The sequence below is a fragment of the Dreissena polymorpha genome, chromosome 3, assembly GCF_020536995.1.
Source record: "Dreissena polymorpha isolate Duluth1 chromosome 3, UMN_Dpol_1.0, whole genome shotgun sequence".
NCBI lineage: Eukaryota > Metazoa > Mollusca > Bivalvia > Myida > Dreissenidae > Dreissena > Dreissena polymorpha.
The window spans coordinates 126,708,943-126,853,121 of NC_068357.1; the positions used below are offsets into that span (position 1 = coordinate 126,708,943).

The following is a 144,179-nucleotide window of genomic DNA, read 5'->3' on the forward strand; positions in this document are numbered from 1 at the left end:
TTGTGTGTTTTACGGAGGCATTAAGGGGACATAGGGAATATTTTATTAAGCGGACTCCATTACGAGCTCACGCAATAGCTAGGACATACGCTCGCGATAACTATTACGTACGCATTAGCTATCTTTTACGGGCGCACGTATAAGGTGCGCAAAACGATAACTGACCAAAAAAGAATACGTATCAGGTCAGCCTTTATCGAAATACATGGACCATTTTTCTAAGTACACTAGTAACAACAAGGTTGGCATTTCGACATATTTCATTCTCAAATTACTACCTGCGCACGTGATAGCTATCGCGTGAGCACGTCATAGCTAATGCGTATTAGCTATGATAAAATATTGCACATGTCAACTTAGCGCCTCCGTATTTTATTCATGTGAGGGTAATCTTTTAAATATAACTAATCTTTTACGATGTTTTCTTAAACGGGTTTGACAGAAACTCCGCCGATTCTTTCAGCTGATAGTCGGACCTGCTGACGGCACATGTCACAAGCACCGATGATTGCCCAAAGACAGGCACGATTTGAATACATATAGATAGACGATAATTTCAACGCCGTAATCATCACACTATCGCATTACCAATATACAATTTGACTGTTCTGTTCTGTTTAATATCTATGCAAGAGCTATCTAGTTCATATTTCGCGACTCACGATAATTGCACGTTTTATTCGGGTAAGGAAATGACAAGAGCGTTCCAAAATAATTCGCGCACACGCCTTAGTAGGTGCAACGAAAGCACATGGCGTTGTTCTCGTATCTGCCCGCGATTATGTTTGTTTACGTTCTATAAAATTAAATATGCAAACTAATTTATATCATTCTTGTTCTTTGTCGTTGTGTGTTTTAATTGAACGAAGGCAACTTCGAAATCATAACCATCATCTATTCTAGGAAAAGAAATCACGCTACTAAATAGGGCTCAAACGGGTTATACAATTTGTGTCTTGTTCTGTGAAAGCTGGTCATAATGCATGTTCGGAAAGTGTCGTCCCAGATTAGCCTGTGCAGTCCGCACAGGCTAATCAGGGACGATACTTTCCGCTTTTATGGTATTTTTAGTTTCAAGGAAGTCCCTCCTTGCCGAAAATCAAGTTTAGGCGGAAAGTGTCGTCCCTGATTAGCCTGTGCGGACTACACAGGCTAATCTGGGACGACACTTTACGCAAATGTATTATGCCCCGTTTTATCAGAGCAAGACACATTTCATCGGATCATGCCGGCGGATCGAAATGTAAAATCCCGTTGAATTTGGGTCAGTTCGGGTCAAGATTGAAATAAGTTATTTCAAAAAACAAAACTGCATATAATAATTCTTTTTCTTTAGCGAATGAACACGTCGGAAATACAGACAGTTAACCTTATATAAGAAATAGTATTATTAATCAAATATTGACTAAAATACTTAAACATGCTGCTATTTATTAAGCATACATCACTTTGGTGAAAATAAAGTATAGTATTGTATGGCATTCAAATCATTCCATTTTAATTATGTATTGGCTACAACGATAACTAGAGCTTTGTCACAGGCGTAACGAATACCGCCACATGTCGCATGGGCACGAAATATTTTGCATGTTGTCTTCACACACAGCAGACACCATGCTCAATGTTTAAAACGCACTAAGTGACCTCGTGATCTAGTTTTTGACCCAGCATGACCCATATTCAAACTTGGCCTAGACATCATCTAGATACAACTGCTGACCAAGTTTGGTGAAGCTCGGATGAAAACTACTTGAGTAAGAGAGCCGACACCATGCTCAATGTTTAAAACGCACTAAGTGACCCCGTGACCTAGTTTTTGACCCGTCATGACCCATATTCGTACTTGACCTAGACATCATCTAGATACAACATCTGACAAAGTTTGGTGAAGATCGGATGAAAACAACTTGAATTATAGAGCGGACACTTAATACGGACCGACAGACAGACCGACAGACCAACAGACCGACCGACAGACCGACAGACAAGCTCACTCCTATATACCCCCTAAACTTCGTTTGTGGGGGTATAAAAAGCATACAAAATCTACACATTTTCAGTCGAACACAAAGCTTCTCTTACTTTATTGCTCAGGTGAGCCTATTAATTATCACTTAAATTCCGATTCAATATGGACTTGCAAGGCAGAGTCCGTTTCAGAAATTCGCCATGTTTTTGGTCAATTTGTTTATCATTAACACAATACCATTAATCGACTTACTTGCATTTGAGGCAAGTATTTCCATAATCTGGAATAAACACGTTGCTTAAACTGATTTGAAAGACAGTTCAATCTATCTACAAATAAATCCTGCATCATCCCATTCATGAATTAGCGACCCGACCCGGTATAGTTGGCAAAAGCTTTGTACCTGATACGCGGCTAATTTTTGCGAATCCAATTCGTTTTGGGGCACTCGTTTCATCCCTACTACTGAAAGCGAGTATATTCGATCTTTTTTCGTGTTTTCAAAGCAGATAAAACGTTAAATAAATTAAAACTAGATTAAATTCCCGAAGAAATAGTAAAAAATAAACAAAATGGAATCCTATTATTATCGGTTAGATTCGTTTATAACTTACATAGACACATTTTTCGATTTACAACAGATACGAAAAAAAGTCGGTATCGGCGTCCACTTGTTCATTATAAAGTTGATTTAAGTATTTAATGTTTCAGTGATGATACTATTCCTAATTCCTATTTATATGTTGGTTTAATAGCCCGAGGTTGACGTGTTGACATGTAAATCATATGAGACGCGTTCTGTAAAAACGGGTCTTAATGCATTTGCGTAAACTGTCGTGCAGTACACACAGGCTTATCATGGATGACACTTCCCGCTTCAAATGAATGTTTCGTTGAACAAATTCTCTTCCAAATAAAAATGGATAAGTCGGGCAGTGCCGTCCCTGATAAGCCTGTGCGGATTGCACTTGCTAATATTGAACGACACGCACAGGCATTAAGCCCAGTTTTACCAGAAAAAGGCTGATATAAACTCGCTTTAAATGGCTAATTGTTTCCCAAACTCTTCTTATATCATGATGCTAGTATTGATGTGTGTTTTCGTTGGTGACGCTGTCTCAAAGGGTTTGACCATGTCCATGACTGTTTAACAGTCCCATAATGATCGACAATCTCCATGCAGAGTTGTCGTTCCTTGCTCTCACATACAATCTCTGCCATCACAAGAAAATCCTACCAGATTTTGTAGGATTTTATTTGTGTTGTTTAAGTACTATATTATGAAAAGTAATATCATTTTCTTTTGTATTTTGAAAATAAATTAAAAATCATAATTAACTATAAATTACCTAAATTATAAAAAGTAAAAATAAAAACGGAAAAATTATTGTACCACGTGGCTAGGTTATCATTACGTGGTTGGTTATGAAGGCAGGGATTTGATCCAGCTATGCTGGTTCCAGTCAAATCTCTGCGCGCAGATTTAATGATCGCATTAAATGCCCAACGGTACAAAAGTAAGGCTGAGAAAGCCATAAAGGGCAATTTGTAACAACAATCCATAAGCCATAGTCAATTATTAGTCATACATGGCAAAAACATTTACCGGTATAACAGAAACAACGTCTCAGCCGTAGCACAGTGGCTTGCCTTATAATCGTACGAGGATTACAATTGTACGTATTGGTTAAAATTCAATTTATTTCTATTAAACGCCATAATACTAAAAGTAATTTCTCAAGTATGTTGTTTATCGATGAAAAACAAATCACATGCGACGACAATGTCTTGACATTAAACATGAAGAAATGGCCGAAGCAGAATTTAAGTGCAACTATATAAATGTCAACTCTTCTATCTGGTTATTTTCTGCATTAGTCTGAAACGCAATCTTAATTACGAAGCGAATTGCACTTGCCCCTTAGAATGCATGCGGAGAGATTAATTGATTTTGCTTTCGTATACGTAAATAGATAAATAAATGTTCAATTCAAGATGACGGTTTGATGGGTTAATGTTTTGCAACTGTTGCAGTACATGTTAACACACCTGGAATGTATGGGTCATAGCTTAATGGTCATGTTCCGTTGACACGGGTCGCTAAGTGCACGGTCAATGTTATGCTGTCTATTGTTTTGACACGCGACTAAATATAGAGGTAATTAACAGGTGTCCAACGCCTGTAGATCATCGAAATTCGGCGGCTGGTTTGACATGCTGACGTCTAAATGAAGCAGGCGACAGCAATATAGTGCTGCAAATTTGTGAAATCACTTGCTTACTGAATAGGAAAATGCAGGTGTCTTTATAAGTCCCTTGTCTGTACCAATTTGACGACCATAATTGTAGCAACACACACTCGATTGAATGTTTTCAAATGCATTTTTTTCTCATAGTTAAACCCCAAATGCCACAACAGTTAATAGTATTTTAGCTAAAAATGTGTGACAATAATGCACATATAATAAGAGCTGTACACTTTGTCAAACGCTATTTTTGGGAAACCCGCGAATATGAATACCAATGCTTCGAGTCTCGGTACAGCCAAGTGAGGCAAATAATGTTTTTAAAATATTCAATACGCATTTAGTATATTATTCATTTCATTTTATAAGATTTAGCATCGCATAAATACTTTTAAACTAAATGAAATAAATAACATGCCTACGGACATAGTATTCACTTGTAAAATAATATTATTTTCTGACACCACTATTTATCCTCTTGTCAACCTTCAATAAACATTGTACTATATAATAGATGTCATGTATTAAGATTTATATTCGGGCTTAAATTCAATCTATGAAAAACGTACTTCGTTTTGATCTATATTTAATGGTTTATAAAGAAAGATATAAAACATTTGAGTAGAACACAGCCTCCTTTCTTTCCGTCACTTTCGAGTGGAAAATAGACCGCTTAAGAGTTTACGGTACATTTGTTAATTTCATATCCTTAAACCGTTTTGGATTACATGATGCATTCGGATTATAGGCGTTTATATCAAGCTGTTTTTGTATTATGATTTTCTGCTTTCAAGGACATTGCGGGGTGAACGGGTGTGTGTACGAAATTATTTGATTGATCATGATCCATACATTACATTTAATGTTTGGTTGGGTTGATTTTTGTTATTTATAGGTACTATATGAAACAATATACTTGTTATTTATAGGTACTATATGATGCAATATACTTGTTATTTATAGGTACTATATGATACAATATAATTGTTATTTATAGGTACTATATGATGCAATATACTTGTTATTTATAGGTACTATATGATGCAATGTATGTTATTTATTGGTACTATATGATGCAATGTATGTTATTTATAGGTACTATATGATGCAATGTAAGTTTTTATATCTTAGCATGATAAGCATTTATATATAAGAATGAACACGCCAAATCAGTTGTATAACAATCAAGTCAAAATATTATCAGGATTGGTCAATACAGTTTCTTTGATTTAAATATTATCAACGCGGGTTAATTTTAAATGAATACAATTTCACAATCATCTATGTTAAATTGTATACGATTAGCTTATGATTTACTTAATCATACATATAAAACTGTATAATAAACAGTCTATATGCAATTCCAATTAGCTAAGTTTTACACTCAATGATAAGCGAACAAGCATATAATACTCAGTTAAAGCCACACTTTTAAACAAGTCGTTGGGACCGTTGGTTCTCCTTGACTGGGGAAAATAACACACTTGTACTGGAAACTACTTAGGGAATCTACCGACGTCCAGACGAATCAATATAATTAAAAAAATATGGTTCATCATATGCTTTGTTTTTGTTGTTTTTGTTTTTTTGGGGGTATAAAATCAATAACAAAACGGCAAATATGGTGCCGTTTATAAATAATTATGTTCATATAATAAACGTAAGCTTTGTGAGTTCTGGTTTCTGTGACGATTATCACCCTAATATAATGCCGAACCAATAAGTATAATCGTTAGGACGCATGGTGTTAAGCTGGAATAAATATGTTCTTTGGACTTTTTATTATAACATCAGCATTTTCGCTTAATATTTGTAAAATGTGTTTCGCTGTTTTATTTGCTTTTGTGTTAAACATGTATTGCACCTTGGATTCAAAGTGATTGTTTCATTTAATGCGATTTTATTTCACCAAAAATGATAATTGTATAGTGGAGTTCGAGTAATTTGACCAAACTTAAAACATTGACTGATATAAACTCTTTTGACGTGGTATATAGAGAATAACAGGTTACTGACCGATCGTTATGTAATACATGTATAGCAGGTGATGTTTACGATAAAAGAGAGGCAGTATAAATTATTTCAGGGACCATTATATTAGGCAGATATCAATGTAGTAGTATTAAAAATAGCGCTAAACATTTCTTTAAACTCCGACTGCCCCTCTTGCTGTCTTATAAATCACATTACATCAACCTATGCTTTGCGCTGTCTGGTTTCTGTGACAACCCCAACCTCCTAGCTGTCATCCTTATATAATGCAGAACCAGCTACATGTATGCTTTTCTAATAAATTTATCACGCCAGAAAGCCAAAATACCTCTTAACATTTCTTTAACCTTTGACCGCCCCCTTGCTGTCATGTATATCACTACACATCAAACATTATATCGGCTAATCAATTACCAAGACCACCAAACAACTTGTCATTCGCAACCATATTTACTAGTTTTTCGTCTTGCATCAACAGGTTTTACGACTTTTCCAAGCAATTGTTGAATTTATATTAGCATGAAGGGCTGCTGACTTGTATACATATGTGCTATGAATGTTAATCATATTTTCACTTATTGTTAACTTCTCTTTCGTACAATGCAATTTCGTTTTGAAAGAAATATGTGAAGTTGAAATCGACATACATATGTATTTTAAGTTCATACTTTTACTATGCAACCGACAAAGTTAAGAATCACTGAGGTATATGGTTATATTTATTGTCGCTCATTTAACCCATTAATGCCAAGTGGACTCTCCCATCCTTCTAAAGTGGGTCAATGTATTTCCAAAATTAGGGATGTCTAGTATATTTTTTTGTATATTTAAAATATTTCTTACAGAAAAAATTAAGCAAACAGCGCAGACCCTGATGAGACGCCGCATTACGCGGCGTCTCATCTGGGTCTACGCTGTTTGCCAAGGCCTTTTTTCTAGACGCTATGCATAAATGGGTGAAACGTGTGAAGCGATGCTGCACTGAACTCATTTGCATTTTTTACAGATTTGTTTTTTATTATTTGTTTTGTAAGTCTTGATTGCTCTTAATGATTGATAAAACATGCATAAAAATAAGAAAAAGAACATCTATTGAAACTGATGATGATAATGATGTTTTCTAATGTGACAGAATCTATAATATTGCTATATCAAGTGTCAGAGCTTTTAATGCTTCACAAAAATCCAAATTTAGATCATTTGCTTGCGATAGTTCGTTCACTGTGGTTATTGCACATTAAATACCCCGAAGTTTGAATATTTGCTTGTGCGAAGCGTCCAGATTGCATACAGTCGCGGAGATCCATTTACTTACAATATACGCTAAAATTTAATCGTAAAATCTGATATGTAAATATTGTATACGATAGATAGGACTCTATTGGGCAAATATTTCTTTAATCCGCTCTTCAATCGTGAGCTCTGGACTTTCGTTACGGCTTTGCCAACGGATCTATTTCGGTTTCCTTTAAGTGCTGAATGGCCACAATTGAAATCAAACAAATATTCGAACATTGTCATCGTTTGCATAACTCGAAATTCAATTGGTGTTACCCATTTGTTTATTAATCTAACAAGATGAATGCAACAAGGTGCGACAATTGACTCAACACATTCAATACGAACATAAGATCCCAATCACAGCTATCAATACCAAAGTATTTCATAAATATTTGTGATAAAGCAATCAATGAAACTCCAAAAACTACACCATGACAGAAATTGTTCTTCTTATCGACTTCTTGCATTACAGAACACCAACTCTAAAATATAGAGAGGAAAACTAGGATGATAACAATGGAACGGTCAATGCACAAAACTGTGATTGAACCCTTTGGAACGATAAATGCACAAACTGGGTTCACGAAAAAACACACGAGATCATGGCCTTGAAACGATCAATGAAAATAAATGGGATCACTGAAGTGTAATCGTCAATTCTCAAAACTGGGAAAGGCGTCATGTTTATGAATTAAGAGCGGATTTTAACAATAATGCGTGTACAGCTATTTTTTCAGGAGGTTACTTTTTCTATACAAATAATAAATATGTGGCCGAGATTTCCTACATTGAATCAGAACACGAATATACAAACACTAGATCCTTAGTCAGAAATAAGGCACCGATTTGAACGCACTAACAAGAGAGGCGAATTTATGTGTCGCGTTCTGAGAAAACTGGGCATACTGCCTGTGCGTAAATTGTCGTACCAGATTAGCCTGTGCAGTCCGCACAGGCTAATCAGGGACGACACTTTCCGCCTTAACAAGATTTTTGGTAAGAGGCGACTTCCTTTAAATGAAAAATACCATAAAAGCGGAAAGTGTCGTCCCTGGTTAGCCTGTGCGGACTGCACATGCTAATCTGGGACGACACTTTACGCACATGCATTATGCCCAGTTTTATCAGAACACGACACATTTTATGGATACTAATTTAACGCACAAGAAAGGTCGGTGAGGTCAAAATACAGGTTGTGACGTATTGCTGCCCTACTCCCCTCGGGCGTTAGACACAGTCGACTACAATTTGTTGGCAAACGATCATCGTCAAATTTTCCTGTAACAATTTATGGCTCCTTCAGTGATCTTCAACTCTTTGTGTTATAATAACATACTCGCGAATAGATTTCGTGTACCTGATATCCTTAGATTTTATCACTTAATGTACGACTCAGTGTATTGTCCGCTGTGGCCCAGCCTAAAAAGGCGGGAAACTGGTCGTTAGCGTTGATTAATGCGTCCTCCACGCCTGTCTCTATTTTTCATTATATTTCAGCTGAACCATCACCTAATAACTAGTTTCGTTTAACCCATGTATGCCCAGTGGACTCTCCCATCCTTCTAAATTGGATCAATTTATTTCCAAAATTAGGGATGTCTAGTATAGTTATTTCTATATTTAGAATATTTCTTACAGAAATTCCTTTAAGCAAACAGCGCAGATCCAGATGAGACGCCGCATCATGCGGCGTCTCATCTGGGTCTACGCTGTTTGCAATGTCCTTTTTCAGGACGCTAGGCTTAAATGGGTTAAAATCTCCGTGTCTGGTCAGTTTTTTTGTGCACATGTTAGACAAACCTGTTTGCGGTCGTCCAAATGACTTAAGAACTTTTATATCGCATTTAATAATCTCTCTTGGTGTGCTATTTACACCTGTCTTATATAAAAGAAAGCATCCCATTCATATGATTGTGAGTATGCCTTAGCTTTTAATTTTAGATATACATGAAGGGATTTGATACATCTGAAATCCAGTATTGTAGTTTTTAATTTCACAAAAAAGGACTAAACATTTCCACATCGAAACATGGCTGTCGTGCGTTACATCCCATTATACCCTCATTTGCATACTTTATTAGCCGCTTAAAACACTGACTACAGGTAAATAAATGAACAACACGGACGTTAATAATTTTACAGTGCGGAAAACTATCTAACATCATGGTATGCTTATGTGTTTTTTTTAACCTGGGGCTGAAAGCGAATGATATAGTGATGTAAAATGAATTTGAATATATTTAGCCGCAAAAGAGGTGTAGCACGGTGGTAAGTAGGAATAATTGTTACTGTTTTGCCACGAGCTGAAATATATTCATATACGAGACTCGTTTTAAATTTAAATACTTGTACTAAGATATTAGATGACGTTATGTATCGAGTGCCTTGTCCGATTGACTCGCTGCTGGCACATCACCTGTTGTCTCTCTATTGTATGGTTGGTATGTTCGTTCTGGTACAGAAATGAAATAGTGTACCGTAACGGTGTTATTTTCCTTCATAGTTAACATTCTTGAGAGAATGAAACTTGTGTGCGCTAAAAATAAATTTATAAAATGGTTCGATGTGACTTTTACAGAATTAACAGCATGCAAACTTGAAAGACAGCATAAATAGTTACACTCTTAAATTTTCATCCCATGCGGGCAATTATGCTCTTGGTTATGACGACACGGACTCGAGCTTTACTGGCCATCGGAATGAAATGGATTATGGGAACTGATAAACATTTGAGCTTATAAAGCAAATGTTTACATATTATATCTCCTATACCAATTAAAGTCATGTTGACATTCCATCTCGTTTTGTAACACGGAATTCGAACTATTTGCCCGGTGAGACGCGTGAAGTCATTTGCTTTGATGTATCGCGATTGCAATATATCTTCATTAGCAATTAAATGTGATATGATAAATATGATAAACGACTCTGCGATGAAAATTACATGCTGATGTTATGTCTGTAAATCATTACTGAGGTGTCATGTTGACAAACGGTTTATAGAATGATATACATTTGACCGATACAATGTTAGTGTTTAAATTAATATCTCTTTTCATTTATAACTCACCTCTTTTACATTTTCAATTGATTATATTACATACCATTTTTTTGGACATACACTTGGTGCGGCTTTAAAGGCAAAGGACAGCACGTGCATTCACTTTACCCAGATTAACCCTTTCCCCCCTTAGATACGTATTTATTCCTTTACCACTTAGATACGTGTTTAAGCCTTTACCTCTAGATACGTATTTTAACCCTTTACCACTTAGATAGGTATTTAACCCTTTACCACTTAGATACGTATTTAACCCTTTACCACTTAGATAAGTATTTAACCTTTACCACTTAGATACGTATTTAACCATTTACCACTTAGATACGTATTTAACCCTTTACCACTTAGATACGTATTTAACCCTTTACCACTTAGATACGTATTTTAACCCTTTACCACTTAGATAAGTATTTAACCCTTTACCACTTAGATACGTTTTTAACCCTTTACCACTTAGATAAGTATTTAATCCTTTACCACTTAGATACGTATTTAACCCTTTACCACTTAGATACGTATTTAACCCTTTACCACTTAGATACGTATTTAATCCTTTTCCACTTGCATACATATTAAACCTTTTCCACTTATTATACGTATTAAATTCTTTACCACTTAGATACGTATCTTAACGCTTTTGTAATCCCTTAGAAAGTAAAAATTAATTAAAGACCTTTCTTACTAGATTCAAGTTTTGAAGGCTTTATCTCCAACCCTAAGATACCTATGAGCAGCAAACAGCATAACACCAGAACAGACTGCGAGTTACTCGCCGGCTGTTCTGGTTTTACGCTGTTTGTACATAGCCATTTTCACTTTTCTTCTGGGTTGGAAAGGGTTAAAGCGTTTGGGGTGAAAAGAATGACCATCTAAAAGGCTACCATCGCATTTACGTGATACGTTCAAAAGAGTGTTTAAAGGGATACACCATGAATAAAACATCTCTTTGTTTGGCGCAATAACCGCGTAATCGTTCGACAATAAGTAATATAATATTTTTAGAAAATAGTAAAGTACTATGCTGCCATATATATTTAACTTTTGTTTTTGAAGCGGCGACGAGGGATATATAAAAGATGCAGATGTTATGGAACCTATTTGTGTTGCTTTTAGAACGTCCGCCCAATTAAGTGATAACCCGTGTCATATTTAGATATGCAAGTCCGATTATTATTTACAATCAATTCATCAAATTTGATTGTTTTTTTACAACTCACAACGATGGCCCGGCGTTGGTATACAAGTTGGAGTAAGACACACAGAAAACATGAAGAAACTGAAAACGTTGTATTATTTGTTAGTAAATGAAAATGGCTTCCAAAAATGTTTCAATGTTTTACCACAATATTCAACAAATTTAAAAGAGGCGACAAGACCAAAGACAAATATCTTATGATAATCCATAAGAAAAATCATTATAAAAATGACTGAGTATTTTGCAAAAAAAAGTATATGTATTGATTTTATATTGTATTGTGGAACAAAATACATCTATCGGAAGACAAAATTTGAAAAAACATATGCCGTTTCTTTCGCCTCAAAAATCAGCGTTATAACATGCTTTACAATATGCAAAATACCAAAATATTTTTTACAACTGGTCCAGGCATGCAGTTGGTTTAAAGGCCAAACTAAAGCTTTAAATGAGTCGTGTTCTGAGAAAACTGGGCATAATGCATGTGCGTAAAGTGTCGTCCCAAATTAGCCTGTGCAGTCTGCATCGGGGACGACACTTTCCGCTATAAATTGGATTTTTGCTAAGAAGAGACTTCATTTAAACGAAAAATGTCATAAAAGCGGAAAGTGTCGTCCCTGATTAGCCTGTGGAGACTGCAAGGCTTATCTGGAACGACACTTTACGCACATGCATTATGCCCAGTTTGCTCAAATAATTTGAGCCCCGCTTTGAGGAAAAGGGGCTTGACGGATTCGCATAAAGTATCGCCCATATGCGGACTATTTTATCCATTCTGTGATATCAAAAGTGAGGCACATTTTGACATAAAATGCACGTGAATTGAAGTATTTTTGTCCGATTTGTAAGATTAATACTGGTATGCCATCTGTTATATATTATATTTTTTCATAATCTTGCTATGCAAGTGAATTTAACATTCAAGAAATGGTCATATACTTATGAGGTCAACCAACGGTTTGACCTCGGTGTAAATTCGCAAAACTATACTTATGTAACATGGCAATACTTTTTAGATTTTAAAAAAAAGAACGAAACAATAAATAACAGTATCGCTAAGTTTAAGCCGATTTTCTTAAGTAGCCAAATAAAACAAGGAATGCTCCAATGGATAATGCGTTATTTATGACGAAGATAATCTACAACCTTACGTACATTTACATAATTTCAAGTGTACTGCGTGTATCGTGTACTTATACGTCTAATCCTTTGCAAGAGGGATTAAACTGTGCTGAATGACCCTAACAAAATGTCAAATAGGGCTGTATGTGCATGTATAGTTATGACTAATATAAAACCTCAGTTCAGGTGGTGAATTTTGATGATGATGTTTTACATCGCTCGCAATGTTATAACTATTTAATGTAAAATTTAAATGTACAATATATATGAAGGCGTAAATATGCATAGTGGTCATGATGATGAAGTCCTGAACGTTCTAAACTAGCCGATGGGGCTTATAAGTCTAGTCAGGGACCTATACAAACAAACAAACTTTGTTTGTATAGGTCCCTGGTCTAGTGAAATTGAATGTGAGTGGTTCGTATTCTACATATGAGCCAGGCTCTGTGGAAAGGGGGTTTAATGCATGTGCGTTAAGTGTCGTCCCAGATTAGCCTGTGTAGCCTGCACAGGCTAATCAGGGACGACACGTGCCGCTTTTATGATATTTTCTGTCTCTTCTACACAAAACTCCAGTGTCGGCGGATAGTGTCGTTCCTGATTAGCCTTTGCGTACTGCACAGTCTAATATGGGACGACACTTTACGCACATACATTAAACCCACTTTTCACAGAGCACGGCTCATATTAATTGGTGGTCACAGGACCTCGGTTTTCGAGACGCACATCTGAAGACCGTTGATATGCGCTAATGGCTTTAATATATACGTATATATAGGATCTGGCACGAGTTGTCATATACTATATTTTAATTAAACGAGTTCACGAATTTCCTGGGCGAGTTTAATAAAATATGGTATGATATGACAACGAGTGTAAGGCATTTTTATCACATGCTTTTAAGTGGGCAAATTTAATAAATATTTACGCAAACATGATGATAAATCCCTAATGTTGTTTACATTTCGTGACGTCTTTGACGTCGCAACGTCATTTCAGCAAAATAACAAAATGCGATTGGTCAATAAACGAAAACTAAGCCAATTAAAACGCTTTAATTAAATTGTTGCATTACACATGTGTAATAGTAAAAATATGTAACGGTTGTAGTACATCGGAAGCAGGGCATGGCATGTGATAAATACGATATAGTTTGGCTATGTTCGGGACCGAATTACTAAAACTTTAATGGCAGAATAAGCTTTCGACCGTAATCTTTTTAGTAAAGTTACTGTAGTTATGAAAATAAAAAGTTAAACATGTCGTCTATGTGTTTTTGTACACACGTCAGTACGCTAACATAATACTCAAATGTTTTATAAATATGTTGCTGGTAAAATGAATTTTATTAATGTCTCACGCAAACAAGCTGTTAAATGTGTTCCTGTAAATGTATGTTTACAAACATAAAGTTCTGTATTCAGTAGTCATACATATTATTTGTTTATAGGATTGTCATTTTTGTTCATCTTTAAATCGTAATATTGTATGATTCCCTGTCTTGGCCATTTTTCTTGTGTATATATGTACTTTGCCAATGGCAGAAGGCCGGATCGCAAGTTCACTCTGAAATGTTGATAATTTTAATTGCCAAATAATGAATAAAACAATCCACTAGTAGCATTTTTTTTAAATAAAATGTAAGCGACCTTGGCGGTAGAACATTCGTTGGTACATGTGTTAAACGGCCGAGTGTCAACTGGTCATCTAAGTCCCCGTAATCCACACGGAATTTGAAGTTTGAAACCTGGATTAGCTGCGTATAAACTTGGGTATTACCTATAATTTCACGCCCGGGCAGGATAAGTCCATTGCCTGTATGGGTTATGCAAATTAACGCACGGACGTCTAAATTTGATGAAAACGTGTATTGCTGTGTGTGATATACAAGCTTATGCCTGTATACTTACATAAGAGGGTATTATGTACTGTATACATGCCTTGGTGATTAGAAACATTACAATTTTTGTGTATATTAAAACGATATTGAAATAAATATGTAACCTTAATATTTACTTATAAAACCGATTACGTTTGTTCAACAATTGGCCTTTATAAAATGACACTTTTGCTTGACTAAAACTGTAGCACAACCATCACCAATCCAGTGTTGATGGCGTTTGTACCTCAAGTCACATATATATTATTATTGCATTTGAACCAACCCTTTGCGGATGCGATAAACAATCTCTATTAAAACACACTTAAATATCTGGGAACGGTGTAGTATATATTTATTTGTTTTTTTGCAAAATGTATTAACATAAAAATAGAATGATGAAACATTTATCATAAAATCATGACCATCGTTAATCGTATCTTTTGCCAATGACCAGAGGCAAATTGTTCATTTGCTTAGATCACATGCATTAAAAGTGTCATTCAAATCATTAACCAATTTATGCCTAGCGTCTAGAAAAAAGGCCTTGGCAAAGAGCGTAGACCCAGATGAGACGCCGCATGATGCGGCGTCTCATCTGGGTCTGCGCTGTTTGCTTAAAGGAATTTCTGTAAGAAATATTTTAATATAGAAATAAATATACTAGACATCCCTAATTTTGGAAATAAATTGATCCAATTTAGAAGGATGGGAGGGTCCACTAGGCATAAATGGGTTAAAAAAAACTTACTGAGCTTTTTAAGCCTTTTCCCGTATTGTCCCTCGAACCGTATAAAGACAAATACGTCAACACCAACAACAACACATTTATCGGCATTTAATGATAGGATTATTGCTTTTTGCAGGGAACCAACAGGTTACAAAAATGTAAACGGTAAACCTATTCTTGTAACCGTATTTTTTACAAATTAATTTTGCCATTTATATTTCAAAACTTCAGGATTTTGTAGTTGCCTTTTAAAATGTGTTTACCTTAAATATGTCATACATTATTGTCAACCATATTTATGTCAAGTGTATCCTCAAACGTGACGGGTTATGTGCATTTCCTCATGCGGTCGACCGTTGTCCCGACCAGACATGTATTTTGTACATAGGCAACAAGGACAGAAGAAAAAAACACGTGTTGCAACAGGGAGCGAGCAGTTCTATATCTCTTACATGTTTATATAATTTTGGACAACCATGCGTTTTCATTATTTTAATAATACACAAATATCGCTATCGCTTATAATGCCATCGGTGAGGTTACGAACAACTTCAAATTTGTTTTTATCGATCGTTAAAATATCAAAAACATCTTCAGTAGCAGCATTAATTTGGAAGACGGTTTTTATATAACAAGGATTAAACTTGTAAACAAGATATACATACATCCACATACTTGACATATTTGTCACCTTTTTATCACCATAGTAACTTTTCAGCAGAAATACAAAAAATCGATAATGCGTTAAGCGACAACTGAAAAATGCCTTAAGATATTTGATACATGTCGTTTGAAGGGTTGATTAAATAAATACGACAATTAAAGCCTTGATCAAGATAGACGTAAGATAGGTAGAAAAATATGTGTAAAAACGATGCCTCGGGCGATGAAGCTTACGCCTACACGTGTATGTACCTTTGGCTACTTTCCTCAACAACAGAACAGAACTTCCTATAAAATATCATTGAATCATGGATTTATATGTTATTGACTTTCGTTTTCAGAATATAGCAACTTCAAATTATTCAAGTGCATTTCATTTTATTTGATTGATATACTATCGCCGCCTGGGATAGACTAGGATAGGTCGTATACCACTATACACATTCCATTAAAGTGGAGAGCATTTTGTCCTCGTTTGTCTAACAAATTGTAATACCACTAAATAAACAAGCTTACTAAACATCATAAAAAATCGACCATCACATGATTTTTTTTCAGTTTTATTTTAAAATATGCACATTGAAGTTAATTTTAAGTGTGTGTGCATATTTCAGGCCCTCGCCCCACCCTCACCCACACCCCCGCGTGTTCACGCCTGCATGTCAGTCTCAGTTTGCAATTTTGAGACTTTTCTATAGAAGTTCATACTACAGCTGAACATGTTCGATAAGTTCTTCAATTCTAAAAACCACATACTACTATCTCGATGTCGTCTGTGACATGTTTTATCTACATCTTTATGAAAAGCCTTTTGTAGGCGGAAATGTTTGGCTGTTCAAAAACATTAGATGCAAAGCTATTTACATTCTATCACAGAAAACTTATTTTACAGCAAAACCGACCTACTTACTAGATGGTTAGCTAAATTCTGTCGATGGGGGTCGTAACCAGTATTTGAAGAACGTTGCTTGTAAAATTGTGTTTATGTGATAAAATTTATTTTGCCAATGACTCGGGGTTTATTCACACAAGATGTAATATGCTTAATTTGATATTGTCCTATGCGGGATGTATTTTGTATAAACAACTGTCACTATTTATCAATTACTAGATCGGAAAAAGAATCAAGTCGGAAAAAGAATCAAGAGTGATCAATCAACATTGATCAGACATGGGATGGACAAAGGTTATACAGTGTATATACGGCATACGTTTACCATAACTAATAGTAGTATTTGATAAAAATCACAGGTGCGTTACCGACGGTAAAAATCGCATATGATCACGCCACCTACCGAATTTTTTTTTTTTAACAATTAAGCGAAATTTTCACATATTTATAACAATTATAAAATAAATAAAAAAACATATGATTTCTGAAAGAATAGTCTTCGTCGAATACTCATTTATTAGCGTCACTCTCAAATTCATTGAACACTTATTACTAAGTGACAGCCATAACCAAGCCTCCTTACCTCGTCGACGCCGCCAGAGTACGAAGCCGACGACTCCTGCAACGATGAAGACCACCGCCAGTGTGGCGAACACAGACGCAACCACCACCACCCCTGCATCCGGGCAATTCGCCGCCGCCGCCGCCGCCCGCCCAAAGAGGCTTATCAGTAAAATTCCAGTACATACCCAACGAACGCTCATGTTGGCGACGCAAAAAATATCCGAACTAATTCCTTAGCGGCTATCAAAACAGCAGGTGCAACGTTTCATCATTATCAGAACACGTTATAGCATTCACTATTACTATTTATCACACTTGGCACTCAAACACTTTTAAATAAAATTGTATAATAAAAAAATTCTCTTCGCGCAAAATCGAAATAGTCTATTCCGATAGTTGTATTAATTTTCCGATTTTATATTAAAAAAATACAACTCCATGGTATTAACACACACGTAAAGTCGGCCACATAACTATCTGCATAAACAAATTAAATGACCGACGCTGTATTGCTGTCGCGTTAAGGCGAATGCAGTATACAAGTCGTAGGTAAACTACCTTAACGAAAAATAGCGAAGCGTGCCGAAAGAATATAATGCATGGAATGTCACGCTTCGTTGCACCTCAGCAAAAAGTTTTGATAAATTTACACACAAATTGCGCGCTACAGAAGCTGTTAAGTTGTTAAACCAAGCGCAGTTTCTGAAACACTTTGCATTTTATTGCAACTTTGATGTACTGTTTTGTTGTATTTCAATGCTCGTTGAACACATTCTTCTATTCGTTGTATACAAATATAGTGTTATCTTCCCGGGAAAATGAGCACATAATTTTATTTATTTTTTTAACTTTTTTACTGGTCTAGAAAATCATGAAAAATATTCTCCAAATAAAAAATATATAAATATGCTAAACGTCTTTTAAATTATTAGTGAATTATTATAAGTTCATATGAGGAACACATGTATATACAATGCTTCACATAAATACAATATCCATGAAACGCTCGCTTTAAAATCGTACGAACTGAACGTAAGTAAATCGGCGAAATAAAACGGCCCGTATATTTTACATTTAATACTCCACTGCAATAACGCTATCGAATAAGAAGTTATTATGGCGGATCAAAATACCTGAAATTCCCCGGTCCAGTATGGCGAAATCTCGCAAAATATTGATTTCGGAATTAATGAAGTTTGATAACTGCGACCACAATAACTTGCGACATTATAGCTACGGTTGTCACCCTTTGGGAAACAAACGTCTATACGGCGCAGCCATCTACATCTACATCTACATGGTATCATCAAACTGTCATGGATTGACATTTCTTTGAAGGTGCGCAAGGCAAGAATATATTAAAGTAAAGAGTAAAGCTACAATAGTAAAGGTAGAAAAAAGCTAGATAAAAGTAAGAAAGTATAGTAGTGACCCCAGTTACTTTTCACATTCATCAGGGCAAGACCTGTTTAGCTTCCGTGACAGTACCAGGGCACAAGGCCCCGCCAACATAGCTCTAGTCCGTCATTTGAATGCTTAATTCGTAACTGGGAGGGTGTCCCCTTAGAAGGTTAGGCTGGAAAGCCCACTCTTGAAGGATGCCAGAGAGGGGGCCTCAGCAACGGATGCTGGTAGATCGTTCCAAAGTGGTATACTACGTGGGAAAAGGCTGTATTTGAAGGTTTCAGATGTAGGAGTGACTGGTAAGAAGCCGGAACCGTGCGGGTGTCTAGGCATCTTCCTTCGTGGTGTCAGGTACTTGTTGGCATCAATGTCAACCAGCTTGTTGACTATGCGGTAGAGCATTGTAAGTTGATGTTTTGTGCGGCGTGTTTCGAGGGTTTCACAGTTTAGCTCTTCCAGCATACTATCAACACTGCTTGTATTGTGGAATCTGTTTGTAATAAAGCGTGCTGCACGACGTTGTACCATCTCGAGCTGATACTTGTGAGTTCCATAGTGTGGACTCCATACTGTGCAGCAGTACTCTACGCTGGAGCGACCTAGTGCGATGTAGGTCTTGGTTTGTTGAGAGGTGTTTCTCAGATTCCGCCGCAGGAAACCGAGCATGTTATTTGCTTTCTTGGTAACTCGGTCATAGTGATGCCTCCAAGACAATTCTGAGTCAAGATCCACACCTAGATATTTAGTTGTTTTGTCGATCGATAGTTTGATGCCTTTCAGTATGTATTCAGATGGTATAAGGTTGGATGTAGCCCTTGTTACTCGAAGCACACTGCACTTCTGTGGGAGGAAGTCCATACCCCAGGTGGCTTCCCATCTGGCTAGTGCATCCAGGTCCGCTTGGAGAAGCTGACGATCAAGGTCAGTTTTGATAGCCAATAGCACACAACGGGTTAACTCAATAGGGGTGGGGGGGGGGGGGTTAACTGTTACTCTTTAAAACTAAAAAAAAAGTATGGGGCCAAAAGCACTGTCCTATTACAATGTGCATTTGCGTTTAAAACTTTAAATGTTTAATTAAATCTTTAAATATTCAGAGAAATTACGAACACTTATCACGCGGGCTTTAGCAAACAACAACAAAAAGAACAACAACAACAACATAATAATAATAATAATAATAATAATAATAATAATAATAATAATAATAATAATAATACTCCATGTTTTGGCTTGGACATGATGGAATATCTTTAAGATATTTTTACATTATTTTTTAACGATTTTTACTCCTAAGTCGCGTAAAGCCAAGATTAGCCGAGCTAATAAGGGACGACACTTTCCATCTTAACTGGATATTCGTGAAGAAGAGAGTTCCTTTAAACGGAAACCGACCGCATCGGCTAATCTGGATCGCAACTTTACGCATCGGCTAATCTGGGTCGATACTTTCGCACATGCTAATCTGGATCGCTACTGTACGCACCTGCTAATCTGGATCGCTACTGTACGCACCGGCTAATCTGGGTCGATACTGTACGCACCGGCTAATCTGGATCGCTACTGTACGCACCGGCTAATCTGGATCGATACTGTACGCACCGGCTAATCTGGGTCGATACTGTACGCACCGGCTAATCTGGATCGCTACTGTACGCACCGGCTAATCTGGATCGCTACTGTACGCACCGGCTAATCTGGATCGTTACTGTACGCACCGGCTAATATGGATCGCTACTGTTCGCACCGGCTAATCTGGATCGCTACTGTACGCACCGGCTAATCTGGATCGCTACTGTACGCACCGGCTAATCTGGATCGCTACTGTACGCACCGGCTAATCTGGATCGCTACTGTACGCAACGGCTAATATGGGTCGATACTTTCGCACTTGCTTTAATCTCGGATTCTTCCAAAACGCCGCTCATCTAGATCATGTTGAGAATGCAGAGTCACCTCAAATCAAGTGTTTAATCTATAAAAAGTCGTCCGGTTTTCCGCGCCAAAAGAGGTGCCCACAAAGGCTAAAATCTCTTATCGACAGTTTTTTCATCAAACATGTTCATTTATGTTCATTCATATAAAACTAATTGCATTCTTGCTTGCAGATATTGTTTGTTTTTCAAAATGGACGACGATCGTAAAAATTTACTTTCCAGTAGTGTTGTCCTATTTGAAAACTAGTGTTAGATTTTCATATATATTTAACGATAGTTTATGGCAATCAAATAGATAAGAAATATAAATGAACTTCTAATTAATAAAGGAAAAAAAGAAGCAAGTTTATATAACTCTGTATATTACTTTCTTACGGAATGTATTAAAAACGAGTAAAAACCATATCACTGATGAAGCTAGAGAATGGTTGTTCACTATTCGATGTTTACAGATTATGAGACATGTTAAGACCTTCCTAAAACTTGTTGATTCCAATATATAACCTGTTTATGATATCGGATTAAAGTATATAAACGTAGTTAATCGGCATATTTTGTATAAACGTTTAATTAAGCCCCAAAACAAGTTTTCAATAAGAAAAAGATCATACATGCAATAAACGTGTGTTTGTATGCTCCTACAAGTTTTTAGGCATCGCTCTGTGAAAAGGGGATTTAATGCATGTGCCTTAAGATTAGCATGTGCAGTCCGAAAACCGAATCCTTTCTCATGCAAACACCGAATTTGACTTAACGATAATGGCAAATACAACGTTTGTTAGGGAAAAATTTAAGTTAGTTGATTAGTCAGCAGTTATCGATAGTAATAACACCGAGTATATTGCTGACATGATGTCTGAGACAATATTTAAAGCTGCCGCTAAAACAAAACCGAACAAAAATGCAACTATCTGACCAACTGAATTACTCTGGTTTAATAATTCTATCCGTTAACTTATTTGAAAACGAAACAGATTCCACAATAAACCTAATGCATCAAATACGGCCCCTGCTTGGGCTTACTTCAGACAATTCAGAAATCAGGTAACAAAGGCAATACAAAAGTCTAAATTTGAACACACACAAAAACTGTTTCCACACATTAAATTGCATACAAACAACTCTACATTAAAACCATGGTTCAAATTATCAAAACAATTAACACAGCAACATAGCACATCAAATATACATAATGTCATTCATTATAACGTTGAAGCTACATAGCTAAATGTTAACTTCTAAATGAATCATTCTGCTTATCATCCTTTGTCGATGGGACAAACCAGCCCCTTCCATCTTTGCAAGAAACAACCAATCAAAGCCTTTCAAACACTGCAGTATCGCTTCATTACGTTTTTGATGCAATGCAGTTCATGGATCTCTTCAAAGCTCGAGGACCTGACCTACTAAGCGCAAAACTCCGTGAAGTTGCAACGAACTAGCCTTACCCTTTTCAAACTACTTCAATAATTTCTTAAATGCATCCATTTTTAAAATATCTTGCAAGCTGGCGAACGTAACACCGATATATATAGAGAATACATGGTTGGTGCCGAGATGGAGACAGTTTATACAATGAAGCTTAGAAAAAGAAAATAGGGCGAGCTTTAGCGAGCCCTGTTTTTCTTTTTCGGGCCGAACCGGATAAACTTTCTCCATCTCGGCACCAACCATGTACTAGTATTCGATTTATCCTGCTTCATGCCGTAGACACATTTTATCAAATACAAATGATTAATTGGCATAACAATGTAGCCGGGGTTTGAGTTTATAACGCAACCTGGGTTTTACGTTCCAAACTTTTAATACTATAAAGTATAAATGATGTAAATGATGGCCTGAAACATGAATAAAAATCATGTTATAATTAACAAATGACAATTATAATAACCATTTAAATAATTCATTGTAATACATAATAATATGCAATACAATACAATTACAATTCAAGAAAATAAATAGAATAATGCACTCACCAGTGACCTCAAGACTTATTGTAGAAAGTGGCAATTGGAAAACGCCTACTTCCTCTTACAAGGTTTTACAAACAAGTGACCAAATGTTGAGTTATGATTTAAAATTATATAGATGACTATGAAATCATCTCACAATAAAAGCATGCACTGTTAGTAATTAAACTCACTCATACATCACAAAGTATCTCTCACACTGAACTTCTCTCAGTCTTGATTGGGTTAGTATTGTTAAAAGGATTAGTGTCAGAGTGAATACCCTGTTACAACAATATAATTATTCTTGTCGGGCCTCCTACATTTCTGACGACCGAATAATACCGATTGTGTCACGTAAAAAATAGTTCCACATTAAACTGTTCCTTTCCTATTGAAAATATGAGAGGAAATAAAAAACGAATCGAGAATGTGATATTTTTCTTGGTGAAAAAATGAAAACAAAATGCAGCAGCAAAACAAAAACTAAATTTTATTTACCTTTATGACAACTTAAATCCATTGCTTATAACAATACATTTACAACGATATACACATCAATTTTCTGTTCTTCCATCCCTTTGTCGAAATCTGTTTCTGTTTTTTCCATCATCGAAAGTATGATAGTATATGTTTTGTCTGAGAAATGACGTCACACTAGGTAGCTACGTCATAAATTGCGTAATCAAGTAAAGGAAAATGGTAAATGATAAATACGGAAAGCTGGTTCGGTAATATATTTAAAGAAGAATAAAGGATGATATATAATATAACGATAACATTCATGATGCGTCCCAATAAATTTTAAAGGTCAAATTTTACAACATGTTAATCGGCGCGTAGGAATGCATAGTTCCTATGTACAGTCGTATTTTCAACCAATAAAATAGCGGTACTGTTTTCGCTGCCAGACAGCCTGTTGCTACCGCTTCACACGCCATTCGTTAAATCGAAAGGGAAAAGCGTTGCTAACGAAAGTATTAATCAAATAACTTCAAAATGGTACAAAGATTTGCATGGGGGACATGCAAGGCCGAGGCCCGATTCCCTGATATAATGAACAGTGCCAAATTCATAACCTTCCCTAAGCCAAAAACTCAGTTACAAAATGTTTAAGATGGATTAAAGCGTGCGGCCGTCCACATGAGCAGCTCAATGTTACGAAAATAGATGTAAACAAGATCGTTTGTTCCACGGTTAGAACTTATTTTACTTTATAATAATTTCTCTTTTATGATTTCTATGTTAAGTACGAGAGATACTCTTTTTCGTCCATTGTGATGATAATCATTAATGTAAACTTCACCCTTAACTGTGCTTTTATATGCATACATGTACTGTACGTACATGTACACATCTAAATTCAATGTATATGCACTGGTTTATAAACTGTTAAATTGTAAGCCATGTCACCCACCCAAGAGATTAAATATCTGCCCGTGCAGTCATGCAAATGGAAAACACAGTTGGTAAAGGTTTTAATATTATTATTCAACTTCTTGCAGCATTTTTTTGAAAAAAAATACATGTACAGTTACTTGATCTTCTCTCCACATGGGACATGCCATTGTTGTGGAACACATGTACAGCTAAGTTGGCTCGGAACTGCGGAAATGTTCTGCAGTTTAAATCCCTGTAGTGTTTTAGCAACCCTATGATGTGTGAACAGTGCCCAGTCAGTCTGAAATAATGTAAATATTCTACATTATGCAATTTACATAAAAAACTAACGATTAATAAAGATGTTACCAACAACAATGAAAAGTTTTTAAATAATTGAATTATCATGTATAACAACTCACCCGACTTTACAACTGCAGTTTGATTCTGTAATCTTTTCCTCGGACAAATCGAGGTTTAAACAAAGTGGTTTTTCATTTTATCCCATTATCAGACGTGCATTGTCGAAATAAACCACTGTGGAATAAATTTTCCTCTATTTCAGCAGTGCTGAAATATAGCTGTCACGCGCGTCGAAGAATGTTCATATTACTCGGAATCAACTATAAAGTTATCATTTTTAGTAAAATCCAATCAGATTCAACAAAACAAACAATTTGATACCAAGATGTAATATATTTTTAACACATACTGCAACACAAAAAGCAAATAAACATTATTTACAAATATTAAGTGCGCGTACTCGTGACGTCATTATTAACACGTCATACGACACAATGCATGATGTTTCACGCTAAAGATACAGTTGTTTAGTGTCTTTTTTTCATTATTTCTTAAAAATCGAGGACGTAGAGGTATGATATACAGAAAAACAGGTTAGTTACTGATCTTTTTGCAATGTATTAGGCTTGACACGATAAAAATAATGAAACGATGTTTGCTTAAAATATCTTTTGGATTTTCCGTCTAGTTCGATTTTCCTATTCTATTTTTAAAGAAATAATTTAGAATCTACGATTAAGAAAATTGATGGGATAAATCGAATACTAGGTCGTTGCCGAATAAAGCAAAGTTTATCTTGCTCAGCACGAAAATCTGAACCACTCGCCAAGGCTCGTGGTTCAGATTTTCTAAGCCTCGCAAAATAAACTTTGCTTTATTCGGCACCGACCTAGTATTCTCTATTTTCCTCATTGATCTCCAGCTGTCAGCGACGACACGCACGCGGCTTTCTTCATTAACAATCTTTATATTATGAATGTATCCTTGAGTGTAATAATGAAGAACTCTATTTAAAATTCTATCTGCTAGTTTATCATAATTTGGTAGGAATTTAACTGAAATATTGTCAGAAATATTTACAAGTGTATCGGATGGTTAAGCATCAGTGGACGCCATTTTGGATGTAGCGTGTGAAGCGTAGCAACAATCACTAAGGACGGATCAGTGAGCGGAACTATACATACATACTTACGGTTAGATCACGGTCATGTGATGTACTGCCGGATATCAACTAGTTTATCCGACCCTGCTTTATTTGGTCAATGTTTGCAACAGAGGCAGGATAAAAGAAACTCGATCCCTCCGATCTAACAAACCATTAACCAATATTTCCTCTCAGCTGCTTTGGCAAACTTATGAAACGTTGTGTACAAATCATATTTACAATTACAACTTATCAATCCAATTTTATCAAAAAAGATGATTCCACTACGAACCAACTAACGTATATTAAGAATGATATCTGCAAAGTAATGGACACTGACAAAGACGTACGAGCAGTCTTCTGTGATATTTCCAATTCATTTGGAAGAGTATAGCACCGTTGACTACTATTTAAGCTTTAATCTTGGGCATCAAATAACAACCTCTTAATTGGTTCAAATCCTATCTCTCACAACGCAAACAACGCATCCTCTAGGCGAACTCTGTCTCCTCAAGGTCGAATATCTGCGCAGGTGTTCTCCAAGTCTCCAAGTTTTAATACTCGGGCCGCTGCTTTTTCTTGTGTATATAAACGATATAAGAACTTTTTTTGTCTAAATTAAAGTTTTTAAGGCTCCTTTTCGAACCCTTGGATACTAATGAGCAGGTTTACTCGGGGTTGTTCTCGTTTTATGCTGGTTGCAAAAGCCATTTTCGCTTTGCTTCTGATGGGAAAAGGGTTAAATAGTTTATTATTACTATAATATTTAGATATTGTTACAAAATATCTTTTCTCTGTAATGATCATTTTTCTTTTTTTGATCAGTCCAGGCCGGCAAAGGCTGCATGATTATAGTACATCCTGGCCGGAAATAAATTTTAATTTTAGGAAGGACACTCCTGCTTTGCAGCTATTATGGTAAGCACGAACCAAAAATATAGAGGAATAAGTGTGAAGCTCTGTCTAACCTGAACTTCTACTACTAGACAGTCGATGGGGCTGGGGGACTTCTTTCAAAAGTATGTGTTTTAATATTGCCACACTCGCTACAACTCCTCGACGCTTTATCACAAAATAGTAAGGCGTGAAATGTTCAATTACAGAACGCATTAATATTAATTAATACATCATACAGTTATTTAAATACCAAACCAGGCTTGATTATTGTTTATTTGAGACTAAATGGTTAACAAAAATGACAATAAAAACAAACATTATTCGTTTAAAATTATAATCACCAACACTTATATACAGCATACAGTATTCGTGCTTTTATGGCATTAATATGTATCAGAGTATGATAAGAGCTAAACAACAAACATACGTCATCTCAAATTGTGCCTTATTTTTAATACCCGTAAAAATAAATTGCTCGGTAAAATAAGTGTTTATTGCAGAAACTATGCACAGTTTACTATTTCACATACTTTCAACAATAGCAGTAGTATTTCTCACACTTCGCAATGCCTCATACTGACAATTCGGTTGAATAACGGAACAAATGAAAAATTATCAAGAGTTCAAATCTTGCCATTACATCTGCCAGTACTCCATAGTCTAGTTATCAATTGCCTTTACAATACAGAATAAACCACACAAAACAACAATAAACATGCAAATTAACGGGTCACCGCAAAGAAGACACACTCTTGGAAAAAATATTGTTACAAAACTATGTTTCTTGAAAGTATGATGCAAAGTAAGATAGTGTAAATTTACATGACACATCGCTTAGTGTTGTGAAGGCTTCGAATTGTTTTGTACAGCATTTTAAGGATTTCTCGGGCAGACGATTGTAGTGTAAATGGTAGGATGATACTTTTCAGTTTTCTTGATGTCGAGTTCATCATAGATCAGCTCGAAATGTGTATTCTGTAATACAAAGAGCGGATTCAAGAAGCAAACAAGTTTTAGGTACCAGCAATGAATGTTGTCAGTTAGCTAGTAAAGTTAAGTGTATCATACCCATTAAAATAAATCTGAAATCACATATACGTTCACAATCTATTGTGTGTGTATTTTACTTTTTAAATTTGCAGTATCAGGAATTTAGTGACGCCAACCTTTTTATAAAAGCCAAACCATTTTTTTATTTTTAAATTTTATTGTTCACTTGAAATGATAAACGCAAAATAGTTTCACACACCTCGTTAGACGTAGATGGTTCGGCATGTTCAACGTTTCCAACGTTAGCGTAAATAGCGCCATGCACTGCTTCATTGGCTGCAATATTTGCTGAAAATTTTGCAAAGAAAATGTCGATGCCATGGAAATTTTAGGAGTTATCTAAGTCGTAAAGTCGTAAAACAACAGATATTCACGTATTTATCGCGTGTTTTGTGTCGCTGGAGATTTTAAGATTTGCAGATCGGATTAAAAATTATTTCTTATAAGCACGTGTCTGTTTGTATTTTCTATATTTCTGTAATGTTACAGGTGCTACAATATTTAAAAAAATGTTTTAATATACACAATAACTTGCATAGCCCACACCAATATCATTATTGTCGGCATGTAAATCTGGACCTCCCTGTGGCAACCTGAAATGAAAACTGTAAGTATAACATTGTAATAATATAAGATTATTTTATTATAATTTTGTTCGAATTCTATTATTGAATTAGTCAATCATTAATCTTTCAAATGTGTTATTTAAAAATAGATATACCATCGGATAAGAGCTGCAATTATTATCAATGGAGACAAAGCACCATATACTTCCCACATGGTTCTCTAAGTGTTCAGTTAAAAAAAGCTTATTATGATAACACTTTTTATTTTGGACCATGCATAATACTTTAAACATGTCTTCGTTGTATTAAGATTGCTTGGTATTTACAATTTAATTTAACTGTTTGAATGAACTTACGAACGTCGATTCTTTTTGCGCATACGAGCTGTAAATATAAATGATATACTCATTTAAATCAATTTGTCTGAAAAGAAGGATTTTTGTTGTCAACCATGGTTGTTTTATGCAGATGCATCTAAGGAAAAATTGTCATTATATTATGCACGTATAAGGTTATGTTTAAGGTATTTATGTGTTATAATACATTTTTAAAGTGAATTTAGTAAATTATGTGTCTCAGATACATCTGACGTTGTAACGCTCAATGATTCCTCTGCACTGTTCAGTGTATGTATCTCAGCTGAAAGGTTACGATACTGTGAAAAAAAAGTTGCCAATAGAGAGGAGATTATGTTTTATGTGTACATGTCTTACCATAAGCTGATGTTGAAGAGTGATTGTTAAAGTAACCTTACCATGGATTATTATACCAAAACAGATAAGAATCACGACAGTTCCTGCTCTGACCGCCAGTGTTACGGGCATCAGCGGGAAAGCAACGGGTAATGCGTCTGTTTGAAACTCAGGGTCAGGTAGCACAGTGCGGGATTCGACACCTAGATCTTTGGTGGAAACTAAACGAAATCTTTATTGATCTAAGAATATTAACATATTTTATTCTTTAACGCTTTATTAAATTAAGCATGCGTCTATTGAATCTCCATTGAACAATTATCATATCCACTTGTAATTAAAGTTGTATTACATCACAGGAGTTTGAAATTCTATCCATAAAGCTAATCTAATAGGCTAAATAATAAAAAATATACCCCTGTCTATATACTATATAGGGGCTATTTTTTTTATAATTTAGCCATTAGATTTGCTTTATGGATAAAATTTCAAACCCCTGCGATTACATAAAACAGATTTAGTTTGGAAGTTTTTATTCATTTTATGAAGTACCATGAATTTCGTTTTGCGTTGGTGTTGACGTTTGTACGGGTACATATGTTAGGTTTTCCTGTACATTCAGATGTACTTTTTGTGCAGTATCTGAATAAATAAATAAAATACATGTATATTAATTCGTCGTTTATCGTGCATATTTTGTAGTCTTAGATCTTACACATGTTATCAAAATTAGCGTCTATTTATTGACCCATTGAAATTTGAACCTTTACAAATTGTTTTAACTTACACAAAAAAATTCTTACCCCAAACTGGGACATCAATTTCGTTTGATGTGTGTGAATGGCCGATTGGTGAACATATTACAATCACACTGTCAATTTCAGTCCAATTCGCTATTGACAGTATATGTTCGGAGTTAGTTGACCCTGTGCGCTCCTCATATATTCCAGCTCGTAATGTTATTTCTTGAAACGTGTCATTCACTTTGCCAAACCATCTACGTATCTGATAATACGTGTCCCCTAACACTTTATCATTCGGATAATACCCTATCTCAAGACTCTCGTTGGGTCCAGTAGGATCAGATATCAAATGCAAATATCCACACTCACTTGGGAAATCTGAATAAAATATGCAATAATTATTGAGAAGACCGAAAATAGTTGTAATAAGTTTCCGGTGCTTCTAAATATATTTCATTAGTATAGCCGAACTAAAGTTATCTAATTTAAACAACAGTACAACGCATTGAGAGCCAACCTCGCAGTGTTAACCCCACCAGTGAGAAAAAAACAACTGAGGTCCGTTAAACGTTCGCAGGATAGCTGGGAGGTCATTATTATTACGATAGATTTGTTGTTGATAAGTATAGTATAAATAAATGCGCACGACAATGAGATTGTGTCAAAACCGTAGACTGCATTCAAAATAATGTAAACACTTATTGTAAATAAGCCAGTGTATATTTATTTATTTAGCATGACATATTGCATGGAAATTATGGATGTAATTAAAAAACAAACAAAAAATCCGGTCATATTGATACGCAAAAAAAACACGATCATAGATACAAGTATTCACGAACGTATTCATGAAAAGCCCCATACACATTCGTTTTAATGCCACTAAAGCGGGCTACCAACAAAAAAATCAACCAGAGTTCTGACTGTTTCCGATTATTGCTCTTATCAAATCCTTAGCGCCATCACGAACCACTTGATATAGGCGATTTAAATATTTGTGTTATTATATACACTTTTAGCAAGTTGTTTTCTTTTTTTAATTTGTTTTGATCCCCGCTGAAGAACATTTTTTAAATGAACGTTAAAATCTTATCATTGACGTTTATATTGTGAATTAAAAACAATAGTTGTAAACGTAATATTACCGTGTATATCCAATCGTATTTCATTCGACACCAGATTGCCGTCTGTGATATGAATACGAGCTCCCTGCCAGCTTCCATTTACTCTCACCAGATCCATGTACACATTCGACCCGGAATCGTATTGCTTGTGTAATGTTTTTGCTGTTAAATCCTGGTATGAGGTCTCATTTGTAAAATGTACTTTCCATTTCAGGGCACTAACATCTATATGACCAAATGCCTCACAGGCCGTGAAACGAAGCGTTATGTTCCGGTTTAAAAGAGTTGGCGTTAAAACGGTTAAATGCCCCAATCTGTTCGAATGAGCCATTGATACCTGAAAAACTAAAAAAAAAAAGCAGTAAATAAAGACCATATTTGTACTTTTTGCGATAAATACCGAAAATTCAGCGTTAAGCAGTTTTGGTAATCGTGTGACGGTCAAGCAAAAATTACATAGAGAAGTACATGTATGTGTAAGAGTCTTTCATGAAATATAACACTGATAATTTTTTGCATCGCCTATTATTATTATTACTTTTAAAGATATATTTACCTATTAGTGCGCCTAACATCCATGTGTTCAAAGAAGGCTTATCCATGATTTTAAATGGCGAGTTGTGCATGTTAACAGAAGAGGTTCAACCATTCGTTTAGAAATAACAAAGTCATAAATGCACTGTCACTATCGGGAACTTTTCGTTTTCGTTTTTTTATTATTATGAAGTGTTTTTTTTTAACGTAATTGTTTATGCGGAAATACAATATGTTCCGGTCAAAGACTTGCTTAACAATCACCGGAAAATGGGCGAGTATTTATTTGATGACACATTCGTATTCGGTTTGAGTCAAGGATAAAGTATCACAATTTCTATTATTTCTCACTTAAATGGTTAGTGCTTTTGTATGCTTCTATAATATTCATGACTTTAAGACGCCTTGAGACCTTTTAAATAAACCGGTAATTATATTTCTTCTGCTATAGTTTCTACAAGAACGCTACACATCACCATTTTATATGACACTAAATTTGCAATTGTAATAAACAATTCGCAATTAATTAGCAAAAATATAAAATTATTTTCTTTAAACCAATTGACGTTTCTTGTATGCGGTCCATGTTAACACAGGCGCATATATATGTTGCTATTATTTGCTTTTCGTTATTCGAATTTTTAAAACTTTATACATCGACTTAAGAAATCCATCAACAAAAGTATGCTAGTAATGTATTGGTCAATTATAAGTTAACGTCGAAACGTAACCATATTCAACCAATTAGAATACAGATGAGTTTTCGTGCATATTATGTATTATAACTTCATAAATGCGTATGAATCGCACGAATTTGCAAAACAATTGATTTCAATGATTTAAGTTACAATGCGCATTTTCTATTATCTCGAATGCATGTGGTTTATTGACTTAATAATTGCCTTTCATAAGTTAGACAATGTGGTAATATATTTTTGTCGTGTGATGTTTGTAAAGACTTGATCATGATGCGTGTAAGTCCTCGAATCTATTACAAAAGAAAATGTGAGTAATATTGACCTATGAATAAATTTAATCTCCTCGTTTGCTATTACCTTCCCTGTTTTGCATGTAAATCACTTAACATTTACTACAACAGTACCATGAATATACAATAAACACGCACAAAAGCGAAACTAATGACTAATATTGTCTGCGTCTGATTGTTTTAGTCTGTTACAAACGTGTATAAACAATTTCATGCACGTTTTCTTTTTGATTTCGTGTTTTTCATCCTTTTGTATTTGATTAAAGAACTTATAGATCACAGTAATTACAAAGCGGTTAAATATTCGATTCAAAGTAGTTTTTACAATCAATACGAGATGTAAAGTTTGACTAACGTAATGGCCCACCATTGTGTAGTTTTGTTGATTGCCGCAAGCGTGTACGTGTTCCCATTTGGGCGAAATATGGGCAATTTGAACAATTAAACAAACCGTCGTATATTCAAGGGTAACTTCTGTAAATGGAGTCATGACAAATAATGAACACTTAACGACTTACATGACCTGAATAAACGAAATAACTTTCACATTTACAGATTATGTCGATAAAACAATATGTTTATCTGTCGATTAACCTATTGAAAATTAATTCATTCATTTTGAAATTTTTATATGAAAACCTTCATTCCAGCTTAAAACTATCTCCGAAGTACAAAAAAAATTCACCATTGTGTCATTCAATCAGTGTCAGTCAGTTCGCAGAAACTGTTTTAGTATTGTCAGACAAATATCTAATACTAGTATGTGTTATAGTTAATAACTTAATACCGCACATAAAATAAACAAAAGTAACTAATAACAAGAAGCAACTACACTTTCATACAAAAGGTCATCATTACTTTGAACAGTGCATATACAGAAGCCATACTGTAATTTAAGTTGCACATGTACAGGAAATATTCTCAAGAAACAATATCAGTATTTGAAATACGTGAGTTGAATTTAAAATAAACAAACGAAGTTTGATTAAACGGAATAATCTAAGATTGCATATGAAAGTGCAATGATAATTGCCAATGTGGCCTTTGGACCCAAAGGAGGAAACACTATATCGTGTCAAAACCCTTAAGAAAACTACTAGTATTCTGTTATTTAAAGCGTTTTGTCCTCTAACGATTTCGTAAACAAATGATTGGACGTTATAATTTCAGGACATAGCATTAATGAGGAAATAGGTTTAGAGAGCAATATATAGAGGATATTTGTTCATGTCAGTGTAAGATCGTTTGATATTTCACGAGTTAAATTACAAACGATCTTAAACTGACATGAACAAATTTTCTGTTTCTTTTATGCCCCTTTTTCAAGAAAATAATAAACAGATGTTTCCCTTTCGCTGACAAGTAACTCTTTCTCCCGTGGCGTGCCTCAATACATCTCAATACACAAAATGACGTCATTATACCAGCGAAATTCAACTCGTTTACATTGTAAATAAACGGTGAAAAAAGCAAAAACAAATGTTGGATTCGATGGAATATAGTTTTTAATTTAATCGTGATCATAATATATATATATATATATATATATATATATATATATATATATATATATATATGATCTGGCACGAGTTGTCATATCATACCGTATTTTATTAAACGAGTTCAGGAATTTTGTTAGTAAGAGAGCCTTTGGCGAGCTTACTAACGAATTTCCTGGACGAGTTTAATAAAATATGGTATGATATGACAACGAGTGTCAGATCTTTTTTTATCGCATGCTTTTAAATGAGCAAATTAAATAAATGTTACGCAAACATACAGTAATTATAAATCCCGAACGTTCTTTACATTTCGTGACGTCATTTGACGTTGCGAAGTCATTTCAGCAAAATAACAAAATGCGATTGGTCAATAAACGTAAACTAAGCCAATGAAAACGCTTAAAATGTTGTATTACACATGTGTAATATAAAAAATATGTAATGGTTATATTACATGGGAAGCAGGGTATGGCATGTGATAAATAAATAAATAAATAAATAAATAAATAAATAAATAAATAAATAAATAAATATATATATATTACACTGCTGTTATTTCACTGCATAATGTCATATTTTATCATTAGGTATAAAAGAAATAGCATTCACTCTCATTTTGATTGTCTTTTACCGGGCCAAGTTGCAAATAGGTTGGCTCGAAGCAATTTTTTTTATAAGTCTACCGGTTTTCCATAAACAAACGGATAATAAACACTGAGCTGCATCATTTAAAGGGATCTTTTTACGGTTTGGTGAATTGACAAAATTGAAAAAAGTTGTTTTAGATTCGCAAATTTTCGTTTTAGTTATGATATTTGTGAGGAAACCGTATTACTGAACATTTACCATAGTCCAATATAGCCATTATATGTATCTTTTGAAGATTTGAAAACCTAAAAATTATAAAGCGTTGCAACGCGAAACGATTGAATAATTTGGAGAGTTCTGTTGTTGTCGTATAAATTTACGAAACTACGAAGATTGCTTACAGTATATAAGGTATAAATACTTAATCTGTGTATACCTCTGTATAAAATACTTAATCTGTGTATACCACAGGTCGGACCTCAAAGACCTCGTGAAGAGGACGGTAGGACCTGTAAATAAACTCTGATATACACGCAACTGTGTATACCTGGCGGAAAAGCCGATAGGGCTAATGCGTTTTTACTTCAGACTAACTCCAGGACTCCGGGGGTCACTGGTTCGAGCCCTGGTACCGGCTACATTTTTTTCCTTTTTTTAATTTTATTCTTGTTTTTTTTTACTGGAGCTTTTAAAGGGATCTTTTCACGCTTTGGTAAATTGACAAAATTGAAAAAAGTTGTTTCAGATTCGCACATTTTCGTTTTAGTTATGATATTTGTGAGGAAACAGTAATGCTGAACATTTACCATGGTCTAATATAGCCATTATATGCATCTTTTGACGATTTTAAAACCTAAAAATTATAAAGCGTTGAAACGCGAAACGATTGAATAATTTGGAGAGTTCTGTTTTTGTCGTTAAATTTTGTGAAACTACGAAGATTGCTTATATAAGGTATAAAATACGTCAAGCATGTGTACTCGGCGGAATAGCTCAGTAGGCTAAAGCGTTTTTACTTCAGGACTCTGGCAGGACTCCAGGGGTCACTGGTTCGAAACTTGCTCCGGGCAATGTTCTTTTCCTTTTTTTAATTTTATTCTTGATTTTTTACTGGAGCTTTTACGATCCAATGTTTACATTTATCAATATAAAGCATTTAATGAATAAGTTAAAAAATGCCAAAATCTGTGAAAAGGCCCCTTTAAGATCCAATGTTTACATTTATCAATATAAAGCATTTAATGACAAACTTCAAAATATGCCAAAATCTGTGAAAAGGCCCCTTTAATGCCATTTTCGTTTCATGATCTTACATTATTTTTGCCATAATATTTTTCAAAAAACCTGGTACTAAAAATTAAGATAAAAAATGGTCTTGTGTTTGTGTGGAATGTCAGCCATATAAACACCCTCAATGTGACTTGGAAACAAATTGTTGACTTTTGCGTTATCATCGCATTATTTCGAGTCAACTTGGCAATGTGTGTCCGTGTGTCGGACGTGGTAAGATGAGACCAATACAACAGTATAAAAGCTGTGCAAATGTACGCTTTACTCGCTTTGAAATACGGACTGTCATATCTTCAATCAATTATAAAGGAAGGTAAACTTTGAACTGAATACTTTTTAGTCGTCACAGGGTTTTTACTGTGACTTTATGTAAAGCTGTGGAGTTTCTCATTACTGTTTTGAAATGTTTGAAACACCTATATAAATCAAATTAACTAATTCAAACGTAAGCAGCACCAATTTGAACTGAATATTGATAATATTATAATTATAACATACATTTCTTCGCTTATTTAGGATTATATACTTGGTAACGGAGATGCTTTATCATTTGCAATACAATTAAAAGCAATATTTTTATTTTGGAACATTAGAATGAATAACTATAAGTTTTTCATACTTAATAAAGCATTACCATGTTGAAATATAAAGGCATTCTTTTACATCTGTAATTTTAACATGCGATCCTAGCGGTCACCGAGTCCACCGTGCTGTTGGTGCAACTCTTAATGTCCCTTCGAATCCCCACCACAAAGACCCAACATAAGCTTCTACTGCACTCAGTGATTCGTCCCGTCCCCGAGGCGTCACGAGTGGGCCTGAACAAATGCAAGATGTGTATTGACTTCGCCGATCAGGCTTTGAACCAACTGCTGAAAAAATCTTCGTAAGTAACCCTTTACTATTCTACTATTTGATTTAATGTTTTAATTTATATTGGTCCGCATTCGCCAACGCAGTCTTATATTATCAAATAACACATAATCAAAGGATGTATATGAAAAACGTCAATATTTGAATATTTTAATTGTACATAGTGACTATTCATAGATCAATCATGATAAGTCATAAATAGTTAGCATCAATTGAAATAACACATGAAAGCAGAACACCGTTAGGAATGTGATCTAAAAGATAAACGCAATACAAAGTGCGTGCTTGGGTGCAGTCAGTCTTTCCGAAATACCGTCGGTCCTCGGATTTTTACGATAATAATTTGGAAAATCCGGAAATGATTCTTATATCGCAGGACCTCGTTTCGTTAATAAAATTATGGAATTCCATAAGCTATTTTCAAAAACGTTTCAATGCTAAAGTAGACTTAACCGAATTATTAATGATTACTCCGATAATGTAAAATGCCCTTTAATTGGTTGCATTTTCTGATATAAAAAGTATCCGAAGATTTTTTGCAGCGTCGCCAAAGCGAAATACTCTATGCCATCACTCGCTTTACCCGTATCGCATAACTTTATTCTTTAACGCAATATGCTTTTACTGTATCACATTCTGCTTTTATTGTATCGGAATACGCTTCTACTGGTTCATAATACGCTTCTACTGTATCGCAATATGCTTCTACTTTATTGCCATACACTTTAAATGTATCACATTACGCTTCTATTGTATCGCAATAAAAATTATATTTTAATGCATTACTCATCGTCTGTTCTGCATTAGGCTTTTACTGTATTGCATTACGCTTCTACTGTATGGCATATGGCTTCATCTGTATCGCATTACTCTTTTACTGTATCTCAATACGCTAATACTTCATCACATTACGCTTTTACTGTATCACAATGCGCTTTTGCTGTATCGCAATACGCGTGTACTGTATGGCAATACATGTAGACTCTGCCAATACCGGACTCTCTGAATACCGGAACTCTCCCGATTCCGGACGGTCGGGCCAGTCCCGTATTTTCTCCTTCTATTTCTTTGTTAAAAAATGTTGAATAAACCGAACTCTCTGAAAACCGGAAACCGGACGGGTATCTCCGTAAATTTGGTCATTTTCAACGTAAAATACATTGAGTATACCGGACGGTCTAAATTCTCAAGATGCCCGAGGCGTGAAAATAACAATACTTAGTCAGCACAGCGAGTGTGGTGTCACAAATTTTGCTCGCGCAATTATCGATAATCGGATTAAACATACCATAAAGGTGTCAAGTCGTTACCGCGCTATGGGAGTCCGATTAAGTAATGTAAAACAAACTGTGAATGTCTATAATAGACGTGCGGTACACCAAAAAGTGATTGACTAAGTGTTTTATTAATTATTTATTATCGCATATGATAAACAATTTAATTAAACAATTAATGCATGCCGTTGCGACGATCACTTTCTGAACAGAACAGAACAGAACAGAACTTTTATTTTCACCCAAGTATATAACATATACAATAAGGGCAATATAACAAAGTACAATTTTTATAACAATATTTTGACTTCCGATAATTTAGCAACAACAGCACATATTATCCAGCGAGGGTGGGGGTATTCAGAATGAGCATATATAAATATATTGACTACGAGAATGTGGGAAAAGTTAATCAATTACAAAAAACACCAGATTATCATACATAGTGAGCAATGCATGAGAATGAAATAACGGTTCGTAATTGTGTAGCCTAATTTGTCGAGGATTCTAATATTATTAGTGATCTTTAACCTTAATTATGCGGGGTTGTCTTGTTCACACGTCACTTAACTTTGCACGCGCTGTTACCGATAGCAGTTTTCAGGAAAGAAAAATGTTTATTTAAAAAGTGCAGGTTAAAACAGTGCGTTTAAGGCGATAATGCAACTTGCAGTTGGTAGCTTTAATTTCTGTATTCGGAATAGTTGCAGACATGCTTTTTCGTGATTTATTCGCTCGACTGCACCCGCACAATGAAATTTGCCAATGGGCGAATGGATAATGTCGGAGCAACCCGAGGCCATGAATGATAGCTGTACTTCTCAAGGACAGAATAGATAAGGTACTACCGTTAGGATTAAGCAAATTGTGTGTACTGCATTCAAAAGGAATGAGCAAGGCCTAAGCGGTATCAAGAGGTGATTTTTTGTCAACTTACTATTATAATGGCTTATTTAAAACAAAACGATAATTCGTGAATCGAGACGGTACAAAAATATGAAAATCACTAGCAAAAGGAATTGTTATAAGTTATAAACTGATATTATTATTATTGCAATATATTCTTTTTTTCTTTTTTTTTTTTTTTTTAGCTGGTTTTCCGAGAAAGTATTTGTTTAAGAAGCCAGGGTCATGAAAAGCAAATAAATATATGTACAGATTTTTAACATATCAGAATGATGCAAAAGTAGACGTAGTCATGATATATAAATTATCAGTTAGCGAGTGAAATAAAGGATATAACAAATTTATGTACATTTCTCACATTGATACACATTTTAAGTATTATCAAGTAATTAAATAAGCATAAACGTTCCTCATGCTTAACAATTAATGTTTTTAACGGTAAAGTGTAGATGTACATAGGACTGAAAATGTGTCATGTAAATTGAATTTATGGAATTTATTTAATTTCAAGTAGGTAACTACAGTCAACTTTCTATTATACTGGTGGTATAAGTCGGCTATTAAAAACAAAACACAAATTTGTAGATAGAAATGGTACAGAATTATAAAAATCACTAGCAAAAGGAAATTGTAATAAGTTATAAACTGGTTATTATTATTGCAATTTATTCTATAAATTTTTGGCCGGTTTTTCGAGGAAGTATTTGTTTAAAAAGCCATGGTCATGAAAGCAAATAAATATTTGTACAGATTTTTAACATATCAAAATGATGCAAAAGTACACATAGTCATGATATATAACATTATTAGAGAAACACAACCAAATTAATATAATACAATCATCAATTAGCGATTGAAATTAAGAATATAGCAAATTTATGTACATTTCTCACACTGGTACACATATTAAGTATTAACAAGTAATTAAATATAACTTATAAGCATAAATGTTCCTCATGATATATAACATTATTAGAGAAACCCAACCGAATTAATATAATACAATCATCAACTAGCGAATGAAATTAAGAATATAGCAAATTTATGTACATTTCTCACACTGATTCACATATTAAGTATTAACAAGTAATTAAATATAACTTATAAGCATAAATGTTCCTCATGCTTAACAATTAATGTTTATAACGGTAAAGCATACATGTACATAAGACTGAGAATGTGGCATGTAAATTGAATTTATTCAATTTCAAGTAGGTAACCACAGATTATACAGTAGTAAACGGATGTAAGAAAAAAAGTAGACTCTTTGAAGAAGCAGTAATGTAGTTATTATCATTAAAGGGAGACTATTTAGACAAAAATGTGCCCTAATTAATAATAAAAAGGATGGCTATACAGGTTTTGAAATGAAATTCATTTCCAAGTACATAATAACGCATTAGATCGAGACTTAACAAAAAACTAACAGTCAATTAGTGCACTGTAGTAGAACATATACTATAATTTGGTGGTCTGGTGGCATTTCTATTTATAAACAAATGTGTACTTGTATTGAATCTTTGTTAGCGTTTAAATTTACTGAATATAAAGCGTATAAATTTGCTTGTATTTTTAAGTAAAGGTAAGGATTCTGATGATAAGAATGAGCTAAGAGAAGCATTATGTGTGTCATTACCTAGGAATTGTTCTCTTTCAGTATCAAAGAAATCGCAGTTAAGGAGGTAGTGGTGTTCGGTGCCAACCTGACCCGAATTACATAGCCTGCAGACTCTATCTTCAAATGGGGTTCCGTCGTATCGGCCTGTCTCGACTGGAAACCAGTGGTTAGCAGTCCTGAATTGGAATAGGTAAATGTATTCTTTTTTGGTGAGTTTAATAAGGTAGTTTTCAAGGGATGGTGATTGTTTGAAGCTGGTATATATTTGTCCTTTGTGTGTTTGCTGTAATTGGTGGTGCCATTGGGTTTTGAACTGAGTTAGTAACTGTGATTTAACTAAGCGGTGGATATTAATTTGGTTTATTTGAAACTGATTATCCCATATGCTACTTTGGTTAACTGATCTTGTGATCTTCTCGGGTATTTTAAAAGATCTTATAGCCATGTTTTAACGCTGAAATGGTTGTTTGTTTGTTTGTCAGATAAACTGTTAGAAATATGACTGTTAAATATCCATCAATCTGTATGCAAATTAATTCATTGCCGTTTACTAATTTCAAACGCATCTAAATTGTCGCAGACTCCAGCTAAACGCAGACGCGTAGAGCTTACGTTAGAGGATAAGATAAAGCTCATCACGGAATCAACTGCTCAACCAAAACCATCTCTGAAGGCACTCGGCGAGCGCTTCAAGATCGGGAAGTCAACGGGTCGGCGACATCTTGAAGAAAAAGAGCGTCTACCAGGAGCAGTGGGAGAAAAATGCATCTGGCTCCAAGTTCCGTTTCGACAACGAATGCAAGTTTGACCGACTCAACGAGCTGACGTGGGAGTGGTTTAGATGGAAACGGGCCCAGAACTTCCCTTTTCTGGACCTGCGATCCAGTGTGCTTTCAAGAAGAGAGTGATCTTGGACTTTTTCGTGAAATCGTAAACTTCTAGAATTATTAGGTTTTGAGATTATGAATATCTTAAAATAATTATGACGCTGTTTTTTGCTTGTGTGTATGTTTTATGAAATGTGTTACATGTATGTATTGAATAATAAATCGTGTATCTACAACAATCTTATTTGTGTCGTCACTCGCTTATATGACAAATGCCACGTACGTACATGTATAAAGCACCACGCTCATTTTGGTATTGATCAAAACAAGTCGGTATGGATTTTTTTTGCGTTTAATCGATTAAAAACACATTTTTAAAGAATGCAATTAACATCATCAGTACCTGCGTACAGTTATCACATGGTACATGTAAATGTATATGGTTTGTTTTATTTTTATGTGATTATGTACACAATGCATACCATGTATATTTCGGCAATATGCATACTCTTGGTAAACCGGAACTCTCTGAAAACCGGACGATCAGGCCGGTCCCGAGACCGTCCGGTTTACAGAGAGTCTACTGTATCGCATTACGCTTCTTCTGTATCGCATTACGCTTCTTCTGTATCGTATTACTCTTTAACTGTATTGCATTACTCCTCTACTGAATCGCATTACGTGTCTATTGTATCTCAAAATTCTTTTACTGTATTGCATTATGCTTTTACTTCATCACATTACGCTTCTTCTGTATCGCAATAGGCTTCTACTTTATCGCAATACGCCTCTACTGTATTGCATTTCCCTTCGAATGTATCGCAATGCGCCTCAACTGTATCACCATATTAACAATCACACTATGTTATGATGAACAAATTAATTGTTTAATTTTTGATTGTTCGTGTAGCGAACAGCTAATGTTGTGACTGAAAAGTGTTGTTGTTCTTCTTCAGAGTTTATTTACAGGTCCCAGGCCACTTTACGATGTCATTTTAGCTGGACCTACCCCTGTGACCTTTCAGGGGAAAAAGATTAATTTTGAGCCAAAGTATGTCAAATTTACCCCGACTGCCCGGGTATTCGCTAAAGATATAATTTAGATCCAAATAGACCAGTGCACGATGGCCAATGAGACCTTAATATGCACTGGTGGTAGACAATTTCAAGACAAATTCATGTCTGAACGCAGCTCCGCCAAGGGACTGCAGCGCACAGCTCTGCCTTTATGGCCACTATCGTTGTCACCAGCCGTCGTCTTCATCCCCGAGATCCCTCTATAAGGCCACCCCCTCGATGGCCTGATCCTGAGCTCAGGTCCGCCCCGTATTTCCTCTACCCTGGTGATCCTGCTTTCCCGCTGTTCCCGTCCCTCTTCAGACGGGACATCTGGCAGGTCCGGGCCAGCGAACTCTCGACGATAAACAGCGGTTGACAAGACCGCTGCATCTTGGAGAAGGCAGCAATATCCGCAGAATAGAGGACGTCAGGCTCGAGGGTGGCGGTTTGTTGGATTAGCAGAGCCGCCCGCAGACGTTCCCCTCAGTTGAGAAAAACTTCTGCGGGTGACTCTAGCCTCGCACGCTCTAGCTGCAGCTGTTGTAGCTGCTGACCGAGTGACTGAAAATTCCAAGTCAGTTCGGCTTATCTACGGAAAGCCTACTACCCGCCCAACATGCCGTACGCGCGCGAGAAAGAGTTGTATAATTTATGCAAGAGGTTTGAGTTCTCCAACTATATTTATTCACAAATGGAAACATTATATGAATATCGTGTTAAATGTAATAGTTTCGAACGGAGCTTATATAGAAAAGAATCAATGAACATTGATTGTATTATACGCAGAAGAGATTGTTTATGAATTATTAAAATAGTCCACTTTCTGCTGCGTCTTCATGACGTTGTATTTTTGCTCAGCTCATTCATAATCTGGGGCTATTAAAAGATGCGGCTGCCGATAAACAAGGGAGAGTCCAATTGCACGGGTGATAACAACGCAATAGGTTACGCTTGTTTATATTCACAGTTCTCAATTTAGAAAACGTTGAACATGAGTTCGCTAAAACCGAATATAAAAAACAATTAAATATAACAAATATCTATTAATAGATGCCGGAAAAGATAAACACGTGTAGTGGGGAAAGTGATAACAACGCAATAGTATAAGGTTACGCTTGTTTATTTCATAACTTCGTTGATAGCGCTTGACTGTTGACTGATTTCTTGAAGTACTGCGGGCGGGGGGGGGGGCAATCTGATATGGCTGGGAAATCTGCAACAAGACTTATAAATGATCTGCGAAATTCACACATTCACGTGTTCAGATGAGGTTATTAGCTATCAACCTTAATTAACATCGGCAGATTCTTTTTATCAGATAAACGGACGAAAACGGAAAAGTAAAAAAAATATCGTCCGGGGTAGACACAGTGGAGTATCGATAAACGTTGATAACACAGTATTTTTTCAAAGATGAAACACACAAACAGCAACAAATATAGTTTCATGATAAGACAGAAATCGTTTCATTATATAACCACACATGTTTGTCGCAATCGTCAGTCTGTACGGAAGTCATTCTTGAAAGACTGAAACGCTACCGAAATTTGCCACTTCGCTATAAATAACACAGTTAACACAGTTTGACTTCAATTTCCTATCGAAAAGTATTTTTCAAAGATGTTCCATTTATATGAAACAAAGATATTTTTATAGATCCGCGTAATGCGAAATGGGTCTTATGCCATATGCGACTAGCGTAGCTATGGTCCAGCCTGCGCATCCCGCAGTAGGTCAGGAGATACATTATGAGACCACGAAACCTTGCGCAACTGCGCAAACAGGGCTTTAGCTTCGCTAGTCAACGTGCCGTTAGACATATTTTCGCATGACGCGGCTAGAAAAGTATGATCTGAATTTGTCGGAAAAAAAACAACTGCATGTCGAAAGAAAACTGCATGCTTATCAAATATTTCAATACCATATATTTCGGTGGTAAAAAAATTAACTCATTATAAGCAAAATGAGGACACAGATGATGTGATCTCCCGTATTATAACTTTTATTTACATACATTTACTTGTGGTTTGAAACACGTGCAATTATTAACACAAATTTCAGCTGTGAATATGCGACAAACAAGTGACAAAAATGAATTACAATAATTTAAATATTTTTGTTTCATTGAATTATTTAAAGCGTATTTTTCTAACTCTATTTCAAAGTCACGATAATATATTTAAGCGTCCGATCGACAAAATCACCAATGGCATTGAATCTGTCAGCTCGCGATTAAAGTTGAACATGTAAAAGAAACTGGCGATTGTACAAAAATCAAGGTAACTCTATAAATGATATAGCATTCATTAGTTTAACAGAGCTCGCTCAGCAACTAGAGAATGCAAGTCGCGATCGGGGGGAAGAGTCGCGATCGGGGGGAGAGTCGCTCGTAGAAGATTTTATTGAAGACTCCGATGGGCGACTCTGTAAATCAGCGAGTACCGTCATCCCTCGACCCGTCCCTTCGCTGAATCCCAGAATTTGGAAGGATCGCTTAGCGGAATGGTAATTGTCAGTAGGAAAAAAACGCTTTTACTACATCGCCGGAAGAGGGACAGGTACTGAGGAACTGGCAGCGTAGAGGACGAGCGTGGCAGATATACAGGCCAGGATTTCGAGGTGATGGCCTATGAAGATAATTGAAGTTTCGAAGGTCGGCGGTACCCAGTTCGCTCAATGCGCTGAGGAAACCGTTCTGGGGGTTCGAATTGACAGCCTGTGGCGTCTAGAGGCCATACAAGCAGCGGAGCGCGCGATGAGCGGGAAGAAGATCTTCTTTAGTTTTCAGCACTCCCTTTGCATAGTAACCTTGTCCTTTTAACGGCAACCAGACATGATCTGTAGTTAAATTGTCTACCAGTGCACAAAAAGGTGTCATTTGCCACCATGCACTAGTCTATTTGGAACAAAATTATTTCGTTCGCGAATACCCGGGCAGCCGAGGTGAATTTCACAAGCCACATTACAGTCATGTATTCTGACAAATATGCGTCGTGAGAGTTACTTTCTAGTCGCCAAACAGTTGCCATTTACGTAATATAAAACGGTAATTAATACAGTACATTATAGACAATGTCAGGCATCATCCTCACAAATTTTAATTGTAAACAATAGTTACAAATGAAAAGTTAAAAGGAAATAGTGAGCAACTGAATCCTTATGGCGAGTAAGTTGTCAAAACAACAACCTTTAAAGAATCTACGCGGTAGCAATTTAACTTCAGTACATGTATGTATATTTCGCTTTTGTATAGCCACGTGTTAATATTGACTGATTAAAGTCCCTTTGTACGCATCTAAAAACGTGTTTTAAAATATTTCGAAATAGTTGATGTCGTCTGTCAAGTTCCATGCATGAAAAGCGTTCATGTTGCAAACAGACCAGGTGTTGTAACTCAATATAGACGTGGAATTCAGAACATTAAGTATTTTAGGGTGAAAAATATATATCGAAATAAATGCACATGATGAAAAATTATCGATCCATTGAAACAATAGAAAAAATACACAAATTTACGAATTAACATTACAGTAGATGGTTCGTTCATAAAAATATTGATGACGGTGGAGTAGAGGAGTTACGCGTTAATGTCAGTACATGAAAATGAATAAAAATGAAATGTAAAAACATTAAATGAAGCATTTAATTTCAGGCTAAACATATTTAATATTTTTTAATTTGGTTTGATCGAGAATTTAATACAAAGCTCGATAATACCAATACATTTATTATTAGAATTATGGTGTGGTTCATTCTTTGTTAGACTTACAAACTTTTTCGTTCGCGCCAACTCACGGGGTGGAATAATTGCGACCATAACGCTCGTGTTGTGTGCGTAAAATGTCGCAATGCAGCTTCCGTTGTGGTGGCAATTTCAAAAGATGGATGCAAACGGTGAGTACGGTTTTGTTTTTTACGTTTCCCGAAGACATACAGACCTTTATTTAAAAATCGGGGAATGCTATTCGATACCAATATAAATATTGTTTACTATTCTGGCAAAATTCTTGAGAAAAATCCGATATCCTAACCTCAAGGACTTTACAAAGGTGTGTTCTATGATGTTGACAATTAACAAGTCGCATATTTTTACGAAATCATTACATTTTTGTACAGAAAATCCAATTGTAAATTCGTTTTTCTAATAACTATGCTCGGCTACAAAAAATATCGTAACCTCTTCTGAAAAGAAGGCGTTGTACCCGTTGTTTTGAAAATGTTGTGGTCGCAAGCACATGTTGTGGTCGCAATTTATTGTTGTGGTGCTGATGTGAAATAAAACAGACGGATAATTGAATCTTTATGTCTGTCTCTTTGTCTGTCTGTTTCTGTGTCTGTCTGTCTGTCAATCTGTCTTTTTCTGTGTATGTGTGTCTGTCCCTTTGTACGTCCGTCCGTCCTTGTCCGTCCGTCCGTCTGATTGTTACTCAATCTACATTTTATCCAGACTGGCTCATGTTCGAAATCTGGTGCTGGTGACTTGAGGAATCACTCTGCATTTCATTAAATAAATATATTGTTAAATATAGAAAGCATATAACCGAATCCCTTAAATTGTTGTGTATATGTTCATCATTTAGTATGGTTATGAATTTCATTTCTGTGCTCATCTCTATGTGAAGTCGAATAACAGTATAAACATTGAAATATTTGAAACGCACTTGATTACAGAGTTATTTAACTTATTAACAAATGCGCTATTGTGTGCACTGCTGTTTTTTATGTTGGCACAATGAGATTTCCAGAAGACAAACGAGACTTTTAAAGTTAAAATATCCATTTTGTTATAGCAGGTGAAGATGAATTACCTCATTGCCAGGTCTTTTTAAACGCGGCACAGTTTTAATTTGCTACTAACGTTATTATTGGAATTAAAAATACAAGTTTAATACAAAGTAAGTTCTTCACTTGATAAATGCTCATGAAGATAATATAGATTACTTAATATGTTGATTAACTTGTTTACGTGATTATGATGTTTATAACATTACATTTCCATGTGTAGAAATGTATTAAAATTCCTTTGCTTATATATACGCAGAACAGTTCTATGGCCCGAGTATCAAGTTCTCAAATGCAAATAGGTTTGTCCTCCGTCCGTCCGTCTTTCTGTCCGTCCTTCCGCAAAACTTTATCATGCGGTATATCATTAAGTACAAACCGGTTACTCTTATGAAATTTGGTATGCATAAATAGAAATTAAAAATTTCACCAAAACGGGACCCTGCTATAACTGTAATGCACTGACGGTACTTAAAAAACCCTGTTATGTCACATTGGTTGTAAATCAAGGGCGATATATGCTGTCTCGTCCTGATTTAATATTTTCTTGCTAAATTGTCACGTTATATACTCATAACGATTTGGTATGTTTCAGGTCGCAACGTGGATATGCCGACATCAAACAAACGCCAAAAGTGTTTCTGCTACTTCTGTGGAAAGATTTTTAGTGCAGAAGCCATAGTCTCGTTCCATATCAAAAACATCCATGAACAAACAACTCGCAACTCGCTTTGTCTGCGGTAAAAACATGTAGCACAGTTTTAAACATGAAAAGACATCAACGCGTCGTCCACTTGAAAAAAGGGCCTCATACGTGTTTTGTATGCAACAAACATTTGCTTGCAGGCAAGACATTAACTAACATATGAGCAAGTCTCATGGCAACGGATACAAATACAAGTGTGAAAATTGGTGCAAGGAGTATGCGTACAAACGAAGTACTGAACGACACGTGGCTGTGTGTGGCAGACACAAACCAGAAGTCATATGTGAAAAGTTCAAAGAGCATGTTGGGAATGAAATGAGGCCAACGGGCTGTTTGATTTTATTTATGTAACGACTACATTGTATGCATGTTTTAATTACGTTAATTGCTTAATATGTTTTGCTTCAGTATATATTTTATATGTAATTAAAGACAAATTGTTTGTTTTTGTTTTACTTTAAACTGCATAAACTTTATGCTATTGAGATAAAAAAAATATGCTTTAGATTAAACTGTATAACATATATGAAAGTTTGCTCAATAATTTTATTTCTTTCCCCTCTGATATTTGATTAAATTATCAGTTAATAAATTTTAACGTACATATCAAAATGCAATTCAAGGTTGAAATTTGACCACACTCGTAGTAAGTTTTTTTGTTTCCACTAACATTGCCAAAACGTAGGGAAGGTAGGTCAGCGAAACTTTTTTCATTTGACGTTGTTTACATTTGCAAGATATTTTCAACTAAGCAAGTTCTTCTAAATGTGTTTTCTGCTCCAATTAGAAGTTATATTGGCACCAGATTTGCAAAATTATCTTTATAATACCCATAGCAATTAGATGTAAGATTTATCTTACTCTTATATATTTTGTTTTACTTAAAACCGATATTTGAAGTTGAAAACTTGATCAACATTCTCATTTGTTGAAGTGAAATATATTCATAAAGTTTTGGCTATTGATGCTGAACTGTATTTTTATAATATGTATAGTCTCTTATAACTCAATTGTGAGTGGCATTTATGTACTATGTTTTAAAGCTATTTTATATATGTTTTACTAGGTACATGATGATGAGACTTTAATAAACTATCTTATCTATCTGTGTTTGCAACATTAATTATATAACATTCAAAGATGGCACAGTCATACTTTTGATAACAATAATCAAGTTAAACAAATAATGAATTATTCGCCGTAAACTTGATTTCCAATGACCAAACAAATTACGTGTCGGAACGAAAAATTAGGATCTGTCGGGTAAATGGAAAACAAACAAATTTTTGGACCTTAATTACATATTTTAAATGGTTTCAAAAGGAATGTTTCATGTTCCTGTATTTTGAAAAAAATTTCGAAAAGAGCAAAAAACACATGATTTGTAGAGAACACTTCTTACAAGAGTCATGAATTTAAAACAAAGAACAAAACACATAATAAGAATAGAAGTTTATTTAATAAAATCTAATTCTATGTATAACTATGTTATATTTTGCATAAAATAAAGGTATAATTTTAACTTTTTCTCCACCAATGTTTCGGATTCAAATCCGATTAAGAAAATGTCCGTTCCACGTTTATTTTTTTCCAATAAACACTATAACGTATAATAAAGACGCTTTAATATTGTTGGCTACAAGAGTTATCATTCTGTCTATAACACCAAAATCTAAACCATCTGATAGGTCACAGTGCACAGGATTGTTATCCAATAAAACCTCAGACGGACAGTCAAAATTAATTTTTGAATCTGCAGGAGACAGCTGCTTGTTTCGACATAGAAATTGCGACTCGTTTTTTTGGTCCGCCCATGAAACTCATAAACTTTCCTCAAATACTCGGTTGCCCAACCAAAACAAATTAAAACTTGTATCACTGTAACGCATTGCGCGCGTATCGTTATCGAAACCAATTCACAACATCTTTGAACAAAATAAATGCAATATTGCCCATCGGGAAACTTTTGGGCTACCAACGTCAGAAATATTACAAAGTCCGCTTTCACATTGTGTTCTTTTCAGATGTCTAACACCTTGTCGAAAAGATGGTGTATGGGCACCATCACTGTATATATATGTTTCTTCACTGGCATCATTTATTAATCAAATATTTGATCGTTAAAGTGAATTAAAAGCTAATTCTTTTTTAGCTTTGACAATATATGAAATGATTTTATGCCTTATGAGTTTTGAAATAATATCACTTATTTTGGGGATTGGTGACACTATTCTACTCAATTTCAATGCAGGAGAAAATAGTTTTTCCGACAGCTATTTTGACAAAGTCGTTTTCCACCACCGTTTTTAACAGGCGTACTGGTATTTAACGTCCAATTTGAAGATGTTTTTCCAAGGACGTTTCTACTGTATGAAATCCGTTTGATAATGGATGGGAACAATCCTTTCTTTCGTCTTCCCTTGAATATTCACATCTGCAATACAACAAAAATAATAAAAATAATCTTTACTATGAGTGGCCGTAATGCGAGGTTTTCATGCAACATAATTGTATTGTTTTAGTTGTTTCAATAAAACAACTACCAACCTTTGATCTTATGTTACATTACTTCCCTTACGTTTGTTCTTATATATGTTACTTCACATCAGCACCACAACAATAAATTTCGACCACAACATATGCTCGCGACCACAACATTTTCAAAACAGCAGGTACAACGCCTTCTTTTCATAAGAGGTTTCGATATTTTTTGTAGCCGAGCATAGTTATTAAAAAAACGAATATAAAATGGGATTTTCTGTACAAAAATATAGTAATATCGTACAAATATGCGACTTGTTCATTGTCAACATCACAGGAACCAACCTTTGTAAAGTCCTTGATGTTAGGATATCGGATTTTTCTCAAGAATTTTGCCAGAATAGTAAACAATATTAATATTCGTATCGAATAGCATTCCCCGATTTTAAAATTAAGGTCTGTATGTCTTCGGGAAACGTAAAAAACAAAAGCGTACTCACCGTTTGAATCCATTGTTTGAAATTGCCACCACAACGGAAGCTGCATTGCGACATTTTACGCACATAACACGAGCGTTATGGTCGCAATGATTCCACCCCGTGCAACTTAGATATGCGTTGAATTTCTTTTTTCATCTTTGTAATCATAAGCGGAGTTTGTGAGAATCCTGCATGAAATTATGAGAGATTGTTAATCAATGGCATTTTCCTCATTTTTCAAAATCTCAACACTGTAGACAATTAAAAGTAAATTACATCGGTGTTCAAAAGTCGAACTTGATGTCCGGTGACTGTAAGGAATATTAAATACGTTCAAAGAGCGAACAACTGCAGTGCCTTCAGCGCTTTGATTATTTCTTATCTGCGTTCATATTGAAATGACATTTCGTTTTCGAACAGTTATTTTCCTTCATGGTTTAAAGACACCACAGCTTGTACTTTGTCTTGTATTCTACGTTTAATCTTTAATTTTAAATGAATTGAAAGGTGTTCTCTTTTATTATACCCATGATACGTAGTAAAGATGTGCGGTATATTGAAATCACCATTGAAGTCCGTCCTCCGCCCGCCCATCCGTCTGTTGGCCCATCCGTCTGTCCGCAAATCCGTCTGTGTGTCTTTTCAACGTATAACATTCAGACGTGAATGAATTGGTTTTCGAGGTCAAGTTCAAATTGGTTTTCTAAGTTCAAACATACACAAGTAATGCTCCTTTTTTAACTTTGACATTATGTAACAACATGTTATTTGCGCATCTATATGGTTTAATTTAAAAATCTGGAAAACTTAAAAAGGTTTCAGCTTGAAACCTTGTAGGCAGATAGATCTCATGTAGGGGAAGTGCAGTGACAAGAACCGTTACTATTGATGTCATACTTGTATTGTTATTATCCTTTGTTAATGTGTAAGCTTACCTTTTGACCGTAGTAAATATCAACAATAAACGAGGTATCAACTTGAATCAAATTAAGTATGTACATCTCATTGGAGAGACTGAAATCATAACTCGTGCTTCCATAATTTTAGAATTACTGCCGTTCATTAGTTTCATGCGGGGGTATTTCACGACAGTGACAGTTCTAGTTGCTACTAAATTTGAATTGTGATTTTCCAATTAGGTTACTTTTTATTTACTACATGTAAATTTTTCGTGAATGAATTATAGCCAAGTGTGAGGTTTGTAGCTCCATGGAGCCATTTTAAACCCTCAAATTCTTTGAATGGACCTTTCCATGGCATTGACTCATGTGTAACCATTCGTTGAGTGTTTTTATTGTTTACGTCATGGGTATTTACATGTGTTGTGTTTCATACTATTTGGTATTTGGTTCCTCTCTGTGCATATATTTCTGACAAATTGCAATACGGATAACTATAACAATACATGCTACACTCCTATTTATTTTCTTTATTTTGTGCAAGGGAAATAATCAAGAAAATGTTACACTGAAAATCGCCACAGTGGTCTCACATACTTCATATAGCAGGGGAGGTCACTGAAAGCAAGTTTTACCTCCCTTATTAGTAGATACGTCAAATATCTAATTGGTACGCAAATCATTAGACCTACCTATGCGAAAGTGCTGTCATTCAGAGAAAATGCTCATACCAAAATTGATTTTATTTGAAATAATTGTCAATAGTTTATTAGGTAATGTATTGTGAAAATTCACATTACGTCTGAAAGTTGTCAGCTTGTTTAAATTAAAGGAACTTAATCACTTTTTTAATGTGAGGTCTCCGGCTCAGTGCACAGATACATGTGCATTACTGCAGTAAATGTTTTTATGAGCATTTTACCATCCACAATAAAAGAAAACAGCATTGAAGTTGCTCAAATGAAATCTATTTGGTAATTATTAAATTTCTGTATCAAGTTTGTATACATTCTATTCATAATGTTAATGTTATAAAATGTTTTTTTGCCAGTAATATTTTTCAGTGAAAGAAACATCACTGTCTAGTTGTAGAACTTATGTTATGTCAGCATATATTGAACACTAGACATAAGCTTTAAAGGAACTTGTTAAAAAATATCAAAACGAACAATTTAAAACTTTTTGTCTCAGATTCAAAATAGTAAAGAGTATTTTATACTAGGGACCTAATAAATGCTTATGACATATACACAGACCCAAAATATATGTTTATTAATGAATAATTATCATTTGCAATTGACAAAATTATAAACAATGCAAATATGAAACAATTTAATGAGTTGGAGTGTTTCAGTTGGTTTCCTTATATTGTATTACAACACATGGAAAGCTTTTATGGTAATTTATGAAGTGTGAACTGCTGTCTGTTAAATAATAGTCTAGGTGGCTGAGTGGTTAGAGCGATAGCAGTTTAATTCAAAAGATCCTGATGATTAAAGTCCAGGTAATGGTAACTTATATTTGATTCCTGTTAACTTATATTTGTGTACTTATGCTCTAGTAATTTAGCTCTAATTTTTAAATGAACCATTTCATTGATTATTTTTAACTTGAGAAACATTCTGAAAAAATGTTGTATTTACATAGAAAACTGTTATATTTATTATTATGGAAAATAGTAATTATTCCAAGAATACAAGTGCAATAAAAAACTGCCTTCACCATAATCAAAACTGGGAACTTGGGAACACAACTTGTGTCTGTACAGGCTAAACAGGGATGAGACTTTCAGCTTAACCCTTTCAGTGCTGGAACCGAATTTTGAAGGCCTTTGCAAACAGTTTGGATCCAGATGAGATGCCACAGAACGTGGCGTCTCATCAGGATCCAAACTGTTTGCTATTCTGATAGTATTCTTTGAAAAAAATCGAAGAAAATGCTAATTTTAGAAATTCAGCAGACGAAATTTTAGCAGACAGCAAATTTCCCAGCATGCAAAGGGTTAAGTTGAATTTTTTAAAGAAAAAAATCTGTTCAATAAAAAATTAAAAAAGCAAAACGTGTTGTCCCTGGTTAGCCTGTGAAGACAGCACAGGTTAACCTTTTCCCCCATAAGAAGCAAAGTGAAAATGGCTATGAGCAAACAGCATAAAACCAGAACAGCCTGCGAGTAACTTGCAGTCTGTTCAGGTTTAATGCTGTTTGTTGCATGCTCATCAGTATCTTAGGGCTGGAAATGAAACCTTTAAAACTTGAATCTAGTAAGAAAGGTCCCTTAATTAAATTTAACGTTCTAAGGGACAACACATCGTCAAAATATGTATTTAAGTGGTAAATGATTAATCAGGGGCTACACTTATGCACATGCATTTTGATTGGTTAGCCCAAATCTCAGTGAGGCTCATAGTCAGACTTAGTTACATCAAGGTGCAGGAACACGTGACTTAGTTACATCAGGGTGCAGGAACATGTGACTTAGTTACATCAAGGTGCAGGAACATGTGACTTAGTTACATCAAGGTGCAGGAACACGTGACTTAGTTACATCAGGGTGCAGGAACATGTGACTTAGTTACATCAAGGTGCAGGAACACGTGACTTAGTTACAGCAAGGTGCAGGAACATGTGACTTAGTTACATCAGGGTGCAGGAACATGTGACTTAGTGACATCAGGGTGTAGGAACATGTGACTTAGTTACATCAGGGTGCAGGAACCTGTGACTTAGTTACATCAGGGTGCAGGAACATGTGACTTAGTTACATCAAGGTGCAGGAACATGTGACTTAGTTACATCAAGGTGCAGGAACATGTGACTTAGTTACATCAGGGTGCAGGAACATGTGACTTAGTTACATCAGGGTGCAGGAACATGTGATTTAGTTACATCAGGGTGCAGGAACACGTGACTTAGTTACATCAAGGTGCAGGAACATGTGACTTAGTTACATCAAGGTGCAGGAACATGTGACTTAGTTACATCAGGGTGCAGGAACACGTGACTTAGTTACATCAAGGTGCAGGAACATGTGACTTAGTTACATCAGTGTGCAGGAAGACGTGACTTAGTTACATCAAGGTGCAGGAACACGTGACTTAGTTACATCAAGGTGCAGGAACACATGACTTAGTTACATGAAGGTGCAGGAACATGTGACTTAGTTACATCAGGGTGCAGGAACACGTGACTTAGTTACATCAGGGAGCAGGAACACGTGACTTTGTTACATCAGGGTGCAGGAAGACGGGACTTAGTTACATCAGGGAACAGGAACACGGGACTTAGTTACATCAGGAAGCAGGAACACGTGACTGTGGAAACCGGTAACAGGTTCTTTTTTCAAATAAATTTGAAAACAACTTTTCTTAAGACTTTTATGCTGCTTATGGCAGTGCGAAATACATCAGAATTCCTTTATTTAATATTCATGTGTTCTTGTTCAAAAATTCTGTGTGTACTGCATTCATTTATACGGTTATGCTTTATGCAACGTGAAATTTTGACACCTATTTCAGACGTGTTCAAAGATTAATCATTAACTTTTTTACCTTATGAGAGCGGCACGAACTGCAATAAAAACTGTCTTTTATCCATTAAGATTTTTATAAATGGGTTTCAATAACTTAAGATATTTGCAAAAGAAAAGTTCTTAACGGTTTGTTCATAGTCTGTCCAGCCCGTGTGTAAACCCCTGAAAACCCTGTTGATTATGCACGCCGTACATGCCTTACGTCTGTAACACGTGATACACACTTTTGAGACACATATTTTTTTTAGATGGGAGAATGACATAGCATCTGTACCCGAATAACACTACAATGCATATAAAGATAACTTGGACCAGAATCCATTTCAAATGAATGTGGTGCTGCATTCCGGTTAATAATGCGCTTGCAACCAGATAAACACATCTACAATTATTTGCAGGTAAACTATTTATTCCTATGTTTTATGTAATGTTTTGAAAAACGGACTAATCCTTTTGAAGACATGCTGATGCTGTACAATCATTAAATTTATTGGCATGTAATTTCTAATTAAAATAGATTTGACAAGTAAATTCTTATTTAAAAAAAAAGAGGAATTTTGCTTCTATCCATTTCTAATATGTTTGTGTTAAATTTGTAGATGGGTCAAACAAAAAAAGTCCACACAATTTAATGTCTCACACATTTTAATGATTTTACAGTTGTTTTTTTATCTGGACCCCACAAGTTGTGTTGTTGATCATCTAATACTCTTAAAAGTATTTTCTTCAATAAGTTATTTTACTGCTCTTTAACTTTTTTTCTGGGCGTCTTTCTTAACTTATTTCACACTTATTTGATGGTTAAGCCTGTTTGTTGATTAATTTTCATGAGGAATTTTAGGTACTTCACTGTCTCTCAGTGGAGAGTGAGGATGGCTGCTGTATCACACGTTGCATGATATTTATGTGATGTTACACTGCACAAATAACAGTGAATGTAGTACTTTTGTGATTAGAAAGTTTAGTTGAAAGGAATATGGAATTAGTTCTAAGTGTTACAAATTGAATTTTCAAATCAGCGAATTATGTCCCTCTAAAGTTGATTGTTAATTAATTGTGTCTCCCAATGAGGTATTCACCTTCAATTAAGTTTTTAATGTTCATTATGTCCTGTATGTAAAACAAACTTTTGAATAGATGTCCATAATCCACACTTAAGAGAGATTTTTTACTTTCTTTCATTATACAAATTCATTTAAATGAGTCCATGCCTACAACCACACACAGCTGTACATCAATAACTCATTCAATAAATTACAACATCAAAAATCACTTAAAACCTCTTAGCCCTAAGATTATTGATCGTTATTTTTGTTCATCTACCATTATTATTATTTATATTAATAAACCATGTCTGAAAGGTTTATCCTATATATTTTAGCTTACTTTTAGTGCAGTAAAGCTTCTACATGAAGGAGCAAATTTACGCTACTGTGTCGGTACTACCCTCCGATCAATAGACTGTCTTAGTTGTCAACCATGTGACCGACCGAAACTAATGACGCTACAACAGGGTAAACTTGTGGGTATTTCAGCTATTGTGTATACCAGTTTGTTTGTTGACATTGACGTAAAGCTGTGCTTTGCCGTGGAAATTATCAATACAGTTGCATTGCCATATAAAGTGCCACACATAAAACTGTCCTTCTCTAACTATATTAACCCTTTCCATGCTGGGAAGTTTGTCGTCTGCTAAAATGTTGTCTTCTGAATTTCTAAAAGTAGCATTTTCTTAGATTTTTTTCAAAGAATACTATCAAAATAGCAAACAGTTTGGATCCTGATGAGACGCCATGTTCTGTGGTGTCTCATCTGGATCCAAACTGTTTGCAAAGGCCTTCAAAATTCGGTTCCAGCACTGAAAGAGTTAACTATTCAATCGTGAATGTACAAGAGGTCACTATTTTCATGGACCAACTGCACTTTAAATGGACCGTACAAGCTGAATATTTACAGAATGATGATGCAGTACTTTTCTAGTTGTATGATTTTTCGAATTATAACACAGGATAATCCATTGCACATGATGAAAATCTTTGGTAGATTATTAGAATCAGAAAATTTCACTTCAGGCCAGATGCCCTTATGCTTACTTCTGATTGATGGTCTATTCCCCGTCATGATATTATGTGCGTGTTTCGTTGGCTGGGCACCCGCACTACACTAACCAGGTCGGCAGCCCCAAACTGTATGAACGAATCTCTTCCATCAGCTTTGGTCCAATAAAGGGCTACTTATAGCTGGTTTCAAATGTTTCAAAGGACCATCAGTAGGGTTTTCTATTTTCAACAGGTCTTAATCAGTAATAAATCGACTATTATGGAATGTTAATGATATAATGAACTATAGAAATGTGCTATGCCAAGTCATGTACATTTCATAAAGAATAAATATTATCAAACACACCAGTCATGAGATATTGCTTAACCCTTTGCATGCTGGGAAATTTGTCGTCTGCTAAAATGTTGTCTGCAGAATTTCTAAAATTAGCATTTTCTTCATTTTTTTCAAAGAATATCAGAATAGCAAACAGTTTAGATCCTGATGAGACGCCACGTTCTGTGGTGTCTTATCTGAATCCAAACTGTTTGCAAAGGCCTTCAAAATTCGGTTCCCGCACTGAAAGGGTTAAACAAGTTGGCCAATAAAAATCACAATAGGTTTAAATTAGTCAAAGCCATTTAAAATGACTACATACAAAAATGAATCCAACAAAACTTTCTGTACTTTGTATTATAAAATAAAGCTTTTTAATTTGAATGTACAAAATACTTACAATTCTGATAAAAACATAGATTTGGAAATAGGCCAATTGATATGTATTACAAAAACTAATGATTTCTTTTATTATGTATGCCTTAATATAACTGTTATCTTATTACTATGTTAGTGTTGATCTTTTTAAGTCAGTTTAAAAAATCAAAGTAAACCAGTTTTGATCACATATTTCTTTTAAGTTTCTAAAAAGAAAATTAACTTAAGTAGTTTTTGTTTTTCTTCTTTTAACCCTTTGCATGCTGGGTAATTTGTCTTCTGCTAAAATGTCGTCTGCTGAATTTCTAAAATAAGCATTTTCTTCATTTTTTTTCAAAGAATACTATCAGAATAGCAAACAGTTTGGATCCAGATGAGACGCCACGTTCTGTGGCGTCTCATCTGGATCCAAACTGTTTGCAAAGGCCTTTAAAATTCGGCTCCAGCGCTTTAAGGGTTAAGCCTTTGATTATTTTAAAGCACACATAACCAATAATATTTATGATATTAAGAAGTAGCTTACTTAAGTATTTTAATTTAACATGTTTTGTACACTTGAATAATTGTCCACACTCAATTGCAACTCATAGAAAATAATGTATGATTGATAATTAGCATGTAAACAAATTGAAGAGTCTAATCTTTAATTGTATTACAATTTATATGAAAAGAATTCAGTTCTTTCACACAAATATTACTATAACTGATAGAAATTGTTTTTGTTGCTTTCAGTAAAGTGCCTCTCCATTGTTGGTAGTCTTTCTAGACTGGCCTTATAGGGTAAACATTTCATCTCAGGACAACTCATGCCTGGGTATAAACGGCTTAATGTGCACAGGTAAATCTAGTATTGAACACTTCAAAATATTGATCAGTTCCAATCCATATACCTAAACGGCAGCCATGATAGTGTGAGCAATATTGCTGGCTGGACAGTGAATATTTATTTTTTCGTACATTTTTATATAGACATTATCGACAATGGACTGTATGGTACCTACTCACAGTGCGCTCTGGACAGGGGCCCAATCTTTGGGCCTGCCAACCTTTCAGCAGAGAAATTACATCTCAAATTTCTACTTCTCTCAAAAGAGACCATTTGGGTCATCATTTTACCCAGGTAAGTAAATATGTTGGGACATTTCTTTTGTATTGAAGATTTTGCCATTATTTTCATATTAATCAAAGGGATTTTTTAAAGGAAATATTTATCAGAAGATAAACAAGTTTATTAACAAAATGTATTAAAATTATTAAGAGTGGTTTTAGTTTCTATAAAATGAAAAGTAATTTTGTGTAAATTATTTAAAAATTATAAGAGAACGATAAAGATACATGTCAATGTATATATGATATAGAATATTATATGATTTAAAAGAAAATAAATACACTGTGTACACTTCTTTTTTTTATCCTTTATTGAATTTTAAATTAAGAGCATTGTTTCTAAGTCATCCCTACATTTTACAAGTTGGTATAATTTAATTTCATATTTTAATGTCAATATAATTATTATGTTATATTGTATAATTTATTACAACTTTTTAAATTAATTAAATCAAATAAATCAAAGATAATGACACTTGTTTAGAGTGAAACATACATTTTAGACAGAAATGTCAACAAATGTTGATTTGAAAAATGTTGGTGAACAAAGTTAAATTAAAAAATACATGTATTAAGCATGCTTAATTTTAACCATTTACAAATTATTTCAACATATATTTATTTTGCTGCAACCTTTATTTAAGCTCAAATAAAATCAGTACGTAATGTATTAATAATTGTTAACAGGGAAATAAAAGTATTACCCTAAATATAAAGTATAACATTATATTTTGAACAGCCAATAGACATTTGCGTGGCAAAAGATTAATATTATTTATATAGGTGTCCAGCTTTTTGGTCAAATGTCCCGACATTTTTTATGGAATGTCCCCGAAAAATTCTGGCATGTGTGATAATTTATCAATAATGAAATAAAATATACATATTATATCATATTGATATACAACTGTAAATAACAATTTTTTTATACAAATCATAATTGTGATGGTATATTAATGTACGTATAATGACATGGTCTTATGCAATATGCGGCCAGAGTAGCCCCAGACCAGCCTGTGCAATTGCGCAGTCTGGTCACACTAAACTGTCAGCTAACGAGATCACCAAACCTTTCATTACTTTTAAGCTGACAGCAAAGCCACTGACCAGACTGCCCCCCCACTGGTCTGGAGCTAAACTGGCTGCCTCAGGCATAATACCCATTTTGGCATGACCCAACTCAATCGGTATTAATTAAAAAATCATGATACACAATTGTTGCTGATTATGAAAAAAACGCAATTATTTAATTTACCACCCTAAGATCACCAATGTTGTCTAAGGCATTAAACCTTTTTACATATTGGATATGTATTTTTACGCATATTTAAGTCAGTCCCTTAGAAAGTTAAATTTCATTAAAGACCTTTCTTCCTAGATTCAAGGTTTAGAGGCTTCATTTTCAACCCTTAGATACTGATGAGCAGCAAGCAGCATAAAACCTGAACAGACTGCAATTTACTTGGTTTTATGCTGTTTGTACATAGCCATTTTTACTTTGCCTCTGAGTAGGAAAGGAACTTCACCTTTTGAATGCTGGGAAATTTGTTGTCTGCTAAAATGTCTTCTGCTGAATTTCTAAAATTAGCATTTTCTTCGATTTTTTTCAAAGATTATTATCAGAATAGCAAACAGTTTGGATCCTGATGAGACGCCATGTTCTGTGGCGTCTCATCTGGATCCAAACTGTTTGCAAAGGCCTTCAAAATTCGGTTCCCGCACTGAAAGGGTTAAGGTACACAATAAAGTGTTCATGTGCAGTGACTCACAATTTTACCAAAAGAGGATTAAATTTGTGTAAGAAAACAGAATTGAAGCTTCTTAATGGAGATTAGTCTGTTGATCTTATGTTGTACAGGCATACAAGCTGTGGTGGCAATGTTCAGCCTTATGTTGTACAGGCATACAAGCTGTGGTGGCAATGTTCAGCCTTATGTTGTTCAGGCATACAAGTTGTGGTGGCAATGTTCTGTTGTACAGGCATACAAGTTGTGGTGGCAATGTTCAGCTTATCAAATTTTAAGATTCAATACATTTTGAAGTGTGGGATGTTTAAGTAAGATATTTATTCAGTATCCCTGAATGTTTTTTTCATTCAATTATACCATTATTTATTTAAAAGAAACATTTTTGATAAACTTCTTGTAAACTCTTTAATTTCTTATTGTCCTTTATTTTAGGAACATGTGTCAATAATATATATATATATATATATATATATATATATAAATATATATTTTTTTTAATTCTATTGTGACTTCAGTATATCTTTAATGAGCTATGCCCCAAAATTCAAATCAGTTTTAATGTATGAGCCGCGTTCTGCGAAAATAGTGCTTAATGTATGTGCTGCAAATAGTGCTTAATGTGTGTGCTGCAAATAGTGCTTAATGTGTGTGCTGCAAATAGTGCTTAATGTATGTGCTGCAAATAGTGCTTAATGTATGTGCTGCAAATAGTGCTTAATGTGTGTGCTGCAAATAGTGCTTAATGTGTGTGCTGCAAATAGTGCTTAATGTGTGTGCTGCAAATAGTGCTTAATGTGTGTGCTGCAAAAAGTACTTAATGTGTGTGCTGCAAATAGTGCTCAATGTGTGTGCTGCAAATAGTGCTTAATGTGTGTGCTGCAAATAGTGCTTAATGTGTGTGCTGCAAATAGTGCTTAATGTGTGTGCTGCAAATAGTGCTTAATGTGTGTGCTGCAAATAGTGCTTAATGTGTGTGCTGCAAATAGTGCTTAATGTGTGTGCTGCAAATAGTGCTTAATGTGTGCTGCAAATAGTGCTTAATGTGTGTGCTGCAAATAGTGCTTAATGTGTGTGCTGCAAATAGTGCTTAATGTGTGTGCTGCAAATAGTGCTTAATGTGTGTGCTGCAAATAGTGCTTAATGTGTGTGCTGCAAATAGTGCTTAATGTGTGTGCTGCAAATAGTGCTCAATGTGTGTGCTGCAAATAGTGCTTAATGTGTGTGCTGCAAATAGTGCTTAATGTGTGCGCTGCAAATAGTGCTTAATGTGTGTGCTGCAAATAGTGCTCAATGTGTGTGCTGCAAATAGTGCTTAATGTGTGTGCTGCAAATAGTGCTTAATGTGTGTGCTGCAAATAGTGCTTAATGTGTGTGCTGCAAATAGTGCTCAATGTGTGTGCTGCAAATAGTGCTCAATGTGTGTGCTGCAAATAGTGCTCAATGTGTGTGCTGCAAATAGTGCTTAATGTGTGTGCTGCAAATAGTGCTTAATGTGTGTGCTGCAAATAGTGCTCAATGTGTGTGCTGCAAATAGTGCTTAATGTGTGTGCTGCAAATAGTGCTTAATGTGTGTGCTGCAAATAGTGCTTAATGTGTGTGCTGCAAATAGTGCTTAATATGTGTGCTGCAAATAGTGCTTAATGTGTGTGCTGCAAATAGTGCTTAATGTGCGTGCTGCAAATAGTGCTTAATGTGTGTGCTGCAAATAGTGCTTAATGTGTGTGCTGCAAATAGTGCTCAATGTGTGTGCTGCAAATAGTGCTTAATGTGTGTGCTGCAAATAGTGCTTCAATGTGTGTGCTGCAAATAGTGCTTAATGTGTGTGCTGCAAATAGTGCTCAATGTGTGTGCTGCAAATAGTGCTCAATGTGTGTGCTGCAAATAGTGCTCAATGTGTGTGCTGCAAATAGTGCTTAATGTGTGTGCTGCAAATAGTGCTTAATGTGTGTGCTGCAAATAGTGCTCAATGTGTGTGCTGCAAATAGTGCTTAATGTGTGTGCTGCAAATAGTGCTTAATGTGTGTGCTGCAAATAGTGCTTAATGTGTGTGCTGCAAATAGTGCTTAATGTGTGTGCTGCAAATAGTGCTTAATGTGTGTGCTGCAAATAGTGCTTAATGTGTGTGCTGCAAATAGTGCTTAATGTGTGTGCTGCAAATAGTGCTTAATGTGTGTGCTGCAAATAGTGCTTAATGTGTGTGCTGCAAATAGTGCTCAATGTGTGTGCTGCAAATAGTGCTTAATGTGTGTGCTGCAAATAGTGCTTAATGTGTGTGCTGCAAATAGTGCTTAATGTGTGTGCTGCAAATAGTGCTTAATGTGTGTGCTGCAAATAGTGCTTAATGTGTGTGCTGCAAATAGTGCTTAATGTGTGTGCTGCACAGGCTTATCTGGGATGAAATGATACGCACATGCATTAAGCGCTTGTTTTTCTAATGCAAGGCTCACTTGGAAAACTCTTCTTTACTGCTGTATTTTTCTAAAAATAAGATTTCTAGGGTCATGATTACATCAGGGTTGGTTTAATAATTCAATCAGTATTAAGTAATTGATAAGTTTTTTGGACTTAAAGCAGATTATTGAAATAAATTAATGGTGTCCCACCTACAATAAAAAGACATTAAATGATTTATGACATCTGATAATCCAGGGTATCAATACAACATCATAATGGTGTTCTTAAATGTTCTATTAAATGGCTTTACATAATAATTAAGGTTTGAATAAGCTTCGCTAAAATTAAAATATTATATTTACTGCCAGCGCATTCTGTAAGCCTTTTATAAGGATGATTTATACATTTTGCAAATGTGTTTTTATCAATGCTATTGAATTATAAATTGAAAACTATTTATACGTACATTTTAAAATATTGATTTTGACATAACCATAGAATGCTGTTGTTCAAATTAAAAAAATTATGATTTTATTTTCATAAAAGGTTGTAACCCTTTACACCTATGTTAAGTGTTGGGCACTTAATGTGCAGCCATTTGCCTTCAATTTCATATAAATCATGGCCTATACAGAGCTATAAACATGACTCTAACAGGCTCTCTTAACCAACAAGTGTGTTTTGCTTTACTGCAATTGTGTGTAGGTGTAGCTGTCAATGCATTTCATGTTTTATTATTGCAGTCCATAAATCAAAAACATATGTCATCATGAAATATCTTTTCAAAAAGCCTTCATACTGCAATATCTCCAATAATAATAAAACTTGATGTTATATGGCTGATTACTTATGATGTTCAAGAGAGGAACAAATTGCACATTTGGTATGTAACTTATAATATCACAGCTGCTAAATACTGCATTGCAACATAAGTAATACTACCTTGACAATTGTTACTATTTAAAATAAAAAACCCAATTAATACCATTAATGAACTATTTAAATAATGTCTATGATATTTGAGAATTTAACACTTATTTTTTTAATTTTAATAATTAATATATTCATCGAATGGATAGAATAGTGAATTCTTCTGTGAATTAAATAACAATATATCAAATAGCAAAACATAAGTGTTGGAGTGTTAATGAAAAGGGAAAATTTTTCTTTCCATAAAGTTTATTGTAAGACTACTGTTTATTTAACCCTTTCAGTGCGGGAACCGAATTTAAAAGGCCTTTGCAAACAGTTTGGATCCAGATGAGACGCCACAGAACGTGGCGTCTCATCTGGATCCAAACTGTTTGCTGTTCTGATAGTATTCTTTGAAAAAAATCGAAGAAAATGCTAATTTTAGAAATTCTGCAGACGACATTTTAGCAGACGACAAATTTCCCAGCATGCAAAGGGTTAACTCTAAATGATATCGAGATACATATTTTATGTTCTAATCGTTCAATTATAATCACTTCATCTGTCATTGAATGTGTTTCCAATATTTCATTCCATAACTCATTGGATGCAGCCTTGAACTTGTTAAATTCTTTTATGTCATCAATGACATCATGCCTTTCACAATTTTCCACTGACGGTGTTTGATTTTGGTGTTGTATTGTGTGTTTTATATTCTTCATTGATATATTATTTGCAAATATTTGCAGAAAAAAGTTATTTTCAACTTTCGTATAATAAACACAGAACTGTGTTATATGAACCAAATGAAAACAGTAACAAAACTTTTATAAATAAGGTTTGAAAATAAAGTAAGGATCAACAATAATTTTGAGGTTTTTTTTGCCTGTATAATTGATATTAGCAGGAATAAAACTGCCGGTCAATTGGTAAACAAGTCACAGTAAAAAATGCAACTATTTCATTCATGATGAGTTTTTTTGAAAATCAAATTGACATGCGTACATTGACGGCTTTATTGACATGCGTACATTGACGGCTTTATTGACATGCGTACATTGACGGCTTTATTGACATGCGTACATTGACGGCTTTTGTTTAAAAGTTATTTTGACAGAAGAAGAAACTTGAAACCAGGAAAAAATCCTTTAAATGGATTAATATCCCATTAACCACTGGTCCAAATGTGTTGAACAAAAGACGAATCTGATCAAATATCATATCTTATGCTATGATATTGTTTATCTTGAATTGTTAATCTAAAGCAACAGATTGTTTTCTTGTTAATAAAATAGTTGACGTATCCTTTTAAATTGAAAGGGATGAGTTAAAAACTATTGTATTTCGTATAAAAATGTGGAGAATGTAAAACAGTCTTGCATCCACTCTTAATTGTTCTTTGTACAATATGAAAGGTTGCATAGAGCATTATTGAGTTCAAAGGCAAAATTAATGCGTATTTTCCTCAAGAAAGATCACATAGATTTGAAGCAATAAGTACAAGAGATGAAATTGAATACACTTATTGACAGCTAAAATTGTATATTTTGTAATTCAATACTTTTAGCTACTAGTGTTAATATTTATTTAAGGACTGTATATGGCCATACAGGTTTTTAGTTAAGAGAAGGCATTCTTTTGTGTAATGGATTGCCTCACATCAAACATTGAGCAATATGACCTGACCTGACCTTTAAAGAACAAAGGAGCTTAACACTTGCAAAGGGACTCTTTAAATAAAACTTTCTAGTTTTCTGCTTAAAGTGTCATCCCAGATTAGCCTGTGCAGACCGCACAGGCTAATCAGGGACAACACTTTCCACAAAACCTGGATTTTTGCTAAGAAGCGACATGCTTGAAACGAAAAATATTATTCAAGCGGAAAGTGGCACTTTACTCACATGTATTAAACCCCCTTTTCACAGAGCACGGCTCATAAAGTTATACCAGGACAATGCCTGTGTGCAATGTTACCCTCTCAGGCAGACTTAACTCTGTTCCAAGATGGAAATTTATATGAGACTTCCTCTCTAAAAACTGGGCTTATTGAATGTGCTTCACACAGGCTATCTGCAGGGATGACACCATCTGCTTGTAGTGGTTTGTCATTTAGAAGGTTTTTTGTAACATTTTGTTAATTCATGCATAAATTACATACTGTCAGCTTCGACACTGCAATTAAAACGTAAGAGTAACTCCACCAGTAACAACTTTCTAAGGGACTACAAACCCGTCAAAGCACGTATCTTAGCGGTAAAGGGTTAAGAACATGTTTCAAAACAAATTCTTAATTTACTAAAATTTCATAATATTTTTTGCACCTGTACTGGTAAATTAAAACTGCATGCATATTTTAAAATTGGTTTATACTATTTATGCAGTCATTAATTAAAAGTGTGATATACTTAAAGTTCCTGTTATATCATTACATGTTTGACTTTATCATGCATTTGTTACAGATCAAAATTTTGGAACATATTGTTTAGCTTGATATAATGTACTGGTGCTATGAATAGTTTTGTTGAATCACTTCCAACTGATTTTGTCCTGGCCTCAAGCCCATATGCTTATCAGCCATTTTGTCATTTACTGTTGACATGAAATCTTGTAAATCTATTGTACTCCGACTGCATGCTTTAAGATTGCTTTTCATGGTTCAAATATCTCATGGCTTGACATAATTCCTTTTGTTTCTTTCGTCAATACTGCATAAGTTTTGTTAATCATATAATATGTTTTTGTCAGGTGCTGTAGAATTAAACTGCTTATATGTTATGAATGGGGTCTGTGTCTTAATATACTTTTTTTTGGTAGTTAGCATTCAGCAAAATTAATAATTTGTCCTCAAGTTAAGTTTCATGAATACTCATGTAAATATGATACATTTGCTTTTGACAGGTACTCATTTTTATTTTAAGATTTTAAATTATATGTTAACCCCCTAAATTGTGTTTTTGTTGCTTTTTGTTTTGTCAAGGGAAGTCCAGGAGCATTGTCCATCCGTCTCTCACTTTTAATTGTGGGGACAATAACAAAAGAAGTTGAAGGGATTCATTATATATGACATACAAGCTGCCTTCTGCGAAAACGGTGCTTATAATGCATGTGCATTAAGTGTCAACACAGGCTAATCAGGGATGACACTTACTGCCTTACTGCCTTAACTGGATTTTTGATTAGAAGAAACTTCCTGAAAACGATTCCATGAAAATGGATAGTATAAGCCCTGATAAGCCTGTGCAGACTGCACAGGCTGATCTGGGCAACACTCTTTGGACATGCATTATGTTCAGTTTTCCCAGAGGGAGCCTTATATAATCACTTATTCTAAGACCCAACCTGTGAAAAAATCAATGTTCAGTTACCAGGCCACACCCTGCTAGCTTAATTGGTACCGCAATTGACTCTGACAATATGTGGTTCATATCTTTGAATCCCACACCAGACACACACATTTTGTGTTATGATTGGTCATGAAATTTAATTTCTAGGGCCAAATCTCACCATGCCTATGATTCAACATAGTTACAGGCATATCTTTACTTAACCCTTTGTCTCTCAGAAGCAAAGTGAAAATGGCTATGTGCAAACAGCATAAAACCAGAACAGCCTTCGAGTAACTGGCAGTCTGTTCAGGTTTTATGCAGTTTGCTGCTCATCAGTATCTAAGGGTTGGAATTAAAGCCTTTAAAACTTGAATCTAATAAGAAAGGTAAGAAATGAAATTTAAAGGGCTACACATTCGTAAAAATACATATCTAAGTGGTAAAGGGTTTAAATACTGGTAAATGTTGGTCGGAAATAGCCTGCCCGTAAATGGGTGGGTAGGTTATCTGACTTCTGCAGTTATTACTGAAATACAATGAGCCTTGTTCTTGAATGTGCGTAAATTGTCATCCCAGATTAGCCTGTGTAGTCTGCACAGGCTATTAAGAGACAACACTTTTGCTTTTAAAAAATAACTGCATGCTCCTTTCCAGGCATGGGCCTGTTATTCCCCAATGACGATGTGGACTATCCCACTGACAAAATGGGCGACATGACGATGCCATACCCTGGTATGATGGACCCTCTTGGAGAGCTGAAACTCTGCGTTGTGTGCGGTGAACGCGCCAGTGGCTTCTACTTTGGAGCTCTTGTCTGTCTTCCATGCAAGGTATGCGTTAGATAGAGGCAGCAGACGTGTATGTCAAATATTACATTTCTGTATTCATTTTACCTCATATTGCATTTCCTTGACATGAGAAATATAATAAAATGGCAAGCACTGAGAGCAATGCAGGATTGTAAAACAATGAAATAAATTTGAGCCAAATCATGCAAAAATGGGTCTTATGCCAATCATGCAGAAATGGTAATATACCAATCATGCAGAAATGGTACTAATGCCAATCATGCAGAAATGGTACTTATGCCAATCATGCAGAAATAGTACTAATGCCAATCCTGCAAAAATGGTACGAATGCCAATCATGCAGAAATGGTACTAATGCCAATCGTGCAGAAATGGTACTAATGCCAATCATGCAGAAATGGTACTTATGCCAATCATGCAGAAATAGTACTAATGCCAATCATGCAGAAATAGTACTAATGCCAATCCTGCAAAAATGGTACTAATGCCAATCATGCAGAAATAGTACTAATGCCAATCATGCAGAAATAGTACTAATGCCAATCATGCAGAAATAGTACTTATGTCAATCATGCAGAAATAGTACTAATGCCAATCCTGCAAAAATGGTACGAATGCCAATCATGCAGAAATGGTACTAATGCCAATCGTGCAGAAATGGTACTAATGCCAATCATGCAGAAATGGTACTAATGCCAATCATGCAGAAATGGTACTAATGCCAATCATGCAGAAATGGTACTAATGCCAATCATGCAGAAATGGTACGAATGCCAATCATGCAGAAATGGTACTAATGCCAATCGTGCAGAAATGGTACTAATGCCAATCCTGCAAAAATGGTACGAATGCCAATCATGCAGAAATGGTACTAATGCCAATCATGCAGAAATGGTACTAATGCCAATCATGCAGAAATGGTACGAATGCCAATCATGCAGAAATGGGTCTTATGCCATGTCTGACCACCATTCTAAGCTCCAGACCTCCCATGCATTTTCACAAATTGATCAGGAGCTATGCTGTCTACAAATGAGACTGTGAAACCTTGCGTGATCTATAGTGGACAGGGTAGCCATATTTGGCATAAGACCCATTTTTGTATGAGCTGGCTCGAATTCACTCTATATTTATACAGGACTGCCTTTCCATTTATATATTTGTGTTATATGTTAATCATTACTAACAGTCCCTTTCTTTCATTTAAAGTTTTAAACATTATAATGTGAAAAGATATCAAATAGTGACTTATGGCTTCATGGATCGACCATTTGTTGAAGTATATTTCCATATTTTTTGTGCTGGCAAGTCTTCTGACTCTCATATTTGCTTCTTCATGTTTAAATCAACACATGACAAGTTAAATTTCAACCTTACAACTATTGTGGTAAAACACAAGTACAATACAAGTATTATTCATCATTTGAAATTTAACTCTTGGCAAATATTTACTTTATGAATGTTTTTGAGAAGTTACAAGTAGGACATATTTGTACATGTACTTTGTTCTCTATAAAGTATTTTTTAGAACATAATAGACCATAATATCACTCGATTTTATAGTCAGATGAAAAAGTTTTTTTTCTCATGTTTGTCAGCTACCTCAATGTGACTCTATGTTATTACAATGTTTAAACTTGTTTTCGCAATTGAACGTTGTTAAATATATCAATATTGACTTATTGTCCATTAACAATTTTATGAATCGGTCAAGAAATTTTTTATTTGTTTTTCTGTAAACAAATTTTTTAAGTTTTGGTCCTCAGTGTATGGAGCCATAGGAGTTTTAGATAAACTTATTTTATTTACAAGTGAAAAACCAAAAAAGGGTTGCTTATTTAAGGTTTTTGCAGAAATAACCCTTTTCCACTAAGAAGCAAAGTAAAAATTGCTATGTGCAAACAGCATAAAACCAGAACAGCCTGCGAGTAACTCACAGTCTGTTCAGGTTTTGTGCTGTTTGTTGTCTGCGAGTACCACCTAGAAACATATTTTGACGCATTTGTAGTCCCTTAGAAAGTTTAATTTAATTAAAGGTCTTTCTTCCTAAATTCAAGTTTTAAAGGCTTCATTTCAACCCTTAGATACTGATGAGCAGCAAACAGCATAAAACCTGAACAGACTGCGAGTTACTCGCAGGATTTTCTGGTTTCATGCTGCTTGCACATAGCACATTCACTTTGCTTCTGAGTGGGAAAGTGTTAAGTGTTAAGATACAATAATGTCATGCTTGATTCTCGCATTTTAAAGAAAACACTTCTTACAACCAATGTGCAAACGGCAAAATAGATTAAAGTTGTCCTTGGTATGAAATTGTGTTTTAAGTTTGTTTCTTTGAAGGTCATTACTTCAACTGTAATGCCGATCACCTGCAGATCCAAAAACTTGAGAAAGCTTAAGGATATTTTGAATGTAGTTAATGGTTGCATGGGGATTAAATAGTGGTTTAAAACTTGTGGTCTTCAACTTGATGAGATGTATTGAGCAGTCTGAATTGTCCATCAAGAAGGGACCAGTCCAAAATACTTATCTGGTCAAGTGTGATAAGTACCTGTAGTAAAGTTTAGGAAACATGTGGGTTTTTTTTATGTAAAAGTGAAGCAAAAGAACCACTTAAAATTTTGTTGTTTTCACGTGCATGTTTTCCTAATACACTTCCATTCTCTTCTTTATCCTTCTATTGAAAAAAGTGTCATCGACACTTTGTACCAGTAATCAATTTTCAGCATTTGCATCATTACAAAATAATTGTTTATTCTCAGGTGATTTATATCGGTAGTGTATTATGTACCTTAACTATAGAAGTTAAAGTAACATACTGCAGCTACCAGCTTTGGTGTAGAAGATATTTGAATATGTCCTTATAAGTTTGAAAATAGGTGAGTGTGGTTTCAAAAAAGGCTTATCTTTAAAAAAAGTTACATGTCACAATTGCATAACGCGGATCATGGCTGCATGATGTATGTGGCATTACATTCTATACCATATTCAACCACTACACAAAACATGAAGAAAAAGTACATGTGTTTCAAATCAAACAGACATTGTCTGACCTGTCAATACTCTTGGCATATGATCATATTAAATCTGGAATTTTATAATAGACATAGACATTATCTTTGAGCATAGTTGTATTCAGTTTTTGTTCTGAAATTGCATATAGATTAAAGACAATTGCCACATGTTTTTTTTTACATTGAACTAGTAATGTTTTTTTAAATTTAACTTATTTTAAGTGGTTCTAAAATTCATTTACAAATAGTCATTGAAAGCATTATCTTCATATTAATATGAGCTGGTTTGGGAAAACAGGACTTAATGCATGTTGGTAAAAGACTGTTCTTCCAGATCAGCCTGTGCAACCCCCTCACAATCATCAGGAACATCACTTTCTGCTTTTTTATTTTGTTTAACCCTTTGCATGCTGGGAAATTTGTCATCTGCTAAAATGTCGTCTGGTGAATTTCTAAAATTAGCCATTTCTTCGATTTTTTTCAAAGAATACTATCAGAATAGCAAACAGTTTGGATCCTGATGAGACGCCACGTTCTGTGGCGTCTCATCTGGATCCAAACTGTTTGCTAAGGCCTTCAAAATTTGGTTCCCGCACTGAAAGGGTTAAATACAGTAATGTTTTGTTGTTATTGTTGTAGAAACTGTACCATATGGGGTCACCAAAAACAACATTGATTTCAATGCTAACGATTTCCCATAGATGTTGAGTGGACCATGGGTTCAAGCAAACAAAATTAGAACACATAAAAGAATCATGTTTCTCCTTTCTGTCATTTATTATTACAACCAGTCACAGTTCAAGTAGTTGGGCATGTTTTTCATGCGGATTAGATTAACACGCTTTGTAGACCTTTAGATAAACAAGCAGTATATTCCTCGCTTGATTTAACAAATCTTGTGATCAAAATTTATGAATCTAATACATATGAGCCCCGATCTGAGAAAACCAGTCTTAATGCATGTACATTAAATATTGTTCCAGTCTAGCCTATGACACTTCCACTTTAATTGAATTTTTGTTTTAAGAAGTCTTTTGTTAACAAAAATCCTCTCGAGGCGGAAAGTGTCATCCAAGATAAGCCTCTTGGATGATAATTTAAGAACATGTATTACCGTAAAAACTCAGTCATACGTCTATCAGCTCATATGTTGGGGAGTATAAAAATGGTTTAAAAATGTGACATTTTGTGTATGTGCACTTCATAAGTCGGGCAAAAAGTACAGACTATTGGAAAATCAGTTTAAGTAAAATTGCAGCCACATAAAATTTATTTCTGATTCTGAGAAGCAACTATATTGCTTTACATGCTAATTATATTAAACAAACCTGATATTATAGTAGTTAAAAATAGTACTACCTTGCAAATTGGTAATTAGTAATAATCCAATTAAACACTGTGCCATTATTTAGGATATAAGTGTTTAGGAATTTTGTAAACACAAGCATCTGCCATTGTTAGGAAGTTGTACAGGAAGTTAGCCTCAGGTTTTCACTATTTGTAAACCATTAGCAAAGCGGAAATCATGAAATTATACTTTTCAACAATTAGGATTCTCTGTATCTTATAATAATATTTTGTACATAAAATTTACTATTTTAAGCCATTCAATCAAAAGCAATTTTGTTTTTAAAGAATAAGATAAACAAATCAGAACAGAAATATTCATTCCTTCTTCACATTCTTAATTTTAATGATTAATCATTATTTATTCTTTACAAATATTCCGAATTGTGTAAATCATGAGGCGACACCCTATTTCAATAACCCTATCATTGAAGCAAGCAGCTTATTGGTGTTTGGTCCCATTGTTCACATATCGTAACGAGATATCACAAACGGATGCCGACATTCTGAAGTGGTCCTCAATAAAGCTTTATATGGCCAAAACAGTCAGGTCTGACGTCATTGGGATGTATAGCTGCTGTGCCGATACTGTGGTCTTTATTGTTACATGATTACACGCCCCATTAATTTGTATCAGCTTCGCTCTGGCAAAATTGGGCTTAACTCTTTCAGTGCGGGAACCGAATTTTGAAGGCCTGTGCAAACAGTTTGGATCCAGATGAGACGCCACAGAACGTGGCGTCTCATCAGGATCCAAATTGTTTGCTATTCTGATAGTATTCTTTGAAAAAAATCGAAGAAAATGCTTATTTTAGAAATTCAGCAGACAACATTTTAGCAGAAGACAAATTTCCCAGCATGCAAAGGGTTAATGCATTTGCGTAAAGCATGCATGCCATACGTCCCGGATTGTCCGGGACAGTCCCGGAAATGAAGAACTTGTCCCGCTGTCCCGGAAATCTGTCAAATGTCCCGGAATTTACAAAATCCATAAAAACATGTACCTTATCTTAAGCAAATAACTGCACCTCGAATGTGTGTGTGACGTCACCATCTATGTTTAGAACGCTTACACTGAAAACACGTGGCTTGTATCTAGTAACGGAAGTAGAAATGTTTAATTTGACGTTAATAGATCAAGTGTATTTCGGATAGGCTTTCGAACTTTTGCTATTAACGATGCGAAACAACAAAAAAACGTACCAAAAATGCATATGTCTATAAATATCGCTACATTTTATACATGTCCCGGAAAATCGGCAAAAGTCCCGGACAATTTAACTCAATGTCCCGGAATTGGTCTGAAAAATTATGGCATGTATGCGTAAAGTGTCATCCCAGATTTGCCGTTGCAATCCGCATAGGCTTCTCAGGGACGACTCTTTGGGTTTTTATGGAATTTTGTGTTTAAACTTTTTTGTGTTGACTGCACAGGCTCAGCAGACCCATTTCCCAGAATGGAAATATTTGTTTTAGTAGGGTTTTCCTATTAGACCATTGAAAACTGAGTAATTTGGTTCAGAACATGAATTGTACATTAATATTATAGTAACAATAAGTTAAATAACATGATGTGAGTTTATTCAAGCCAAAGATTTTTTTAAGTTACGTGCTGTGAACAAAAAAAAATTAAAGTTTATTTATTTTTTTCTAGCCGTCATCATACTATTTATTTTGTTTGTTTGTTTTTCAAAATTTATCTGCAACAATTTTATTTAATATTTTTAACATGTTGGCTGTCTTTACAGGTTATGTTATGATTTTCATGCCAATAATTTTAGTTTGTATTTTTGTTTAATTTCAAGAATATTCTAAATTAGTTCTTTTAGAACATTAACTGTACTGCATCATTTACAATGTATGGTCTAAACGAAATAAAATCCCTGATCTCACTTCACTGTTAACAAGTCACTTCAAGAAGAACAAAGAATCTTATAGAACATTTATATTGCCAATACAAACAATAGGACTTTGTATTGTGACATTTATATGAGAACAATCATGACTGGCAGATTTTCAAAAGATGAAATAGCAAATTTGGAAATCTGAAAACGCTTGAGATGTATCACACATTTAAGTTTGAATGTGTGACAAACAAGTATTTTACAACATAAAAAATGAGAATATTTATCCAGTCTGTGATAAATCCACAACATGGGTCCTTTTTATCTGCATTTTTATCAAATCCACCGATGTGGAGTGCTGTTTTAAACAAGTAATAATCATAAAATAGTGATGAAAGTGAATATAATGCCTTAACCCTTTCCAACTCAGAAGCAAAGTGAAAATGGCTACATTTGTATTTGCAAACAGCATAAAACCAGAACAGCCTGGAGTAACTCGCAGTCTGTTCAGGTTTTATGCTGTTTGCTGCTCATTAGTATCTAAGGGTTGGAACTGAAACCTTTAAAACTTAAGATATAGTAAGATAGGTCGTTTATTAAATATAACTTTCCATAGGACTTCAAATGCGTCAAAATACGTATCTACGTGGTATAGGGTTAACTGGAGGTAAAGATACCAGTTTGAAGGCCTGCTTGAGTATCGTGCTTAAAAACATCAAGTAAAATACAGTGACAATATTTTGAGTCATTTAATGTCAATTATATTTGAAGAAATTGTCTCATGTATTCCTTATTTAAAGGGGCCTTTTCACGTTTGGGTAATTTGACAAAATTGGAAAAGTTGTTTCAGATTCACAATTTTTCGTTTTAGTTATGATTATTTGTGAGGAAACAGTAATACTGAACATTTCCCATGCTCTCAAATATCCATTATATGCATCTTTTGACGATTTAAAAACTTGAAAATTATAAAGCGATGCAACACGAAACAAATTAATAATTTGGAGAGTTTTGTTGTTGTCGTTGAATTTTGTGAAACTATGAGGATTGCTTATATAAAGTATAAAATACATCTGTATCAGTTAGGATGGCCGAGTGGTCTTAGTGGTAGATTTTTTACTCCATAGCAGGACTCTAGAGGTCAGTGGTTCGAGTCGTGCTGTCAGGGTTACCTTTTTTTTCTTTTTTTAAATTTTATTCTTGATTTTTTACTGGAGCTTTTTAGATCCAATGTTAATATTATTTATCAATATAAAGCATTTAATGACAAACTTCAAAACATGCCAAAATCTGTGAAAAGGCCCCTTTAATATAGACCTGTATGATGAGCCTTTTAATGTATAATATTATAATTAACAATATAAAATTCAATGAAACACAAATATAGAGCTTGTGATGCAATTTATAACAACAACCTTTGTTACTATCAAACTGAAACATATGAAATAAAACCGCCAATTATAACACATTCATGTGTGGATTAATAAATCAGTATTCTGTAAAACGTGTTGTTTAATATTAGTCGACCATTATAAAATATTATTTTAATATGTCAGTCAACAATATTTTCCATTACTTCACACGGTCATGATTATTTACTTAATAAGTTCAGATTATGGCATTTCCATTCAACTTCTGTACCTGAGACTATTAAATTGTAAGCGTATTAATTTGGCGACACATATCCTCAAAGTTGGCGATTAAATGGTAGGATACTTATTATTTCTGGTATTGACTCTCTACACGTTTTACATTTAAAATATCATTTATGTCTTTACATCAATTGAACCTTTAATATTGATTTAATTTGTTTTCATTCGAGAGCAAATATGAACATGTTTAATTGGCAAAAATTAAATGGTCATTTATTTGTCGTGGATTCTTAGTTTCATATTTACCGCTGAGATTAGATATTTGCGGGTCCCTCTTTGATGCATTGTGTGGCAACAATACAGGAATTAAATTCCATTTTAAAGTGGCGAAATCTTATAAAAGAATCTGGAATGCATGTACCTTGCCAACCAATGTCCCAACCCTGTCTAGTAATGTGGAAGCGATAAACATATTTTGAAGGCATTAACTCAGTTCAGATAAGGCATGCTCATTTTTACATGTACAATGCAGAGGACGAGATTTTGGCAGGTTACATGGGTTATTGAGCCTACCGTCTAGAGAAAAGGCCTTGGCAAACAGCGCAGACCCAGATGCGGGGTCTCATCAGGGTCTGCGCTGTTTGCTTAAAGGAATTTCTTTAAGAAATATTCTAAATATAGAAATAAATATACTAAACATCCCTAATTTTGGAAATAAATTGATCCAATTAAGAAGGCTGGGAGAGTCCACTAAGGCATAAAGGGGTTAAAATAACAGCATACATTCATAAAACATACTCATTGTTTCCATGTAAAGAACAGTAATTTGTATGTACATATAGAAATAAAAAGATAATATCTAAATTAAACCATATTTGAATATTGGAAATTAATGTTTTAACCCTTTGCATGCTGGGAAAATTGTCATCTGCTAAAATGTTGTCTGCAGAATTTCTAAAATTAGCATTTTCTTCGATTTTTTTCAAAGAATACTATCATAATAGCAAACAGTTTGGATCCTGATGAGACGCCACGTTATGTGGCGTCTCATTTGGATCCAAACTGTTTGCAAAGGCCTTCAAAATTCGGTTCCAGCACTGAAAGAGTTTAACAAAATTAAGATCATAAAGGGATGACTCAATGATGTTTTTAAAACTGTGTTATTACCTCTTTTAGAGGTTCAACTTCATTATTCAATCTGTAAATCTGCTTATTTAGGTTTATAATCTTAAGTAGAAGGTCAAGAGGCAGTACATGTTGTGTCCCTTCATCAAAAGTTAATCTGGTATGATTTAAGGAAAGGTCGGATTAAAGATTAATCGTATTAAAAAGATATTGTTTATGAATTTGATTTTGGTACACTTTGTTTCCTTGCTGCAGACATTTAAAACAAAGATGCTTTCAAAACTCATAAATGAAAGCTTGGGCTAAATCAAAGCGATAATAGAGTTAGAAGGCTGGTGACTAAGGAAGGACAAACAAAGCAAGGAAAATACGATAAGTTTCTAAATATAAGCTTCTTTAACCCTTTCCCACTCAGATGCAAAGTGAAAATGGCTTTGTGGAAACAGCATAAAACCAGAACAGCCTGCGAATAACTTGCAGTTTGTTCAGGTGTTATGCTGTTTGCTGCTCATCAGTATCTAAGGGTTAGAAATTTAGCCTTTAAAACTTGAATCTACATGTAGTAATAAAGGTCTTTAATTAAATTTAACTTTCTAAGGGACTACAAATGCATCAAAATACGTATCAAAGTGGGAAAGGGTAAATATTGATGTTTTTTTGTATTCACCATTATTAGACCACTAAAACAAGTTTGCGGGCATATAGTGATCACACCATCCATATCTGTCTGTCTGTCTGTTTGAACAAACAATAGATACTTAGTTGTCTCAAAAAGGGACATAAGTATGCATTTGTAAGAAGCAGCTTCCTTAGGGAGGCTGAATTAGTGTATTGGAAAGGGGGTCAAAATGGCAATATTGTTAGTAATTAATGAAGTACTAACAATATAATAAACACTTTTTGTACAATGATGACCTTTGTACAAGGACCAGACCTCTAATCTTCAATAATCAAATGTTTAAAGGGATCTGTTCACGTTTTGATATTGACAAAATTGAAAACAAATGTTTCAGATTTGCAAATTTTTTGTTGTTACTAATAATTATGTTTTTTGCAAGGAAAAAGTAATACTGAACATTTATCATGCTCTAAATTATTCATTGTACTTATCTTTAAACTATTTAAAGATTTGAAAATTATAAAGCGTTACAAATGCTTAACAAGGGAATAATTTGAATAGTTCTCTTTTTAAACATTAGGAGGATTGCTTATATAAAATATAAAATACCTCTCTAATTATATCAGCATGTATGACGGAGTGGTTTAAGGGCTAGAATTTTACTCTAAATGTTTTTGGTTTGAGCCCAGATGGGGTTTACTTTGTTTTCTTTCTTGACTTTTATTCCTGTTTTATACTGGCACTCTTTAATTCCATTGTTTACATTTATCAATTTAAAACATTCTTCCAAACATGTTAAAATCTGTGAACAAGTTCCTTTGAGGTCACAACAATACTGAAGACTGTCACCATAGTGACAACCCTTGAATTTTGTTAGTAAAATCATATTTATTGTCCCCTATCGGTTTCACCGGAGGGGACTTATGGTTTGCGCTCTGTCCGTCACAATTTTCTGGATCCTGGGATAACTTTTGTAGTTCTTAATATTTTTTCATGAAACTTGAAACATGGATAGATGGCAATATGGACATTATGCACGTCATTTCATTTGGTTTCTACGTCAAAAATTCTGGTTGCTATGGCAACAAATAGACTAGAAATACTGCTGAAAATGGTGTTTTTTTCTGGATCCTGCGATAACTTTAAAAGTTCTTAATATTTTTTCATGAAACTTGAAATATGGATAGATGGCAATATGGACATTATGCACATCATTTCATTTTGTTCCTACATCAAACATTCTGGTTGCTATGACAACAAATATAAAAAAAGATTTTTTTTCTGACACTGGTGGAATTTCTGACAATGGTGGAGCCGGTTTACTGTGCATTTTTACAGAAAGTATTATGTTTAAAAAAATTAAATTTAAATTTAACTGACGCTTTATGAATGTTAAAGATGATTATCAAAAAATGTACCTTTTGAGCATTTTTTATTTTTATTGCAACGAGTACATAAATAGCTTTAATTGTAGATTTTGTGTGTGGTTAATAATTTAAGGAGAAAATTATGGGTTGGATAGATCCGTTGTTAAGATAACAAATTGAGTAATAATGCATGATTCTGATTTAATAGATATAATGTATCAAAACAGTGAATTGGCTCTTTAAGTTACCATCATTGTATATGAAAAGTGCCTCATTCACACTGTTACCTTAATTTATACTTTTTATACAAACAAACCATTTTCCTCCTTTATTTTTTTCATGGGCAGAAATAAGTTACTCAGACTCTATGACTTTTGTCTTCATTCTTTTTTCTCACATATCAATAATTTCCATTTATTATACATAACATTATTCTTATGAAAAACTGACTTTTTAAAAAATAATCATATTTGACAGATTATGGTAAATAATTTGTATGACAATTTGTTATTCATTTGAAAACATTTGCACTCTTAGTATTTTATAAGGCTTTTTCTTCATTAAAAGAATTAACCCTTTGCATGCGGTGAAATTTGTCGTCTGCTAAAATGTTGTCTGCTGAATTTCCAAATTTAGCATTTTCTTCGATTTTTTTCAAAGAATACTATCAGAATAGCAAACAGTTTGGATCCTGATGAGACGCCACATTTTGTGGCGTCTGATCTGGATCCAAACTGTTTGCAAAGGCCTTCAAAATTCGTTCCAGCACTGAAAGAATTAAAACTGTTGCGATACAACTTCAAGAAACTTTATATGGGTAGACCACAAACTGGATTATTAGATAAACATTCCGGGGTTACAATTTTTGCTGATAAGAAAAACATTTTCCTATGGTAAGATGGAAATGCTTTGTCAATGAATCAGTATACACCGTAACAAATTGTGTTTCAAAATGTCACAAGACCTTAAAACATTGCATACTGAAATGATTAAAGCATTTATTACATTCTGTCGCCAACAAAATTCCTCATTTGTGTTTAGAAAAAGTACATGATTGTATTTTAAGCCCACTTCATCAAAAAGTCAGTCTTTGCCTGGTTTCAGGAAACTTGGTCAGACTGTTAATCTTGACAATATCAAAGCCAAGTTTTAACCCTTTGCATGCTGGGTAATTTGTCGTCTGCTAAAATGTTGTCTGCTGATTTTCTAAAATTAGCCATTTCTTCGATTTTTTTCAAAGCATACTATTAGAATAGCAAAGAGTTTGGATCCTGATGAGATGCCACGTTCTGTGGCGTCTCATCTGGATCCAAACTGTTTGCAAAGGCCTTCAAAATTCCGTTTCAGCGCTTAAAGGGTTAATCGGGTTAAAGTGCATTAAAAAACTAGGTCAACTTGTCAAATCTTAGAAAAACCTTTTTACCATGTAAGTAGCCTTATTTCTGATCCAATTTTGATGACTTTGATCAGATTATTTTTCTTGACATTATCAAAGCCAAGTTTGAATCTCAGGGCCTAAAAAAAGGTCACAATTTCAAAATTATGTAATAACAATATAGAAAACACATTAATGATTCAATCTTGTTAAAATTTATTCTTCTTTTTTTTATCTTTACAATATATAGGCCAAGTTTGAATATTATATATGCTCAAAAACCTGGTCACAAGGTCAAATCTTGTTATCATTCTAAAAGATACATGTATGACTCAATCTTTATAAAACTTGGTCATATTGTTAATCGTAACAATATCAACCAGGATTGAATCTAGGTCACCTGCTTCAAAAACTAAATCCGCCGGTCAAATCTTAGGAAAGCATTATTGCAATTCAAGAAGCCGAATGTATGTCTCATTCTTGATGGAACCTGCTCAGAATTATTATCTTTACCATATCTAGGCCAAGTTTAACCCGTTGCATGCTGGGAAACTTGTCGTCTGCTAAAATGTCGTCTGCTGAATTTCTAAAATTAGCATTTTCTTTGATTTTTTTTGAAGAATACTATCAGAATAGCAAACAGTTTGGATCCTTATGAGACGCCATGTTTTGTGGCGTCTCATCTGGATCCAAACTGTTTGCAAAGGCCTTCAAAGTTCGGTTCCCGCACTGAAAGAGTTAAAAAAGAAGGTCACAATATCAAAATTATGTAATAACAATATAGAAAACACATTAATGATTCAATCTTGTCAAAACTTATTCTTCTTTTTTTTATCTTTACAATATATAGGCCAAGTTTGAATATTATATATGCTCAAAAACCTGGTCACAAGGTCAAATCTTGTTATCATTCTAAAAGATACATGTATGACTCAATCTTTATAAAACTTGGTCATATTGTTAATCGTAACAATATCAACCAGGATTGAATCTAGGTCACCTGCTTCAAAAACTAAGTCCGCCGGTCAAATCTTAGGAAAGCATTATTGCAATTCAAGAAGCCGAATGTATGTCTCATTCTTGATGGAACCTGCTCAGAATTATTATCTTTACCATATCTAGGCCAAGTTTAACCCGTTGCATGCTGGGAAACTTGTCGTCTGCTAAAATGTCGTCTGCTGAATTTCTAAAATTAGCATTTTCTTTGATTTTTTTTGAAGAATACTATCAGAATAGCAAACAGTTTGGATCCTTATGAGACGCCATGTTTTGTGGCGTCTCATCTGGATCCAAACTGTTTGCAAAGGCCTTCAAAATTCGGTTCCAGTACTGAAAGAGTTAAATCAAAGTCATGTGTGTTTACAAAACTAGGTCACTTAAGGTCAACTCTAAGAAAAGCCTTGGTATCATGCTAAAGAACTTATGTATGACGCAATATTGATAAATCTTGCTTAGAATGTTTATCTTGAAAATATCTAAAGGAAGTTAAAATCTGGGTTATATATTTGTGCAGTGTTCATTTAAATAGCATTTAGTGTTATCTCATGTAATAGAGTACATTATTTTTAATTTGCTTTTATCAGTATTACAACTTTGACCTTCTTGTTGTTTTTTTGTTTACACTGTTTCCATGGATACTGCCATGATAAACATAATTGTCATCTTCCTCCTTCAATTTCTTTTTTCCTGAAAGTGTCAACATTGAAAATCTGTCATAATGACTTTGGAATAAAATCATACATAAAAGGAGCACATTGATTATAATTTTAGGTCACAAATCATTCAAACCACTGTGACGTAGAGGTAAAGCTGAATTAATATATCAGGTTAACCACAAAATTTATATTGGTATACATAAATTGTACTGTCAATATTATCGAACAAATCTTTCATCAAAGTTGTAATTAGTGTTACACGCCCATCTATATGGTAGCTCCATTAGCCATTTCAAAATGGCCTTGCACTTAAGAATCCATTTTCAAGGTTTATTTGTGTCTTAATGTTATCTGATTGAATACTGTTGGCGTATTAACTTGAGAAATTTGTATGTCATCCTGCTATATTATGGCGTCACAGTTTTATAATCAAAGGACTGGAATGTTTGAAAGTCCCTTACTGGCTTTCAAATAACAATTGGTAGAGTACATTAAGACTTGCAGTCATCACTAGCTTCTCAAAAAAATGAAGTTAATGCGCATTAAACCAAATTTATTGTCTGCCATTTATGTGCATTCAATACAATTGAAAAAAATAGGAAAAAATACACTAAATGTTTTTTTTTCCTGCATTTATTAACTGAAATGCATTCAATGTCTTATCATGAAATAAATACATGAATGTATACTTTAAGTGTATTGTAATTACATTTCCAGCAAATTCATCCACTGTTTTTTTTAATAAAAAAAGTAATGTTTTTGTAGAAGTAGATTCCCGAGTATTACTGGTTAATTTCCAAATTACAGAGCAGTTTTTATGATTTCGGAAATAATCTTCTTTGTAAATCTATCTTAAACAAGGGTCAGTTATCTTTATAAGGCTCATGAAATGACTTTACAGATTATTATTTTTACAATTCTGATTTTTATTCCAACCTTTTAAATTTGAGTTATTTATATTGTAAATATATATATATATATATCTTTTTTGCCATATTGTTTTTCATGACTTCTTCAAGACAGTATTCATCAGCATCTAGCTGTAGAAGCCAATGTTCGATAAGTTTATTTACGCCCATTTGAAAGCCATTACACCTAATCACTTAAAGTTACATTACCTGTTTTGATTATTGTTAATGTTTATTTACAAATTTTATTGGTGGTATGAAATCCCTTTTTTGACAGAAAAGATTTTGTAACAATTCACTCATATCCCGCTCAGAAGCAGTTGCTATGTGCAACCAGCATACAACCAGAAACCAGAACAGCCTGCACAAAACTTACAGTCTGTTCATGTATTGTGCTGTTTGCTTCTCATCATGAGTATGCTAATAGGCTTGTTGATTTGTGCCTAATTTTCCTAAAGTTGTTACATTATCAATATTTTATAAAAAATATGACAAAGAATCATTATAAACATAATTATTAACTTTTGGGTTTTTTGTTATTTTTTCAAATGTTTATCGTCTGTAAAAACAATAAATAATCGATTGCGTTGATAGTTTCAAACCACCATCTTGAAAGTAGGGTTCTTGTTGAGCCGTGTATTCTGATTGGCTATTCCAATGTCAAGATTTGCATTCTATAAATAGCCTTAAAACTGACATTGCAGAGAAGGTTAATTTCTTTTGGAAAAATGTCACCAGACGATGTAGAATGGAAAATTATAAATAAACAATTTTGTGTTACTTAGGAACACAATATGAACAATTTATAAAAGAGGAAATATTTAATAAGAGTTGTGATGAATTACATTATTGATGCATTTTTAGCTCATCTATTTTTTGAAAAAAAATTATGAGCTATTGTCATCACCTTGGCGTCGGCATCGGCGTCTGCGTCGGCGTCTGCGTCGGCGTCCGGTTAAGTTTTACGTTTAGGTCCACTTTTCTCAGAAAGTATCAATGCTATTGCATTCAAACTTGGTACACTTACTACCTATCATGAGGGGACTGGGCAGGCAAAGTTAGATAACTCTGGCATGCATTTTGACTGAATTATGTGCCCTTTTTATACTTAGAAAATTGAAAATTTTGTTTAAGTTTTGCGTTTAGGTCCACTTTTTTCAGAAAGTATCAATGCTATTGCATTCAAACTTGGTACACTTACTTACTATCATGAGGGGATTGGGCAGGCAAAGTTAGATAACTCTGGCGTGCATTTTGACAGAATTATGTGCCCTTTTTATTCTTAGAAAATTGAAAATTTTGGTTAAGTTTTGTGTTTAGGTCCATTTTATTCCTTAAGTACCAAATCTATTGCTTCATACTTGCAACACTTACTAACTATCATAAGAGGACTGTGCAGGCAAAGTAATGTAACTCTGACTGGCATTTTGACAGAATTATGTGTCCTTTTTATACTTAGAAAATTGAAAATTTGGTTATGTTTTGTGTTTAGGTCCACTTTATTCCTACAGTATCAAAGCTATTGCTTTCATACTTGCAACACTTATTAACTATCGTAAGGGGACTGTGCAGGCAAAGTTATGTAACTGTGACTGGCATTTGGACGGAATTATGGGCCCTTTATACTTAGAAAATTGAAAGTTTGGTTAAGTTTTGTGTTTTGGTCCACTTTACCCCTAAAGTATCATAGATATTGCTTTCATACTTGGAACACTCGCAAACTATCATAAGGGTACAGTAAAAGGACAAGTTGCATAACTCTGGATGTCATTTTTACGGAATTATGGCCCTTTTTTGACTTAGTAACTTTGAATATATGGTTAAATTTTGTGTTTCGATCCACTTTACTTCTAAAGTATCAAGGCTATTGCTTTCAAACTTCAAATACTTTCATGCTATCATGAGGTTACTGTACCTGGCAAGTTGCATTTTACCTTGACCTTTGAATAACCTTGACTCTCAAATTGCCATAACTTCTTTATTTATGATTATATTTGATTGATACTTTGACAAAACTACTCTTACCTGACATACCACAATAGACTCCACCCAAACCATCGCCCGTGCCCCCCCCTTCCCCCCCCTCCCCCCCCTATATTTTTTTTTCTTTTTTTTTTTAAGATCATCTCACAAATGACCACCACACCCTCACACTATACCCCCCCACCCCACCCCCCCCCCAATTTTTTTTTTTTAAACGGTTAAAAAACAAAACTATTCATTTTGATTATTTTATGTTTGAAATACCGTCCAACCATCGCACCCAAGAATCCCCCTCCCCCACCCCCCCCTCCCCCCATCCGAATCCCCCCCCCTAATTTTTTTTTTTTTTTTTTTTTTTTAAGATCATCTCACAAATTAACACCACACCCTCACACTATACCCCCCCCCACCTCACCCCCCCCCCAATTTTATTTTGAAACGGTTAAAAAACACAAATATTTATTTGTTTTATTTTATGCTTGAAATACCGTCCAACCATCGCACCCAAGAATCCCCACCCCCCCCCCCACCCCACCCCCCACCCCCCCCTCCCCGATTTTTTTTAATTTTTTTTTCGCATTTTTGGAAGATAATGTAATAAATGTCCACACCCCCACACAATGCACCCCTCTTCAAACCACCCCTCCCTCCTTTGTGATTGAAATTGAGATAGGTCCCTTCACCTTTAAAAAGAAAATAGATGAGCGGTCTGCACCCGCAAGGCGGTGCTCTTGTTAATCAGCAGAACAATGGTGACTTGGTTAACACTTTTTGGTAATGACTGCTTCATTTGGGAACGTTATTTCAAATGATTGATGGTTGGAAATCAAGCCTTTAAAACTTGAATCTTGTAAAACTGGTCTTCAATTTAATTTGAATTAATTAGGCACTGCAAAATTTTAATGTGCAAAGTATGTATTGTATTGGTAAAGGGATAAGGCACTGTTGTTTACTTTGTCCTTTCTTGTTTCCAGAGTTTCTACATTCGATGTACAAAGGATGGGGAGCCAACGTTCACGTGCCAATGCAGCGGGAACTGTGATATCGTGAAACAAGGCCGTATTCGTTGCCAATACTGCCGCTACCAGAGGTGCCTCATGGCCGGAATGTGCCGCAAAGGTACGAGCAAAATATTAAATGAGGAAACTGCATTTGGTTACTCATAGACTAAGGTCTATTTGGATTTGTGGCTTTCTTAATATAAAATTCCATACTAACATAGTTAATGAGAAATAAGACTGTCATTGCTTTTTATTGGTCCAGAAATTAATGTTGAGAAGCTTTTAATGATATGTTGCCATGATTTCGAAAAAAAGCAACAACTTGCCTATTGATAGTATTGTTGTTGTAATGATGCTGGCAGTTATAATACTTTAAGAAAATACCAAAGATAATAGGAGTCTTGATCTTGGAAAACTGGGCTTAAATCATGTTGGTTAAGTGTGGTCCCAGATTAGCCTGTGCAATCTGCACAGGCTTATCAGGGAAGACGCTTTCCTCCTGAACTTGATTTTTGTTAAGAAGAGACTTTATATAAAACTAAAAATTCCACAAAAGTGTTATCCCTGATCAGCCTGTTGTAGATGTTATCCTACAATATTCAACCAAAAACCTTCACACATGTAAGGCTGTTGCATTATTTTTGTTACAAAAAATTAAAAATATACATCATTGAATCTTCAATATTTAGATGTGTTATATTTGGTATGAAACATTTGATATTTTCCCTGTATTTAGTTTCATTAAATCATGACCCTGGGCTCGAAAAATGGCCAAATAGAAGGAGTCAATAAGTTTATATACACTTATTAAAAAAATGTGTTCTTCTGAAACCACAACCCCAAAGATTTAATGTTTGGAATAAAACATCAATTATGTTTGTCTACATTTTTTGTTCAAATAAAATACACCTTGGACAAAAGCTGGCAAATATTTCATTGTTGCAACTTGCTTCATTGTACGTTACGTTGGAGGCATGGGGAATTTAAAAATAACTATTTCACATTAGAAAACATGTACACATAGCGGACAAGTTTCAAGGCAACAGAGGAGATGTTGTTGAAAACCCATACTTTCAATGGGGTTTTTATGGTCTCGGAAACATTGACGCACAAACAGCTTAGGCATGATTTGGCCTGCTTTATCACTCCTATTCATTTTGATACCCAGAAATCCCCCTCTGATCGTGTACTTTTTCAAACGGACTCGTTTAACTCTTTCTGGATTGGTGTGTGCCAGATAAGCAGAACATTTGAGCCTTTCTTGCCTTTGTGGTTATTTGTTCATTGAGCTTGATTTTGTGTGTGCGATTTAAATAAAATCTTTGTGGTTTTAACTACTGGGCTTTTTATAATCCGAAAAAAACACACTGAAAATCAGCAGTCTTGAATAATATTTTCTGTTGTTTTCATTTATTGCTCTTTCTATGTAAATCTGCAAGAGCTAATAATATTTGCATTAGAGTCAATGTATTAAAAATCTTAATGTTTGAAAGTTGCCAAATAATAACAATTAGTTTGCAAATACGTTTTTATTTGATAGGGCATTTATTTACCATTTATGACCATCATTGTGAAAAGTTCTTAAAATTGTTACATAACTTTGTGTTTATAGCAATTTGCAATTATATTTGTTTCTACTTTATTATACAAATTTTCGGGATATGCTGTGAGCTTTTAAGAAATACAAACACTTTTCCACTGCATGGAGTATGCATTATGACTTCGCAGGTTTGTGTTACAGAGTGTCAGAATATATTTTATTACAATTTGACTTTAAAATATTAATCATTGTAACATAATAAGGCAATCTCTAATGAAGTTATGATCAAGTTCAAATAATTGCAATGGATCACTGCTCATCTGTTAGAAGGAAGTCAGGAATTCCAACGTTAGTCAGCCTAGGCCTTTGGCCATTTGACAAAAAATTGTAAAGTTTTGAAGGTAGAGTGTCACTTAAAGGTATCTGATGTAGGAAGGTTAAGCCGATACAACTGTTACACAATCAACTCTTAACATGCTGTAAGGTTGGAACCCCACATGTAATTGTCTCTATTCTAAAAAAGTCTCTCTGTAGGGGTTTGTAACAAAGTAGGTCAACTCTTTAGGGGTTTGTTACAAAGAAGGTCAACTCTGTGGGGGATTTGTAACGAAGTAGGTCTACTCTGTGGGGGTTTGTAACAAAGAAGGTCAACTCTGTAGGGGTTTGTAACAAAGTAGATCAACTCTGTAGGGGTTTGTAACACTTTAAAGTAGGTCAACTGTGTAGGTCAAAAATGGTAGGGGTTTCTAACCAAGGAGGTCAACTCTGTAGGGGTTTGTTAAAAAGTATTTCATCTCTGTAAGGGTTTGCTACAAAGTAGGTCAACTCTGTAGGGGTTTGTAACAAAGTAAGTCAACTCTGTAGGGGTTTGTAACAAAGTAGTTCAACTCTGTAGGGGTTTGTAACAAAATAAGTCAACTCTGTAGGGGTTTTTAACAAAGAAAGTCTACTCTGTAGGGGTTTGTAACAAAGTAGGTCAACTCTGTTTGGGTTTGTAACAAAGTAGGTCAACTATGTAGGGGTTTGTTACAAAGTAGGTCAACTATGTAGGGGTTTATAATAAAGTAGGTCAACTCTGTAAGGGTTTGTAACAAAGTAGTTCAGCTCTGTAGGGGTTTGTAACAAAGTAAGTCAACTCTGTAGCGGATTGTTACAAAGTAGTTCAACTCTGTAAGGGTTTGCAACAAATAAAGTCAACTCTGTAGGGGTTTGTAACAAAGTAAGTCAACTCTGTAGGGGTTTGTAACAAAGTAGGTCAACTCTGTTGTGGTTTGTAACAAAAGCGGTCAACTCTGAAGGGGTTTCCAACCAAGGAGGTCAACATGAAAAGTTGAAGGTACTATTAATTAAAAAAAATAATAATGCGCTATTTTTCTTTCTTATAGTGCAGTGTTCTTATATGTTTACATTTTTGAAGACCTCCATTCTGTTAAATGGGTGGAATTTTTGAAGATTGCTCAATTAATGAACATTGCTAACCAACATCTCATGGATTTGTACATAGCTTTGAAATGTGCATGTCTTCCCATTATGTCAAGAATTTTGATGCAGTTTTGCAATGTACATGTACATGGCTTCCCATGTCCAGATTTTGGCATAGTATTCAAAGTTGCTTTCAAATAGATCTAAAAATTATTTTTGAAACAGTTTTGATGTCTGTGCCATATAACTTATGTCTGTAACTTTTGTCGAGTCTGAAATGTGTATCATGCCTCCAAATATGTTTAGCATAATGACATCATTCTTAAATGTATGTGATCCCTTTTAACCCTTTCCCACTCAGAAGCAAAATGAAAATGGCTATGTGCAAACAGCATAAAACCAGAACAGCCTGCGAGTAACTCGCAGTCTGTTCAGGTTTTATGCTGTTTGCTGCTCATCAGTATCTAAGGGTTTGAAATGAAGCCTTTAAAACTTGAATTTAGTAAGGAAGGTATTTAATAAAATGTTACTTTCTAAGGGACTGCACATGCTTTAAAATACATATCTAAGTGGGAAAGGTTTAAATTTAATGTCCTGAAGACTGATATGGCTTTGAAATTAAGGCTTCATATTTTGTGAATTGGGATGCTCAAACTAAATGTGTCATGCAATAATGTCAGTACTACATCATTGTAATGCTGTTGAATAACAGTGTTTTAAACATTAGAACTGGTCTTATAAACCTTTGAAACCTTGCTAATTTGATGAAACGCCTATTTATATAATTATATTCAATGGCATTGTACAAAACATATATATGTACATAAAATTGATAAAAGATAAGAGGTATTGATAATATTATGCAGCATTAGTTAAAGGATTAATGATCTTAAAATGTGTGATATAAATAAGAATGCTATAAGGAACTTAAGCAATAAAACAATACCGGCTACACTATAAAAACTATTATAAATTGCTACCCAAAAGTATTGAATGCAATATGTACAGGTTTAATACAGTTTTCACAAAATAATGATAGATTTAAGAACTTTACCATTGAAATAAGATCTGATATACAATTGCATAATATTTTTTTGCAAAAATTAATCTGCTTGTATTGGCTGCAATGAGTTGACATGCAAAGCACAGGGATAGGTTTAATATAGGTTTAATATTGACTAAGGCGATTAATGTTACTTTTATTCCTTTGTCCCTGAACATGTATATATATATATATGACTAATGACCGAACTCAGTCATATTGACAGATATTTTGTATAGGGTTTATTTAGTCTTGCTATTCAAATACAATAATGTGACCAAACGTTTCTTTTTGGATAAAGTAAGTCTGCTTGGCTACCCAGCACTGTAATACATTGAACATGGTAGTGATTGTAAAGATTTCTTTGCTTGCCTTTCCTTAATTGTCGATTACTTGATTTTGGAAAAAATATTAATCGATAATTTTACTGCCATTATTGAGCAAAATGTTATATTTTGCGTTCAAGTGTTCTTAAATAATTTATCAGATTTCACTGCCTACATCATAATTAAGTATGGCATTGGGTTTAATTTCACCATAAAAGATCCCTCAAATTATTTATTTGACATTTTAACACTTTAACCCTCACCATAGTTGGTACGCTTAGTGCAATTGAAAAGACATTTTATCCCAAGAATGATCAGACGATTTACATGTCAATTAACATCAATTAGAGACAGAGTTCCCAAATGGCAACTGCATAAAAAAATAATTGCAATAGTAGTGTCCTACGCATTTTACTGACTGATATTTGAGGAACAGAATTTGTTATTGTACATGTATTATTGTCCCCTTCCGGTTTCACCGGAGGGGACTTAAGGTTTGCGCTCTGTGTGTCCATCAGTCTGTGAGTCTGTCACACTTTTCTGGATCCTGCGATAACTTTAGCTTTCAAAAAAGAAGGGATAAGAGTGAATAAAGTTTGTGCAGTCAATAACTGAACATGATGTTGTTCAAATTTAAATTAAACATTATGACAGTATAAGTGAACTTAAAAGCAAGGGGATATTCATGTTACAGCATTATTTTTTAATGAAAATTGAAACATGGATAGATGGCAATATGGACATTATGCACGTCATTTCATTTTGTTTCTACGTCAAAAATTCTGATTGCTATATATGGCAACAAATAGACTAGAAATACTGCTGAAAATGGTGGTTTTTTGGATCCTGTGATAACTTTAAAAGTTCTTCATATTTTTTCATGAAACTTGAAACATGGAAAGATGGCAATATAGAGATTATGCACGTCATTTCATTTTGTTCCTACTTCAAAAATTCTGGTTGCTATGACAACAACAAAAAATATATAACAATTCTGACAATGCTGGAATTTCTGACAAAGGTGGAGCCGGAAGGGGAAATATATTGCTTGGCAATAGTCTTGTTATGAAATGATTCTCACACTGTGTTACAAAAAAGATTACATAATTTCTGTAGTTTTCATATGTGAATATGTTTTCATTTATATATGTAACACTAAATTTGAAAGATAAGTAAATACTATTAATACCACTGGTGTATATAGATTAAAAAAGATAAATGATTATTGGGAAAGGTTAGCAAACATCTGAAAAGTTGTCAATATTGGCATAACTATGAAATGAAGGTAATCATTATAAAGAAGGTTAAATATAAAGATCAAAAGAGAAATGGGAAATTGTATAGATGTTATCTTATATTTGATCATTTTAAACGAAAATAAACAAACAAACCCATTCAAGCTATTATATGCATTTTAATTTACAATATTGGGAGCAAAGAATATTTATTGATTCATTTATGTTCAAAATACCAAATATTTACATATGTGACACTTAATTTGAAAGCTGAGCAAATATTATTTATAATGCTGGAGCAAATAGATAATAGACTACAAAGATCTTAAAAATAAAACTTTTTTTTCCTTTCCATAACATAACACGGTGGAACACATTTATTGGAGTTAAGATCCAATCTGGCTGGAAGGGTGCGATCTTAAAAGAAATTATTTCTTATTTATTCCGTCTATTGATTGAAATAAAGACATGTACTGACGATCCATACTCACTCTGTAGGCCAACAGGGTTAATGTAGAGTATTCAAGCTAGTTTTGAGGTGGCCTTGACAAAAATGTAGTTTAATTTGATAAGGAGCAGCTCAAAATGTCAATATTTTGACAAAGATCCTTGCATGTTAAATTTGGTATGATTTAAACTTTGTACAGTAAATTTGTTTTGAAAAAATTGCATTTTCAGTTGAAAGTTTTTACAAAAGATCACAAGCTATATTAATATGACTTTTCCGGCTTGACAATTGTGTTTAAAAATTAATAAAAAAAGGCCTGAAAGTAAAAAAAACATCAGACGTAAAATACAAAAGAAAGCATTTTTGAGTTGCCTGGGTCATTATGTGTGTATTTCTGTTTATAATTGATAAGAGATCAGTGGAAAAAGCCAATCAAACCATATCTGAATCTGTTGACTTATGAGTTATGTTATGAAAATGCCATGTGTGTGCAGATTTTCATATTTTATCACGTTATATAATCAATATGTTTGACAAGTTATTTCAAGAGGATTATTCACAGATCGGCTAATAACAGAAAAATGACGTAATAAAAATACAGATTCCAAAAAGGAGGTCTATATTAGATTTAACCCTTTCAGTGCGGGAACCGAATTTTGAAGGCCTTTGCAAACAGTTTGGATCCAGATGAGATGCCACAGAACGTGGCCTCTCATCAGGATCCAAACTGTTTGCTATTCTGATAGTATTCTTTGAAAAAAATCGAAGAAAATGCTAATTTTAGAAATTCAGCAGACAACATTTTAGTAGAAGACAAATTTCCCAGCATGCAAAGGGTTAAGAAAGTTAAATAACTAAAGGACTGAGTTTTGTTGTTTCATTAATAATCATCATTTAAAATACATTCTAATTTCTTAGGAAAACAAGAAAATGCCTGTAGTTTTAACCCTTTCCAACCTTTAGACACTGATGTGAGCAGCAAATAGCATAAAACCAGCACAGACTGCAAGTAACTCACAGTCTGTTCAGGCTTTATACTGTTTGCTGCTCAAAAGTATCTAAGGGTTGGAAATGAAGCCTTTATGTAACAACTTGAATCTAGTAAGAAAGGTCTTTAATGAAATTTAATTTTCTAAGGGACTACAAACACGTCGAAATACGTATCTAAGTGGAAAAGGCTCAACATAGCATGAAACCTATCTTACTTCAAAAGCCAGAATCAGGCTCTCATAGCATGTAAGATTTTTGTTTAATGATCATTTATGATCATTGAACATCAACTAAATGGTCCTTGAAACTATTGGTATGATCATTGAATATCAACTAACTGGTCCCTGAAACTATTGGTATGATCATTGAATATCAACTAACTGGTCCCTGAAACTATTGGTATGATCATTGAATATCAACTAACTGGTCCCTGAAACTATTGGTATGATCATTGAATATCAAGTAAATGACCCCTGTAACTATTGGTATGATCATTGAATATCAACTAACTGGTCCCTGAAACAATTGGTATGATAATTGAATATCATCTAACTGATCCCTGAAACTATTGGTATGATCATTGAATATCAACTAACTGGTCCCTGAAACTATTGGTATGATCATTGAATATCAACTAACTGGTCCCTGAAACTAATGGTATGATCAATGAATATCAAGTAAATGACCCCTGTAACTATTGGTATGATCATTGAATATCAACTAAATGTCCCCTGAAACTGTCTGTATGATCAGTGAATATTAAGTAAATGGCCACTGAACCCATTGGTATGTTCATTGAATATCAACTAAATGGTCCCTGAAACTATTAGTATCATCATTGCATATCAACTAATTGGTCCCTGAAACTATTGGTATGATCAATGACTATCAACTAAATGGCTCCTGAAACAATTGGTATGATCATTGAATATCATCTAACTGATCCCTGAAACTATTGGTATGATCATTGAATATCAACTAACTGGTCCCTGAAACTATTGGTATGATCATGAATGTCAACTAAATGGCCCCTGAAACTATTAGTATGATCATTGAATATCAAGTAAATGGCCCTGAAACTAATGGTATGATCATTGAATATCAGCTAAATGGCCCCTGATACAATTGGTATGATCATTAAATATCTAGTTAATGGGCACTGAAACTATTGGAATTATCATTGAATATCAACTAAATTGCCCTTGAAACTTATCAACAAAGCTCCTGCAATCTGCATCATATAAAAATTATTATCTTACTGTGTTAGTTGAAAAGCTGGTCCATGATCAGATCATGTAAATAGTGCATTGAAATTGAACACTATAGCCGAATAGGACCTTCAAAACTAATAAATATCGGACAATATTATGTTTACAACGGTAAGCTTTGTGGAGGGTAAAATTAATAATTCATGTTGTCAGAACACAAAACAGTTCTTTTGAACCTGGGACTGAGTGTTGACTTGCTGATTTCTATACAAGTGTTGAGTTTCGCAGTTTGGCTATTGTGTTTCGGAATGAATCTGCAAATCGTTCAACGATCAAGCATTGATGAAGGCACTATTCACAGCGTCTGTGAAATAAACGACCATCTTGGCATCATTCAAACGAGCACACTGAAAAGGTTTTTAAATATTGGTTTGTGAATAGATGTTGAGATATTAATAGGCCTATTGGAAAATAATTAATCAGAGCGGGGATTCATTTGAACGGAGTTTTGGTAAAAAAGTCTGTTTTGAGTTTCTGTCAATGGGAGTTATATAATTATGCCTTTTGATTGTTATAAAAATTGTATGTAATTTTGTGTTCTACCTTAATATTAATTTTGAAAGAAGAACTAGAACACACTGGGTTTAAATTGAAAGAGCAAAACTGGGACAAACTCAATAAATCCAATAAAAATACTAGTATAGAAACAAGTTTTCTTGCTACACAATCTTAATGCCCATGATAGATTGATTTTGGAAAAATCTTACCGGTTAAACAGAAAAATGTCACACTTGTTTGGATATGAATAAAGGTTGTTACAGAATTGATTTTGTTTCTAATATGGAAACCATGCTCAAATTGATTTCATTTTATTGAAAAATAGGAACGATTTGCTCCTGATTGATTAGTAGCCAGTTTTAACTAGAAAAATGGGCACAATTGTGTAACCTAAAGGTTATTCCAAAATTGAGAATATGTGCTTTTAATGTCATTAGCATTATAGACAAATCATTTGTTTATATTTTTATATACTTGAGTTTGTATAGAATTGAATATGTGATGAATTAGTAATGAGATATTAATATGACTGTGAGGTGCACTTGGACATTTCTTGTTATCTAATTATGCATTGATCATTTTCAATAGTACTTATCAGGTTATTGTCAATTCAATATGTTTTGACAGTTTAGTGTTTTGTTTTATTAAAATTTGGCATAACAGCCCCCATCTCAGTCTAAAAAAAGTATATATTTCATATGAAAAAAACTGCCAAGAAAAAAGTTCTAATTAAATCTTTATTTTTTTTGTAAAAGTAATGCAGCATTAAGTAATTACCCTATGCAAATCTGAGTAGAACATTTATAAATATAACATTGAAAACACTTAATATTCACAATTTTCAATTAATTGATAGCAAACAATAAAATAAATACACTAAATGTAATGACTTTGTAAGTAATAAGATGTTGTGTTCAGGTTTGTTCCTTTAATTTAACTGACAATAACATAATAAATAGGATATGACGTTAAAACAACGTTACATAAAGTGGCGCGGCGTTACGGTGGCGTTATGGCGGCGTTACGTTAACGCGCCAAAACTGCGACATTCTAGGGGCCTCAAAATGATTAAGCAACATGTATCAATGACTCTGATCGAAACGTTAATCTAACAAAAATACTTGAAGTACAAATTATTAGTCAAAATAATTATCTCAGTTACTCTCAAAGTAGCAATTAATCACCTAAACTCCAGAATAGAGTGCACAGTCTTAAAAAGTTCACTTTGTATCACATCAGGGGTGGCGAAATCTAAAAAAACTATACTTGTCCACGGACAACCATTTAGGAAATTTAACTTGTCCGTTGCTGAACTACACTTGTTCGTTAATGTTTATATAAATTATAAACGCATTTATTGATTAATGTTAAATAATGTGGAATATATCAAAATGAGTATGATTTGCTTGTTTTGTTTATAATTGTATTTTTCAATGGTACATTCATTATAGCAGTATATTATAAACAATATAAAGACTTTCTCAAACTTTAAATCTTGCGAAGCTAGTGTTATTAAAAGATGTGTTGAACATAAGTACATTAATAAAATTAAATAAATCGTACAAACACGTCACTGTTTATTTAAATGTTTCTGGTACTAAACATGTTTCGGCCGTAGCCTTCATCAGTAGTACATTAATATAAATATTTATTTATTTTTTTATACATAAGTACATTGTAATCTTAACAAATTAAACTAGTCCAATATGTGGACCTAATCAGACTGAGGCTCTGCACCGCTACTGGTAGCAATTTGATTATCATCAACTGGTAACCATTGAAAATCTCTGAGCCAAGTTTCTTGAAAAGTTCTGTTGCGTTTACTTAGATCATATTTTTTATTATAATCTTTCTTATTTTTGGGGGAGGTGGGCTGCTCAAAGCTTCGGGTTTCTGCTCCGTTGTTGAAGATTAAAAAAAAGTTTCATCTTTTTTTCTGTTATAGTCGTCTTAAATAACAAGGTAGACCGTGTTTTGATAATCTAAATTTGATACTTTTTATTTCTGTCTGATTGTAAAAATAAAGAAACCAACCTGTACACTGTCTAACAGTCGGGCCGAATGTTGAAAATGCGGCATGCTGCCGGTCCCTTATAGAAACAGGGAGATCACTGCGCTGGAGATTGCACGTATTTTATGTTGATTGCTCCGCAAATAGCACTGACAATGTAATCGCGTGTCAACATCCGGTTTTGTAAAATTTAATTACGGCTTAAATATAATGCATTTTTGTATACCTGGACGCACCTTTTAAAAAACTTGTTGTCCACGGACAACTTAATTGAAAAAAATCAGTTGCCCAGACAAGCAAATGTACGACTCGGGCAACTCGGACATTTGATTTCGCCACCCCTGCACATATGTATCAATCTCATGTTAAGCACATTAATTATCAACTGTTAATAGCTCTGTTTCTCACATGTTTAATCACAATGTTCATCACTTTTTTCTCTTGGTTTCGCTTCCACATAGCACTTCTAACGGATTAAGTTTGATGATTGGCCTGGTTGTGTGTCCATTGCACTCACATGAAAAGCAACTTGGTGGCCGCCTCGTACGTCTGCTCCACCGCTGCTCTCTGTGCATGCGGGAACATGTTCATGTTGACATCTGCGCACGTGGTGTACCGGAAGTCGAAGCCGACGGGCGCGGCTCCGACGCTCTGGTGGTGGTACAGCTTACGCTGCGCAGGCGGTGACCCGCGGTAATCTTGGTGAGAAGCGGTCACCATAGAGCTGGCTGACTGTCGGACTATCTCCACTTGACTTCTCGGACAACACGTATGGCTTATGATCTTCGCTCTCAGAGCCGGACGAGTGCTTGAAGTCGGACAACGAGCTAAAATTGGACATGCTCGTGTCACGTGGCTGGGAGCTTGCCCCCTGAAAACTCTGCGGCGACGGCGACCACAAAACTGCGATATTCTCAGTTTCCAATCCGCCGTCTGTCCGCTCGCTATTCATCTCTGCAGAGGAGACGCTTGTCTGGTTGCTCAATGCGTTTCCCACTGGATCGCCGGAGCTCCGCGGCCGCTTGTGGTTGCCGTCAGCGCTGCTAGGATATGTCGGTTCCATGCCCACTGCGCACTGGGTTGCTACTTGAATCAGGGTGAAGTGTCCTGGGGCGAGAGGTGTCGTGATCCTCCTTGTTGTGATCCTCCTTGTCGTGGATGACGACGAAGGCATTACCATCATATCAACACCAGGCTGCGTACTGTGAGTTATTGTTAAAATGCCTTGTGTAGATGCGGGATTCGTGTTGAGATGTGTGGGTATCACAATGTGCTTGGTTGGAGGTGCAAGCAGCTCGGTATTCTGCGTGGTTGGAGTTGAATTGTTTAAAGCTGTATCCAGCGCTGTGGTCTGCGTGTTTGGAGTTGAACTGTTTGAAAGTTTACCCATCGTTGTCATCTGCTTGATAGCAGGTGTACCCATCGTTGTTGTCTGCGTGGTAGCAGGTGTACCCAACGTTGTCGTCTGCGTGATAGCAGGTGTACCCAGTGTTGTCTTCTGCGTGGTAGCAGGTATAGGTAGAGTTGTAGTCTGCGTTATAGCAGATGTACCCGGCGTTGTCGTCTTACACGTGACCACCGAGCTATGAATCTGATCACAGCTGGCCCTGTCACACTCGTCACACTCGTCACACTCTGTCAGATGAATGGTATCGACTGGATTATGTAACGCATGTGTATTTCTGTTCTCCAGTGTAGTTGGTGTAACGTCGGGATGAAATGTTGTCTGTTGAATGTACAACCTCATATCCGCTTGATCACGCTGTGCATCTATGGGATGAAATGTCGTCTGTTGACCTCCTAAACCTGTATCCCCTCGATAACGCTGCGTATCCATGGGATGAAATGTCGGCTGCTGACTTCCTATGCTCGTATCCCGTTGATCATGCTGAGCATCTAAGGGATGAAATGTCATCTGTTGACCTCCTTAACCCGTATCCCCTCGACCACGCTGCATATCTATGGGATGAAATGTTGGCTGCTGACTCCCTATGCTTGTATCCCGTTGATCACGCTCGGCGATTAGTGTGCCTAATTTCATGCGTAAATCCATCATGTTAATTTCTGTTTCCACAATATTAGTGTGTCAGTGTTTGATAAGATTTTTTCGTTAAGTGTCTCTAGCATTTCCATTTTTGTCTCCAACATTTTCAGAAGTAAATTGATTTCTATCAGCGTTCCATTCTATTTTTTTTTCTTCAATTTTCTCTAGCAAAATAGCGATTTTGCGTTTATTACCTCTTCTATTTGATCGTAACTTCTGTAAATTCATCGTACTTCTAGTGTAATAGTCACGGCACCAAAATGTAAAGACTTTGTAAGTAATAAGACGTTGTGTTCAGGTTCGTTCCTTTAACTGACAATAACACAATAAATAGGATATGATTTATGTTTATGATACAACGTTACATAAAGTGGCGCAGCAATACGGCGGTGTTACGTTAACGCGCCAAAACCGCGACACCAATCTCCATAAATTTTACTCAAAATGATGGAGGATGTTTCGCGACGATCCAAAGATCCCCTGACTGATTATCAAACTGCAGTATAATGGTTACAAGAATACAGACTATGTAGTCAATTTAACAAACTTTAACATATTGAAAAGATAATGATCTTAGAATCAATTTGTTAATTCATGGTCTACATCTTCATTATCAGACACTTAATGTGATAAATGCGCAGAATGATTCCCCTCATCATAACAGTATTCTTTTTCATCTTCTTCATCATAATCATCATCATGATCATCATCGTCATCATCCTCATCATCATTATCACCACCATCATCATTATCATCATCACCACCAATATCATCACCACCATTACCAACATCATCTTCGTCATCATCGTCATCGTAATCAATTCTGGCTATGAGTATGTGTCTTGTTATGAGAAAACTGGGCACAATGCTTGTGCGTAAAGTGTCGTCCCAGATTAGCCTGTGAAGTCTGAACAGGCTTATCAGGGACAACACTTTACGCTTTTATGACATTTTTCGTTTAAATGAAACCTCTTCTTAGCAAAAATCCAATTAAGGCAGAAAGTGTCGTCCCTGGTAAGCAGTGCGTACTGCATTATGCCCAGTTTTTTCAGAAGGCGACTTAGTATCATTCAAACAATCCTTTGAAACAAAAGCTTATAATTGGACCCACGGGATTTGATGCATGTATACATTTCATAACTGTATAAGTTGCCAGTTAATAAACTAAAATAAATGCATACTTCATAAGGCAAAAATAAATTCTTTATAGTTTAATGATTATATATAAATCTTTACAAATTCTTGTTTCCATGGTTACAGAAAAGCCTGAGACAGTCCAGCCAGCTGAAGGACAGGTTCTGTGTAAGGTCTGTGGAGACATTGCAAACGGCATCCACTTTGGTGTGAACACCTGCGAGGGATGCAAGGTATGGTGCTGTGTAAACACATTTTGCAGTGTTACCTCTGTTACTTTTGATTAGGGTAGTGGATAGCTTTTAAATGTAAATCTTGCAATATATGGCTCAGTGTAACCTCATGGTGCCCTGTAACCTCTGTTACCTTCGTTAGGGGTAGTGGATAGCTTGCAAACACTAAACTGTTGCTGACCGTTATTCATGAATACTTTGGAAAACAATAATATAAGTTTCCGTACTAGAATCCTGTGTAATTTTCAACATATATTCTGTTATGGTACCATAAATATTGAGAAACACGTGTTCAAACATAGTATACAGTTAATACTTGGGAATAAGGGAAGCAATTCAAGCACACACATGTATATGCTGATCAATATAGAATGAGCAGGTTATTACGTGGAAGCTATACCTTCAGTAATGTTTGTTTGGATATGGTTGAAATTTTGACAATTTGGTTCAAACTTTGTAAAAGTAAAGTAGAATAGCAGAAAGCAATGTTAAATTATATTAAACTTTTGTTAAATGAGAGTTTTTACCTTGTTCTTGTGGTCATTCAAATCAGTCATGTATTGGTAAAAACAGTAAGGTTTTTAGTTACAATTTTTAAATGAACATCATTTCTTTGCACAAATATAAAAGATTATATCTCCATTATATTAAAAAAAATCGCATCTTGTAGTATTTCAATGTCTCTTATCAATTTGTTTTCTGCTTAATTTTGCTAGAAATTTTTCCGACGAGGGTTGGTCGAAAACCAGAGTTACATCTGCAAAGGTGACAAAGACTGCGGTATCAACCCGAGAAATCGTAATAACTGTCGGTATTGTCGCTACCAGAAATGCATCGGCGTCGGCATGTCCCGTGAAGGTAGCAATAATGCTTTATTTAATCAGCTTTTGCTATTAAGTTTAAAAGTACATATTTTAGATTGGTTGCATCAAAAGCCTTTTACTTGTGGAGATAATCTTTAGTCCATCACCAGTCCAGTAATTGGTGTCTTTGGTGATGAACAGGATTTATTTTAAACCTATGTATTTAAGCTTGATTGCATAAAAAGCCTTAGACTAATTGGAACACTTACTTGCTATCTTTGGGGGATATTTAACATTGTAAAACAAAAATGTGATCTTCCTGTACTCAGACAGACACCATACCCACTATGCCACAGTGTTCTCTATGGGGGATTGAGCCCAAGACCTTCTGATGGCTAGGAATGCACACAATCCACCATGCTGTCTTTGTCAAGCTAAATCAGTAGCTCTCTTTACAGAATATGCTTTTAACCCTTTCCACCATAAGAGGCAAAGTGAAAATGGCTATGTGCAAACAGCATAAAACCAGAACAGCCTGCAAGTAACTCGCAGTCTGTTAAGGTTTTATACTGCTCATCAGTATCTAAGGGTTGGAAATGAAGCCTTTAAAACTTGAATCTAGTAAGAAAGGCATTTAATTAAAATTAACTTTCTAAGGGACTACAAATGCATCAAAAAACGTATCTGTGTGGTAAAGTAAAGGGTTACCAAACTTGACTTGTTGGCTAACACAGGTGTAAACATGTTTCGGGTTTTTGTTTCTAGCTATCAAGATGGGACGCCCAAAGAAAGCCGATGGTTGTGAGATGACCACGTTGACTGGATCCCCCAAAATGGGAAACCAGTCCCCTGTAGAAGTAGACAATACAAAAACAACGACTCCCCAAATTGGGGATGAGCCAGCCAAAGACTCACTGAAAATCTCTTCAGTTTGTAACGAAATCAAAAAGGAGAACCCAGACACCTGTGAATACGAAAAGAAGGTAATGTGGTGTGAAGGTCAGAATCAAGGGCAAGGTCAGATGACATCATGGCAGCCTAGCAACCAAGGTCAGAGCTGCGGAGGTCAGACCCATTCCTCAGACTTTATTGAAGAGGATATGGACGACATCTTGATGATGCTGCAGAACGACAATCAGTCTGGTGCAGGACCAGCGAAGAAAATGCGTTGCTACGGTAATGGTTACAACGACCTCCCTGTGACCTCCCAACACGTGTGCAAAGCTGAGATGGGTCTGCAGCAAGACCAGTGGCAGTTTGGAATGAATAAGTCGATGAGCGTGTCTCAGACTCAGCTCAATCTGACGAACCGCCCACCACCACCCCAGTACCCAGGGTACAGCAGCAGTTTCCCCCCAAGCCAGATCTCCAGCGCCATGCGCGCCTCCCCCTGTCAGTCCCCGCCCAGGCAGATGCCCTCTCCAGGGGGGTATATGTCTGACAGCACCACGGCGGGATCCCCTGGCTATGTTCCCAATGGCAGCCCAATGCACTCCCCGGCCTGTCAGTTCTCCCCTAACCATAGTCCCATGTACAACTCCCCGTCCCCTCACAGCCCATATGACACCAGCTCCTCTCAGGGGTCACCCTACAGTGAGACCATGTACAGTCAGCACCCATTCAGCCCCGACAACAACTACCATGTCACTGATCTTTCCGTCAATGTCAACTGTGGTCCGCAGCCAAACATGGCTTCCATAGGGTCGCCTACGCGCCAGTTCTCACCAGCTTATAACAACGGTCACATAACTGGCCAGTCCATGCCCAGCCAACCAATGACCATTCCACATCAGGAAGGGGGAATAATTAATTCCCAGGATAGCTGGTACATGACTGGTACCCCATCCAACATTTGTCACAGTCCATCACACACCAACAACAACAACAGCTTTCCAAATCAGGAGAGCAGTTTCAGACGTTTGGAGAACATTTCGCGGATCAATCACCATTTTCTCTCCGGTTCATCTTGCGACCTTCATTTGAACCAGGACAAGGATTGCGACGGAATGATGTCACGCAGTGATGTCGAGACTGAGATCGTAAACAAGACGCTATCGTCAATGAGTCAAGGTGACTCTTACTACTATGTGTTGTCCGACAGCCATTCATGCTCCAATGACTCAGGTTGCGGGAGCGGTAACTTCGATGAGTTCACATCTTGCAGAAGAATGTACAAACGTAAAATTCTCGACAATTCTGAATTTTGTGACTCACCGCAGTCCGGTAATGGGAGCGTCGGGAGGTTCAAGCGTCACCAGTCGGAGAAGTACTGGCGAGCGTCCGTGGAAGTGGAGGACGCTTTCCCGATGACCAGCGACAAACAGATGCTACTGGAGCACTTGAACAAAGTATTTCAGCAGATGACAGACCGATGTGCAGAGAACAGAAATGTCCAACAACAGGTTGGTTTAACCTGTTTATGCCTAGTGGACTCTCCCATCTTTCTAAATATGATCAATTTATTTCCAAAATTAGGGATGTCTAGTATATTTATTTCTATATTTAGAATATTTCTTACAGAAATTCCTCAAAGCAAACAGCGCATACCCTAATGAGACGCTGCAACATGCGGCAACTCATCTGGGTCTACGCTGTTTGCCAAGGCCTTTTTTCTAGACGCTAGGCATACATGGGTTATTGTTAGTGAATATCACGTTATTTAGTGTTTCAAAATAAATGTAAGATCGCTTAAACAGATGTGCTATTCTTTTATTTAGTGGTTCATATATGTTTTAATCTTCTGTCATTAAATTGCTGGCAATTCCAGAAAACATCAATATGTTGATATTAAGGTTTACTTATCTTGAATTGAACAACAATGTTTGAGGGTATACTTAATGTTATTAGCTGGATATTTAAAGCTTGCATTGTTTACTTATTTGGACAATATAATGACTTGTATTCACTATATTTTAATTTTCATGATATGTTCATTAAAACTTCTTGCAGAAAATTACCTTGGTTGAAACATTCAATGCTTAAAGCTGCTAATTTGTTAAGAGTGATGATTTCAAGTTTAAAAACCAAAGTTTATTCTTGCTACATAGGACACAGGAAGTTGCCAGCAAGCAAGATTAAGGATAATCCGAAACACTACTGCAGGCGTGAAATTTGCTGCCCAGATACCAGGTAGGCTTGGATTTTATACTTGTAATTAGCACTGAAAATTAGGCTCTTTATGTTTTGATGAACAATTACTGATAACAAAACTGATCCACCCTCTGGGAAAACAGGATTTCATGCATGTGCCTATAAAGTGTCGTCCCAGGAATTTCATGCATGTGCCTATAAAGTGTCGTCCCAGGGATTTCATGCATGTGCCTATAAAGTGTTGTCCCAGGGATTTCATGCATGTGCCTATAAAGTGTTGTCCCAGGGATTTCATGCATGTGCCTATAAAGTGTTGTCCCAGGGATTTCATGCATGTGCCTATAAAGTGTCGTCCCAGGGATTTCATGCATGTGCCCTTAAAGTGTCGGCCCAGGGATTTCATGCATGTGCCTATAAAGTGTTGTCCCAGGGATTTCATGCATGTGCCTATAAAGTGTCGTCCCAGGTATTTCATGCATGTGCCTATAAAGTGTCGTCCCAGGTATTTCATGCATGTGCCTATAAAGTGTCATCCCAGGGATTTCATGCATGTGCCTATAAAGTGTCGGCCCAGGGATTTCATGCATGTGCCTATAAAGTGTCGTCCCAGGGATTTCATGCCTGTGCCTATAAAGTGTCGTCCCAGGGATTTCATGCATGTGCCTATAAAGTGTCGTCCCAGGGATTTCATGCCTGTGCCTATAAAGTGTCGTCCCAGGAATTCATGCATGTGCCTATAAAGTGTCGTCCGAGGGATTTCATGCATGTGCCTATAAAGTGTCGTCCCAGGTATTTCATGCATGTGCCTATAAAGTGTCGGCCCAGGGAATTCATGCATGTGCCTATAAAGTGTCATCCAAGGGATTTCATGCATGTGCCTATGAAGTGTCATCCCAGGTATTTCATGCATGTGCCTATAAAGTGTCGTCCCAGGGATTTCATGCATGTGCCTATAAAGTGTTGTCCCAGGGATTTCATGCATGTGCCTATAAAGTGTTGTCCCAGGGATTTCATGCATGTGCCTATAAAGTGTCGTCCCAGGGATTTCATGCATGTGCCTATAAAGTGTCTTTCCAGGGATTTCATGCATGTGCCTATAAAGTGTTGTCCCAGAGATTTCATGCATGTGCCTATAAAGTGTTGTCCCAGGGATTTCATGCATGTGCCTATAAAGTGTTGGCCCAGGGATTTCATGCATGTGCCTATAAAGAGTCGTCCCAGGGATTTCATGCATGTGCCTATAAAGTGTCGTCCAAGGGATTTCATGCATGTGCCTATAAAGTGTCGTCCCAGGGATTTCATGCATGTGCCTATAAAGTGTCGTCCCAGGGATTTCATGCATGTGCCTATAAAGTGTTGGCCCAGGGATTTCATGCATGTGCCTATAAAGTGTCGTCCCAGGGATTTCATGCATGTGCCTATAAAGTGTCTAGGGATATCATGCATGTGCCTTTAAAGTATCGTCCCAGGGATTTCATGCATGTGCCTATAAAGTGTCTTGGGATTTCATGCATGTGCCTATAAAGTGTCTTGGGATTTCATGCATGTGCCTATAAAGTGTCGTCCCAGGGATTTCATGCATGTGCCTATAAATTGTCGTCCCAAGGATTTCATGCATGTGCCTATAAAGTGTTGTCCCAGGGATTTCATGCATGTGCCTATAAAGTGTCGTCCCAGGGATTTCATGCATGTGCCTATAAAGTGTCGTCCCAGGGATTTCATGCATGTGTCTATACAGTGTCGTCCCAGGGATTTCATGCATGTGCCTATAAAGTGTCGTCCCAGATTAACATGTGTACAATGTAGTCGCCTTTTTCGCTAAGAAGAAACTTCAAACAAAAAAACAATACAAGAAGAAAGTGTCAAACCTGCCTAGCCTGTGCAGACTGCCCAGGCTTATCTGGGACAACACTTTACTTAAATGCATTAATCCCCAATTACCCAGGGTGCTGCTAAAATGTAAAACAATCTTTATACATTTTAATTCTATTATTTCATATGCTGAAAATTAATGAACAATTGTAAATGTCTTTTTCTTAAATTTATCCTCCGCTAAAGGCAGAGGGATATAGAATTGGCGTTGTCCGTCCGTCAGTCGTCCGTCTGTCACAAACTTTTGAGGTCTATATCTCACTAACTCTGTAAGATATCAACATGTTACTTCATAGGTGTATACATATCAATGAAGAGAAGTTCCATGCACAAGAACTATAACCTTAAACTTTTTAAATAAGCGTTATTGCTCTTTGTTTTTTGTATTATGTACCTTTTCAATGTTTCACATACCATACAAGATTTTAACGTGAAACTTCACGAGTGTATTTATATCAATGAAGAGCTGTACCATTCTGAGGAACCTTATCCCTACACTTTCTTAAATGAAGAGTTATTTCCCTTTTTTGTTTTGGCAGGGCCATATCTCAGATATGATACAAGATTTCAAAATAAGACTATAAGGATGTATATATATAAATGAGTGGAATCGCCTTGCACAAGCACCATAACCCTACACTTCTTAAATAAGAGTTATTCACCTTTGTTGTTTTGGTATGATGTAACGTTTATGGATTATAGCTCAGCAATAAAATCAATTACCTACCCTTACTGATTTATACCATTTATCAAGGGATTTTCATCCATCCATATAACAATTTTATTTGGCAGGGGATATCAATTCAACGAATGTGCTTGATTACATTTAAAATGATGTTTCAAGGGAGATAACTCAAATTCAAAATTAATATAAATGAGCCACACATTTGGAAAACAAGGCTTACCAGTATATCATGTGCAAAAAGTGTCATCCATGATAAACCCTTTGCAGTCTGCACAAGCTAATCAGGGACAACACTTTCTGCTTTTGTGGTATTTTTCATTTAAAAAAAAAGCTCTTCTTAGCAAAAATACAGTTAAGGCAGAAAGTGCTTTACACACATGAATTTAGTATTATTATCCCAGTGCGAAAAAATGCTTGTTTTTATTTTTTGTTTGACAATATATTCCATGTGAATTTTCCACAATGATATCCAAACAGTTAGGACCGAACGCGAGAATGGCTTCAGGCAGCGTTGGAAGCATGATGTAGATCTCATGAAAAAAATAAAAACAAGAGTTTTTATCTTGTTAAATCTATGTTACCATACCACATTTGGCGTTGACATTTTTGTTATTGCTATGAAGAACACTGATTTTTTATGGGTTTTTTGTTGCAAAATATTTGTTGATTTTGAGTGTAAATGGAGTTTTTAATACATGTGTTTCCGTCTGCAGGTTTCAGTGTCCTACACCCAGAGGACAAGGCGTTCCTCTGCAGGAACGTGACATTCATGTCCACTCTGCTGATGGCGGGCCACAAGCTCTACGGCCCTGAGGAGACCAACTTTCAGCACTTCTGGAGCTGGAATGTCTCAGCCCGGAATCCCTTCTACCCGTTCAGGCAGCAACTGATGGAGGTGGGAAAGAAAGTACACGCGGCCAATATGGACGTGTATGAAGTTGCCGTGCTGGCAGCTTTGTTGTTTATGGCCTCAGGTATGTAAATAAAGCCAATTTTTGACTGTTTTATTGGGACTTGTTATTGTACTGGAAGAAAATTAACATTATGACAGTGTCAACATTCAGTTATTGAATCACATCATTTAAATTTTGATTATAACTTTAGCTGATCAACTTTTGATGAATATGAGCCAAGTTCTGTGAAAACTGGGTTCAATGTTTGTGCGTAAAATGTCATCCCAGATTAGCCTGTGCAGTCTGCACAGGCTGATCAGGGCCAACACTGCACCTAGACTGGATTTTTGTTGAGAAGAGACTTAAACAAAAAATTCCATAAAAGCGGAATGTGTCGTTGGTGACTTGCCCGTGCAGAATGCACAGGCTAACCTGGGACGCTAGTTTATGCACCTGCATGCACACTCATTATGCCCCGTTTTTCCCAGAGAGCGGTTCAAATAGAAAATGAACATGATGACAAATTCAACATTCAGTAAGCTCTCAAGTATGCTATGAAGTCAATATTGATAAATTAGATCACAAAATTTAAATTGTGTTTAGTAATTCAGCTGATTGTCTTATTCTTCCTTGTCCCTAAATGCAATTGACAAATGGATGAGATAAATGATATATGAGCCTCGTTCTAAGAAAATAGGGCTAAATGGATGATCATAAAGTGTTGTCCCAGATTAGCTTGAACAGGACGCAACTTTAGGCCCATGAATTAAGCCCCATTTTCCCAGTGCAATGTTCATATACAATATAGATCATATGTTTTATTCCAGACTTCTCTGACCTGGCATACCCAGAGGCCATTGAGGAAGGTCACAGAAAGCTTATCGCAGCCCTGAAGTCATACGAGCTTAGTATGTGCAATGCTCAACATAGCTTATTGATGTTTAGAACATTGTTAAACTCTGCGCCTCAGATTACACGAGTTAAAAAGTTCTTTCCATACTTGTTGTTTAATTAGCAAGGCTGTTTTTGGGGAAATCCGAGCTATTGTCATAGCCAGCTTGTCGTCCGCCATCCGCCGTAGTCGTCATGCTAAAACCTTAACATTGGCCATAATTTTTTAAATATTGCAGATAGCACCTTGATATTTGGCATGCATGTGTATCTCATGGAGCTGCACATTTTGAGTGGTAAAATATCAAGGTGAACATCATCCTTCAAGGTCTAGGGTCGAAAAAACAAGTCAAGGGAAGTAATAAGCTTTAAATGGACATAGTTATCTGACCTGCCCACGTATATATTTTTGTTAAATAAATCAAAGCGGCACAGTAGATGGCATTGTGTTTCTGACAAACACATTGTGGTAAAAGGTCAAGGTCATCCTTTACGGTCTATGGTAAAAAATACAGATTTAAGGGAAGTAATAAGCTTTAAAAAGGGAGAAAATTATTCAATATTGAACATAGCCACTTGATATATTTGGCATGCATGTGTATCTCATGAAGCTGCACATTTTGAGTGGTGAATCTACAGTCACAGTATAGTAGCTTTTAATTATTTGCTACTAAAAATAGAGATTTGTTACAGACAATTATTTTCAAGGAAAGTAATTCATATAATTATAAATCTCATATTATATATTTCCTTACCAACAATTGAAGTTCTTTTCACAGTTACTGTACAGATTTATTATTTTGTTTATTTATAACCTTAATGATTGATTTTTCATTTTTTTCTTTTTAAATGATATAATTATAATTTCTTTGATGTTCATTACATACCTGTGGACTTATGTCCATAGATACATGATCAACTCTGGTTATGATCTCTTTTAAACCACAGGCATTGGTTGTCAGTGATGTCTGACATGGTCATAATTGGCTGTGACACCCCCCCCCCTCCCCGGTTTGATTGGACAAAATTCAAGGGAGATGATTTCTATACCTACCAAATGATAAATAGACATTTTATTTCAATGCGGCGCAGTAGGGGGGGGGGCATTGTGTTTCTGACAAACACATCTCTTGTTGGGTCACTAGGTCAAAGGTCATGGTCACTGTGACCTCAAAAAAAAAATTCTGACAAGCTTTCGCAGCCGAGCGTGGCACCCGTTATGCGGTGCTCTTGTTTTATTAAATCTAAATAATTTTGTAAATTTTAAATTTGAATTTCATTCAACTTTGTTTATTTCATTTTCAATACAATTACAATTATTTATTTTGAGGTCTTGGTTTAGTCAAGTTCCTGAAGAAAGTAGTAGTAAATACTCAGTGAACTCAACAGGTGTATCCATTTCTCAAATTAGAGTTCTTTATTTGTTTTATAATTTTCAAATTGTATACTAACAAAAACTCTTATTTTTCTGTTTGTTTGCTTTCAGCCAAGGTCTTGAACGTAAAGTCGCGGCTGTCAGAGTTATTTGCCCTTGTCCCGGAGATCCGCCATCTTGGAATGTGGCACCAAGAGCTCATGAAGCAGACGAGAATCAACGTCCAGATACAGGAAGTCAATCAGATCTTTGACACCGTACACTTCCGAGAAAGCTAGGAAATATCGTCTATATGTTTTGGGCAAAATTCGATTTTCATTGGTGGAGATTTAGAAAAAAGAAATCATCTGGTTGGACTATTAAATATCAATACCAGTATTGTTTAATTTGGGGCAAGATAAAAATGTAATCATTCTGATTAAAAAAAATAATTGTGATTGTTATTGGTTCAGAGTGATATATAAGGAGAAATCATGTAGTTTGACAATGTTATATCTTTGCCAACACCATGCATTTCAAGGAAAGTTAAAATGTAACACCTCTGATTGGACATTATTTAATTTATTTTCTTTAGTAGAGAGTAACACACATAAAACAGCAGATTGTAGAAAGTTCTATCATAGTTCTCAATTCTGGTAAAGTCAAGAAAATTAATCAATAACTTTTTATTAAAGGTGTGTTTTCATTCTAATTTTGGAATCTGGCGCTTGGTTGATACAATTTAGATTGAAAACGGCATGAAATATTGAGGGGAATATACTTACAACTTAAAAATATTTTTTCATAAGGGACATTTTAAATGATAACATCAGGCCAATAAGTAAATATAAGAATAGTTAAAAGAACAAACAATAAATTATCTTAAAATATGTAAATCAAAAAAACATTTTACATATTTCCAAATTTGTATATGAAGGGACAGAATTTAGATTGAAAAGGGCATGAAATATTGAGGGGTTTTTACTTACAACTTAAAAATATTTTTTCATAAGGGACATTTTAAATGATAACATCAGGCCAATAAGTAAATATATTTAATAAGAATAGTTAAAAGAACAAACAATAAATTATAAATTATCTTAAAATATGTAAATCAAAAAAACATTTTACATATTTCCAAATTTGTATATGAAGGGACAGAATTATAAATCAATTGTTGAATTTTATTGAAGTCATGAAGGGGATAAATTAAATTAAACCACAAGACACAATCTTTAACACAACATATTTACAGGCCTCTATTTTTTAATCCAAGTGTCATGTTTAAAATTTTCAACAAATGTGTTAAGATATGTTTAAGGAAATTTCTATGAATTTGTGGATAAATGTTTCAGATGTAAAAGTGTTAGTGTGATTTATTTATCATATTATTTCATTTTTATTGCTTTCATACCAAGAGATTAGCTTAGCATGCTCTTTAACCCTCTTCACCCTCAGAAGCAAAGTGAAAAAGGCTATGTGCAAATAGCATAAAACCAGAAACTTGCAGTCAGTTCAGATTTTATGCTGTTTGCTGCTCATCGGTATCTAAGGGTTGGAAAAGGGGCCTTTAAAACTTTAATCTAGTAAGAAAGGTATTTAATTAAATTTAACTTTCTAAGGAACTACATATTCATCAAAATACATAATAATAAATTATCAAAGTGGGAGAGGGTTAAAATTAGTTAACATTTCATTGTGACATCTGATTACTGTTTACATCTCTCTGCATTTTATTCAGTTGCATATTACTTAAGTCATTCAAAATACATTCCAAAATAAATGTAACATTCCATTTGATCAGACTGTGATAATGCATGGTGATGTTTTTTTAATACATTAATTTTGTGTAGCGCATATTTTTTTCATATTTACATTTAGACTGGTTTTGTCTTGGCAAGAACAACAAATTATTTTATTCTATCTACTTTATTTTCCATTTTCAATTATTATATATGAATATTATAACTTTTATAACATATAACTTTTAATGGATTTTGTAAGTTGAATAATGAAACATAAATTTTCTATATTTTAGTGAGTTGGTTATATGTATGTTTTTGTTTGCTTTTTAATAAGAATTTGTTATGTGATTGAAGAAAACTGGATATGAAGAATCATTGAGGCTTTTGTATTGAATATGTTATTGTTATGTTGTCTGTTAGTATATTTGTTATGGTTTGCAAAGTGCTGCTGATTTTAAATTGCAATGTTACATGTGGTTTGCCGTCCAACACGGATTTTTGTTAACAAATAGAGAACTATTCCTTAAGTAGCAAACCAATCCAAATTTAATAACAAATTAAAAATACTTTTTACAATTTTTGCATATCATGTCAATATTTTATTGGTTATTTAATTGACCTCGTTTGTTCCATGTCCAGTGTTCATTGTAACATTGCAAGTTTATGTACATAGTATATACCGGTATATTGAAACGTCCTTGTTAGTTAGTTTAACTTGTTAGTTATGAGCTAATTTGCTAGAAACATTGTGATACGTGAAGCTTTCAATGTGATAATGTGTGATAATTTTACAATATGTGATAGTGTGCTTCTTTCTTAAATGATAAAGTGTTGAATATGTTATTGTGGTTATATATAAAAATGGACTGACTGGATTTATTGACTTATTGTTTTGTATTTGTTATTAAGTATTTTTTTTTTTTTTTTTACAAATTGGGGTAGCTGTTACAGATTGACTTTAACAAATTGTACTGATAGTGGGGTCACATTTTGAATACCTTATGAATTTTTGGTATATGAAGTGAAAAAATAGTATACTTACTATTTTCTCTAATACAATTAACATTATTTAATTACTATAACATCATCAAACACTGTATTGTAAACAGGTCGCTGATATCTTACTCAGATATGACTGATTAAAGTTTGTTTTTGAAATGTGCTTGGATGCTTTTTGTGCTCTTCTAATCTTTTTTTTCTCCCAGCACACATATGTATGTGAAATAGTGCTAAACTGAACACCCATATATGTAGAAATCATTATTATTTGTTGTATATGTTTTGTTTTATGCAGCATTGTTGATGTCGATAGAAACTGTTATGTTTTTAAACATTTGTTATTTGTATGCATATAATATGGTGTCATTCAAATGTTGACCCAACTTTTGATGGAAGGGATTTAGTCATCAAAATGGAATCGCACATAATTGGCCCTAATGTGAAAACAACATTTAATAAATGTACCCAGAAAACAAAAGTATATATAATACATAAAATCGAGAAATGTATTATTTACATAATAGACTCGTATCTTATAAAAAAGAACTATCTAAAGTTTTTAACTTCACAACATGTATTCAGATTTATATTTAAAGTACTTTTGTTGATGTACAAACAAATTATGATTATAATGTTTTTCATTTATATTCATTTTAAACATAAACAAACTGAATTTGTTACACAGACAATTCTAAATATTTGTGATATAATTTGTTTATTCAACATTTTGTCATCTAACAATCATATTTATACATGTTAACACTTTGTGCATTTTGTCTGTCACATTATGTACATATGACTTTCATTACATATATTGGTCTACAAAATAGATCATAAACATTTGTGTTACATACAATCGTTTAATTTTGAGATTTTTTAAATGTATTTATGTTATGTAATAATCCTGAGGTATGATAAATACTGTTCCTGTTTTTGTTATTAACCATGTAACGTTAACACTAATATGATTGAAAAGACCCCTCACATTTTCCTTACAAGTCCAGGAAAATCTACTCCATCACCTAATCCATTTCAAGTGTGTACAACATTGGCTTCTTTGCTCATGTATAAACAATCAAATGTTTAAATGTGGAGAACTGTTTTACATAAAAATTGTTTTGTCTTAACACTTGTGATTGTTTATAAAAAGGATTTTCTCATTAACCAACTTGCTAAATTTGTTTAATTCAGCAAACCTTAATCTGACTGTGACCTTTTCAAACAGTGAACAATTTTATTTTTTGTTAGAGTATGTATTTGCTTTTTTTGCAGAATGCTAGTAAAGCCTTGTCAAAATCTATAAAAATAATGTAATACTTAACCCTTTCCCTCTCAGAAGCAAAGTGCAAACAGCATAAAACCAGAACAGCCTGCGAGTAACTTGCAGTCTGTTCAGGTTTTTGCTGTTTGCTGCTTATCAGTATTTAAGGGTTAGAAATGTAGCCTTTACAAGTTGAATCTAAGAAAGGTCTTTAATTAAATTTAACTGTCTAAGGGACTACACATGCCTAAAAATACATATCTTAGTCTGGGAACATTTAATGAGCACTGGATAACAGTTGATATTACAAAACAAGTACACTGCTTTGCTAATCAAATATGTCCCATGGTCAATCAAAAAGCACATTACTAAATGGAAACAGGGTTCTTACAATATCCAAAAGGCATAATTTAGAAGTCTAAGCTTTCAATGAAAAGGGAAGGAGAAAGGGGTAATTACTAAGGGCCAATGTTTGTCATACTTCTCCCCCACCCACTCCCAATATGTAAAATGGTGTTTGGAAAATGCAATGACCACTCCACAATGTGGGGCATGATATATTATATGTTTGTCTTGTGTAAGTGTGGTGTGTCAGTGTTAGTTATTTTCCTAATTTGAAACAATATGTAAATTTACAGTATGGGTAATGCGAAATAACATACATGGATATTAAATCTAACATAGTTAATGAAATCAAAGGGAAGTCAATATTGAATTGTGGCGTGTTTTATTCCACGTTGCGTCAAATTGAAAAAGAAAGAATATGAAGAAATAAGCCTTCCTTCACTGAAATTGCTCGAATTCTTTAATGCATAAAACAATACTTAATAGCATACAACAACAAAAAATGTGTTGCTTTGTTAGTGTGTTAATGACAATATCCACTATATATTGTATGAAATATTGTGAAGTAATTTCATCATTTTGGCCTGTGTCTTTGAGGATCATGCACACACTTGGAGTGATCTGCATAGTTTTGTAATGTTAACAGCTGCAACCTCGACTTTATAGATTCATATATTCACAAAGAATATCACTCCTTACGAGGATTCTGAATTGGTATAGTTTGAAGTAAAATATGTGTTTTTTGGTCAGCTGTACTTTATAATACAATTGTTCGGGGTTGTGGTGATTAACATTAAGGAACAGTAACTCCATCTTAGAAAGTAGTCAAACTTTTCACAGTGGTCTCCCCTACTACAACACAATCAAGCCAGAAAGGGAGACCTCTTTGGAGAATTTAAGAAATCTCATGTTCTTTATATTTCATTACCTCCCCCGTGTCAGAAAAAGTATATACTTGGTTTCCATCATTCATTGTTTTTGGTTATCCCATCAACTTGTATGTATTATTATTATTAGAAAAAGCATGTTTTGTTTTGAGAAAAATAAAAATATTCTTTTGAGAAAAAAGTATGATTTTGTTTAAGAAAAAAATATTTCTTTTCAGAAATGATATTTGTTGAATAAAAACATACTTTTTTCAGGTTATAAAAAAGTATTCAAATAATTTACAAACATAGCTATGTTAATTTTCTAAATGGTATTTACATACAAGTTGGTATAATATACAATTCATTTGTTGTAAATATTAATTATGGTTTCAAATGAGGTGCACGTTTAGCTAGCATAGGTAGCTTATAATTTTAAAGCAGTACATTTGTCTCTTCAATTAAAGCAAAATGCTTTGCTTATACTAATTATTTGCTAATTAATAAACAATATTTTGTTTTAAAATAAATGGATATCTTAGCTTGAGTAAAGTTATTTTCACTTTCTTATACTATTGTATCACGAAACATTAATTTTACATAAATGAATGAACTATTTTAATTGTATGGTCCAAAATGTCTACATGTTTTCAGAAATATGATTTTATAAATTATATAAATGATAACTCTATTATTATTAAAAACACACTCATGTAGGTTAAATGTGTAGTATTGATTAATATCTTCAGTTCAATTATATACGTTATATCCATCTAATTTTAAAATTAATCATGCATATGTTAGCTGTGTATACATTAAGTTCAATTGATCTCAAGAATAATTATAGTTTATGCTATAATATATATATATATATATATATATATATATATATATATATATATATTTATATATATTGTCTAACACAGCACTGACTTTAATTTGAAAGTTGCAAGTTATATTAGTTGGCAATATGATCACTAAAATTATCATTTAATATTTAAAGTTTAGAAGGTTACCTTAAATATCTTTATAAGGCACTAGCTAGTTGGTACTAAATGTTGTTGAAAAATTAATTGGGTTTAAAACGTTTACGGTAAGTTATTTAAAAAAAATTGTATATTTATTGAAACGAGTTTTCACAACATTAACACAAAATACATAAAGGTATATTATATGTACAATTGGGTTGTCATTATAGCTATATACAAAATTGTATTTTAAGTGGATAAAAAGGTATCTGTGGTTCTTCATATTGGACGATTCAGGAGTCATATTTCGCTCTGTAGTGTTGTTACAAAGTTTAGATTTGTTAAATTCCTGTCAACAAACTTCGATCAATGTTAGCATATTGAAACATAGTAAATTTTTACACGATTTAGTTGGACTGTGTCCTATGAAATACCGACTGACATGTATGTACTGTTGATAGATGCTAGTTAAACTGTGTTTGAAAGGATATTGTAATAAAAAAGAAAAAATGTTCAACTTGCGTTTGCTATTTCCTTCAGTATAAAATTAAAGAAAATATGATTAATGTAATACATCACGGATTGTTGTCATCAATTGTAGAATTGCAGTTGGTTCATTGATATTTTTGTAGCTCTTTATATGTGTAAACCAGCTTAAAAAGGCAAGCAGCCTCGTATTCTAATCAAAATCCACGGTCAACACTGCACCGCTTCGCAGTATTATGTACCTAATAGCAAGGTAATATATGTGCGTGTGTTTCGAATTTCATGAGGTCCTTCCGCGCCTGAGGATGAATTCTGTGAGGACCCGGAGTGTGGCTCAGCAATCCAGCCCAATTAAATGACTAGACGCACGAAAATTAAGACGAATTTTAAATCATAGCTGCAATTTCAAATTAAAATCAAGATATGAATTGCAAAATGCGACGTAAACGCCATATACAAGTGTATTAGGTCTATCGGCCAATAAGTTCTCTTTGATTTTATTAACAATCATTGTCCACAACAAAATCAAATTAAAATGAAGGCGGTATATCTTTTTTAAAAGATATTTTTTGTTGAATATTCGTCGTATCAGAATACGCTTGCTCTCGGCGGAATCGATTAGGTTTGAACCCATTATATGGTAAATGCTTAGTAAATGTCAATCAAAATGTATGTAAGCAACTCTAGGTTCCGCGTCGAACAATCTATGGACCTTTATCGCCTTATTTCAAATGGTCAGTTGTATATAACATTAATTTTAAGACTTTTACTTAAAAAATATCGTTTCTAATATACAAAACAGAGTCGCGGTTTCGAGATCAACGTGCACATATCACAAATATTGGGATGTGGCTCAGTGATACAGCGCGCGCATCTCTAGTGAGTAAAGGAATGGACACAGTTAGTGAAGGTGAAAATTCTTGAAACCATCCTTATTTGGAGTCGCAGCAGCAAACTTGGAGGTTTGTATTTTTGTATCATCTTGTTTTAAGATCAAAGATAAATGAGCCGGTCTCTCGGAAAACCGGTCTAAATGCATGTGCCTAAAGGATTGTGCCAGATGAGCCTTTGCAGTTTACACAGGCTGATCTGGTACAACACTTTCTGCTTTTATGGAATTTTTATGTCCCCCAGCTATACTGGTTGACATATTGTTTTTGCCCTTTCTGTTTGTTGGTTTGCATCAACTTTAACATGTGTCATAACTTTTGCACTATTGAAACTATCAACTTCATATTTGGCATGCATGTGTATCTCGGTAAATCGTGTATCTCATGGAGCTGCACATTTTGAGTGGTGAAAGGTCAAGGTCATCCTTCAAGGTCAAATATATGGGTCAAAATCGCTCAAAAGGGGACATAGTGTTTCACAAACACATCTTGTTCTTTTAAAGAAAGCCTCATCTAAATTTAATCAAGTTTAGGCCTAAATTATTTACCAGATTAGCCTGTGCAGTCTGAAAAAGGACATCTGGGACGATATTTTACACAAATGAATTGAGACCGGTTTTCTTAGAGACCGACTTAAGTTTATTTTATAGGGCTCAGCCTTGTCTAGAGGTTTATGTTTTATTTATTTCATCACATTCCGTCTCAGAAATAAACTTAGAAAAATGATGAAATTTAAAACATCAATTGAAATCGCAAAGTTGTGCTGTGCATTTTTGCTATTAAACAATACTGAAATAGGAGCTAGTTCGCAGTTATAAAGTTAAAATACCTTATGCTTGTCTTATTTGACAATGGACTTCGTCGTAAATTTCTGTTAATGCCTAGAGCTTCCACATACTTTTTATTCTTTGTTATTTCAGGAAACTGAGGGGTCCGGCTGGGGAGATGATGATTGGTGAATGCCAGATCATGGGTCGTTCCCATAGCAACTGGACATAGCAACAGGGTCTCATTAGCAACCATGAATGTTTGTGTTTGTTTGTGTCATATCAACTGCATATTTGGATCATACAATGAAAACCAGCATTACATTTGCTTTTCTGCAAAATCATGTGCGTTTGTAGTCTTTTTAAAATTCCATGAACTTTTTTTTAGGGCTGGCATTCTTAACCCAAAATGAAATTGTCATGTGTAATGCTTTTAATCAAACAAGGTTCTTTGTTGGAACCAGTATCTCCACCTTGGTAAGTTTTGGTTAATGCATGCAACGAATATGAAAGATTGAAATAATCAGACAATTTGAATAGTAATCCCAGAATTATATTGGAATTCTATTAGGTTCGAATTCGCTCTTGACCTTAGCCTACCAACTTGTCTTTCACAGAGACTTAAAACTGAGCAGAAGTGTATTAGATGCTTCACACCTTTTACAAGAGACTTTCAACTGAGCGGCAGTGCATAACACAATGGCAAAACCTTAAAACAGACATTTAAATAAACAACTTCTTGAACTTTATTACAAGATTTATTTATTAAAACCTTTTTAACTTCACATTTAACTTACTGAGAAAGCAAAGAAAAAGAGTATTAATTGTGATCAAAAACAATATTGTAACGCAATCAGCATCATGGAAAAGGTACACAACATGCTGCTTAATTATAATCAAAGTACTGACAGTACTGGTGTCGTGACGATGCTTTTGAAGAGTATGGATATAAAAGCATCAATTTAAGTTTATCTACATCACCACAATTGTATAATTTTTATTGCACGTTATTTATCCGCATCCTTAATAAATATTTGGCATAGCTGCAGTGTACATGGACGTTTAGACAATCCACAGTTCTTTGTAAAACTTTATGAAGACAAGAGGCATATTTCTGCAAAGAGCCATTCAGAGTTTTGGCAATTAGTCATTCATCGACCCCGATAAAGTATGTTAAGGTTTAAGTAAAGAGTTTAATGGTTGTGGTGCAATAGTTTTCGTTCTTGGACACTGCACTATCCTTCAATTAGATTTATTTACCTGAAAGCAGCGAGGTATGCCGATTGAGAAAATTTAGCCAACTCAATCGGACTGGCCCGGTCTTTAAAATTATGCCAAAAAAAATTTGGGTACGAAAACAAATTTGGGTACGAAAAAAAATTGGTAACTAAAAAATATTTGGGTACGAAAAAAAAATAGGATACGAAAAAAATGGGTAAGAAAAAAATTGGGTACGAAACAAAAATGGGTACGGTTTGTTTTTATTAGGAAAGATACCTGTAAGGATACCGGGGTACCCAAAAGTATCATTTGAAAATCGGTGTACGGTGAAGTATACTTCAAAGTACCCGTGGTACGGGGAAGTAGTACCCATGCATGGGGAATTTGACCCATTCAGCTCCACTTCCAGTTCAATGACTTCGAACAATGTTGAAAAGTGGCACTATTCCACTATCAAACGGTACCACATACAAGTAAAGTTCTCTACTTTGCACAATTAACATCGAATTCCACTGTTATTATCGAGCTTCCTAATAATTTAAACATTTTCTTCGGCATTTGCCAATTGTTGTTGTTGTTTCCCATATTTCAATGATAATCAGGAAGGTATGCAGATTAAGAAAATTAAGCTAACTCAATCCGAGGTATGCCGATTTAGCTGACTCAATTAGCTTGGTCTTTTAGGTAGGTCGCCATTGTGAAATTTGTTTTCATGGTATAACTTAGACGAGCTGCTGAAGCAGCATCGTCAACAAGAGTTCTAAATTGTCACAAGATACGCCCGTTCGAATGCTAAATGCTTGAAATACTCTAAGTGACCTTGTGACCTAGTTTTTAACCCGACATGACCCATATTAAAACTTGACCTAGATATTGTCAAGATACAACTAGTGACCAAGTTTGGTGAAGATCGGATGGAACTATTTGAATTAGAGAGCGGACACTGCTGTGGACGCCGCCGCCGCCGGCCCGCCAAGGGTGAAACTATAATACGTCCCGTTTTGAAAAAAAACGGGCGTATAAAAATGACATTTAAAAATACCAGTATATTGGTAAATTATGTAAACGATGATGGCACTCTTTCGTTGAGCTCAATGTCTTTACCTTCAAAATTTGGTCAACACTGTTACAGTGTTCAACTAATATAAAATTTACAACGGGATCCATAGTTAAAGATTTTTTTCAGGTGGAATACACTCCGCCAGTGCATAAATCAGATAGCAACAATCGGATTAAAAATGAAGTTTATTAGACATATTTATTTACTTGCATTAACCAGAACTGGATTGGAATACAAGTTATTATGCAACAGAATCTAAATCCATCTTTAAAATTGAAATTTTGAGAAGAAAAAGAGTGTTTCCCCTCATCACCATCACCTTCAACACCACCATCATCATCATCATCATCACCACCACCACAATCTCATCATCATAATTGTCGTTGTCATCATCACCTGCAACAACAGCAACTTCATCGCTGTCATCTTATTCGTTATTTTGTCATATCATTTGCACATTCGTCATCATCATTTACAATTATTATAATTCTCATCTTCACATTATCATCAAAATCATCATATTCACCATCGTCAGAAATAATAACAACATTCAAAACAATTCAGCAGAAATCATTACATTTGCATCATATTATGATATAGATTAGAATTACAACAATAAGAAATGGCATTAAATTACCAAAGAGACATATGGTATTAATTGAGGAATGTTAAGTCTTTTCCTCGCCACAAGAATTATATACAACTGAAAATATTTGTAATTATTCAAGCATGCATGCAAATTAAATGAGTATTGACTACTGTTTCTAGAATCTTTATCTTTCATATAGAATGATGAAAATATCTGAAACATGGTATGAATGAAATGAAAATACAATGAGATTATAATGAGCAATACAATATACAGATAGTCATATAGTGACAGTCCTCTACAAATTTATTTTGTACATACATAACGCTGTTCTAGAAATGTATAACAAACGTGTTAACATGATAGTGGGGTCATGTAGTCGCATGTATTACTTTACTTACTCGTGGCTGTATTTCTAACATGGTTGATTTGAAGTCGCATTCAATATACACTTAATTTTGTTGTTTGTTCATAATATGTATGCAATTATTTACACATAATAAAACAATTTTCGGGAAATATATCATACACATGAAAGAGGGATGATCCAGAAATAAATATACTGTTTTATATGTTTTCGTTGTAAAATATATTTTATTGAATAAAGATAATATCAAAATCTTTTTAGAATATGTTTAATTAAAAAGATTGTGGAATATAAATGTAATGCGACTCATCAACACGATTTCCATTATAAAAAGTATGATTTTTTTTTTTATAACAAATACTTCTAATATCTTCTTGAAATTACAAATTGTTATAGGAGAACTACATCATAAATAACATCACTGACGGACAGACACCAATTCTATCCTTTTGACGGGGGATTAAAATCTCCATAATAAAAAGAGAACATAAAATGCACGCCTAAAAGTGCTTACAAAACAAGCGACGAAAACATCACTGAACCTTAATTGACGTGCTCCGGATTGCCAGTGGTGACTTATTTTAATCGTCTGTCACCTCTAGATGATAAATAGAAAAGGAGTACAACTTTTCGTTAATTTAAGTTATTTACACTTACATGTATGTGTATTAGTTTTTGTATTAAATAAATTACTGAGCATAAATGATGAAGTTTTCATATTTTGATCCATCGTATATAGTCTTGTAGTCGCATGTATTACTTCATTTGGTAAAGTCTGGATTTTTAACACAGTTTAATCTGAATTCGCATTGATATGCGACCAAGGCCGTCAATTGATTCATGATATACTGAATGAGCTTGCCAACATCATCATCATCATCATCACCACCATCATCAACTCCAACACTGTCACGTACAGACCAGGTCTCAGTGCTAAGTGCAAATTCATATATTCGAAATCGTTTCACTTTAACATTCTCCAGTGCTTCGAGAGTCTGTTTGATGGACATATATTCCTCTGGTGGAATCTTCTGGGACACGAACTTAGTTATTTTATCAATACAAACGAATTCCAATCTACACTCAACTGATTGAGTCCATGTCAACAGTTTGTTCACAAGGTCGCGGAGTTGTGAAGGAAGCAATGAATAAAAAGAGCCTATCAAATGCTTCAATGACGGTGGAAGCTGAAGGTCTATATATTTAGGTAAATTAAATCTAAGCGTTTCTAGCTGGGAGAGGGATTCTAGTGACTGTAACATTTGAGGTTCACGATTCCAGCATGCAAAAGATTGAGTAACACGTGGAGGCCTTAAACTCAGATTCTTGACATCCAGACCATGCAGAGTCTCCCATAGACAGTTTTGCCAGAAGTTGCTCACTTCGATTGCACATGTTTTGTTTAAATCCGTTTCTATTTGTAAGTTTATACGTTGAAATGGAATGCTGCCTGCATTCTCTGCAGATGATCCTATGTGACTGCCTGGCAGCCTACCCTTTACCTCATGATCGAGTGAAGTTATAATACATTTTTCCAGATTACACGTCACCCAATGATCAAGTGTCAGCAGCGTTCTGAGCAGGCTGCGTAGCCAGTTTGAGGAAAATGTGACTTGACGCAAGTTAATGTATGCTATATTGAGCAGTACTGGAGTATAGTCTGCACACTGTACTAAATCTTCACCGTTTAATAGACACCATGTTTGATTGGCTTCATTGTCAACACTGTTCAATTTAAATCTGTATAAGGCAATCCGAGTCAGTTTTTGTTTGTATTGAATGAGAGGTCGTTTTGGTAACAATTTCACCTTATTGCTGATTGCTATCGAAGATAAATTTTCAAACAGCGACAAATCCAGTCCGTCATAAGTTGTATATATTTCAATACATTTAAGACTTTTATAATTATTAACAGAGAGTGGTAATAAAGTTACTCCATCGTCCAGAGTAATTGATTCTAAGTGTTCATGATGTGACAAGTCAAGCGCTCTACATTTACAACCTCCAAATAACCACAGATCTTTCAACCTGTTAAGACCCACCAGTGCACTCGGTTGCACTGTTGCATTACACCTGATAAACATCCGTTCCAGGTTGTGACACCATGACAAATCCAACACCACACAACATGAAGACGAACTGAATTCTACCCAATCTTTTCGTGTAAGTGTAGAGGGACCAGGATCATCACATGCGGGCAAGGAAACAGGTCCAGATTTCTGACAACGAGTAGACAACGCGTCTTGTGCACATATTGATACCCTAGTTCTCTCCAACTTAATGTGTAAAGATTGTGCACGTGAAGTGTTCAGTGCCAAGATGTGAGACAACTCTTCAGCATCATTATCATAGTTGAAGCCAAAGTGACTCATATGCAGGTGTATTTGGGTGTTCTTGTTGGCCATAGCCTCCCTGTAGCCGGAAAGGATCAAATTTTGATTATACTTGCCGTGCTCATTCATCAGTGCAGATAGTTTATTCGCTGCCGAGATGTTCAAGCCACACAGGTAAATGAACATTTGAGATATATCAAGATATGAATCGCTATGGCGTTTGAGATAATCGGAAACGACGTCATACACAGCGTCTGCATTGTTGGCGATATGATAAGCAGTTAAGAATTCCTGAAAAGTTTTGTGGACAAACCTACAAGTCGTATCAGTAGCTTTTTTAGATTTCCTTTTGGTTAATAACCCTGATTTTAGTGCGAACTCTTTTGCAGATGGAAGCAAAAAGTCTGACAATTTGACATCGCTAAAAACTATTGATGTCTCTTTTTCATTTGAAAACAAAAAAGAGAACGCAGCTTCAGCAATGGAATCTATGTGAGCCTTATTTGATTTTAGATATTTTGAACCTTCAAAGTTCTTTACTGGCGGTGGATTCAATTTGTTGAAATAAGACATGTCATGAGTGGCTTTTTTGCATAAACAGTCAAGAAGGGTAGTGTACAGATCACATAGTGAAGATCCGGTGAGACGCTCAGCCGTATCATCTACCCAGGTACAGAGGACAAGTGCGTGCAACATAGGGGAAGATGATATCGACTCAAGGTTGCGACTCTCGAGGAATACGTTGAATTGCTTCACACTTTTTTTGATATCCATTGATTCTTCAAGTAAGCATCGTAGTATTCTTTCACTGAATGCTTCAGTATCGCTTATACCCTCAACTTCTAACAGAATATCTATTTGAGAATTTTTGATACGTTCATCACTTAGTTTCCATGGTCGAGACGTTGTGAGCATGATGCAGTTATCTTTAGGAATTCCTGTCATAGAAGGTAGAGATTCATCACTAGGCCATTCATCTAGACCGTCTTGAATAACGAGACATATATCATTTTTTATAATTTGAAGACAAAGTTTCTTCACTTCTTCACGCTCGTCCTCCGTACATATATTATCAATTAGCTGCGTTTTGATCATCTGCATTACATCCTTCTGATGTCTTGAATCTCTCAAAGAGATGAAAAAGAGAAACTTAAATTTTTTTAGGGTTTCAACGTCAACAAACACTGTTGTCTCTTTTGTAGATTCCGTTGAAGGCAAATGTATGTTACACCACTCATTAACTAACTTGAAAGCAAATGTCGATTTGCCACTGCCAGGCTCGCCTTGTAAATATATACGTCTAGATAACTTATCACCACGGTTGAAGCAATCTTTATACGTAAAAATTTGCTCCTGTTTTGTGCGTCTCCCATCATTCTCTATTTTTATCCTGTGTAGTTTTGGACTGACATAGACATCTTGTACGTGCTTATCGAGACTAGGATACAAAGAAGACAGAGGCACGTAGCTAACAGTTTCACGGTAATGGTCCACCAGTCTACAGCGAAGATCTGCAATCATAATACATTTTCATAGAAGAAAATTACGTGTGAGCATTTGTTCTACTACAAGTCAGATATATGCTCATAGACAAACACATTGTTTATATTCTTTTTATGCAGACTACTTATCAAGGGTATCAACCAACATATTCAAGTATAGCAGGCCAACTGACTGATAAAAGCGAATGGTTTTCTCATATGAACCATCATGAAGGATGTGAAATGAATGAAACATGCACAATCACGTTATTTGCAAATAAACTGTAATCAATAAGGCTACATTGTATCTAAATGTTAGAGGCGCAAATACAATATTCTCATATGAAATGTAATCAATGGAGGTTTACTGAATGACAGAGGCACGACCATGCTATTCTCACATTAATTGTAATAAAGGGAAGTATAAGTAATGACAGAGGCGCGATCCTGGTATTTTAATATGAATCATCATCATTAATATAAGCTAGATAGTGCCGAGATAAACACTCTTACCAAGCTTCATCAAGATTTAAGCATAAATGTGGCTCTAGAGTGGTAACAAGTTTTTTCAAAGATCTGACCTTGGTGACCTTGTAGTTTTGACACTAGTAACACAGATCCGAAGACGTCATAAATATTGTGCAAATAAACATTCTTACTTAGTTTTATCGATATTGGATGAACAAAATTGCCTCAAGAGCTTAATGTTGATAACGCACACCACATCACCAAAAATGTGACTCTTAAGAGTTTTCTAAAGGTTTAACTTTAGCCACATAAGGAAAAAGTGGCCATCCCTGTGGCGGGCATGTTTTGTGATGAACCAGGACCGTTTTTTTCGAACACAGCTAAGACATCTTTGGAACAAATGTTCAGACCAGGTTTCATGAAAAATCGACTATTAAAGTGACTTCAAGTGTTAACCAGCTTTTACTTTAATTCGATCATGTGGCCTTGCTTTTTACCTCACACGGTCCAGTTTCGAACTCAGCCAAGATATCATTGGGACAAATGGTCTGACCGAATTTCATAATGATTGGTATATACATGTTGCCTCTAAAGTGTTCACAAGGTACAAGTTGACGACGGACGAGGCACGATGAACGATGCACAGTGAACAAGGGACAAAAGCCAATCACAAAAGTTCAATATGAGCGCACTGTTCAGGTGAGTTAACAATTTTACTGGAAGCCATTTTGTTAGAATTGCCCCGTTCCCGCGAGCTTAGTGTTGAACAAACCAGAACTTATTATTGTCGAACTTAGCCGAGATATCATTATTCAATATTAATGTTCTGAGCAACATTTAATGATTTGACCAAAAAGAGACTTCTAGCCAATTAACAATTTTTCACTACAGCCATATAAGCAAAACTTTACCGCCCCTTAGCAGCAAGGTTTTTTACCAGACCGGAACCATTGTCGAATTTTGCAGAGATATCATTATCTCACATGTTCTGAGAAAGTTTCATGATGATTTAACAAAAAAATATTATATCAACAGTGTAAACAACTTTCACTAAGTCACAAAAGGAAATATGCCAACCCCATCACAGCCATGTTTTACATACGGACCGGAACCATTTTTGAATTCAACAGATATATCAATGGGGCAAATGTTCTGAAAAGTTTCATCAAGCTGGGCATTAAATGTGGTCTTAAGACTGTAAACAAGATATCAATTTAATGACGCGCACCAACAGCCAAAAGGTTATCACAAACGCTCACCATGAGCATCTTGTGCCCAGTTAAGCAAAAACATAATTGTCAGGTCTAAGGATACAGTTTACTCACCTTCTACGCGTCTTTCGAAGTCTTCTCCCGCCTTGTCAGCAATTTTCTGTTGTATGCGCTCCATCCTATCTCTAGTGTGGTCTTCTATAAGTTTAACACTGCTTTTTGTCAGTGTGTCTATCTGTGATGTTATTGTTTGTTCAGCTTTCTTAGTCTCATCTCCGATTTTCTGTTCAATCTGCCTAGTACAATATTCTGTCCTGTCATATATTGTCTGAACACTCTCAAGCTTCATCTCTTCAATCTGACTTGTAGCCTTATTCATCTTTTCAGTTATTTCATTATCAGCCTGTTGTATTTTGTTTCTTATCTCTTGTTCACCGTCCTTTAATGCTTCCTTTATTTTTTTCAAACCTTCTTCCAGAGATTGTTTTGCCTTTTCCGAGAAGTCTTCCTCAGCGGCATCTTTAACACGCTCAATTGCTTGTTTGAACTCTTGAATCAAATTGCCAAATTCAGTCAAAGGGAGGCGGTCATTCTGAAGCTACAATCGAAATGAAAAACAAATGGTATATTATAATAATGGCTTATTTCAAGCAAGTGCAAAACCTGGCTGTTTGTCAAATTAATCTCAATATTATGATGTTCGCTACTTCAAATTGACCACACACAAGGACAAAAAGCTGCACATTGATTTATTAAATCAATCGCCTAAGTTAACATGCAAGTTTACTACTCTGCAACAAGAAATGTGACGTACACAACAACAAGGGGGCTAAATGCCCCAAGAAGCTCACCTAACACCCAAAGAAACTAAACCAAGTGTTTTTACCAGTGTCACTAAACAACAAAATGTTATTGCCATTCATTTGTTCAATTGTGTTTGTTACAGATAATAACATACATTTAAGAATTAAATATTGGATATGGTTCCAGACAAGAAATTGTATTAAGTGTGATTGTGTGGATTTCAACAAATCTTTGATATATCATTTGCATGCTTGCTCTAAGTTTTGTATGCAATGATTGGTAATCCATATGTTACACAGATTGCATCTTTAAGTCATATAAACATTTTTTAATGAGACATACGCAATTATAAAACTATTTTAAATATTTCCCCACACTATCTAAAGATCATATTGATCTCATTAAATAATAGCATGTTCTATGCTTCAATCTGTCAATTGTCATTATGTGTTAATATCAAGCATATGAAAAATAAAACTTGTATAAGGTTTACTGACTAACTTACAAGTGTGGATCATGAGTACACATCAATAATAGTCTCACATAATGACTGGTAGCTTTTAACCATTTACTCGCATAAATATTAAATGACTCAAGTAATTAAATAATGAACTTTACAACTACATGTACGAAATTTGTCCAACAATGCCATGTAGAGAAAAGTATATACGTACATCAGTAAGTATACTGAGGGCTTTATTTGCACTCGTATCATGTGCCAGACATACTGGATCTGCCAGTAGCATGGTCAAAATCTGGAAATAGTCTTGAAGTTCAGAATCTGTTGTCTTGCAGTTGGCACTGTGGCGTAAATCTCTGCCTATTTGACGGACCTAAATGGAACAGTATGTTTTCAAAAACAACTAATTATTAAACAAGAAACCGTCAGAGCAGGTGATGCCCCCCAAAGTTTTATTTGTCACAATATTGCACTACATATTCATATATAAGGAAACATCTATCTTAAGGGGCATAACTTTGGACAAAATAATACGATGAATGGTTTAGCAACTTAAAAATTTCAAAGGGCCATAACTCTCTAAATAAATCATCTAACCAAAACCCACTTATAACATGCGCATCTTCTCAAGGTAGTTAAGCTTCCCATAAATCTTCATTGAATTCCAGTCAGTAGTTAGGGAGAAATAGCCCGGACAAGAATTGCACTATATGTACAGTTTATGGAAAATTTCAAAGGGCCTTAACTCTGTGAAAAATCATCCGACCAAAACTGGCTGATAATATGCACATCTCCTTTTAGTAGTGAAGCTTCCCATAAAGTTTATTTGAAATCCGGTCATATGGTTAAATTTTGTGTTTCGATCCACTTTACTTCTTAAGTATCAAGGCTATTGCTTTCAAACTTCAAATACTTTCATGCTATCATGAGGTTACTGTACCTGGCAAGTTGAATTTTACCTTGACCTTTGAATGACCTTGACTCTCAAGGTCAAATTATTAAATTTCTCTAAAATTGCCATAACTTCTTTATTTATGATTAGATTTGATTGATACTTTGACAAAACTACTCTTACCTGACATACCACAATAGACTCCACCCAAACCATCGCCCGTGCCCCCCCCCCTATTTTTTTTTTTTTTTTTTAAGATCATCTCACAAATGAACACCACACCCTCACACTATACCCCCCCATAATTTTAACCATATATTCAAAGTTACTAAGTCAAAAAAGGGCCATAATTCCGTAAAAATGACATCCAGAGTTATGCAACTTGTCCTTTTACTGTACCCTTATGATAGTTTGCGAGTGTTCCAAGTATGAAAGCAATATCTATGATACTTTAGGGGTAAAGTGGACCAAAACACAAAACTTAACCAAACTTTCAATTTTCTAAGTATAAAGGGCACATAATTCTGTCAAAATGCACGCCAGAGTTATCTAACTTTGCCTGCCCAGTCCCCTCATGATAGTAAGTAAGTGTACCAAGTTTGAATGCAATAGCATTGATACTTTCTGAAAAAAGTGGACCTAAACGCAAAACTTAACCAAAATTTTCAATTTTCTTAGTATAAAAAGGGCACATAATTCAGTCAAAATGCACGCCAGAGTTATCTAACTTTGCCTGCCCAGTCCCCTCATGATAGTAAGTAAGTGTACCAAGTTTGAATGCAATAGCATTGATACTTTCTGAGAAAAGTGGACCTAAACGCAAAACTTAACCGGACGCCGACGCCGACGCCAAGGTGATGACAATAGCTCATATTTATAAAAAAAAAAAATTGATGAGCTAAAAATCATCAATCAGAACCCGCTGATAATATGCACATCTCCTCTTGGTAGTGTAGCTTCCCATAAAGTTTTATTGAATTCCAGTCATTAGTTGCTGAAAAATAGCCCGGACAAAAATCCGGACGGACACACACACGCACGGGGGGACAGACAGACGAAGCGGCGACTATATGCTCCCCCCAAAAATGTAGGGGGAGCATAAAAAGTTAAACAAATATAAACAAGTGATGTGTTTGTAAAACACTATGCCCCCATTTGAGCGATTTTGATCCATATATTTCACCTTTAACCTTGAAGTAAGGCTTTGAATGACCTTTCACCACTCAAAATGTGCAGCTCCATGAGATACACATGCATGCCAAATATCAAGTTGCTATCTTCAATATTGCGAAAGTTATGACCAAGGCTAAAGTTTTGGGACAGACAGACAGACAAACAAGAGCAACGTCTTGCGGGTGCAGACCGCTCATCTATTTTCTTTTTAAAGATGAAGGGACTCTCATTTTCAATCACAAATGAGGGAGGGGTGGAGTGAAGAGGGGTGCATTGTGTGGGGGTGTGGACATTTATTACATTATCTTCCAAAAATGCGAAAAAAAAGAAAAAAAAATCGTGGGTGGCGGGGGTGGGGGGGTGGGGGGTGTGGGTGGGGATTCTTGGGTGCGATGGTTGGACAGTATTTCAAACATAAAATAATAAAAATATATTTGTGTTTTTTAACCGTTTAAAAAAAAAATTGGGGGGGTGAGGTGGGGGGTATAGTGTGAGGGTGTGGTGGTAATTTGTGAGATGATCTTAAAAAAAAAAAAAAAAAAAAAATTGGGGGGCGGGGGGATTCGGGTGGGGGGAGGGGGGGGTGGAGGGGGGATTCTTGGGTGCGATGGTTGGACGGTATTTCAAACATAAAATAATCAAAATAAATAGTTTTGTTTTTTACCGTTTAAAAAAAAATTGGGGGAGGGGGTGGGGTGGGGGGGGGTTTAGTGTGAGGGTGTGGTGGTCATTTGTGAGATAAACTTAAAAAAAAAAAAAAAAAAATAGGAGGGGGGGGGCACGGGCGATGGTTTGGGTGGAGTCTATTGTGGTATGTCAAGTAAGAGTAGTTTTGTCAAAGTATCAATCAAATCTAAGCATAAATAAAGAAGTTATGGCAATTTTAGCAAAATTTAATAATTTGACCTTGAGAGTCAAGGTCATTCAAAGGTCAAGGTAAAATTCAACTTGCCAGGTACAGTAACCTCATGATAGCATGAAAGTATTTGAAGTTTGAAAGCAATAGCCTTGATTCTTAGGAAGTAAAGTGGATCGAAACACAAAATTTAACCATATATTCAAAGTTACTAAGTCAAAAAAGGGCCATAATTCCGTAAAAATGACATCCAGAGTTATGCAACTTGTCCTTTTACTGTACCCTTATGATAGTTTGCGAGTGTTCCAAGTATGAAAGCAATATCTATGATACTTTAGGGGTAAAGTGGACCAAAACACAAAACTTAACCAAACTTTCAATTTTCTAAGTATAAAGGGCCCATACATGTAATTCCGTCCAAATGCCAGTCAGAGTTACATAACTTTGCCTGCACAGTCCCCTTACGATAGTTAATAAGTGTTGCAAGTATGAAAGCAATAGCTTTGATACTGTAGGAATAAAGTGGACCTAAACACAAAACATAACCAAATTTTCAATTTTCTAAGTATAAAAAGGGCACATAATTCTGTCAAAATGCCAGTCAGAGTTACATTACTTTGCCTGCACAGTCCCCTTATGATAGTTAGTAAGTGTTTCAAGTATGAAAGCAATAGCTTTGATACTTGAGGAATAAAATGGACCTAAACACAAAACTTAACCAAAATTTTCAATTTTCTAAGTATAAAAAGGGCACATAATTCAGTCAAAATGCACGCCAGAGTTATCTAACTTTGCCTGCCCAGTCCCCTCATGATAGTAAGTAAGTGTACCAAGTTTGAATGCAATAGCATTGATACTTGCTGAGAAAAGTGTACCTAAACGCAAAACTTAACCGGAAGCCGACGTCGACGCCAAGGTGATGACAATAGCTCATAATTTTTTTTCAAAAAATAGATGAGCTAATAAAATGACAGATAGGCCAAAAACAATATACCCACTCTTCTTCGAACAAGAGGGCATAAAAACAACAATACAATACCAATGAAGAAAATTAGTAGTGCTTGAAACATTTTAAAACACGTATACATTACCTTTTCTAACGGACATAGCGGGTCAGGCGGTGGAGGTGATAGCCATGAGGAGGAGAGATAATTCTTGAAATCTGTGCAGTTCATTATTATGTTTATCACCGCATTAAAGTCTGATTCCTGAACCGATGACACATCAGCGTATCCTTTTTGTGGAGGCAGAAAACATTTCGCTATTTCCCACCAGTTTGATTTCCAATAATGTCTTTTAGTGTTTTTCCATGATGGACCACTGAATCGGTGATGTGATATTATAGCTTTTTCATAACTGCTGCATTTACCAAGTGCTGCGTGGACTTTTTTCATTGTGTTCTCAACAAAGTTAGTCAGTCCTTCCTTTGTCACACTGAGGGCTATGCACGCCTTGAACCAGTTGTTGGTCTCCTTGTCGGCAAATATCTTGGTACCGGTATTGGCAGGCATCGTCACGAGAATGCATACACTGTTAAGATTCAGCAGTTCGTTTGTGCACGACCATAGAGTATCGGTAATTAGGACATGACCTCAGTTTTATTATCAAAACGAATTCTCTGATCGGGTTTCAGTCCGAGTATGTTCTTTTGGTTGCCATCCATTTTCCAGCTACAAGTAAATAAGTATAATTTACAAAACCCATACGTTGCATATACACAGTCATGTCACATCAACATAAAGCTTGTCATTTTATCACAACCAGTAATTGTTCAAAACCACATAACTACATTAGAAACAAAATGAAATTTATTTAATTTTCGTATTTACATATTTATTATATTTATACACGTAATAACATGATGATGCTTTTGTTAATATCTGTTAGTTATGTTTGTTTGTGTTCTTTTAAACTTGCTAACTTTTTCCAACAAAATATGAATTATCATTATGATTCAGAATAATTGTTAACACAAAATAAAAACGCCGACTCCACAAGATGTATAAATGATATATTTTATTCATCAGACTGTGCACATGCGACAATATACATGATTTAACTTGTTTTGCTCATACACAGCTTTAGTTTTACTGAACAAAACTACTACACCTAAAGAACGGGATTAAAGTCGTTCCGCGAACTACAAAATATATTTAAGTATCCTTAGCCTAATGTGTAAAATTATACCTACACTTTGCTAAACTGAAATCTTTGGAAACATAAATAGGTTTTATTTTAGAATACATAAGGCCTTAAGCCCATGAGTACACATACATATTATAGTCAACAGTGGTAAAAGACATACAAGCATTTAAAATTACTATTTTACGCAATATAAATTATTAATTTATAAGCACGAACAGTTGTTTTACTATGAAACAAAAATCACTGTCAACTGAACATTGTTGCAATGTCATTTTTATTTCACATATGAATCGATCTATGAAATTAAATAAGTGCACAATCAGTACATAATACATTTTATAATAATGCTGGTCTGCACAAAATTTGAATGCAATACCTTCATATGTGTTCTTTTGTGTTCTTGCACAAAAACATTTTTCTCTGTTTAGCCCCAAATTCAACCCCTAGGCCTCTATTCAAGCTTACTTTATCTAAAGTTCCATCAAGATTGTTTGATGCAAACTGAAGTTATTGAATGGAACCATTTAATATAGAGCAGGTGACTTTACTTTGTCAAATTCTGGATAATTCAAGGGTCATACTTAAGGCGTGCATCAGGCGATCTGGCTTGAAAAAGATTTTGGTCTAGATATAATGCCCATATACATTGTCACACAATTTGCAGATGCTAAGATTACAGCTATTTGAATAAGTGGAAACAGTTAATTTTGCCCTTTTTTAAATTCAATGGCCATAATTCTAAAGTGCTTCATGTGATCTGGCTGGTTATCAAACCTGGTCAAGATATTATGACAACAAAGTTTCATAGTGATAAGATGTAAACTTGTTTTAAACTTTTATCGAACATCACTTTTCTTGAAATAATGACGTCTCCCCTGAGTTAGAGACTAAATTAGGTGAGGCCAAAATCTAGGTCAGTAGGTAAAATTTCAGACAAAGCTTATGAACACTCTAGATGCCACATTTACTATCAAATATTTATGAAACTTGCTTAAAATGTGTGTCTCAATCAAAAGAACCTGTACATGCGCACTTGGGAAAAATTTGTGCGAAAAAAAAACTGAAAATGGGCAAATTTGCATCGTGAAATCTTCAAATTGGGAATTTTGGGGTATTTTTAATAGCTTGGTATTTTAGTTCACAAACCCTTTGAAACATTTTGTCACATGCCTTTATTGGTGAAATGTTAAGTTTCAGTGCTCATTTCAGACTGACGCTCTTAATCGGAGACATGTAATTATTCAATAAACAAAGATCCTTACTGATGCACGTCTAGGGCATTGTTTGAAACTCTTTTTAACTGTGAACTTGACTTCTGTATCTACTTTTTGATAATTGGGTTCTTGTCTAATTCTTGCTGAAAAAAAACAACAACAGTGAATCAGGTTTATTTGTAAATTAACAGTTTTCTTGTTGTATTTTGCTTCGTTTTTTCTAGAAATATTTGGCAAATTTTAAGCTACACAAATATACATATCCTTCATTGTGCTTGACTTTGGATAAAACGACTTGGTATAAATAACGCTGACCTATTAAGTCTCCGCCAAACTAGTCAAATTTTTACAGGACAGTATAGGTCCTGTAAACTGGGAAAAAATACAGAACCTCCTCATTTTTTACAAGACCTAACGAGCTTATCCCAGGGGTTCCAGATATTGTTAAATGTACTCCTATTGTGTATGGTTTGACTTTTCAACAACGAATATTGACAAAAATACACAGTTTGAAAAAATAACCCTTGTATAGGTATTATATATACACAAGGTATGAAACGTACTATATGTCTATTGCTGAAAGATTGTGGAACACTGGACGTGACCTTTTTCACCGAAAACACACATGTTCCCATGCAGTTGCCGACAAAATGCAACTGAATTCGTTAAAATACAGTAAAAGCAACGTGATAACACAACTAACCGATCTCCTGCTTGGCTAATAACTTTAATATTCAATTAAATTTGACTTTCACGCTACATGTCACTCGGTGTTTCATCTAGACATGTACACCATTTTAATTTTATAACGCATCATCTGGTTGGTTGTTCTCATTGTGTTGGCCAATGATATGGCGTTTTAGAACCGAGCATTCGATCGACAAAATATGACAGCAAAACACAGATATGTAGCGAGAAAGTCGAATTTAGTTGAATATTAAGGTTATTAGCCAAGCAGGAGATCGGTTAGTAGTGTCATCTCGTTGCTTTTACTGTCTTTTAACGAATCCAGTTGCTTTTTGTCGGTAACTGCATGGGAACATGTGTGTTTTCGATGAAAAAGGTCACGTCCAGTGTTCCACAATCTTTCAGCGATAGGCATATAGTGCAGGGTTCGACACTAAGGCACGTCCGACAGACATTGTCTAGTAAGATCGGTGGTCGGGCTAGTAAAACTGCGGGCTAGCTTGTCCGACTGGTCGTACATAAAAAATCTATACTGATTCATATATATAACTATAACTAACTGCTGTGAAAACCTTTATTTTTAATGTGTAAAAGTACTCTCGTATCAATAATTTACATTAAAACAAAACTAGTGTATTTAAATAAACGCGGAGAATTCACATGATTCATCGGTATTTTAAGACGCAAAGGAGAGCTTCCTGCAGAAATTGCTGGTTTCCATTGGTCAAGTTGTCATGAATATTAATGATTTTCTGCAGTGTCGCAAAACTGTAGAGCATGATTCTACGACTTATATCGAAAATCGGTATCATCAATGTTAACATTTTTGCGTAGCAGACAAGAGAATGATATTAAAAGAATGGCTTTGTTCAAGTTCGGATTTTTGTCCGACAAATCAGTTAATAAAAAGAATCCGACGCTAAAACTGTCACGAAACGTAAATATGAAGAAACACGAAAACGTCAATTTTACCCTAGATGGAAAATCGAGTCAGTTCCCATGGCTTGAATTTGACGAAGAAAAGCAAAAACAAAAGTTTTATTTTATTGTTTTACTCTATGCATTAAAAAAAATCTGGTGTTCACTGATTATTTACTGATAAATCCTGATTAAACAGTTACATGACACAATTGTGTTTATTTGCGATGATTATGTCATTTATGGTCTAGTAGACATCAGGTTCGGGCTAGTACATTTTAAGAGGAGCTGGTCCGACGGTCTTGCTCTAAAAAAAGTTAATGTCGAACCCTGTAGTGCGTTTCATACCTTGTGTATATATAATACCTATACGAGGGTTATTTTTTCAAACAATGTATTTTTGTCAATATTCGATGTTGAAAAGTAAAACCATACACAATAGGTGTACATTTAACAATCTGGAACCCCTGGGGTAAACTCGGGGGTAGGGGGGTAGGGTACAGATGTACTTATTTTAACCCTCTTCAGTAGATGTCCACCGTGGCGTTGAAGAGTATTTCATTGACGTTGAAGGGTCTCGGGGGTGGGGGGAGGGCAAATTTATGATAGTGCTGCCCGTGCTACCAACTACATAAATATATTAATAAAATAACAAGAAAACACGAGACGTACAACCCCACATGTTGCATTGAAACAAAATATTTTCATGCTGTCTTCACAAAACAAGAGAAGCGAATTTATGGCGTTTTTTTAGAATTAATAATTCCATTATCGTTTGTTGATTCTTGTTGCTAAGTCTCAGTGCGCATGTCAGAGAGGAATCTGGTCAATACGGCCTAAACCGACGACGGCCTAGATCATTGATCACCAGCCTTTTTCACGCAGGGACATTGACAGTCAAGATCATGACATTGCGAATGAAGATGATCACAATTATTAATAACTATCCCAATTACGTCCATACAAATTGATATTTGTATCATTTAATAATCAGATTTATAATTATCTTAATCAGCGACTAGGCCGTCATGGATTTAGACCGTCCTGACGGTATCGGGTCCGTTCGCCCTGGGTCCGTTCGCCCTTTATTATCATTTGCATATCGGGGTACAAGGTGCCTGAACCACGTGACTTTTTCGGCTATGTGTGGGACAATCCAAAGACCTATAATACACATTCAAATTTAAAAAGAAATTCATCAGTTAAAAATATTCAACATGCACCATATATTTTATTGTGCTAAAAATCTTAAAAATGCATTTTTCTGTTATAACACTAGCTTAACATCTTCCCTAGCAGAAAAACTTTACTTCATGCAAGTTGCATAAGAAACAAAAAAGTTTTACAAAAAAAGCCAACACCATGTCATGACAGCCTTAGAATTTAGAAAGACATTCATCCGTTGAATTTCAGGGCTCGAAATTAACACTCGCACACTCGCAAAATGCGAGTGGAAAATACCGATTGCGAGTTAAGTTTTAAGCCACTAGAAATCTTTTGCGAGTGAAGAAAGAGTGAAAAAAAAGAGTTATATTGCTAAATGCGCTCGACGTTGTGAACGCTAAACCCCAGGTCCATTAATAGAACGTCCGAATACCCATATGCGGAAGATCGCACTTTGTATGTAGACTGGTATACTTATAGTACATATATGCGGATGGTATTGGTACAAAGAACATGAAACAATTGATTATCCACACATGTTCACTATAAAAGACATAAAAACCTGAACAGTCATGTCGTCGAAGCGAAAAATAACTAGTTTCTTTTTGCCCACAGATTGAAATAACAAAACGAAATGTAAAGCAAAGTTAACCGTTGAGTTGAGAAAAAAAAACGGAAATTAAATTCTTCCACGAAAACAGTGAACAAGTGGGGAAAAGAACTTCATATATAACACCCAAACTTGTGGTTGATGTCATATTTTATTTAGTTTTAATAGTACTAAACTTATATACAAACTTGCTTTTATTTATGTTTCCAGCAAATTTTGCGAGAATGTTTTTGATTTTGCGAGCTGGTATTTAAGCTGCTCGCAATGTTTTGCTAGTAGAGAGAAAAGTTAAATTCGAGCCCTGGAATATGTGCATCATGCATATAATATAATTAGCTTGAAATCCTTAAAAATGCATTTTTTTCAAACATTTTTTCTGTTATAACACTAGCCTTACATCTCCCCTAGCAGAAAAACTTTACTTTATGCAATTTGCATGAGAAACAAAAAAGTTTTACAAAAAAAAGCCAATGCCATGTCATGACGGCCTTTGAATTTAGAAAGAAATTCATCCGTTGAATATGCTGAACATGCATATAATAAATATTTTTAGCTTGAAATCCTTAAAAATGCATTTTTTCAAACATTTTTTTTGTTATAACACTAGCCTAACATCTCCCCTAGTAGAAAAACTTTACTTTATGCAATTTACATGAGAAACAAAAAAGTTTTACAAAAAAAGCCAATGCCATGTCATGATGGCCTTTGAATTTAGAAAGAAATTCATCCGTTGAATATGCTCAACATGCATATAATATATTAAGCTTAAAATCCTTAAAAAATGCAATTTTTCAACACTTTTTCTGGTATAGCAATAGGGTAACATCTCCCCTAGAAGAAAACTTTACTTTATGCAATTTACATGAGAAACAAAAAAGTTTTACAAAAAAAGCCAATGCCATGTCATCACAGCCTTAGAATTTAGAAAGAAATTCATCCGTTGAATATGCTCAACATGCAAATAATATATTTAGCTTGAAATCCTTAAAAATGCATTTTTTCAAACATTTTTTCTGTTATAACACTAGCCTAACATCTCCCCTAGCAGAAAAACTTTACCTTATACAATTTGTATGACAAACAAAAAAGCTTTACAAAAAGAACCAAAGCCATGTTATAATGGCTTTAAAATTTAGAGAAAAAATCATCATTTGAAATTTTCGACGTGCAACATCTTGTATCGAGCTAAAATCCTTAAAAATGCTTTTTCTTTCTTTATTTTTCTATTTTAACACTACCTTGCCATCTCTACTAGCAGATAATTTTTACTTCATTCAATATGCATGACTAACAAAAAAGTTTTACAAAAAGAACCGTGGCTATGTCATGAAGGCCTGAGAACTAAACAAGAAATAAGTTTTTTCAAACTTTATTATGTTGTACCACTAACTTAACATCTGCCTTAGCAGAAAAAATGTAACTTCATATACTTTATATATGAAACAAAAAAGTTAAACAAAAAACGCACATAATGACGGCTTTAAAATAAATAAGAAATTCATCAGCTGGACGATATGTTTTCACCATGCAATATATCTGCTAAATTCATTTAATGTTATTAAATTAATCATTAATGCGATTTGTACCAGACATGTATTGAGCTTATAACAGCGGCTAAAATTTTCACACAGCAGAAACGACTCACCTCTGAAACCTCATCATTTGATACAAGTAACTCTTTAAAAAAACCTCACAATGTCAGATGACACAAAAAAAAATAATTTATAAGGTTTGTTGCCAATTGTCAAAGTGCACAGTATTGAAATGAACCATATCGGTTAGCTTAATGGATAATACTATCATAGCAATAAACAAACTGCTCCTAACACAAAATACCTTTGCTTACAAATTTTTCGAATGACGAAATTATTCCTAAAAAAAACAACAACATCGTCGACTTAAAACATCCATGATTGAAAGCGTTTGAAATCGTACACTTTAGCATTTATGACGCAAAAACCCTATATAATGTCCTTTCTTGTTTCCGTTGTATTCTAACATAACAGGCGACTAACCGGAAACCGACAGAAATTGAAATCAAAACAATTGAAACTTAACTGCAATTGAACTAATTCTAAATCAGCTCAGAGTTACGTCTAGTCAGTCGCGAAAAATAGCAAATAAGACATTGAAATTATAAATATCAACAAGAATGTGTCAAATACTTACCAGGAGAATATATATATATAGCTAAATGTAAGAAAAATACGATGTAGAATGATGCACTCGATTAAACAAAATGGCGATAAACGGCGGATTTAATTACATTTCCGGCATCTCCAAACTACGCGCACCTGACTCTCGCGGAATCACGTCTGCTGGGAGGCAGTATAGAAAAACGCGATAGGCAAAACGAGAGTTTCTTATCCTTCTTATCTATAGGCATTCCACTCTGGATCAGCAGACGATTTATTTCATAAATCAATCTCTGGGTTAATGGTCGCCATCTTTCGAACTACTTTCAAAAGTACAACAACAACAATAACAGTAGGAGACAATTTGAATTGCGAAAAGTTGAAAAATTGAGTACATGTGTCACGGTTGTTGAGTGGAATAGTGTTATTTTCAACTGTGTACGAAGCATTTGAACTGGTGGTGGAATAACCGAATTGTTGGTGGAAATGAAATTTAGAAATATATGTAGTAATTCATCATCGTGTAGAATTATCATCAGCATCATTTCTGTGGAACATTGCAATATTCAAAATACAAGTGTTTCATAGCTATGGTGCTTTTGACATAGTTCACTAACCATCAAGACTGAAATGATTCATGCACACAGGTAAAGTAAATAATTGAATTTGTGCAGAATGTTTATTTTTTACAAATTATTATTTAATTTGACCAATTTATTTTAGATAGATTGCACTGAAACTAAAAGTCTAAAGCTTAGTAAGACACTTAAGCCAGTTTTCTGAGAAGAAACAATACTTGTTCAGAGTATAGCAGGCTCATGCGGCCTCTGGTGAATCCGGGTCGTTTCGCCCTAAATCCCGTTCGCCCCCCGAGTCGTTTCGCCCCCCGAGTCGTTTCGCCCTGGGTCGTTTCGCCCTAATTCCTGGGTCGTTTCGCCCTAATTTTTATACGTATAGCGATATTAAAGGATTTATCTTAGGTTTGTCAGAAGCTGAATGGGATATTGTTTAATACAGTATTATATTATCTTAATTACTGTTTATTTTGTCTTTTGAAATAAAACAAAGTACAAAGTTAATTATATTGTATATATTTTGATAGCTCTAATATAATAAGAATACACATGTATAAACAAAACATTCAATACAATGTCGAAGCACACATACACAATAATTTGACATACATTTTATTTTATCTAACATAAAACAACTGAGAAAATCACATCGAAATACAGATTTCATTTTATAATTATTAATAAACAAAACATTCAATCCAGTGTCGAAGCACACATATACACTAATTTGACGTACATCTTATTTTACCTAACTTAAAACAACTTAGCAAATCACATCAAAATTACATTGAATACAATGTGCTAGAATACACACACAATCAGTTGATATAAACTTTGTATTTTACAACAGTTTTTTTTAGTTTTGCTTATTTTAATGTCCGTAACACTATCCACTTCACTCCCCAGACAATCCGACAACTGAGTCTGCCGTCATGTCGTCGGACGGCCCGTACAATCTGGACACGGACTTTAAGAAATGTGTTGTTGATACTTCATTCCCCATGTATTTGTCCCACAGGGATTGTATCTTTTCCTCCAATTTGGTGTATTTGGTTGCGACATCACGATCCAGGTCGTCGGCAGCTACTGCGATAGCGACGATCTCTGCCTCATTCATCAAGGTTGGAACAAGAACGTGAGCGTCGACCTGCATCGGCTCTTCCTGGACTGGTTCTGCCGTGGGCTCAGGCATAGGCTCTTCCTGGACGGGTTCTGCCGTGGGCTCAGGCATAGGCTCTTCCTGGACGGGTTCTGCCGTGGGCTCAGGCATCAGCTCTTCCTGGACGGGTTCTGCCGTGGGCTCAGGCATCGGCTCTTCCTGGACGGGTTCTGCCGTGGGCTCAGGCATCAGCTCTTCCTGGACGGGTTCTGCCGTGGGCTCAGGCATAGGCTCTTCCTGACGATGGCATGGTCTGCATATAAAATGCAGTTCGAGCTGAGATTTACGGGCCTGGTGATACTCCTTGGCTGATATACCTAAACAGAAGACCCATACTCGTAATGATGGGGCAAATTATGTAATGTTGGTAAATTTTATTAAAGTATTAAATAAATAAACATTTGATTTTTGTAAAAATTGTATGATTGAGAATTATTGTAAAATTAATCATTTTTTCGTACAACCAACTTTCAATTGGAAAATGTGTTCACAAAATGAGTATTGCTTTGAGAAACCGGGTCTTAACGCAAGTGCGTAAACTTCTTTCTTTAAAAAGAATATATAGATGTATGCCTCATTGTTTACATATTGTAAAGCTTTGTTAATGTGTGTAAATATTGAAATAAATATTAAAAGAAAAGTATGTAGTATATATCAAAATAATAACAGTTTGACAAATTGCGTTAAGACCCGGTTTCCATATGCACTACGCATTTTGTAAGCATATTTTCCATTTTAAAGTCACATCATACATTTGATTCATGAAGACGTTACAATTTTTAATACATGAACTAATAATAAAGAGAAGATAGAATCAATAAAAAAATAAACATAAAGATGTAAAGGAAAAATTAAAGTAGACAAATATCTTTCAGAGAATAAAATGGGCTGTTTACATCACCGACTTATTTAATTATTTTTTTTTATACGTCAAAGAGTGTCAGCGCTTAAAGCTAATTGAAGTTGAAATATGGTAGAAATAATATTTGTTAATACCGCAAATCGAAGAATGGACAGAATTATTAATTATTAAACTATGAAAATTTTATTACATATAAAATTTTATGACAAACAGCGTATTTTATAACAACGACAACATGCAGACAAATAGCGCCGACACGAAAAATAAATAAAATAGATAAGCATCTCGTACCTGTATCACATGTCCGATGTTGCCATCTGTCACATAAATCACATGTGATGGCATGTTGGCGAGGTGAGACTATCCGATCACACGAAATACACAATTCGTCTGCCATAAGAACGTGTCGAAATATAAATTCACGACTGACGCTGCCATGGCCATGTTGCTTTTTATATACACTTTCGGCGAATATCTTGAGATCAAAAGATGCAAACTGGCTTAAAGTTTATAAAAACAATATCACGCCTTTATAATGTCTCCTTTTGATGTTTCTGTGCTAGTAATTAGTCAATCATCTGATCACACGTCTTCCGATCTAAGTGTGTTTGATAATTGTTAAATTGATCCCGAAATTATTTTAATTGGCAAATAAATGCATCATCTGCCAAACTAATTAATCGTAATACTTTACGTTTGTAACACAATGAATCATAACGTTTCAGTTAATTAATTGCAATTAAAATCAAACTGATAATTGAGCAAACATTATATTTGTAATTATTAAATAATCTTAATTTCCCATATATGATAAACAAGTACTAAATTAAAATTGCAATTAATAATAAAAATTGTATTAAAAATCTTAATTTTCCATATATGTTAAACAAATACTATTCGGAGCGAAAGAATCCTTTACAAAAGCCTAATATTACATAATAATTAAATAAGGGCGAAACAACCCACTTGTAAGGGCGAAACGACCCTGGGCGAAACGACCCGGGGTGACAGAGGGCGAACGGGATTAAGGGCGAAACGACCCGAGACCGCCTCTGGTTTATTTATTTTGCCTCGGCCTTTAACCTGGGTCGCTTTGATTTCAGGTGTTTAGCCCCCATATCAACAAGGCTCTCGACCCTATATATAGTTATTCATATTGTTTAAAGATTTTGAGAACCCTCACTCGGTGCCAGTGGGGATAAAACAGGGACCTTATAGCTAGATGAATGCATCAAATATGCCAGCAACACTTTATAATCAATAACTTTATAATTGATGATTCTGTTCTTTTAACTACATTACTAATTTACCAAAACAATGTGAAACACATTTTTATGCCCCCAAAGGAGGGCATATAGTGATCGCACTGTCCGTCTGTCTATCCGTCACACTTTGCATTTAGGTTTAGAAAAAATGCTCATAACTCCTATGTCGCTTCAGATGTAACATTCATATTTGGTATGCATGTGTATATGGACAAGGCCTTCCCATACACACACAAATTTTGACCCCTTTGACCTTGAACTTAGGGTTGGCTTTTAGGTTTTGAATAATGCTCATAACTTCTATTAAAGCGTTTATCGGGGGCGTATGTCAACCTACGGAGACAGCTCTTGTTTTTGCTACTGTCCTCTGCACAAACCATGATATATCTGCATATATGCATCCAACCAAATCAGTTAAACTATTTG

General features: G+C 34.9%; 4 protein-coding genes and 2 long non-coding RNA genes across 13 annotated transcripts in view; 3 read left to right on the forward strand and 3 right to left on the reverse strand.

Annotated features, from left to right (window-relative positions):
- The window catches only part of LOC127871358 (uncharacterized), a 41,818-nt gene extending 23,695 nt beyond the window's left edge, over positions 1–18,123 (reverse strand). The window contains exon 1 of the mRNA XM_052414167.1: positions 17,614–18,123. Coding sequence (XP_052270127.1) covers positions 17,614–17,794 — 181 coding nt within the window. The 5' untranslated portion in view covers positions 17,795–18,123. The remainder of the gene's footprint in view (positions 1–17,613) is intronic.
- An 8,740-nt stretch (positions 18,124–26,863) lies between these two features.
- Positions 26,864–31,492, reverse strand: LOC127871369 (uncharacterized). 3 transcript variants are annotated; one of them, XM_052414189.1, is made up of 9 exons: positions 31,340–31,492; positions 30,805–31,128; positions 29,720–30,037; positions 29,469–29,558; positions 28,979–29,125; positions 28,581–28,608; positions 28,205–28,251; positions 27,858–27,946; positions 26,864–27,583 (listed from the first exon to the last, which is right to left on the reverse strand). In XM_052414189.1, exons 1-9 carry the CDS (start codon positions 31,407–31,409, stop codon positions 27,482–27,484), a joined length of 1,215 nt encoding a protein of 404 aa, XP_052270149.1. In that variant the 5' UTR covers positions 31,410–31,492; the 3' UTR covers positions 26,864–27,481. The 3 variants fall into 3 exon arrangements, with proteins under 3 accessions (XP_052270149.1, XP_052270148.1, XP_052270151.1); XM_052414188.1 differs by having other exon boundaries at positions 28,979–29,137; XM_052414191.1 differs by having other exon boundaries at positions 28,182–28,251; positions 28,979–29,137.
- Positions 31,493–38,169: 6,677 nt separating this feature from the next.
- LOC127871379 (uncharacterized) lies at positions 38,170–48,637 on the forward strand. Of its 2 annotated transcripts, none has more exons than XR_008045306.1 (3): positions 38,170–38,673; positions 40,396–40,546; positions 47,620–48,637. It is a non-coding gene; the product is annotated as an uncharacterized LOC127871379 (long non-coding RNA). The 2 variants fall into 2 exon arrangements; XR_008045305.1 differs by lacking the exon at positions 47,620–48,637 and adding an exon at positions 40,937–41,475 and having other exon boundaries at positions 38,178–38,673.
- Positions 48,638–52,584: 3,947 nt separating this feature from the next.
- Positions 52,585–56,861, forward strand: LOC127871382 (uncharacterized). The gene is made up of 4 exons (XR_008045309.1): positions 52,585–53,093; positions 53,973–54,912; positions 55,367–55,516; positions 56,500–56,861. It is a non-coding gene; the product is annotated as an uncharacterized LOC127871382 (long non-coding RNA).
- A 1,864-nt stretch (positions 56,862–58,725) lies between these two features.
- LOC127871357 (uncharacterized) lies at positions 58,726–113,685 on the forward strand. Its single transcript, XM_052414166.1, has 10 exons — positions 58,726–58,992; positions 68,014–68,189; positions 85,972–86,116; positions 100,083–100,189; positions 100,906–101,047; positions 101,758–103,394; positions 104,040–104,121; positions 107,353–107,613; positions 108,360–108,440; positions 109,910–113,685. Exons 1-10 carry the CDS (start codon positions 58,854–58,856, stop codon positions 110,074–110,076), a joined length of 2,937 nt encoding a protein of 978 aa, XP_052270126.1. The 5' UTR covers positions 58,726–58,853; the 3' UTR covers positions 110,077–113,685.
- A 6,872-nt stretch (positions 113,686–120,557) lies between these two features.
- LOC127871354 (uncharacterized) lies at positions 120,558–140,073 on the reverse strand. Of its 5 annotated transcripts, none has more exons than XM_052414160.1 (6): positions 136,659–136,937; positions 134,427–134,521; positions 132,111–132,689; positions 128,313–128,471; positions 126,949–127,432; positions 120,558–125,185 (listed from the first exon to the last, which is right to left on the reverse strand). In XM_052414160.1, the coding sequence occupies exons 3-6, from the start codon at positions 132,528–132,530 to the stop codon at positions 122,103–122,105; spliced, it is 4,146 nt and encodes a 1,381-aa protein (XP_052270120.1). In that variant the 5' UTR covers positions 132,531–132,689; positions 134,427–134,521; positions 136,659–136,937; the 3' UTR covers positions 120,558–122,102. The 5 variants fall into 5 exon arrangements, with proteins under 5 accessions (XP_052270120.1, XP_052270119.1, XP_052270121.1 ...); XM_052414159.1 differs by having other exon boundaries at positions 136,656–136,937; XM_052414161.1 differs by having other exon boundaries at positions 128,367–128,471; positions 136,493–136,937.
- Positions 140,074–144,179: the final 4,106 nt, after the last annotated feature.

Coding starts and splice junctions, on each gene's coding strand:
- LOC127871354 (XM_052414158.1), bottom strand. CDS start 132,530: ATGCCTGCCAATACCGGTACCAAGATATTTGCCGACAAGGAGACCAAC. Junction 127,433..128,312: donor CCCTCAGTATACTTACTGAT/GTACGTATATAC, acceptor TTTCGATTGTAG/CTTCAGAATGACCGCCTCCC. Junction 125,186..126,948: donor CTTCGAAAGACGCGTAGAAG/GTGAGTAAACTG, acceptor TTATGATTGCAG/ATCTTCGCTGTAGACTGGTG.
- LOC127871357 (XM_052414166.1), top strand. CDS start 58,854: ATGGACTGTATGGTACCTACTCACAGTGCGCTCTGGACAGGGGCCCAA. Junction 68,190..85,971: donor TTGTCTGTCTTCCATGCAAG/GTATGCGTTAGA, acceptor TCTTGTTTCCAG/AGTTTCTACATTCGATGTAC. Junction 108,441..109,909: donor CCTGAAGTCATACGAGCTTA/GTATGTGCAATG, acceptor GTTTGCTTTCAG/CCAAGGTCTTGAACGTAAAG.
- LOC127871369 (XM_052414188.1), bottom strand. CDS start 31,409: ATGCACAACTCGCCATTTAAAATCATGGATAAGCCTTCTTTGAACACA. Junction 28,252..28,580: donor CGCAAAAAGAATCGACGTTC/GTAAGTTCATTC, acceptor TTTTCATTTCAG/GTTGCCACAGGGAGGTCCAG. Junction 27,584..27,857: donor AACCATCTACGTCTAACGAG/GTGTGTGAAACT, acceptor TTTGTATTACAG/AATACACATTTCGAGCTGAT.